This window comes from Amphiura filiformis, chromosome 17, assembly GCF_039555335.1.
Source record: "Amphiura filiformis chromosome 17, Afil_fr2py, whole genome shotgun sequence".
NCBI lineage: Eukaryota > Metazoa > Echinodermata > Ophiuroidea > Amphilepidida > Amphiuridae > Amphiura > Amphiura filiformis.
In genome coordinates, this window is record NC_092644.1 from 35,806,058 (window position 1) to 35,937,293 (window position 131,236).

The 131,236-nt window shown below is 35.5% G+C and overlaps 1 protein-coding gene across 1 annotated transcript; it reads left to right on the forward strand.

The window, feature by feature from the left end:
• The first annotated feature begins 20,148 nt into the window (after positions 1-20,148).
• LOC140137180 (transmembrane protein 268-like) lies at positions 20,149-114,149 on the forward strand. Its single transcript, XM_072158832.1, has 10 exons — positions 20,149-20,174; positions 24,886-25,463; positions 42,031-42,078; positions 76,609-76,721; positions 87,816-88,085; positions 95,449-95,559; positions 107,462-107,497; positions 108,106-108,162; positions 108,731-108,886; positions 113,376-114,149. The coding sequence occupies exons 1-10, from the start codon at positions 20,149-20,151 to the stop codon at positions 113,529-113,531; spliced, it is 1,551 nt and encodes a 516-aa protein (XP_072014933.1). The 3' UTR covers positions 113,532-114,149.
• Positions 114,150-131,236: the final 17,087 nt, after the last annotated feature.

The following is a 131,236-nucleotide window of genomic DNA, read 5'->3' on the forward strand; positions in this document are numbered from 1 at the left end:
ATTGATTGGTAACGTCAGTACATCAGTCTCCTATTATAGACTTTCTGTGTTACATTCTAGAACAAGCCTGAATTAGATGCACTGGTTTATGTTCAAAGCAGTGCTGTATTTTCTCTTACTCTCAATTATCAGTCAGTCTGAGCGGGATTAAGAGATGCCGCAATTACATGAAGGAATGCCCCACTTTTCGTTCTCTTACCAGAGTTCCTTCTTTTTATAAAGACCAAATTTTCTCACTTTTAGTTTTTTGGGGGACTTATTACCCAAATTAACATGCTGTTTCAGACTTTTTCATAAGTTGCATTGCAATTACCTATTCAGTTGATCAATGAACGGTCACTAGGACATGCCATCACCCATTTGAGAGCAGTTTAATTACAGTCTTGGTCAATCAATGTGTGGAAGTACAGTTACTACTTGAGCCTTTCAGTAGGAATTAGCCATGCACAATTGCAATTTGTAGCACTGTTTGACAGATCAATGGTTGCTTACCCTGGGGAGGAGGGACATACAGGGCAGTGGCTTCCATGTGGATGGAATGGGAAATTGCTTCAGTTCCTTGTTCTTGTTCTCCGGATAGAAAGACGATATGTGCATCTTATAATTATGTAACTAAGATGTTTAATTGAGAACAGTTATGGTGGATTTATACTCCATACTCAACATCAAATATATTTGATGCAACAGGTATTCGTTATTCAATCTGCTCCAAAGTCATTTTTACAAACTTTCATTAGAAGATAATTATTACTTGAATTATACTTGAGGAAAGTATTTGACATCAAATGTAAAAATAAAATGTGTCTATCAAGGTGAAGATGTGATGAGGATCGGCACTTACCATCTTACCAAAAGCCAGCGACAGGTGCTGTTGGGCAGTTGTACTGGAAACATTTATGTCAAATTATTATATCAATTATGAATAACATTTATCACATTATTTGTGACACAATCTGGTCCATGGGGGCCAAAGGAGGCATTTTTGAAAATTGAGTTACTGTAATTATTACATAATACATACAATAGGCTATCATTTACTGAAAACACCAAAGGTCTAACATACTTGGTTCTAAATTTATGAAGTTTTTCGATGTCTATTTTCTTATGTATTTTATTGTTTTTTTACTCCATATTTTTACCTTTTTCAATCTGCTTCAAAGTCATTTTTACAAACTTTCATTAGAAGATAATTATTACTTGAATTATACTTGAGGAAAGTATTTGACATCAAATGTAAAAATAAAATGTTTCTTTCAGGTCATAGTCTAGCTGGACGCCCATTTGATTGTATTGTCTGTAACAATTCACCTTGGCCTGCCCTTGGAAATAAGATGAAAATTGTCTGGATTTGAACAAATTAAATTGTCAGATAGCCAATATGCTGAGCCAAACTGAGATACATGAATGCCAACATGAGATAGCACATACAGCAAAAAACTATAGTGACAATCAGTTTAGATCCTAATTGTACATACAATTCAGTCATATTATATATCACGGTACACCTTGTCTGATATATTATACATCACATATTGAAGTATTGTTCGGGTTTACAAAAATATTCATAAATTTTACCAATTTCCGTTGAAATTGTCCCAAATTGCCTACTTGTACAACAGTAGAAGGTGATAGCTCTAAGTCTTGCTCAACAATACCCCATCTCAGCCCTCCTATGTGGTACAATTACAGTATACTCTATCGGGCATAAACCTTAAACCAGGATAATATGACATGCAGTGTTGCTGATGAATACTAAGACGCTCTTTCCATTCCCCGTTCCCTCCTCCTTCGTTTCATCCATTCAAAAGGATGCATATAGGCCTCTATGAAAGAAATTGGTTTTGCTTTGCTATAAAGACAGTGTCAAATAATATTCACCTCATCTTTTGCTTGATCACATTTGTAGTGTTCTCGATATATCTTATTTCACTAGGGTGTTATCTTTGACATGAAAAGGATGTTTTGCAAGCGGCAGCAATATCACACTTTTAATAACACAAAATTCATTGCAAGGATCAATGAGTAATGAGAGATATCGTAAGAACATATTTATCAATACCTGGACTGGCATGTTTTTACTTAAAATGCATTTTAATACTGATTCAGGAATTCTTCGGATTTTTTTTTGTTAACCTTAACAAATTCAAATAAACAAGTAATAAAAATGACAAAAAAAATGTCAAAGGTGTCAAAAAGAGCAATGAGCAAACAAAAAAATTAGCCATCTCCAATGTCCATTCAACATTTTTAACAATATCTAGCAAGCTTCAATTTGCATTGTTTGCAGATTATACCATCTTCTACGCACCGCTGGTTAGGCGTGTGCCACTGTTACAAAAGTGTATGTTCCAATAAATAAATAAAAAAATCAATAAAATATAGTTTGATTCAAAGATAGCAGTAGATTCATAGAAAAAATTATCACTTAAACCATGAAGGTGAAGATGTGATGAGGATAGGCACTTGCCATCTTACCAAAAGCCAGCAACAGGTGCTGTTGGGCAGTCTTAAGGTACAAACCCATAGACTGCACTGGGAAAATTAATGTCAGATTATTATAACAGTTATGAATAACAATTATCACATTTGCATATTTGAAAATGTTGGTGCCATGGACACACTGACAATTCTTGCATTATACAGGGTGTCCCAAAAAAAAGAGGCCCCACATTGCGCCTCTTTTCTCCTATTTCTGAAAAGTTGATCAAATATATTTTGGTATGTAAAGAAACCTTCAATCGTTAGCTTTAATAAACCAAAACAATTATTTCAATCGGCTCATAACTTTTGAAGATATGTCCTTTTAAAGAAATGTATCCGTTTTTCACTCTGTCCACGGAGGAGGTTTGGCTACTTCAAAGATTGGAAAGTGCATATACCATGCATGAATATAAAACATTCCTTGATGATAACTTTGTAAAATAACAACTTTATTTAAGGGAATGGGCTTTACCGGTTGGGCTTATGGGTTATGGATTTTGTTTGTTAAGTGTCATTAATTTGGGCGAAATTGATGTGGGATGGGACTTCTTTTGCTATACTTGCAATTACTTATGTTTTTCTCGTTTCTTGCTTTCTTTTTATTGACAACATAAGTCATTTCTCTTTTTTTTTTTTTTTTTAGCCCTGAAAAGGGCTGTTTAGTTTGTCTTTGGTTCTTTTGAAGTGAGTTTACTGTGCTGCTCTGCCCTCTACCTGGTTGCCTCCGTGACGAATACAGGGTTCAGCCCTAGTTCTCATTGCATTAATTGCGTTGCGTACCGCCTTGTGCGCCGTAATACGGGGTTGCGAAGATGTTTGAAGCTAGCTGGCCAGCTGGTGATCCTCGCTTATAGTGAATGCTTTCCCAAGACTAATGCTATTATCTATCCATGTCATTAACCGTGTGTTTCGTTTAAATCTTTGATGTAGCCAAACCTCATCCGTGGACAGAGTGAAAAACGGGTACATTTCTTGAAGAGGGCATATCTTCAAAAATTGTGAGCCGATTGAAAGAATTGTTTTGGTTTATTAAAGCTAACGATTTAGGTTTTCTTTACATACCAAAATATATTTGATCAACGTTTCAGAAATAGGAGAAAAAGAGGGCGCAATGTGGGGCCTCTTTTTTTGGGACACCCTGTATTTAAAAAGAAAATTGATTGTCTGATTTTGGCAAGTGTTGAATTGTCATGTGAATCATAACCCAGTCAAAAAAAATAGTGTGAACAGTAATGTTTCAGATTTTTGCAGATTTTTGTATCATGGTAAAGAACTTTTAATCAGTGAGTGCCATTAAAATGTGACCTAAATGAGCCACCAAGTTTGAGTTGAAAACATTGAGTAATTTGAACAATGAAGAACATAATGATTTGAATGATAAATTGGGTTATAAGTCAAAAGCAATTTTAGTGACATTGGCCTCATTGTGCTCGAATTGGGTCACATGTTTTGTTGGATGTGCTTACAATGCAGACTGCCAAACAAGTGTAGGTTATTTAGGGTTGTCACAATTGACGTGGTCCATACAGAGTGTTAGTATGACTTTACATGTATTGATAAACCCAGACTTCTTTCATAGTTTTTTTTTTTCATAGTTTAGTACAAAACTGAAAATCTAGGCCATTTTGCCATTATCCATACACCATAGTTGTTAGTAGACTGGGAGAGTCAAAGAAGTTGAATTGGCTGGCAGGGTGCACAACATGCCTTCTTTGTAATCATGAAACATGCGACTCAAATTCACATCCATGCAATTTTATGTGGAGCAGCTACTGCCATGCATTATAGAGATGATTTGAATACAAGTATTATCGAAACAGTAAAAGTGTCTTTTTATTTTTTGTCTGATCAAAGTATAGATCCCGCTAGCGCAACTTGCCACTAATTGAGGTGCCATACCCTCCTCTTGTTATATGTAACTAATGACTACCGCATCATTTTCAGGATGCGTTTCAGGATTCCAAGTCTGTCAAAATTGATGGGTAGTATTTTGTTATCTTGCGGTTTATATTTGTCTCTGTGTATGGTACCACATGTTTTCTTGTATGCTGTAATTGTGGCGATGCGTAGCTCCAGGGTGGTGTTTTATTAGATGTTATTAAAAACCTGATATCATTATAGCGTTATATTACTTGAAATGTTTTACAGCGTTTAGGTTGTTCTATTTCTGTCAGCGTAATTGTTACTGAATTTTGTTTACCACAGTGAGGTCTGTTAAGAAGTAGTTTTCATTTTAGTAGACTGATGGAGGGCTGGCTTACATGTATAATCAGACCAGTTGTCTTTTTGACTAGATGTAAGACTAGTAGCATTTATATTCTTGCAGCGATCTTTGTTTATAATGCAAGTAATTTGCAGCAAACAGATGCTACCCTCGGTAGAGAACACCATGTTTATGCAGATCCGATCTTAGTGCTCTGCATAAAAAAGTTATATTTTTTGTCAAAATATCAAGAGCTATCTTAAGAACCACTAACCAATACAATGCTCGTTTGTACTCATTTTAATGCATTTTTTAAGTTGATTTCAAATATGGTCATGAAAATTTACAATTCTGACATTTTTTCTGAAACTTGTCTTCTGCAGTCTACACCTGCATGGAGAGAGTTTATATACACCTAGCACAAGAAGTACATGTAACTACTCCGTGTTATAAGCTGCCATTGCTCATAGTCATTCAATAAAACAATAATCTGTAATATACATATTGTTATGTAAGAAACAACAGGTATGAGAGCAGAAAGTATGTTTATCATCTAAATGAGAAGTTGCATTTAATGAGATAGACAGTGGGTAATACTGGGCATCGAGTGTTTATTCATGCATGCAATTATTTTACGTGCCATGATATCCCATTGAAATCTCATAAAAGTGAAACTTTTGATTTGGAAAATAACTTACTTTCTGTCCTGATGTCTCCTACGTTCTTTGCTCAATTTTCACAAATGAGGAGTCAAATTTAAAAAGACATCTACCGTAACTAAATGTATATTACAGGATTTTGTTTAAATAACTTACGAACAACAGTGGCTTATAAACCGAGTAGTAACTTTGTGTGCCAATTGTATATTTTAGATGGTGTCTTCAGTAGATAACACTTTATTCATATTCCGTCTTCATAAGATTGCTATTTATAAAGCGATAGTCACAACATTAAGGTTAGCAGCTATTTTAAACTGTTGCGATTTGGTAGTTCACAGCATCTTGCGAATGGTAGTGAGCTTTGGCAAAATTGCATTGTTCATTTCATAGCGAGTGTGTAGAAGAATTCAAATATCACAGGTATACTTTTGTAGGTCCTGTGGCTCTTGAGTTATGTTGTAAAGAGGGCTGAAACAACAACACTTTTGTAAAACGTACATAACTCATTAACAACAATAAATCAATCAAGTTTTCAAAGTATATGATTTGTAGAATTAACTATTGCAAAACATCAAAGTGTTATTTTTCAATAATATATTGATTAAGATAATGAAAATCATTTTTTTGGCTGCTTTGACCAACAATGCATCGTGTACCCTTAAAGCAGTCTGTGAACAATCATAAAATAAAGTAAACAAATGACAATAACAGGATGTTACCTTGGCTTCGTCTTGTTTGATGTTTCCCTTCCAAGTCGGAATCGAATTGTAGTGTTTTGTAAAAAGCAACACATGCTTTCTTTTTTAATTAGTGTATTAATCTTGTACATGTACTTGCATTAAAGGCCCATTCAGTGATTTGCTCATCCGGACGATCGTAAAATTCATCAAAATTCAGATTTTGGTACCTTTGTCATTGTCATAGATGTGCTAACATAGCCTGCGAATGGTTCAGCCGAAGGCCGTGTATCTAGACAAAACAAGACATTTTACACGAATCTGTAATTTTAGATACTGACAGTATCTAAATTAGCTACATGTATATTGAATGGGGCTTCAACTTCGTCAGTACTGCTGTTTTCTTCATTTTTTGCCAAATTTGTCATTTCCAAAATACCAAATGACGATTTGAATGACCTATCCTTCACTTTTAAGCAATTTATAAACAATTTTAATTTTTTTACACTTGCGCTTGGATCACTGAATGGGTCTTTAACTGATGTTATGCTTTTGAAACAACCTTTTTATATGGTTCCACAGAAGTATAATTGTTTATCATATGCATGTGATAATTTTTTGAACCAAAAAAGTGGGAAACAAAAGCTGAAAAAAAATGACTGAATATGTAGTTCTTATATTTAAACTGCTTGGTCAGCAGAAATGTCATCCGCAACTAATCAGCAATCAATACAACATATGAGAGTGACCACTTCTTATTTGTTACTGTTTTGCAAGCCATGCAATCTGACAAAAAGGTCTGTATATTGATAATATCGGATGGTTGAGTTGGAGCTATATATAGGGAGAAAGTGTGTAAGAGAGAGAAGGAGAGCAAGAGAAATTCAGGTGTTGAGATTGAAATGAATTTTTAATACACAACAGGGAAAGTTAAGGTCAATCAGTTGGGCAGTAGAAAGGGAAAGTGATGCAAAACTGATGCATACAATTTTAGTTCTAAAAATAGACAAAATGTTTCATTACATCTAGGGCATGATAAAATTTTATGAAATTGTGTATAATTTGTATATTATATAAAATGTGACGAAAAACAGGTTGTCAAGTTTCTCTAATGGTGTCTCCAGCAGATAGTATTACATGACCAAGTTGCTATCTTCAGTAGATATGATGTCTTTAGTATAGAGCACTATATGATATCTTCAGTAGATAGCACTATCTTTCAATATATAATGTTGTGTTCAAACTTTGTTTATTATTATCAGTGCAAATTGCCAATTGTCTTACGTACAGTGTATAGAGCACTATATGTTATCTTCAGTAGATAGCACTATCTTTCAATAAACAATATTGTGTTCAAACTTTATATATTATTATCAGTGCAAATTGCCAATTATCTTACGTGTAGAGCACTATATGTTATCTTCAGTAGATAGCACTATCTTTCAATAAATAATATTGTGTTCAAACTTTATATATTATTATCAGTGCAAATTGCCAATTGTCTTACGTATAGAGCACTATATGCTATCTTCAGTAGATAGCACTATCTTTCAATAAATAATATTGTGTTCAAACTTTATATATTATTATCAGTGCAAATTGCCAATTGTCTTACGTATAGAGCACTATATGCTATCTTCAGTAGATAGCACTTATTTCAATAGATAATTTTATGTTCAAACTTTGTTATTTTCAGTGGAATTGCCAATTATCTTACGTGTAGAGCACTATATGCTATCTTCAGTAGATAGCACTATCTTTCAATATATTATATTGTGTTCAAACTTTGTTTGTTATTTTCAGTGGAATTGCCAATTGTTTTTACGTATAGAGCACTATATGCTATCTTCAGTAGATAGCACTTATTTCAATAGATAATATTGTGTTCAAACTTTGTTGTTTTCAGTGGAATTGCCAATTATCTTACGTATAGAGCACTATATGCTATCTTCAGTAGATAGCACTTATTTCAATAGATAATATTGTGTTCAAACTTTGTTATTTTCAGTGGAATTGCCAATTATCTTACGTATAGAGCACTATATGCTAACTTCAGTAGATAGCACTTATTTCAATAGATAATATTGTGTTCAAACTTTGTTATTTTCAGTGGAATTGCCAATTATCTTACGTATAGAGCACTATATGCTAACGTCAGTAGATAGCACTTATTTCAATAGATAATATTGTGTTCAAACTTTGTTATTTTCAGTGGAATTGCCAATTATCTTACGTGTAGAGCACTATATGCTATCTTCAGTAGATAGCACTATCTTTCAATATATTATATTGTGTTCAAACTTTGTTTGTTATTTTCAGTGGAATTGCCAATTGTTTTTACGTATAGAGCACTATATGCTATCTTCAGTAGATAGCACTTATTTCAATAGATAATATTGTGTTCAAACTTTGTTGTTTTCAGTGGAATTGCCAATTATCTTACGTATAGAGCACTATATGCTATCGTCAGTAGATAGCACTTATTTCAATAGATAATATTGTGTTCAAACTTTGTTATTTTCAGTGGAATTGCCAATTATCTTACGTGATAGAGCACTATATGCTAACGCCAGTAGATAGCACTTATTTCAATAGATAATATTGTGTTCAAACTTTGTTATTTTCAGTGGAATTGCCAATTATCTTACGTATAGAGCACTATATGCTAACGTCAGTAGATAGCACTTATTTCAATAGATAATATTGTGTTCAAACTTTGTTATTTTCAGTGGAATTGCCAATTATCTTACGTATAGAGCACTATATGCTAACGTCAGTAGATAGCACTTATTTCAATAGATAATATTGTGTTCAAACTTTGTTATTTTCAGTGGAATTGCCCATTATCTTACGTGTAGAGCACTATATGTTATCTTCAGTAGATAGCACTATCTTTCAATAGAATAATATTGTGTTCAAACTTATTTATTATCAGTGCAAATTGCCAATTGTCTTTTGTAGGTGACAATATATAGAAACTAGACTGTCTTTGGATACCTTATGTCTATACATTTGACAGAAATACACTATAGTATATGCTATCTTCAGTAGATAGCACTATCTTTCAATATACTAGTATTATATTGTGTTCAAACTTTGTTTGTTATTGTCAGTGGAATTGCCAATTGTCTTTAGTATAGAGCACTATGCTATCTTCAGTAGATAGCACTATCTTTCAATATATAATATTGTGTTCAAACATTGTTTATTATTATCAGTGCAAATTGCATTTCGTAGGTCACAATATATAGAAACTAGACTGTCTTTAGATACCTTATGTCTATACATTGGCAGAAATTATACAATTTTTATATCAGCTGAAGGATTTTGTTTCTTAAATCCATTTTTTGACAAAATAAAGCACTGCAGAAAATAATCCAAAAACTACCTGCATATAACCATGGTTGCAGTAATCACATGTCTCACATTTTACATATAAGTTCACAGATGAAATACAAGAATTTAGACAGACTGATGAACGATGTGAGATGACATGCTGTCATCCTATCATTTTAACCTGGCAAAGCAGTGGAACTCTGTGGAAATGAAAGATGCATGGTAGGGAACCAGGCAGATTGATTGCAGGATTTGGGAGGGCCGGCAAGGGGAATCCACTACTGTCACCTTCCTTAATTTGATCAACCGAGCAACCGGTAGTACTTCTAGAAACGGAAAGACACACAGTAGGGAGTCAGTTTGTACAAATTGAGATGAGCTTTAAAGGGGAGTTGTACATCAAAATCATTTATTTTGTCATCCCACATAAAACCAATTTATTTTGTGTAAAGTAAAGATGCATGCTAGTATAGCTTACATTTGTACAGCTGCTGCATAGTTAAAAGGCCATTGACATTGAAATAAAAATATTTAAAACATCGTCTATATATTAAATATTTGTGACCTGCTGTAACATAATGAGCACAAATCTTTACTTCAATGCTTTAAAATCATACAAATCATGTATCAGCCACTTTCAGCAATTGTGATTTCACTGATTTGGTTGTAATTTTGTCCACTTTATTAATCAAGCAAGTATGAAATGATAGAAAAGTACTATTTGGTTCACTTTTCATGTCAATGACATTGCCATTGATTTCAATGTTGTCAATGTTATTAGATTGAAAACATTGATAAGTCAATGTTGGAAAAATATCAATATTTTTCAATACATTGAAACATGACAACACACTCAGAATGCACAGATTGTATCTGTTATGATAGAAGTCTGAGTAAAGCTTCATCGATATCATCTTGAGCAGCCCATCAACAAATTCAAAAGATAAATAAATTTTTATAAAAATGCCAAGGAAAGACATCATGTTTTCAGGCACGGAAGGTTTATTTTAAAGGAAAATGATGAGTGTTTGATCACTAACTCACTCACGCACTCACTTGCTCTTTTTTTACCAACATGCTCACATACTCAACACTCACTCAGTTGACTCAGTTTAAAAAAAACACTCGCTCAGAAACAAAAATGTTAAGACACATCAAGAAAAAAAGTCTCAAAATTCAGAAAAGTGCTCTGCTGAAAACACCACACTGGAGATTACTTCAAATATATGGAGCCAGACATGTCATGTAATCAATTTCAGTAGCTTTCCGATATGGCATATAGATGTGTGCATATCTCTTAACAGCCATTTACCCATAGCTTAACACTCTACACTGCAATCGATAATACCAGGCTATCTATAGCTGGCTGGCATGATCATCGCAAGTTATTTTAATAAACGTCATGCATGTTTATTCTTGTTATCTGTCCAATTTTTTTCATGGTTGTGAATTTCATCCATCATAATAATGACTTGTCATGAAGACACATGATGATGGATTAGTGTCCTAGGGTATGATGGAAACTACTCAATATTGGAGCAATGACTTAAGGAGCGATATCATGGCTTGAAAGCTTTATTTTCACTGCTTTTTATCCCCTGAAATTCAAACAAGATATAGATTTTTTACATCCCATATGTTGTAGCTGACAAAATTCTTCCAACTTTGAACGTTCTGTGGTGGAATTGCAAATGTGCAATTATGAAAAGAAGCTTAAAATCAGAATGAGAAACACAAAATATGACCACACTTTGGGTTCAAATTCAAGATGGCGGCATCCATGTAAACTATGTATTACTGGTGAATACTGCAAAATTACACCTGTAAGTGCATTTTTATGCAGGAATATGATTTACTAAAAGGAATATGATTTACTATCTTTCTTTCAATGACTATTCTGCTATAATTTGGCAATGAACTGGGTGGAAGTTGTTTGTTTTGTCCATGAAACTGAACAATTGCGATGTCCAGCAAATACGCAGTTTTATATGGCATGGATAGTTGCTGCATTTTGATCACTGTTTCATTGAAAAATTATGGAGGGGCGATTATTAGGAACAGTACGGTACATATAGGTTTGCTCTGTTAAGAAAGTATCTGTTTCTTATTTTATAGCACATACATATACAATTTACCAAGGATAAAGGATTTTGTAGAAGCATGACATAAGGTGACACAGTACAATCATACCATACTTATGATACTTTACATATCATATTTATAAGGTACATGCTGTCACCTGGCCTATTTTAACATCTTAGTGCTTGTGGGTCAATGCCCAGTAGGTCAAGTCTTAACTCCTTACAATACTCAAAATTGTTTACACGTGTTTATATTTCACAAATCCCACAAGGACTTCCTCCCCCAAAAAAAAAAAAAGAAATTACAGCCAAAATGTTGCACATAAATAATGGCGAAAGCAAACTTCACAATCTAAAATTGCAAAGCATTATTGCTGAGAAAAGCAAACTCCATCCATTTGTGAAAGATAAGATATGTGAAAATAAAAGTGTTCCAGAGTAGTTACAGTACCTTGTCAAGTATTTTTTTGAAATTCAAATTTATACCATCTCATGTTACAAGTTAGTGAATGGTGAATGAATTCAGCATTGGCCATGGCAGTCGGTGATAGTGCTTTGGATTTGTAGGTAAAGTGCAATAATACAGTCCTCAGATGCCCTCAGAAATTGGCAGTGGTTTTGATCTCAGATGCCCTTAGAAATTGTTTAAACCTGGCAGTGGTTTTGTATAAAAAGAGATTTCATCAATAGCTATTATGAACATTCCATATGAATCATATGAAGCAGGTTTATATTAATTTCTTCAAGTGCTTAACTAATCCAAGTACATTGTATAAGAAGTATTATTAGAGGATTTGCCTGTTACAATGGAGTAAAATGAATTGAATGGTCAACTGATGATATTATGAACTGATTGTAAATTCTTGTAGTTTCTTGTTTCTAGCAACTATACCATGTGAGCTTGTACTGGTATACATATTTTGAATAATGCTCTGAAAATTGTTGTTTCAAAATAGAAGATAGATTTTTACTTGCCAACCAACAGATTTGATTATTTTTGTCTCTCTCCCACCAAGTGTGATACTACAAATGGTGACTAGAATTTGCTATACTCTTCAAACATCCTAAACAAATTCAAATCACAATAGTAAGTATTTTGCCAATATTTATTTACTCTCAACTGTACATAGTGCCAAAAATATAAGTGGCTTATTAATAGCACACTATGCCAGCCCACATGAGAACACGATATATTAGCATCAAGGGACATTATACAATATGTGTGTTCTGTTTTTAAAAGCTTTTAAATGCACTCAATTTGATTTCTGTTATTTCACTAAATATATTTGATATTTTTGGCAGCAATTTTAAGCTGTGAAAGTGCAATTGGCTGTTCCATTTGAAAAGCACACCCCCACTGTGGACGATTTTGGAATTTCAACCAAATTCAACAAGAACCAGATCCAACCATTTTCATCCATAAAAAGTTTTTAAAAAAAGTTTTCAAGATTTTGGAATGACAAACAAAATTGTCAGATTTTGGCTAAATTTGAGCTAAGTTCAACTGGATTTTAATAATGTCAAAAATTCTCAGCTGGAATTTTACATAAAAGTAGCCAAAATTTCCAGCTGCATTAAGGGCTGGGGTATGAACGTTTGGACAGTATTTATTTTGGGACATCAGAGCACATCAGACATATCGAATTGCATTCTGAATACGAAGAATGTCATTCTGATATCAAATAATTTTGATTTTTGAAATTTGCAATTTAATACACATTTTATGGCAAATCATTAAAATTGATATTTTTGATATTTAACAGTACTTGAAGTAAACTTTATAAATCTGATGATTTATACTTAAAGTGTATGTAGGTGGGATGAAAAGCTGACGATCAATTGAAATTTTGACTTTCAGATTGAAGATATGGATTTTTTTTCCCAAAACACCAAAAAAAATTAGGTCTTTTTGGGAAAAAATCCATATCTTCAATATGAAAGGTCAAAATTTTCAATTGACCGTCGGCTTTTCCTCCCTGCTACATACACTTTAAGAATATATCATTAGATTTATATAATTTACTTGAGGACTGTTATATATCAAATATTTGAAAAATATCAAATTTTTATAATTTGTCATAAAATTTGTATTATATTGTGATTTTCAAAAATGAAAATTATTTGATATCAGAAAGACATGCTTCGTATTCAGAATGCAATTCGACAGGTCCGAGGTGCTCTCATGTCCCACAAAAATACTGTCGAAACGCAATAAACGCTCATTTTAGATCACTTAACCATACAGTGCAACTGGAATTGAGATGGCAGTGAAATCTTCCACAAGGGGTGTGTGTATTTTACATGGAATAGCCAACATCTACCATGTGTACTTAACCCCATGTTACAAGCTTAAGAGTGTGAACCCCAGTGGTAATCCTGTTCATGTTAAAAATGCGAGTTGGATTTGTGCACCAACTACCAAGCTGTGCAACTATAATCTAAAGAATACAATGTAATGTAACACTCCGAACATCAGGTATGATTATGCGAACCCTTGAAATTTCAATGCGTAATGCAGTTAATGTTGTGTGGTATCACAGCAGCCCATGAGGCATGTGTATTATGTTACGGTTTGATAATATCACAACATTCAGCCCGTTGCAGACATTATTAAAGTGAAACTTTGGGTGATTTAATATACATTGTATAAGGAATTGCACTGGGGAAGTGTGTCCTCTTGGCTATAGGAGGTTTAGAAGAGAGCATGTGGGAAAAAATGTATGAGATGGTGATAAAATGTTGCCGACAAAAACTGTAGGCGATTACACACATGGTGACATGTTACCAATTAGCGGCTATTAATATTAATTCTGCAGCGTAGTAGAATGAAATTGCTTATTATGGAGATGTGTTTAATCAAAACCATCTCAAGGAGTGTAGGGGCAACAACCTCTCTTGAGATGATTCTCTATGCACGAGACAACATTTTGCACAAGGCCAGTTTCTCTGCATTTTTAGCTGCGGGTAGCAGCTCTATAAGTCACCATGTCTCTCCGTCCGTCCGTCCGTCCGTCCGTCCGTCCGTTAGTCCGTTAGTAACAAACGCTAAAAGATGCTGTTACGTCAACATCGTTTGTCGCATGGCTATGGTACTTGGTGAGGGGGAGGGCCTATACCCGCCCCATACTGGAAAAGAGTTTCGTCCAAATATGCTAATTAGGTCATTAAAGGGCATTACACGATTTTCAACAATTTCTAAAAAATGCTGTTACGTCAACATCGCTTGTCGCATGGCTATCTTACTTGGTGAGGGGAAGGCAGGTACCGCCCCATGCTGGAAAAGAGTTTCAGTCCCGAAATATGCTAATTAGGTCATTAAAGGGCATTACACGATTTTCAACAATTTCTAAAAAATGCTGTTACGTCAACATCGTTTGTCGCATGGCTATGGTACTACTTGGTGAGGGAAATGGCCTATAGGGCAATTAAGGGAAATTTGGGAAAAGTGGGGCACATGAGGGAAATTGGGGGGAATGGGGGAAATTAAGGGCAATTTTGGGGGAATTGAGGGAAATTCAGGTGAGTTAATTGATTTTGTGGGCAATTAAGGGAAATTGAGGGGAATTTTGGGGGAATTAAGGGAAATTTGGGGAAATTGAGGAGAATTAAGGAAATTGAGGAAATTCAGGTGAATTAAGGAAATTTGGGAAAATAGAGGAATTTAAGGAAATTTGGGAAAAGAAGGGGAAATTGAGGGAGAATTGGGAACATTGAGGGAAGTTAAGGAAATTGAAGAGAATTAAGGAAATTTGGGAAAATAGAGGGCAGTTAAGGGAATTTGGGGAAATGAGGGGAAATTGGGAACATTGAGGGAAGTTAAGGAAATTGAAGAGAATTAAGGGAAATACTGGTGAATTAAGGAAATTGACAAGAATTAAGGGATTTAACACTTGATGTCAAGCCGCTTTTTCCCGAAAATCGTGTGGACATCAAAAGTGTCCGAAATCGGTTTCGAACACTTTCGATGTCAAGACGCTTTTTTCCGAATCGTTTGGACATCAAAAGTGTCCGAAATCGGTTTCAACACTTTTGATGTCAAGACGCTTTTTCACGAAAATCGTTTGACATCAAAAGTGTCCGAAATCGGTTTCGAACACTTTTGATGTCAAGACGCTTTTTCCCGAAAATCGTTTGGACATCAAAAGTGTCCGAAATCGGTTTCCGAACACTTTTGATGTCAAGACGCTTTTCCCCGAAAATCGTTTGGACATCAAAAGTGTCCGAAATCGGTTTCCGAACACTTTTGATGTCAAGACGCTTTTTTCCGAAAATCGTTTGACATCAAAAGTGTCCGAAATCGGTTTTCGAACACTTTCGATGTCAAGACGCTTTCTTTCCGAAAATCGTTTGGACATCAAACATGTCCGAAATCGGTTTCCGAACACGTTCGATGTCAAGACGCTTTTTTCCCGAAAATCGTTTGGACATCAAAAGTGTCCGAAATCGGTTTCCGAACACTTTTGATGTCAAGACGCTTTTTCCCGAAAATCGTTTGGACATCAAAAGTGTCCGAAATCGGTTTCCGAACACTTTTGATGTCAAGACGCTTTTTCCCGAAAATCGTTTGGACATCAAAAGTGTCCGAAATCGGTTTCGAACACTTTTGATGTCAAGATGCTTTTTCCCCGAAAATCGTTTGGACATCAAAAGTGTCCGAAATCGGTTTCCGAACACTTTTGATGTCAAGACGCTTTTTTCCCGAAAATGGTTTGGACATCAAAAGTGTCTGAAATCGGTTTCCGAACACTTTTGATGAACCTGCTTCAAAGACACCAACACTGCAAAATTGAATTCCTTGTCCCGCAGCGACCGCTACGGATCCGACGGTACTTGTTGCTACTTACTAATACTTAATCTGATAAACATTTCTACTCCGGCCTGTATGCAGGATTTTTTTGTGGGGTGTTGAATTTCCTACATGTGGATCTTTCCCCACAAAAAATCATGTAGCCCAAAAGTGGACTTCATCCCCTCTATAAAATTTTCTTTTGGGGGATGAAAAAGTGGCCCTGTTGTTAATTTTTCTTTCTAATTTGGACCTTTCTTGGACATTTTTACCCCGAAAAGTGTACTTTTTGTAGGGACTTCTGTTGGGAAGTGCACCCGTATGTACATGTATGAACTTGGTTCCACTTTATTTTATAGAATCCTTTTTGGCCATAACCTTTGATTTTATTAATGTTCTACTTCATTGAATTGACTTTTTTGATCTTTATCATAATATGATTGCTTTGGTTTGGTGTCTCTGTATATGGACAGAGAGATAAATTCTGGTGATGAAAGGAGGTATTGGAATATCTTAATTTTAATATGACCAACCTAGAAAGCCAAAGCTTTTAGTAGAAATAATGTCGCCACTATTGTTTTAATCAGATATACACCTGTACACAGGGCTAGCACGAGCACAACAAATCAAGGGGTCCAATTTAATTTTTCTGGACCCTTTGGTACCTGCAAAACCAACATTTAAGGGGTCCGCTGAGAATTTAAGGAGTCCATCTGTCCGAAATTCTAAACTTCGGAACTTGTCAAATATTCCAGCACTTATTAGTATTATTGGCCTATGGTGATTCAAAATATTTACTGATCTTTTTAATTTTTAATTTTTCCTTCATGATTTCTCCCTCCGTCCATTTTGAAATTAAGGAGCCCATACAGTTTTTATCGGACCCTTTGGTCACTTTCAACTTGAGATTTAAGGAGTCCAAAATGGGCAAAATAAAAAAATAAGGAGTCCCTGGATGCGCAAACTCCTTAAATGCGACCCCTGCCTGTACATCCTCTTGAATTTATATCATCATCATCATAAACGCTTCTGGTCAGCAGTTTAACAAAGCGCCATTGATAAAGTTTCTCCAAGTAGGTCTCTCTCTTAAGTTCAGTCTCTTTCTTTATGGTTAAATCTTCTTTGATTTCTTTCAGCTCTTTTTGAATTGCTGATATCCACATAGTTCATTTGGTTTTCCTCTTGGTCGTTTTATGTGTCGTTCGTATTCTTGAAGAGCTTGCTTTGCTGGGGTATCATCAGGTAGTCTCAGGTGTCCTAACCAAAGGAGCCACCTCTTCTTGATTTTATTACTCCACTTTGTTTCCTCGGTTTGGTTTTCCCATAAAGTTCTTGATTTGAGATTTTCTTTGGCCATTTGATGTGGGGGTTATATATAGATTGCAATTATTTTACTGCAAATATTTACTCTCTCATGTGTATCTACTGTGTAAATCTGAAAAGGAAATCATTATGAATAAGAAATTCTGTTGACTTAAAATATGTAAATTATTAAGCTTATATAGGACACAGACTTAACTCGGTTGATATTTGTTATGGAGATGTATTCATGCTGATATGGATCTAATCATAAAGATCTCTCAAGAGTATATTTTGCTTATCAATTGGGAAATCACTGTCTCACTGGAAAAAAATCAAATACCTGAAAATTACTCTTAATATTACCTCAATGGAACTTGTGATTAACAATATTGAAATCTGTGGCAAATACAGCAAAACAGAATATAAAATCTGTGGGGGATGTTTTCTTTCTTTCTTTTTTTTGTCCATTGAGTATACTATAGCTATATGAGGAACCAAGAAAATGATCAACTTGGGCATGTTATTATCATGATCCACTTTTGAAATTATTGTATTTATGGAACAAATCCAAGTGATTGATAAAAGAAGCCCTTTAAGGTTATTACTTATTTTAAACTGTTGTGAAGTTGTGGTTCACAGCATCTTACGTATGGTGGTGAGCTTTGGCAAAAACTGCATTGCTCAATTCATAGCGAGCGTGTAGGAGAATTAAAATATCACAGATATACTTTTATAGGTGCTGCGGTTCTTGAGTTACGTTGTAAAGAGGGCTGAAACAACAACACTTTTGTAAAACGTACATAACTAATTAACAACAATAAATTAAGCAAGTTTGCAAAGTATACGGTTTGTAGAATGAACTTTTGCAAAACATCAAGGTGTTAATTTTCAATAATATATTGATCTAGATAATGAAAATTGATTTTTAGGTTGCTTCGACCAACAATACCTCGTCTACCCTTAAAGGAAACTACCTTTGCTATGGAATTGATTACATTTTCTCCTATCTCTAAGATGCATGTATTACTTTTGAGTCACTTGTGGGAAACACAGAAAACACAGAAAATGGAGCTTTTTTTTACCTTAAATGCTTGCTTTTTGACATTCAGCAAAAGGCCCAAGCAAATCCCATCTGATATTTTCATTCAATTTTCTTTATTTACATGCCTTTAGGGCCAATTTGTGGTCATAATTTTGCTCCCCTCCCCTTTGGAACCATGGTCTCAAGATAAGCATTATAGTCGCCATATGAATTTTTGTACTCAGGTCAATGTTCTGTGTAATGTTTTTTGCTTTTTAGTTGATGTGTGTATTTATGGGCCCCAAATTGTTGGCCTTGTGCCTGTATTAAGGGGTTACCCTTTTGCACTACACATCATATTTTTATGTGCTTTGTGCAAGAAATTAAACCTAGATTTTCATTAATTTAATGGTCAGATTTTCCTAGAATCTGCAAGTTTTTGAATACTTAAAAGAACACGGAATTCAATTTTTAGAAAATGGAAAACTTCCCACTTTAGGGCTTTTTGGTTTTATTTCATTTTAAATGCATGATTAAGATTCTTATCTTTCTTTAATGTTTCTCTTGCTGATCCCTATGCAGTTACTCAATAACCTGACAGGAAAACATATTAAAAGCTTTGGCTTGTACATAGTATATGACCTGGACCATTTATTATTAGTCTCTTGAGTATCTTTTCTTGTCTCATTCAATGATTTCCCATTGGACATAACCGGTACTAAACGGCATCATCTGCAATTCTGATTTTGTGATTATAACCATACATGATACATTACAGGAAACTCTGTATTGTACCATGTATGTAATCTTGGCTCGGTATGCATTATGGTAATGTTCTGCAGATTATTTAGCTGTTATTTCATCATACTTGGGGATCAGTTCTAGAATGCCATTTGCAGCATAATTTTAGAACATGAATTAAGCATCTGAGTATTGATTACTTATGTTTTTCAGGTTTTGGTAATGGGGTTTGCATTATGCTTAAATACAGGTGGAAAAGTCACATTTAAATATTCCCATACTTGTATTAAAAGATTTTCCTTCACATCCTTTACTTAATCCGTACCTAAATCTTACTTGTCATTTATTATTGTTCCATTTAAAATCCACACTCCCCCTGTGGAAGATTTTGGAAATATCTTGCACAGTGGGAGTATGAATTTCAAATGTAATTAGCACATTAGGCAACTCCGTTTGAATTTCATACACCCTCTGAGAAAGATTCAACCTGAATCTTCCCCTGAGGGAGAGTGAGTTTCAAAATGGACCTGCTAATGTGATAATTCCATTTGAAATTATACTCCCCTGTGGAAAATATTTCCAAAATCTTCCACAGGGGTAGTGTGATTTTAAATGGAGAGCCCATTCTTAACCCTACTCTTTAAGTTCCTCCAAACCTGAACTCTAACTTTAAAACAGGTTGCATTTATAGTATTCTAAAGTTACACTGGAAAATATGTATAAGTGAATGTCTAGTTGCAATGCAGGAGGCCCCAATTCAAAATTCAGTGAGAGAAATTCCAAAAATAGCAGACCTCGGGTGAACGGATGCTAGTTGTAGAAAGTGATAACACAAGTTGGTGATTATTAATTGATGGGAACATGACTTGCGTTGGTTTATCTGTCAGGTGTGTGGTTGCCTATAATGTGACTAACAACATTGAGATATAGCTTATACATAGACACAAACAAACATGATGGATATATGTTATTTGTGATCTTCATTAGATATCAATGAGTGTGATATGTTCATTATACCAAGAATTGCATGTGGCTATAGTAATACAGGTAACACAACTTCTAAGTTCCCCCCTAACAATTTTTATAATAAGTCGAAAAATATTTTATCAAATGTAAAATTTTAAAACGATTTGTATAGCCCTCTTTGTTTTTCCCCATGTGGACCAATTTATAGCGTCACACTTCATTGCGTTCAGTCACAATGGTTAATTATGTAAGAAAAGAGGCCGTTTTAAAAGTTGCACCTGAACCCATAGCACAAGTTGTAAGTTCCCCCTAAATACTTTTTTAAATAAATCGAAAAATATTTGATAAAATGCAAACTTGTAAAAAGACATGTGTAGCCTTATTTGTTTTACACCTATGGAACAAATTATAGCGCCACACGTCATTATGTTCAGTCACAATGGTTCATTATGTAAAAAGAGCCCGCTTTTAAACTGTGTTAAAAGTTGCATTTGAGTCCATAGGAGTCAACTCTCAAACAATTCAGCAGGCCAGGCCTATTCATGTGTTTGTTCAACAATTTTTCCTATACCTTTTTACAGGCGCCAATCGTTGTTAATCCGTGATGAATCCATAATTTGCCAGTAGCGTATACGCTGACGTAAGTTATTGAAGCGCGATACGCCGATCACGCGTCAGAAATTTGCCATACTTAGAACTTGTGTGCGCTACATGATGTTTTCATTATTTTGGAGGAAGCGGCTAAATACTGCTCTTTTATTCTGTATTTCTTTTGCTGCTATCATCAGGAAAGCATCGATCATCTTGTGTTTAGTGACAATGACTAAACTGGTCATTCCTCATGAAATAATCGTGTGAATTAGACGACCGTTAGCTTTTTCGTTGTTGAAAGGGATTCGATCATGTTTCGCCGTTGTTCATCATCGAGTAACAACGATGCGTCTGCGTAGTCTGCGTGGTTTTATTTCGCGAGGGCAGCTAAAGCTAAAGCTGTCCTCGCGAAGTAAACCACGCAAACTACGCAGACGCACCGTTGTTAATCGGTGATGAACAATGGTGACACATGATTGAATCCCTAAATACAGAAAACCTGACTGCTATGGGCTCAGGTGCAACTTTTAAAACGGCCTCTTTTCTTACATAATTGACCATTGTGACTGAACGCAATGATGTGTGACGCTATAAATTGGTCCACAGGGGTAAAACAAACAGGGCTATACATATCTTTTACATTTTACATTTCAGTAAAATATTTTTCGACTTATTTTCAAAAGTATTAGGGGGAACTTAGAAGTTGTGTTACCTGTATGTTCAGTACTTGTCAGATAGCAAAGCATTTCTTTAGGAATTTCAAGAAATAGGATTATGTTGGTGCCGTCTTCAGTATATTGCTGTGCTACTTTTAGTAAATAGCACCATGCTGCCTTCAATAGTTCACACTGTGCTGTCTTTAGTAGACCGTACTGTACAGTCTTTAGTATAGCAATGTGCTGTCTTCAGTAGATAGGACTCTTACTCTGTTGATATCATTGATATTTTTAAGTAGATGGCACCACTCTCTTCAGTAGTTAGCAACACTAGCGGGTATGCTTCGCGCGGGTCCCCGCTAGATGGGAGCGTTCACCATAACAGGAATAATTACTGAACAGGTAGAATCATTGAAAAGGTACATTTTATTTTTCTAAACCTGTCTCTTCTTACACTTTCTTTTTTTAGTTTCTTTTGCTTAGCTTGTGATTTTCCGTTTCCATGTTATTTATTTATTTAACCTCGTTCCCATTATTTTCTAAATCTGTTCTTTCTTACATTTCCCTTTAGCTTCTTTGTTTATTTGCTGCTTGTGATTTCCCATCTGTTCTCATTATTTTAGCTTCTTTTTTCTTACATTTCCTGATTAGTTTCTTTCCTTCTTTGTTTCGTTCCTGTTTCATTTTGTTACTTTAACCATAGGTATGCTTTAACCCGTTGGCCTATTACTCGTACTTTTTTGTCATCATTTTAATTTTATTTTTCTTTATAGTACCGCTTCATGTTGTTTATACAACAAACATCTTTTTCCGTATTTATTACGTCCTCTCATAGCGTGTCTGCGGACGCGTTCACTCGTTATCATAATCCCGTGACCCGTCCATGTACCTTTTTGTCCCTTATTTTTCTTTCTTTCCGTACTATCATGTCCACTGGTCTCTGGCTCGCAGTCGTGTGACTCTGCGCCGTTTACGCGCCCATTGGCATAGTGCGCATTACGCACGAGGCGCCGACACGCTGCCGGCCAGCTGCAGTGACGCGTATGCTGACAACCGATTTTCATAACAAAAAACCTGTTTTTGCCCATATTTTCACTGTTTTTGCAGCCAATTCTTGACCGTTTTCAACCATATAAAGTTTAAACTCGTTCCCGTATATTCATCGATCTCCCGTATGAATTTGGCGACATTTATGGGCATACATAGATACATACATACATAGATACAACATTCCCCTATTTATAGTAAGATGCAGTTTTTGATAGATACCACTGCTGTCTTCAGTAGATAGCTCTTTGCTATCTTCAGTAGATAGCACCATGGCCTGCAGAGGGTTGTAGCTATAATAGTAATTTTTTTTTTTTTAATGTTGTTGTTTTTTGGTTTTTTTTTTTACCGATATCAGATCCGATACGATATCGTCGAATATCGGGCTGATACGATATCCGATCCGCGAATCGGTTAAGCCCTAGTAGACAATGCTGTTCTATCGTCAGTAGTTGAAAATGTTTGTCTGTGCTCAAGTGGCTGATGTTTCAAAGACAGCACAGAATGTGTTCAGTAACAGTAAAGAGTAGACTTATGTGGCATCGTTGTGCACTGTAATTGCATTGGTTATATTTATACTGAATGTGTAAAGCAGTGCATTGTCTGCTAACTTTTAGCAGTGCATCAAATCAGTCAGAAATTTGAGTAAACAACATCTCCAGCAATTCACAGTTTAACACAACACATAACTTATTTTCACAGCATTAGGTGGCTTGTTTTCTGACAAACACACTTAAAATGTTCCAGCCAATATATCTATAGAATTTCATTTCTAGTCAATATCTCACCTATATTATCCCACTCACAGCTGCTGTAGAATCTTTCTTTTCTTGATGTACATGAACTCGGTTAACATTCAGCTAAATCAGATACAATTGAAGCCTAAGCACTCTACTTCACTGTGAGTGGCCTTATTGTGTTACAATGGGAGCCATGCTTATGCTCAATTTGCAATACTAGATCGAAAAAAAAAGTAGCATTGGAAATAGAGAGAAATGTTTTAATGCATCCTGTGAGATGATCAGTTTTACTACTTTATGTAAAAGTTGTTTGTAAAAGAAGATATGCATTTTTGTATTAGTCCTATAACTTACTTGAGTCGTTTTGGTGAAGGGGAAGGAAGGAAATAGGTGAAGAGAATTTTTTTCTCAGGTGCGGTTTTGAACCACCGACCCCTTGGGTGCTAGACACATGACCGGCGATAGCACACCATGGGGGAGTACCTTGACCGGCCAAGCTTTCAGTGCCATGTGTGTTTGCATGATGATGATCACATGGGATACTTGTGCAGTTGGTTTGTGTGTTGTAGCCTTTTGTAGCTTTTGGTTGTGTGATCTGCAAAATTGAATATCTTCTCATCTTCTCAGTTTATATGAATGGATATCTTTAAATTTTATACCCGAAGCAGAGAGCAACAAATGACATTACTTTTAAATGGCAACTTGTGCAATGATATGCATAGTGAATAATTCTAAAAATGATAATTTGACAAATCTAGTGTTCAGGTCAAGAAGGTCCCATCTACAATATTAGCTGACAAGTGTCATCTTTTTGGATAATAGTAAGGCTATTTAATTTCGCTAATACTTAAATTTGTTAATTGCCACTGACCACCATTTTTGTGGGTATTTAATTTTGCTAATCCAGCCATTCTTGTTTACAATTCAATGTATAGCTGTCAAATTTGTGGGTATTTAATTTAGCGTAAAAAGGTTTCAAGCAAAGTTAAGTGGTTTTACAGTGATAAAGGATGCAGAAATTGTCAAATGTCTATGGCAGCGATTGCAGATAAGGTCTTCAAACACTAACCCCTCAAAATATAATTCATTTGCAGTGTTATGTGCTACTTCTTTTCCAGTGTAGAGATCTGCCTCATGAACAGACTATAAATATGTTCATAAATGAGTTCATTTAAAACAGAAAATTTCAGGCCAAGGTGGCCATTGATGCCAATACATCACAAAGCATCAGCTCCTAAGTTTTGTGTGGCTGAATGGGGATAACCATCCGTAAATTCCTAGTCTATGGACATTTCAATCTAGCTCAGTTTACAAAACTAAACATGTTTTGCTTTGACAGAATTCGTGTCTATCAATTGCATATATTTTGGCCTATAATAACATCACTGATCTTCCCCATCTGACTCATTAGCTGAGTTGGTAGAGCATGGGTCAGGTGATCAGTGAATTTTTTCACCAGCTGTCATTTCTGTGTATGTGTTAATAACATTTCTCATAATGCAATTACATATTTTGATATTTGTTGATTGTACGTTGTAGATTAACATGATACTTTAAATGACAAAACATTTACAATAAAAAATCTCTTGTTCTTTCAGAAAATTATTGTACTCTGACGATCTGCACCATGATGGATTATTAGATGACTGGGAGCCTGAAGCGGATCAGACAGAGAGAATCATGAGGGTGGACGATGAGGACATCGCATCAGACAGCTCAGGGCATCAAGACGAAGCATCTCAAGCGACGTCACATGACACAGGTATAGCGCCAACTCTCATTGGCGAAGAGACAAGTCACGCTTTCTTCTGCTATTGTACAGATGATGAGGAATGGGTGTCTAACGTGATGCGGAGATTGGAATCGTCGGCATACGGATTCAAGTGTGATAATCACGATCATATGTTGGAACCGAATAAAGCACGGATGGATAAAATTGTGAACGCTTTGTGCACAGCAAAGAAAATAGTACTGGTACTATCGCAGGATTTTGTGCAAAGTCAGTGGTGTACATACGAGAGTTTGAAGTCGTTGAAGACACATTTTACGAACACAAAGAAGGTGATACCAGTGTTACTAACGGATTTAGATCTGCCTGAATTCTTACAAGATGTGCCCTGCATCAATGCAATTGCAAGGAACTTTTGGCAGAAATTTATTGGAGCTTTGCAGCTTGGTAAGTAATCATGTTGCATGTTCTCATCATAAGTCTGTGGTCATCTAAGTGTGAAATGTATCCATGTGAATAGCTGAATAATGCTCCTACACCTGGGTATGATTGGCATGTTGTCCAACAGGTGCAACAGGTGTGATATGTGACACGATCATGGGAAATGAGTCTTAATGTCGAAAATATTCAATTTCAAGCTTAAATCGTTGCAGCGGTTACTGGCCCTTCTACGTACGAGGGGGTATCCAGAAGTTTTTGACATCACCCAGAAGTGAAAGAGCTATACCAATGAAATTTTGTCAGTGTAATCACTGGTCCTTATGTACATTATGGTCCAAAAATGGTCTCATAAACTTGTATGTTTACTTTCTTCACAGGTGGCACTAGATGGGAAGTAGGCGCATAACCTTTTCATGATAAGATCCTCCACTGCCATATGATGGGCAATCATCACTGTAGATAGCTTTCATTTCATCAGATTTTCTGAGCATTGTAGGCTTAACCCTTCAAATGCAGGAACTTAATCATGCTGCCTGCCTCAATTTTCACCATCTTGTAGGTTATGCACCTACTTCCCATCTAGCGCCACCTGTAAAGAAAGTAAACATACTTATATGAGACCATTTTTGGACCATAATGTACATAAGAACCAGTGATTACACTGACAAAATTTCATCGGTATATAGCTCTTTCACTTCTGGGTGATGTCAAAAACTTTTGGATACCCCCTCGTACATTTTGATGCATATTCTTGATCCTCTACATAGTTACCAAGTTACAGTCAATTTATCAGTTGCTGATGAAAACAATAAGAAACTAATTAAGATTTTGCCAATAACTCAAGATCAATATTAGTGACTTAGACTCATGCTACTAAATCGCATCATTATTAGTTCCTTGTGTAAGTGCAAGATTGCTGTATGTTAAATGGATGCCTTACTGATATTTTTTCCCGGCAGAGTATCCACAAACTAAATATAATTATGCAACTCGCCAAGATGTGATTTTTCATTTTTCAAGAGTTTCATTGCAAAACGTGATCAATTTTCAAGAGAAAAGAGATATTTGAGATATATGCAAATTAAGCTGCTAAAATATAAAGTAAATAATAAGAAAATATAATTATATATAGGCGCATAACCTTATATTATAAAATATAATTATGATACTTTTGACCATATCTCAAAAAGTATACTTTGGAGTTTAATAAATGAGGTGTCATTTTAAAAGCACCATTTCATAAATGGCTTTTACAGTGTTTTGCGATGTAAGTCTTCATATACTGTATACTTATTTGAACACAAAAGGTCAAATGGAAATGGTTGTTTTGGGGCAAAGGTAAGCAATTTTCATCTTTAAGGTTAAATGCAATTGATTTTCAAGGCTTGATTCCAGAGGGGCGTAAGTTAATAATGGAAACAGCCATGCAGAAAAGAATGAACTCACGCGTATAATAGTGTATCAATCTGAACTAGGGCCACGGACAAACCGCTGGCTCGTGTGTTGCAGGGATAGGAAGGGGCGACCATGATAGGACCATATGGGCTGATGGGGGGGGTTGTGGGCAGCCGTTTTTCGCAATTTTCCTTTGGATTTTCTAAATTTTCAATTTTTAAAATTATCCTGGATGATATCTGTCGTGAAATAAATCAATGCTTCTACATAATAGGCCTAGTATGCCTATTTATACCCTGATTATGCAATATATAGGCCTACAACAATAACTACAACAACAGTAACAAAACCAACAACCAATCTAATTTGTGAAAATATATTCATAGGCCGCGCCTATTAGACTAGTATAGCCTAAAAATTCCTGAATTATAATGAAAAAAAACCGGGCAAAAACAATCAATCGCTGCAGTCAGAAAGAAACGAACAAGAAAAAAGAAAAAAGTGAGAGAAAAATAAAATAAAATAGATGGAATGGACCACATAGGGACTCGAACACGCACTAAAAAGTTTTCCAGCTCAAAACTATAGTATTATATAGTCGAACGTGAGTCCAGCGCAGCTAACCGATTGAGCTACTGAGTGACCTGTGAAATCGATTGATCTCAAACTGATTATTATGGAATAGTGCATACCAGGCTCTTATGATAAACAATCTCATCACCGCTGTAAATGTCGGAGGTATCGATGGCGAAAAACCTCGATTTTTGCAAAAGTAGCTTAAATTTGGAGTGAAATTCAAATGGTAAAGGAATCGACATACTTTTGAGAAATAATGTAGACAGTTAGAAATCAAAATTAACGTTCCACAATCCAGATATCGATAATGTAACATAACAGTGTTTTGTGGTACAAGATTCTCGAAAATTGTTCCCAAAAACGGGCTAATAAAATTTAATCGGTACTGTATTTGGTTCTTCCCCATGGCAATATTATTTCTTTGGTCGATTTGTAGTACAATACAAAAAAGGAGAAAACAATCACTCGGCGTGATTTTATACGGAGCGAATATTTGAAAAAACCTGCATGGAACGTGTTTTTGATCTTGTGAACATGGTGCGTAAAAATGATTTAAACGAAGGATTTTCAAACGGATTCTCAAAATTTGTATAAACACACAAAAATAATGTTAAGATACATCCATGCACCAACATTTGACTCACTGCGATATTTGATTGCTGGGAAAACGCGGTTTTAGAGAACAACTTTATACGTCTTTTATACGTTTTTTATACGTTTCTTCGTGTAACCTTAAAGGTAGAATAGCACTAATTTCCGAGAAAAGAGCAGTTTTTCTGATCATTTGAGCTTGTTCAGTATAAATTTTATATTTATGAATTCAGTATAAAAAGATGAATATCTATCGCCCTGAAAAAAAACCTGTTTGGTGGAAAATTTGGCAGAAGGAATTTTTACCAAGAAAATGAAATAATCGGCACTAATCGGAGAACTTGATCCAAGAATAGATTCACGTTATAGATCCGCAGTGATAAATGACAGCCAGTATTGATTCAATCAGCAAATGCACATTAGGCGCAACCAAGTAAATGATAGTCACACTGGGTTATGTTGCTGGGATGAGAACATAGAGTGTGCATTTGGCAGCGTAATAATCCAATTTCTTAGACGATTTTAGGTACAAAGATCTGTAGAAAGTGGTGAGTCCCATTGGGTTTGGTTGTTAAGAATTTGATCTGATTATCTGTGATGTGAGGCAATAGAAATCCTAATTACTGAAATTCAGGATCACATTGACAACCTGTGAAGTGTTGAATATCGCTGATTGAATCGATGCATCATTGCTGTCATTCATGTTTTCGTGGTGTTACCAGATATAATCCATTTATAACTGCTCTCTCAGTTTTAGTTACATGCCTTCTTTCTGAAATGACTCTGCAGATTGTGTTAGTTAGTTATGGCTCATTATTTGAAGTAAATGCTAATTATATCTATACCATCAAAAAATTTCACTGAAATATTGATGTCTGAAGGTGATTGATCATGAACAAAACATATGATTTGACTTGACAGTATGTAGTTTGCACTTCAGTATCTGAATGATGCAAGAATGCAGCAAACACAAAAAATACATAGACCCCACCCACCACACAGTAACACACACACCCAAATACAAAACTTGAATAATTTCTTCATTCTGTATGAAATATAATTTTAAAACCAAGGTCATATGTTAAACTTGGCACTCAAGAATCGCAAAATGTCTTATTCAAACGCAGTAGCTCTGGGGGAATCACTCGGGGGATATCGCGAAATCCGTTAAATTTCTTGATGCTAAATTCGGGATCAACTAAGGGATTGGAATCATCAAGACAGTTCATACTGCAGATTTCCCAAGTTTTTGCTTGAGAATCGCATTGCTTTTAAAGCAAAAAGCCCGGCAGTGTGGATGTGTCTTATATCCATAATGGTCAAGTGATTTATGCTCAATGTAGTAGAAGTCCTGCAGTCATGCTACTCATTGAGACATACAATATACATGGTCAAAATCGAAGGCTAATTTGCCATAAAGCAGAGGTCAAGTTGCGTCATCATCTTAGACACCTAGCTTAAAACTCCCAGGGGGCAGGTTAACATCTTCCTTTAGAAATTAGCCAGTCTTACATATATGTATGCTACTGCAGCACTGGAGAAGCACTAGATAAAAATAAGGATGAGTTGTCAATGGTATTGCTGTAATAAGCATGCCTTGCAAATATGGGACAGGCAGCTTTACAAAGCTCTTTGATTTAAAAAATGGTCTTGTTGTGATTTGAAATATATCAGCGAGCAATGAAATGGCATAGAAGTCCTGTTTTTAATAGCTTGCTTCAAGGTTCGAATTTGTTTCTTTTTAATATTCTAGTGATTGTCCTCATTTATTTCCAAATATTTTGAAGGTCAATCTTAATATGGTGGAAATTTCAACCAGTTATTGCAGTATCATATGCATAGTGTATTAAAATTACCAATCTCCGCTCACTAGATGAAATGTACATAGACACAGTGGAAGCCATCAAACACCATTACAGTGAAAGCAATTGACATGATCACTTTGTATTTGCCACTAGAGACATGAGTGGAATTTGGAGATCAAATTCTAATTGAGATGGATAGTATGGATGTGGCAGGAATTGCAACCTGTTCAAGCTAGCACATTGTCCATTCCATCCACAGCTAATGACACTCAACTAAACACTGCATAATGCGTCTAATGAGAAAGTTCACATTTGTTCAGGGATCATAACTTTTAGTATGATTAATTAAAAGCAATAAAAATTGTCGTTGTTTTGACATACTGTCGTATGACGATTTTTGGGCAAAATGAGTTTCAAAATCTGTGAATGAAACTCTATATATTCACAAAGTTTTGAGACCTAAATGTAATTAGTTAATGAGATATGGCACTAATTAGTGTGATACGACATGGTTTTTATGTAAACCCCCCCCACCCCGAAAACGTCATTCTGTATTTTGACATACAGTCGTATCATGATACATCGCCATAGGCCACCGTGTAACTGTAGTTGCCTATTATTTTGACATACTGTCGTATCACAATGTCGTATCATTATTAATACATACTACATAGGTTTTCAAATTGTGCATATTTTGGCATACTGTCGTATGAGTTTGCAGATTAATTACTACTAATTAGTGAATGAATAAACAGTTTGTATTATGTTGAGAGCAAAGACAGATATAGGCCTATTATTGATTATATTCTTTGATAATAATAAACATATTTTACTTTGGTGCTCTCCAGTGGGTCTTCAAAATTGGAAAATCTTTAAATGCGATTTTCTCAAAACAGCATTTTTCAGTCATACGACAGTATGTCAAAACAGCGACAATTGATATGAATGTTTGGAGTATTTCGTTGGCTGTAGTTAGATTATTATCACTTGTGTCAAATGTTTTCTGATAATGGGTACTTATACCTACCTAAAATGCTCAAATACTATAATACAAGTACCTTTGAATATGTTCATTTGTTAGACCATTTTTTGAAATCTTAAATTGTCCAAATACTTCTTTTATATTTTGCACCAAATTTTGAACTAGATGTGAAAGCAAAATTGTGGTAAAAGAGTTTGTTATCCAAAATGCACAAATCGGAAATATCATCTTTCTCCATCTAGTAAAGCCCACCAAAACAACAACCTGCATATTAATCATATATATGTTCAATTAACTTTGATACAAGGTTTTAGTTCTATTCTTAATATTGACTGATTTGGTCTTTAGAAATGTCATGAAAGGAGCATGTTTTCACATTTTACATTTTGTTTGCAAAAAGCAAATTTCTTTAAATTCTGTTTTCGGATTTCTTTTCTATTTCCTACAAATCCAGTGCTATATTTCTTTAAATATTTTTTTCTTCCCCGGTTCAAAAATCAATAATGTTTTAGAAACACCCTCGGCCATAATAAGCAAATAGCTTATTATACAGGTGATTAGTACGGACGTTTGGACATGAAACTGCCTTTTTTGCGTCATTTGCCAATTCATATAACTGCTTTTATTCAGCTATTCCAGTTGAAACCCCTACACCCCTGTGTACATGACCTTTTGTATGAAACTAGTGTGATAATTGATGCTGACAGTAATTTGATACTGACAGTAATTTGATGCTAATAGTAATTTGTTCAGCAATATTTTTTAATGAAAAGTAGCATAGGACTATTCCAGTTGAAATCCATACACCCCCCTATGGAAGACATGACCACACAGGGAGTGATGATTTCAAATGGAGTTGAGTAACCCCATTTTTAATTCACACTTCCTCTGTGATAGATTAAAAGGTCATGTCTTCCACAGGGGGTGTATACCCACGCGAAAAATAGCTAGAAAATGCCAGAATAATTCCAGAATATCGTAGAATAAAAACCCAGGCTAATCCCAGCAAAAAGCTGGAAAAACCAGCGGTAATTTGGACGGGATAAGCTAGGATAAGCTAGAATAAATAAAGCGGGAAGAAAAATCCTGGCTTTCTGCGGGAAATTAGAAAGCTTGGATAAAGCTGGCTTCTGGCGGTAATTTGGACGAGATAAGCTGGAATAAATAAAGCTGGAAGAAAAATTGAAATCCTGGCTTTCTGCAGGAAATTTGAAAGCTTGGATAAAGCTGGCTTCTGGCGGTAATTTGGAGGAGATAAGCTGGAATAAATAAAGCTGGAAGAAAAATTGAAATCCTGGCTTTCTGCAGGAAATTTGAAAGCTTGGAATTCCCGGTATTTTAATTTGGACAGGATAAGCTAGAATAAATAAAGCTGGTAGAAAAATTTGAAAGCTTGGATAAAGCTCGAATTCCCGGCATTTTCTAGGCTGGCCGCCTTTGAATTTGCACATTTTGAGCTTTGATAAAGCTTGGATTATCCAACAAAAATGATCAAACAAAATGGAGAAAAAAGATAAACTTGGCCAGTTCAATGTCATATTTGTACTCTCCAAAGGACCCTCCAACTTCCAACTTAACAACCCCAATGCATTGAATTACCACACCACATCCCAGCTTTAATCACCAAAAATCTTCTTATTGTGCTGAAGGTGACTTATAAGTCACCATATTTGAACTCTCCAAATAAGAACTCACCATATTTGAACTTTCTAAATGACACTCTCCCACTTCACAAACTACAAATAAACCCGATACATCAACAAAGCACACCACATCCCAACTTTATCAAACAAAACTCTTATAATTATGCTGGAAGTGGCAACTCACTATATTTGAACTCTCTGAATAACAACTCACCATATTTGAACTTTCTAAATAACCCTTTCCCAATTCAAGGTGCAAACATCCCCAATGCATACATCGCATGCCAACTTCATAAAAAAAAACTCGTCCTATGATATGCCGGAGGTGACAACTCACCATATTTGAACTCACCAATTAACAACTCACCATATTTGAACTTTCTAAATGACACTCTTCCACTTCAAAGTACAAAAATACATACATCATATTCTTCAAAGTACAAACATAGGCCTATATACATAAACATGCACACCATATGATCCAAACATTATTCCTACTCAGTGAAGATGTGACAACTCACCATGTTTGAACTCCCTATTTGAAACCTCTCCCACTTCAAAGTACAAGTACAAACATGCCCTGAAAACATGTCCAATACTGAAGATATCATCATAAACCCCAACAACATCAGCATGACCAGTAACACTTTTTACCCAGAGTCACCCAGGTCACTAAGTAATGTCAATGACCCAACCAATGCTTCAGTCAGCTGTTCAGTAAGCTTCAGTAGGGGCTTATGTATAATGTAATGCATGTCTGCTGAATTCAACAACCTCTAAGCCAGAATGTTTCCTCAAAAACAAAAAAGAACAAAATACAGACTTATAAACTAATGACAAGCTGATCTTTCTTCCAGCTATAGTCTTGGTATACTACCTATCAACTTAACACTGTTGAAAATCTGTAAAATATCCTTAAAACTTTGAAAATTTTGAAATTAATGGTAGCTTCTGAGAGTATTCTAGAAAACTCACCTTGTCAGTTGGTGACCTCTGACCTCCAGGCTCCCATAATGCACTGTTCTTAAAAGCTTGGACTTTAATTAGAGAATAAACAAGAGGAATTTTTATTTTGCCTGTCCTCTACATATGATAGATGACAGGCAGGTCCAATATTTTGAGTAGTGGATGCCGGCGCAGCCGGTATCCACTACGATAAAAATATTGGACCTGCCTGTCATCTATCATAGGTAGAGGATAGGCAAAATAAAAATTCCTATTGTTTATTCTCATTCTTAGTCAGTTAAATATTATTTTAATAACTGTAAACAATTTTTTTAAAGCAAAAACTAAGTTACCATCATAAAAACTCCCCTCATTATAAAATGAATGAAACTTGTTTACAACTTCACGTATTCTGTTGCGCGTATTGCTAGCGCGCCGCGTATTCCGCACTAGTTTACGCATTACAGCGCCAATACATACGCCAAGCACCTCTACAAGCGTGTAAGGCATTATCAAGACGCATGATGACGTGGGGTCGCTCTACGGCCTGATAAACGGCACCAAATCTTGCGATTGTCCAATCAAAAATGTGTCTACGAACTAGACCACTCCCACTGACTAAGAATGTATTATAAACTGCAAGCTTCATCTGTTAAAGTCCAAGCTTTCGATGGAGTTCAAGCTTTTCTCTCTGAGTTCGAGATGTCCAAGCTCTTACAGGTAGAATTAGCTGGAAAAGCTTAGATTATTTTCATTCCAGCTTTTATCCTAGCTTAAAACCAGAATATTCAAGGTTTTAATTTAGCCGGGATTTTACCCTTAGCCAAAGCTTGGATAAGCTTGGTTATTCAAGTAAAAGCTGGAAGTTTCCAGCAATTCTGATCAAGCTTGAATTAATTTTCGCATGGGGATTTCAACTGGAATAGCCCATTTTGTCCACCTTCTAATTCTATGAAATGTTTATGGTTGTCTGTACAACCTATTACATGTACATTGTACATCAGTGGCGTAGCCAGGTTTTCGGAACGGGGGGGGGGCACAACTTGTAAATGTACTGACAAAAATTTGTGGAAGTTGTGAATTCTTGACTCCAATTTTTTTTGCCCAGTGCGGTCCTAGAAAATCTAAATTTTCACAGCGTTTTTATGTTTATATATCAATATCCTTCAATGTGGTACCGTTAAGAGTCATATCCAATATTTGAAGTATTTGAGCGATATAATCTTTGTTTCTTCAACATGTATACACACAATATAAAATTTTTGTCTATTGTTGACCCCCAATTTTTTTTAGCCAAGGCCCGTTGTCTATACCGATGGTACTGATGAGCGGCTACGCCACTGATGTACCGTACATTGGGTTAAGGACATGCTATCTGGACTTCCTATATCACTTACTGCACTGTGTGTTGTATTGTTATCACCTGTCCAGAAAAGGTTTTTGTAACCTGTCAACAAATGTTGCAGTTACAAGACCAAATCTAAAAATACTATGTCACCTGATCCGTGTATGCTCCTCCTGATGGCCATCTGTGATCAATATTTCACTCGAGAAAAGGGCTGGATTCTATCGATTTTTAGTGGGTGCTGTAAACTACCTTCTCAAATGTCTTGAATTTTGTATTGTTAAATTTCTTAAAACCTTGCCCATGGAAAATGACTATTACTAGAAAAGCATGGTGTACAGTGACATTTTTTTTTTTTCGTTCGCTTAGCCTCTCAATCTCACCATGCTCATTTTTTTTAATTCAGTTGCTTTTTCTTATTCATCATCTAATTTGTTTCCTTCTCCTTTTTTTTAATTCATCCTTCTGTTTTCCTCTTCCTCTTGCTTAACTTCTTAACCTTAACAGTTTTGCTTAAAACTTGTTCATTTTTAAATTGAGTCAATCAGTGTGTGTATATTCTTTCCCTATTGAACCATGTAAAGCAGGGTGTGCAAAAAGCCAATAACCTGGAGATTGAACTTGATTTGAATTACCTATATCAACTTTGTTATTCCTTGCATCTGCATTGCAAGTTAAATGCAGCAATAGGGAGAGAGGGTTATTCAAATGGATATTTAACCTGCTATCAGGAATTTAACACAGAACCTATTGCACTTGTACATGTAAAGCCCAGCTGACAACTTATTGCTTTTGCATATAAATTCTATGAAATAGGAGTTTTTTATACCAACATACACCATGTAGTTTATTTTTTTCTAGGGGATTTTCTCTCTTTTATATGTTTCTGTAACACAGAAAATGAAGATTGTCCTAAAAACATGAACTTTAAAGAAACCTGTTATTGAATCCTTCAAATGCAGAATGTACACAGCTCTTAATACATGTACAACTACTATAGTAAAATTAAATGTGACTACACAGTGGGGGTTTAAAACTGCTCCATTCCTGCCTAGCGCCTGGATAGGACTGAGTAGAACTAGATAAGTACATATAGATCCAATCCACACACTGCTCCAAAATCAGATTAGTTCACATCCATGGTGATATGGAAAATCTTAATTTAGTGCATGCATCCATGCAGACATCCAGTGCCAATAAAAATCTGATAAGATGATAAAAGTGTGTGTACCTATATACAAACTAGGGCGAGGAGTCAAAGGCCTATGATTCCTAAAGTTTGTGGCAAGCAACCTTATTCTCAACTATTAGTGAACTAGGGAAAGAAAGATTCAGCCCAATGGCTGTATTTAAATTAAAGCTGGGTGGTGCCGTTAACTTGCCGTTATGGATGGGAAAAGGGATTTGACATTCAATTGTGAGTTGTAGCATCATCTGAGACAAAAAAGTACCATTGTATTTTGGTCACAGGATTTGATGATCATCTATTTGCAGATTATAGTTAGTTTCATGCTCACATGGCATCTACTGAAGATAACAAACATATAACATTATATAGTTAGATGTTGTAGCCACTGAATTGAAGATAGCATACAATAGTTACATGCTATCTACTGAAGATAGCAAACATATAGTAGTTTACATGCTACATTGTATCTATACTGAATTGAAGATAGCAAACAGTAGTTACATGTTATATGCTATCTTCTAAAGATGCAAACATAAACAGTAGTATACATGCTACAGTACATTGTATCTTCTAAATTTAAAATAGCAAAGAATAGTTACATGCTACATGTACATGCTTTCTACTGAAGATAGCAAATATAATAGGTTTTTGCTACATTGCATCCAGTGATTTGAAGATAGCAAACAATTATTAGTTATAGTTACATGCTATATAAATGCTATCTACTGAAGATAGTAAACATATAAATGTTATATCAAAATGATTGGTACCCATCAGTTTTCATTGACAATGGATGAGTCTGACACATCAAAATTCAACATAAGATCCACATAATTTGTAGATCAATTGTATAACAAGTCATAAACTAATACACCCTGTACATTTCAAGAGTATAAAATATTGCATTTGGAAGAGGCAGGCTTTTCAATAAACATCAAAATTGATAGGTACCAATCATTTTGATACAGCCTGTAGCTCCCAGTTTATACAGAATCTACTTCAACTGGGCTTTATTTTAAAAGTAGAGCTCAGTTCAAACCCTTGGGTCAGGTTTGCTACCCATTTGTGAAAAGCTGGAGGCCCAAATTTCAAATTGTACTCATAGTTTTGGAACTGCTGAATTTCTGTACTCAACACTCAATCCAGATCCCACAGGCTGGACCTTAGAGCACATGTAACTGGATCCAAAAGCATCATGTAGAAAACCCCTGACAGAGCCAGTCAGTCAGTCACTGCTAGGCAAATAGCATCAAGTACTTGTAATGCGCAGTGTGTTTTGGACGAGTGATTGCATTTCAAATACAACCAGTCAAATTTAATTCCCCTAATGCTCTACAAAAGTAGAGGGGGAATATTTTGTTTTTCTGCAGTTTTGTGTAGTACAGATCAATGTGTTCTGTCTCACTTTATTTTATCATAATGTACATGTGCTGTGGATCTTCAACTTGACTTAAAAGAATGGTCCCATTTGTGCAATGTCAGATACAGATAGACAGATTGACAAGCCTTGAAATAAGTGGGCGCGGGGAGCAAATTTGCTCTCGTAAAGCCACCAATTGCTCCTGGTCCTTGTTAAATTAACATGAACCAGGAGCAATTTTCTGGAACAAATTGCTCCTGGTTCTAATTTTGCACTTGATGCAGTAGTGCTGTATGCTGTATTGTATATGCAGAAAAGGATTTACTATTTCAAAATTGCTCCTGTTTCTTTAGAAATTGCTCCTGGTTCTTGTAAAATCCCAGTGAACCAGGAGCAACATTCAAAACAAATTGCTCCTGGTTCCAGTTTGCTTATTTCAAGGCTTGCAGATTGACACACATGTGTATACACCCCGTACATACAATGTACATACACCTGTATATACCCCTTGTGTCTTCCTACACACACCCACTCCAAAAATTGAAACATAACTGGTTAAACCCTTGGCTAACTTTACATTGTCATGTCTTTAGAAAAATTGAAGGACAAGCTAAAGCAAATGAATATGGTCCTCAAATGATTCCCAGAAAGAGCCAGTATTCTCGTAATTTGCAAAATTTTAACCCTGCAGTGAGCGTAAAGTCCTTGCACATGGAATGTAGGTCACACATGAGCCTGCACATCCCACCCCCACTCACCCAAGCTGCACAGAAAATGCATACCTGGGTATTTACACACCTATTGTGTATTCATACTCACTAATACATATGTATGGGCACACTAAGAGAGCACACCATTCATGGATATGCCTAAACAGCGTTCACCAAGTCATTCAAAGCGAGGACAAGAGTGAGTTTCACACATTCAAAGTGAGGACATTTTGGCATAGCGAGGACAAAATCCCAGTCCTCACTTTGTGAACAGGTGCACAGGATGACACTCTTTCTGTAGGGGGTAGGGGCGGTATGGGTGAATTCCTCTCTTTGTATGTGCTATTCGGAGATGTCCTCGCTGTGAAAAATGTCCTCACTTTGAATGTGTGAAACTCACTCTTGTCCTCGCTTTGAATGCTGGGACAGACACACTTTTATACCTATACACACGCTTTTACACACACGTCCTCTCTTTGAATGCCCGCGTACGTAGGGGTGCGCTCATCAATGTGTCCTTATTTCCCAGCGATTTTCAATGATGTCACTTTCAAAATCAACCTGATTGGTGTATGGTAAAAAATGTGTGTAGTTATCACTTTTTCTGATGCACAGGATAGTAAATAAACATAAAAGTTTGTGCACAAATAAAAATGAAGAGGATTGTCCAATCCCAGCTAATTATGAACAATAAATTGGAATGTACTTTCCCTCTTAATATCGGTAAAAGTGGGTCACAGCAAATAGTGGGGGTAATAGATAAGGAGACTGTGGTCGTCGTTGCGACGCGGTAATTCGATGTGCAAACATGACACTGTTTGCATCCTCATGTTCTATCGGAATGCACTATTCCCTGCCTGTGTGGCCTGTGGCACACGACAACGACGTATGGGCTCCTGGTAATGAGAGGCTTGTGTTACAAGGTGATGATGGGGTATGGTGCAGGGATGCGGTAGTCTGATTAGGATGGAAGAACATTGCTCCTGTGTCTCCAACACCACGGATGTGTGAAGTTAAGGTTACAAGTAGTTAGGAACAGTGGTTTATAGTCAGCATTTCTTGGTCTGGGTGAGGGACCTCAAAATGGTGAATGTAACAACAACCCACAATTCAAATACTAAACATTTTTGATGAAGGTGAACAGCTGAATAAAATTTCACCACTTTGTAAAACATCAAAACCAAAGCAACTTGAGAATGCTCAATTCATAAACTTGTGCAATAGTGATCTCTCACCAAGAAAGTCTGTTATTGTATATTTGTATAATGTTCAAACCAGTAGACAATGGTAGAGTGCCCTTTAAATTAATTGATGGCTGTTAGATGGACTTATGTGACATGATTAAGGGGAATGAGTCACATGTAGACTTCAATTAGAAGTTGTTTACATCATTATCTGGCAGTTTACGAATGCTACATCTTGATGCAAACCCCATCAAAATCGGATATCTGGTTACCGAGTTATGAGCAATTTATTTATGGTTGAAGACTATATAAAACAAAAGAATTTGAACACTGTTTTTGCCAATATCTAAAAATCAATATTATCGACATCCGACTCATTCCCTTGATCATGTCACATATATGTACTGACATGCTGTGGAGACCTGGAGTGGGGACACTTGATACGGTAGTGTATATTTGTGTGTAGGTAGCAAAATGTCTTTTTAGCCACATAATTTCAATTGCTCTTGTGAGAAAGAAAGAAAAATAGTGCTACAAACAGGTACAGATGAATCTGTAATAACGAATTTTTGAACTGGTACAGGATGAATAGGTAAAATCTTGTCACTTCTAGTTGGACTAGCACTGTCACCTCATTTTACTCCCCCAATGTTTACAGCGCTTCTAAACATTCTACATCGGTAGCTATGCTTTCCTCCACCTTTATATATATCCTTTACTATTTTATTTTGCTTAAGTTCAACCTAATTTTATAGGATGCATGATATTCCTTCATCAGAAGAGTCTACTTCAAGACCTATGTTTTTCAATATGGGGTTGTTATTGTTTTTGTTCCATATCATATATCTAGCTAGCAGGTTATTTTAGTGTGCATAGTGCAATGTAAATGAACTTAAAATTTGAGCTTTTTAACTGAAGCAAGGCTTGTTATAGACATCTCATCATGCCATAATGGTTGTATGATGTGGAAGCACTTTTGAAGAAAGTGAAAGAATTCAAAGAATGGTTAGAATATTGATTAGGCAAAAAAAAAAAAGGTTCGTCTCAAAGCTTGCGCGCGCGTTTGTAAAATACCAAAATTTGAAAAAAAACAAATGCGGAAATTTTTTTATTTCAAATCGGGGAAATCAGACTTTTTCTCAAAATGCCATGAAAAAAGTCGGAATAAAAAAAATCAAAAAAAATTCGCATTTCGCATTTGTTTTTTAATTTCTCGTGAGCTTTGAGACAAACTTTTTTTTTTGGCCTTAGAGTCTGAAAATCAGTTCTTGCAAACATTTTCTTTTATTATGAATGGTTACATTGTTTGCGAAAGGAACCAATGATGTCCACGATTTATGTGTCCACTGTTAGTGTATTCTGGTCAATATCTTTGGTTGGAGGCACATGTACCATTATGCACCCCCCCCTTCACCCTCATACACACGCTTCCCCACCCCAACTACTGCACACTCACATACATTATGTGCAGAGGAATTACAGTATCTTGTTTTATATTGATTATATTCACCGTCTTTCTCAATACTTAATGTTTTAGAGGGCAAGGGTCACACAGCCCTCAAGTAATATTCTTGTAGATACTTTATTAATTTTGTGCTTATGTTTTGTATCATCTGAAACAGTCTTACAGGATACGGAGGTTGGTGAAGTCACCAAAACAGTTGGCATGTTATTGAATAGGGTTTCGGGTTTAGAATTGGGGAAAGATGGGATTAGGGTTTAGGGGTGGTTAGGATTAGGGTATAGGGTTGGGATTAAGGCAGGTTGGGATTTGGGTTTAGGGGTAGGGGTTTTTAACTCTCAAAGTAGCCGAAATTGCTAGAAATGTTCTGAGTGTAAGAGACAGATTTTGGTCTCGTACACACTATCACTGGTACGTTGCTATGCTTTTGTATTGAGAAATAATCTGTGGTTCTTCCCTAAAACTTGTCATATTATATTTTGTGGTAAAAAAACTAAATATGAACAAAACTTTTTTTGTAAAAAATGTTGCAAATTGATAACATTTATTAAAAATTGTGAAATTAATTTTGTGAGATTTACAGGAGGTTGGGCAGATAGTAGCTACATAGTAACTACATCTTTATTTCATCATGACTTTGGGCTAGATTGCAGCATTTTCAGCAGGAGCCAATCTCGAAATCAATATTCGTATATTTTCATATATTCTACACTTCAAACATCTTTATTTCATCATAACTTTGGGCTAGATTGCAGCATTTTCAGCAGGAACCAATCTCGAAATCAATTTTTGTATATTTTTCCCCATTTGTACTAGATAGAAATCAAATATATACTAACAAAAATAGTGCATATGTTGTCATGAATAGTACAATGCTTAGAACCAGGGCTTTACAAGAAGACATGCATAATAAAAGAACCAAAATGAAAGGATTTGACTTCATCAGATAAGGAAAATGTAAAAAAAAAAAAAAAGATTAATATAGTCAGGGGATAGGAACACCTAGTGACATGATTGCTACAGCTCTCTGCTTTTCATAGCTTTATAATTAGGACATTAATGCAGAATCCACCTGTCAGGAGATGTGAGTAAAAGTAAAAATATCAAAATGCAAGGATTAACTTCATCAGATAAGGAAACTAAGAATTGGAAAACTGAAGTCACATTGCAATGGCCTACTTACATGTAGAAATCTTGACAATAGAATTTCTCTATCTATTGCCTTTTTATCACAGATTTTCATCAGATCCTGTGCATAACACAGATACACCATACAAGAGAAATGATCTTCTTTGAGTGTCTTTAATGAGTGATGCTGAATTATCCCTCATTCATCTTGCGATTTCTCATCATCTTTCACGATTTGTTTTCTTTTCTTTACTACAGAGACTCATCGAGGAGGACCAGAATCTAGTGCAGAGTTCAACATACCGGGTAAGCAAAGATATTTCTTTCTTGTGAGGGTATGATGAATGTGTACAATGTATCGGTGAAGATATTGAATAGCTGCTGCTTGGATAGTTTCAGTCAATTGTAGTGACTTTCAACATTTAGCAAGACTTATGAACAGCTGGCACAACCTTAAGGAATTAGAAGGTTGTGTGGTAAGGATTAGGGTTAGATTTAGGATTAGGGTTAGATGTAGGATTAGGGTTAGATATTAGTGCAGAAATTATGGTTAGGATTGCAGTTAGGAGTAACAACCACTCCTCGTTCTGCAAATCTAATGGTCCCCATTAATGGTTACCTCTAGAAACTTTATACTTGTATTATATATAAGCATGGATCTATTTCCATAGATACATTTAATAAGAGAAGCCTTATTTTATATTGAAAGTGGACTGCCAGAGATTCTAGAATACTATATAGGATAAGCCAATCGTTTGCGCAATGAAGTCAAGTCAAGTCACCTATCTCTCCAGTGTACAGTGGGCAGACAATGCTAGACTTGGATCAAGACTCAATATCGGATTCTTAAGGTGGTACTACACCCCTTGATAAATTTGTGACTATTTTTGCATTTTTCTCAAAAATAATAACTCACTGGTAACAAAAGTTATGTATATTAGCAAGGAATCAGTTACTTCACTGAAATTTCAGTGACTCAAGACAAGGGGTACTTTTATGATAAAAAAAAAAAAGAGGTACTGCTAGAATGTACATCATTTAATGAACCACTTGTCTTGAATCACTGAAATTTCAGTGAAGTAATTGGATTCCTTGCCCTTATGATAACATAACTTTTGTTACCAGTGTGTAGTTATTTTTTGAGAAAAATGCAAAATTAGTAACACAATTTATCAGGGGTGTAGTACCACCTTAATTGATTGCAATCGTAATCTGTAATCAAAGATCTGGAACTAAGAATGATCAAACGCAGCAACTGCCAATCAAACAAAATTACAAGTAAAACAGTTTCAGTACTATTGGAGCAGTACTGACAAGCATTGTTGTCTGCGAACATGTACGTATATTTGAGGCTAAAACACCCCCAACTGCCAGTGAAATGAAGTGAGTTCACTTTTTATACAGGGATTGAATATGAGTGTCATGACCCTGGTACTGCCACAACTTATGGCAGCTAGTACACACAAGGCAGACATGTCTTCATTTTTGCAGTAATGTAAAAAACGATGTCTTGCGTTGATAACAAAAAAGTTAAAGGTAATAGAAGTGCATCACACACATAAATTAAGATGTATGAGATAATGGTAATCTGCAGATACGTGCAATATTAGTATTTCACAGCAGTTTCTGTGAAAATATCTGAAACTTATATACAGCAGGTGTCAGAAGCCTCTACTCGGGTATCTCTGCCTCGCAAAGTTGAAATACAATATGTGCAACTAGATAACACAGAGAATACTGTATTTTCATGTGGAGTGACAGAACTACATCAGTGTAAGCTATCTTGCACTAATGTTAAGTTTTAATGGGTTCATTTCATAAGGAGGATTGGGCTGTTCCAGTTGAAATACACATATCCCCTGTGGAAGACACAACCTTAATCCGCATCCATTGGCATCACATCCAGACTTATGGACTCTGCCAATTGCCGATGTAGAAGAAGAAGTTAATCTTCCACACAGGGAGTGTAAATTTCAAATGGGTTACCTAAATGTGTGCCTCCATTTTAAATCTACACCTCCTGATTAAGGCCATGTCTTCCATAGGGGGTGTATGGATTTCAACTGGAATAGCCCATTTAAGATTGATCAGCAATTGGCATGATAAGTACAGGTACTTGGCACACAAGAAGTATCATTACACTTCAGAGCATCAACAAGTTTTGTTACACTTAAGATAGATGTAATTTCTTACAGAAATTGACACTCAAAAAGAGTTCTATAGGCGGAAAAATTATTGTGTTACATATACATTTTGATACCTAACTTAAAGTATCATTACACTTGTGAAAGATGCACTTTCTTGAAGTAAGTAACACTTAATTGAGTTACTTTGAACAATGCAACTTAATTCCCTCTTCAAGTTGTATACCTATATTTTGAATGACATGGTAGAATTTCAAATATTATAATATTTTTTATTGATTTCTCATTTAGTTTGGATATCAAAGATGAAAAAAGTTTCATTGACTTTTTACAAATACACCAGTAATGAATACAGCACACAACCTTCATTATACCGCAAACCTGATATAAAAGAGCAGGAACTGTGTGAAGAAGTGTATAACTAAATTAGTATAGTGAGATAAAGATACACAGACCAAATTTCTATCAGCTTTTGCTCCTTTCCACTATCTATGGAAATTGTTTGTCCATGTAATTGTGTCTTAGGTAGTCCATGGAAGCTATCAAAAATATGACTTTGTTCATGTAGTCTCATTTGTACAAAATTATCTGTAAACTCATAATGGTTTAGTTTGTCTCCAGATTCTCTTTGAAGAATTTTTGCACATTTCAAAACTTGATAAAGAACAGCTTTCTTTCTGTATGGGTGCAAATCTATTTATTTATTTATTTATTTATTAGACTTCATCACTGGTACATACATGTATAACATTATTGCACATCAAAATTTTGAAAAATATAATATAAAAGCTTTTTTTTTTTAAAAAACATGTTAAAAGACCAGCAAATAGGCTGGGATTTAAACAGGTGTAAATTCACCTCTAGAACCATCCCACCTAGGAAAAACCTAAATAATTTGGAAAAAGAATGGAAAGCCAGGGCAAGACCTTAAATGGGCCTACAATTTGAGCAACGGCAAGTGGAAAACCAAGTGCAGGTATCAGAAGGAACAAATTTTGAATAAAATTGAGACTTCAAAAAATCCAGAGCTTTAAATTTGAAAGAAGAAATGGAATTGGATAATCTGAGTAATCACCAAGGACATGGAAATCAAGATGAATGCCTTTGCAACGTTTTGCTACAGAGTGATGTCAGTGTATTTCAGTGTATATATACATGTACAGGCTATAGTATATAGAAAATGTTTGGATGCACAGGAATTATCATTCATATTTGTCCGTTTCTCTGAACCAAGTAACTGCGCTTTTCTCAGCACAGCTGGTTATTAACAGGAATGGCTGTCAAAATAGGGATATTGATAGCAGTTGAAACTTTGTCATTCTCTCATCCACATGAAATATCTGTGCTGGTGTGGCACACAAGATATATTTTATGTAATGAAATAAGCAAATATATGCAACGTTTCCTGAATTAGTAAATGCTAGTTTTAGTAGACTGTATTGAAATCATTTTGAGTAGCATAGGCAGTATTGAAATCAGTGAATGATATACCTTCTGAAGACAATATTTTTTAATTGGATGCTATCTCCAGTAGAAGATTAAAAATTAATGAATGCTATCTTCAGTAGACAGTATTTATATCAATAAATGCTCTCTTTAGTACATAGTAGACCATATTTAAATCAGTCTATGCTATTTTCAGAAGACATAATTGGATGCTGTAAATGTAGTACAAGATTGATGCATGTTTTCTTCATAAGGCAGTATTTACATCAGTAAATGCTGTCTCCAAAAGATGTGTACAATCTGTGAATGCTGTCTTCAGAAGCCAGTCTTTACATTAGCAAATGCTATCTTATATAGTTAGTATAAGATCAGTGAATGCTATCTTCAGAAGACATTATTTACATCAGCAAATGCATTAGCATAAGACCAATGAATGCTATGTTCAGAAGACATTATTTACATCAGCAAATGCATTAGCATAAGACCAATGAATGCTATGTTCAGAAGACAGTATTTACATCAGCAAATGCATTAGCATAAGACCAATGAATGCTATGTTCAGAAGACATTATTTACATCAGCAAATGCATTAGCATAAGACCAATGAATGCTATGTTCAGAAGACATTATTTACATCAGCAAATGCATTAGCATAAGACCAATGAATGCTATGTTCAGAAGACAGTATTTACATCAGCAAATGCATTAGCATAAGACCAATGAATGCTATGTTCAGAAGACAGTATTTACATCAGCAAATGCATTAGCATAAGACCAATGAATGCTATGTTCAGAAGACAGTATTTACATCAGCAAATGCATTAGCATAAGACCAATGAATGCTATGTTCAGAAGACAGTATTTACATCAGCAAATGATATCTCAAATAGATAGTATAAGACTAATGAATACTGTCTTCAGAAGATAGTATTTACATCATCAAATGCTATCTGCAAATGATAATTTAAGACCAATGAATGCTATCTTCAGAAGACAGAATTTGCATCAGCTAATGGTATGTTTAAAGATAGTATAAAGACCAATGAATGCTATCTTTAGGCAGTATTTACATCATCAAATGTTATCTCCAAAGATAGTTTAAGATCAATGAATACTATCTTCATAAGACAGTATTTACATCAGCAAATGCTATCGCAAATAGATAGTGTAAGACTATTATGAATACTATCTCCAGAAGATAGTATTTACATCATCAAATATTATCTCCAAAATAGTATAAGGTGAATTAATTCTATCTTCATAAGACAGTATTTACATCAGCCAATAGATAGTACATGTATAAAACCAATGAATGCAATCTTCATAAGACAGTATGTACATAATAACTAAATTTCAGAAAATGATATCTCCAATAGAAAGTATAAGACGAATGGATGCTATCTGCAGAAGACAGTATTTACATCAGCAAATTCTAAATCCAATAGACAGTATCACCAGTAGACATCATCATCAATAATCAAAACACCCATTGGTCAGTGTGATTTCCAAAAACCATAGCAATTGTATGACATTTGCTGAATAACATCATGTAACCTGCATGACAAAACAATACCAAGAATCAAAATGAGACTCCCATCAGTTGGTGAGTGGAGCTTGAGGTCATTAACACAGCGCAGAAGTAGGCATGTGGTGTAATTGGACCACGAAAGACAAGCAAATTTATGACTTCATCTTCTGGCTCTGAAATTGATTCATCTTGAAGATACTTTGTTACTGATTTACAGTAAGAAATGGTATACGTGTGAAATATGCTGCAAAACTTATTATGCATTGAACCTTACATGGGTAAACCATGCGCAAGTCCTACAGCATAAACACATCTCTAGTCACAGACTGCTGGGGGATAATTAGTTAACCTGGGCATGATACATATACACATATATATCGCATGACCTTGTTTCACAGACCACTGCATACATGGGTACTGGTGATCAGGTTACGTTAGTTTGTGAGAAGTATACATTGTGCACTGGACTAAAAATAGGTGTGTATATCGGCTACATAACCAACCAGTCCTCTTTTTAAACATGGAACTTAGAAAGCACATCTTTACTTTAAAGCTAGCCCAATATTTATGAAATGCATGAGCACTACATCTTATATTAAATTATGTTTATATAAACTTCATGAATGATTCAATTAAAGCAGAATGCAGAATTTATGAAAAAAAAATGCTTTTTGAAAAGTTAATAATAAAACAAAAACCGAAAATTGGATTCCATTTTTATTGCTCATATATTTCAATTTTTTCAATTACATTAAGGTATTATGGAGGTAACTTAAATAAAAACAGGTTCATTTTGCAGCTGTCAGAGAATTTAATTCTCGCAGTGTGTTATGTATTTCAAAAAATAGATAAGATAAAATTTGAATGCATGATGTAGCAATAAATCCCACATGAAAATGAATATTTCTGGGGAATGTATCTTGCATAAATGAGGCAACATTGCTTCATTACAGCTCACAAGGACACTGAACTTTCAAAAAATGAGGCTAATATAAAGATTCAATTTGCAAACAAAATTAGGCAGGAGCTGAAACTATCTTCATAACTCACAAACATACATTGTACCTTGTTAAAGTTGATTATATATTGCAGTCTTAATTGAAAACATTGCATTTGCAGCATTTACATGTATAGTGCACATGAGTAGCAAAACGTGTGGTTTCTTTTGTATAGCAATTCTCAAATTGTGCATAGCATTAGTTTGTACTAACTTATTCAAGAAGAAATTATGTGCAGACATAAGCATGCATGTTAACTATCAAATTTAGCTTACCTATATTACCTACAATAGCAAAATAGATAAGTAAGTATTAAAGATTGTGTAGCATTTTGCTATTCAAATCCAAGTAAATCCAAAGCTGGCTGGTCTTTTGCATTAATAATGTATTTGGCATGCTTAGATGATATAAACCAATTGAGTGGCCTTACACTATAAGAATAATGTTATGAAATGAAACAGATATAACAGAAATTCCACAGAATGTACACGACGAGTAATGGATAATTTACCATTTCTTTTTAAAAACACTCTTAAAACAGAATTGCTTGAGAATAAATTGTATCTTGCCTCCAATTTTCAAACTTAAGTCTAACAGATATTATATAAAATAAAACAAACGAATACGGGAAACAGTTGTACAGCAAATTTTCGGTACTGGGCGTACCTTCATCAGGCTTTATTACATAATGAAATGACACAAGAAAACAATCTTAAAAACAAGCAAGAAAATTAATGCGTAACGCGTAAAAAAACAAGCATGAAAAGATCGCGACTTAAAAACAACGCATAGTGAAGGCGCATCTATAAAATATGTAGGTGAAAAGTACAAAAAAACAAAACAAAAACTTTGATAATGATGTATTCTTCATTATACAAGTTGCACAGGACTGTATCAAGATTTAACTTTGAAACAAATGCAGGAAATAAAGCATTCAAAAATAAGCTGAGCTAGCTAATGTAGTACCATTCACCTTTAAAATGGGTGCTAAGTTGCATGTCTGATAAATTTCAAAATGATATGCCAAGGGAGGAATATATATGCATTTGAGACATCATGGTTGTCATAATGATTAACTGAACAAACATTGCATCTGACTACCTCTGATAATGATGTGCAACCTAATTGGTGAATTATGCCAAGTCTAATTTAGTGACTGTTACTGTAATAAAAAAGAAATTAAAGCTATGATTTCCAGTTAGGTTGATTTAAAAGGATTTCATTTGGCAGAATAATATTTCTTTTAATTCAAAAAATGTATTGCTGTATTTGGTCTGACATTGAGAGATTGAGAGAAGTGATTTTGAGAGTAACCTTCAGGATGTTAGCCACCTTGCGTTTGAGTAGACAGCACTTGTAAGAATTCACAGTATTTCTTGATACCAATTCTTTGAGATATCACTGGACTGAGGTTTTACCATTCAATACCTAACCCTTCTTGGTGTGAATGATTTGGTTGGAGATACCCTATGTATGCCTACCACTACGTAACCCCACTCTAAAGTTTTTGTAGCTTTTGGGAGACCTAGGGTTAGAAAATATTTGTTTAAAAAAACCATATTATCAGTTTACTGAATCAACTGTTGAAAAAGATGGTGGATCGTGATTAATCTGTGTCAAATATTCAAACCTGGCAACTCCTGGAGGAATATTGTAAAATCTAGGACAATAAACATGTATTTGGGCCTCCTTAAGCACTCTTATCATGCTTGTCTTGCTTGTGAAATTGAAGGGAAATGTATTCCAAAGACTGATGTAAAATTGTGAGATCATAATGTCAGACAGTTTTTGCCATATCATAAGATGAATTTATTTCGTTGTTTTCTTAAATTGTTTTGTGTTTCTCATTCTTTTTAATGATATTTGGGTTGATGGATTCTTTGTAAATTATAGTATTTATGTAAATTTATAAGTGTAATTTGGAATATGATCAATATACCAGCTGTATGCACAACGCAATCAATAAAAAAATATTGCTACTTTTTGGCCAAAGCGGATTGATTTTAACCGAATTATTTTTCAATTTTTATATAAAACTGAAACATTAAGATGCTGCACATACCGGGTGTCCAAAGTTGTAATCCTCCAAACATGTACTAAGTTAGAGAGACCGAAACAGCAAATATACATTATCAAGAGAAGGAGATGCTCAAAAGATTTTCAATTGTCCAAACACAAAAAGTGAGACAGCTACAGGGAAGACACATTTTTAAAGCATGGATGCTCCAATGTTTTCAATTGTCCAAACACAAAAAGTGGGACAGGTAGAGGAAAACCATATTATCAAGGCACAGATGCTCCAATCTTACTATAAATAGGGGAATGTTGTATGTATCTATCTATCTATGTATGCCTATAAAGGCTCCGTCAGTTTCGATCCAAATGTCGCCAAATTCATACGGGAGATCGATGAATATACGGGAACGTGTTTAAACTTTATTTGGTTGATAACGGTCAAGAATTGGCTGCAAAAACAGTGAAAATGTTGGTAAAAACAGGTTTTTTGTTATGAAAATCGGTTGGCAGCCTCACGCGTCACTGCAGCTGGCCGGCAGCGCCGGCGCCTCGTGCGTAATCGCACTACGCCAATGGGCGCCAGAACGGCGCAGAGCCACGCGATAGCGAGCCAGAGACCAGTGGACATGATAATACGGAAAGAAGGGAAAATAAAGGACAAAAAGGTACATGGACGGGTCACGGGATTATGATAACGGGTGACACGCTATGAGAGGACGTAATAAATACGGGAAAAAGATGTTTGTTGTATAAACAACATGAAGCGGTACTATAAAGAAAATTAAAATGAGGACAAAAAAATACGAGTAATAGGCCAACGGGTTAAAGTAACTAAATGAAACGGGAACGAAACAAAGAAGGAAAGAAACTAATCAGGAAATGTAAGAAAAAAGAAGCTAAATAATGAGAACAGAATTAAATAAAAAAACATGGAAACAGGAAATCACAAGCAGCAAAATAATAAACAAAGAAGCTAAAGGGAAATGTAAGAAAGAACAGATTTAGAAAATAATGGAAACGAGGTTAAATAAATAAATAAATAACATGGAAACGCGAAAATCACAAGCTAAGCAAAAGAAACTAAAAAGAAATTGTAAGAAGAGACAGGTTTAGAAAAATTAAATGTACCTTTTCAATGATTCTACCTATTCAGTAATTATTCCTGTTATGGTGAACGCTCCCATCTAGCGGGGACCCGCGCGAAGCGCGGGTATCCCGCTAGTGTATTCAATTGTCCAAACACAAAAGGTGGTACAGAAACAGCAAAGACATATTATCAAGAGAAAGATACTCTCAGTTTTTCAATTGTCCAAACACAAAAAGTGAGACAGAAAAAGCAAAGACACATTATCAAGACAAAGATGCTCTAAAGATTTTCAATTGCCCAAACACAAAAGTTAGGGCAGAAAAGTCAAGACACATTATCAAGAGACAGATACTCAAAAGCTTTTCTATTGTCTAAACACAATAAGTGGGGCATAAATAGCAAAGACACATTATCAAGAGAAAGATACTCAAAAGATTGCCCAAACACAAAAAGTAGTGCAGAAAAAGTGAAGACACATCAAGAGATAGAAGCTCAACAGGTTGTCAATTGTCTAAACACAAAACGTAGGGCAGAAACAAGAGAAGACACATTGTCAAGATGAAGATATGCAAATGTTTTCAATTGTCTAAACACACAAAGTGGTACAGAAACTGCAAAGACATATTATCAAGAGAAAGATACTCAAAAGGTTTTCAATTGTCCAAACACAAAAAGTGAGACAGCTACAGGGAAGGCATATTACTAAAGCACAGATGCTCTAATGTATTCAATTGTCTAAACACAAAAAGTTGGACATGATGCAGCAAAGACACTTTATCAAGAGAAAGATACTCAAAAGATTGTCAATTGTCCAAACACAAAAAGTGGGACATAAACAGGGAAGACACATTATGAAGACAAATGTGCTGTAAAGGTTTCCAATTGTCCAAACACAATAAGTGGGTCAGATACAGGGAAGACACATTATCAAGGCACAGATGCTCTAATGTATTTAATTGTCCAAACACAAAAAGTGGAACAAAGACACATTATCAAGAGAAAGATACTCATAAGATTTTTAATTGTCTAAACACAAAAAGTAGAACAGAAAAAGTAAAGATATAAGAGATAGATGTCATATAGTTCAGACACACAAAGTGGGACAGATACATTATCAAGAAAAAGATGCTTTAAAGTGGGAGATACACAGCAAAGACATTATCAAGAAAAATATGGTCTAAAGGTTTTCAATTGTCCAAACACAAAACGTAGGGGCAGAAACAAGGGTAGACACATTATCAAGGCACACAGATGCTCTAATGTATTCAATTGTCCAAACACAAAAAGAGGTACAGAAACAGCAAAGACGCATTATCAAGAGAAAGATACTCGAAGACTTTCAATTGTCTAAACACAAAAAGTGGAACAAATACAGCAAAGACACATGATCAAGAGAAAGATAATTGTCTAAACACAAAAAGTGGGACAGAAACAGGGAAGACACATTAGGAAGACAAAGATGCTCTAAAGGATTTCAATTGTCCAAACACAATAAGTGGGACAGATGCAGCAAAGACACATTATCATGAAAAAGATGCTCAAAAGGTTTTGTATTGCCCAAACACAAAAAGTAGTACAGAAAAGGTGAAGACAAAGACACATTATCAAGGCAAAGATGCTCAAAAGGTTGTCAATTGTCCAAAGACATCAAGTAGGGCAAAAACAGCAAAGGCACATTATCAAGAAAAAGATGCTCAAAGACTTTCAACTGTCTAAACACAAAAAGTGGGAGAAACAGGGAAGACACATTATGAAGACAAAGGGTTTTCAATTGTCCAAACACAAAAAGTAGTACAGAAAAGGCGAAGACACATTATCAAGGCAAATATGCTCTAAAGGTTGTCAATTGTCCAAAGAAATAAAGTAGGGCAAAAACAGCGAAGGCACATTATCAAGAAAAAGATGCTCAAATGTTTTCTATCATCCAAACACAAAACGTAGAACAGAACCACAGTTGACACATTATCAAGGCAAAAATGTCTGAAGGGTTTTCAGTTGTCCAAGCACTACTTTGGCCACAAGCTGAAGTGGCAAAATAAAAATGCGCAAGGTTAATGGGAAAGAATCGGCTCTGAGGAATTGTGAATTTCCCCCTAGTTTGTAATTACAAACAAACAAGCACTTGGCGTTGCAAGTGGCGATACACCGAGGCGTACTTGTCAATTGAAATAATAATGGAATTACAATTTAAACAGATAGGGGTAAGAAGCTGTGAGGCAAAGTCAGTAGTGCCGTACATGAATCTGATGTGCTAGCGTGTGTGACTTGTCACTTCGCATCAACGATGCAGTTTGTCAGTATTTTTAGGACCATTTTGTGATCTCTGTATAGCAATGATCTTGCAACAGGTCAATATTTTGGAGAATTTGGAAGACACTGTTTGTCAACTTGTGGGTATCATTTAGAAAGCGTTTTTGTCAAATCATTTTGATTTATGTGCCATGAAGATTCCAAATTTAAGTCATTTTTGAAATTGGGTTTGAATTGTTTTTCCAAGGTATTAAAATTAAAGGTTAGTTATAGTATTTTGTCACAAGTTGAGTAATGCCTTGTTGGATTTCACAGTTGCAGATTCGAATTAATGCATTTACGCGGTTCTATGGCCAGCCTATTGATTAATCACGCTTCTACGTGTGTGTATATGTATACCCCATTAGGTATTAGGTTATCATGCCCAATTTGAATCTGCCACCGCAAAATCCAGCATGGTGTTACCCTCAACTTAATACGAGACAGACTATCTTAAGAAATAAATTGGTGTATATACCATTTCACAAGGAAAAAACTCCTGCCAGATATGTGAATTCATATGTTAAGAAACACCTTTGTGAACCCCTCAAGAGCTTACTATACAATGTATCTCTGATTGGACCATAATGACGCTAATTACTTTAGTGGCCAAAGCGCTTCATGGCTCTAGCGGTGACACTTCTCAGGAAGTAACATGTTAGATGCTGTGACACTACATGAAGGTGATTAAATTTATCAATATATGCAGCTGCCGGCCATGTACATCTGATCAGAAGATAGCACACAGTAGTGTGATTGGATCTTCGAAGAGGTGGATAACTATTATGAAAACTGAAGCGGGATCAAACAAAAGTAGAATCTTTTATAGTATTTTAGCAGGAGTAATTGTGTTTGATGATTTCCATTTTGGGGTATGGGAAAAATGGGAAAATAAGCACTTTTAGAAGTTATGGAAGAAAAAAAGGCCTTTTACTCTTTGAAAACATGTTAAGGTATGGAAATATCAACATATCTTAAAAGTTAGTGTATGGAATGGATAAGCTCTCTGGCTCTAGCTTTAGAGCAAATAAACAAACATAATGTGCACCATTTTTGTCTCAGTAACGTGTTGCTATCTACTGAAGATAGCAAAATTGGTCACTGGTTTACAGTACACCAAACAGACCCTGGCCTGATCATTCAATTATACAATTTCAATCACTGCAGGTTGAAAAACAAGAAACAAACAACCACCATATCATCTATAATAAACACTCTGATGCGTTGCATTTTGTAGATGGGGAGTTATTAGAGGTCACTTTGAGTCATTGATTTCCTTTACAGAAAAACAAAATCATTGTTTTAATAGAGAACTCCTTGAATTAATATCAATAAACATATACAACCTTATCACCTTCGACAGGAAATGGTATGTAACAGTAAGTTATGAGATTTGATGTGTTATTTTAATTTTTTTTTAAACAGTGCTAGTTGATTTTTTTTTTTTTTTGACGTGTTTATTAGAGAAAATGCAAAAATATTTCATTGTGGAAATAAAATGCAAGATAAAAATGTTAATTTAAGATCTTCAGTTATAATACACCAAAAAAAAATCAGAAAAGGGCAGGTTTTGTCTGAAGAGATTTATGTGAAACCAGCCAAAGACATTAACCAAAAGAAAATATTTGCTTAATGCGATGATAAAAGTAGAAATTCTCTTACAGAGATTTTGTGTTCAATCTTAAACCTGAAAAAGGTCATCCATGTGTATTGAATTCTAAGCTTATACAGAAATAATTAAGTGGAGACACAAGTTAGATTGTTTCTATCAACAGTAAAAAAATTTGCGCATCATACCCCTTTTTACAAACTCCTTATCTACCCACGCATCGCTTGGTAATAATTTAAGCTTTCATGTTATTAAGTACATGTAAAGGCCTGGAAATCTCTCCCACTAATTAGTTTCAAACAAACTGAAAACGAGTCGTAAATGTTGCAGTCATTTTGCTCCTTCCGTTGTTCATTTAATTTGCTAGCGCGGATTACCATCATGCCCCTACTATAGCGCGCGAGAACCGACAACACAAGGACTGATGGCTCAGGGCAGTTTTTTCTAGTCGTGCCAGTTAATTCCTTCATCCCCCGTCAAGTCGACACCTGATATTGCCAGAATTAACAGCAATATCCAGCATTTAATTAGATGCCATTACAGTTTTCTTGTTGAAAAGCAGGAAGGCTTGGTGAAGGGGGAGATATTCTAATATATCAGTTGATTGATTTTCTCGATATAGATACCTTACAAATAGAAGTGGTTTGCCAATTTGTTTTGTTGTATTCAAGTTGTTAAAACAGGCTTGGTGTTGGCATTTAAATTGGGCACTTTAGAGATTGGGAAAAAAATATAATAATAATTTGCAGACTTTCTAAAATTACAACCGGTTTGAACATAGACTGTCCCACAGTCTCAGCTGTGTGAATGTAACAGGCGACAATAATTACATGGCAAGTCCCATCCATATCATGTCGTATTTAAACTAGGTGCAAAATTCTGCACCTGTTTTACCATACAGACCAGGAATATCTTATGATTTCACACCACCAAATAGTATATGTGGTTGTGCGCCCTTGAATTTCACTTCTCAGAAAAACCCATTGATTCTGAATATAAGCATTAAAATGAGCAGAAATTTGCATAATTTTAGCCAAATTTGGATTGGTCATGATTAGTAATATTAATTCCTGCAAGTGTACCACAGATGGGAGAGATCGAATAACTTTTAATGATTTTAAGCAGCCTTTTCTTTACAGAAACACCGGCATGGTTTTGCCTGAAAAATAGGAAATTCCCAGACATCGTGAGACTTTGAGGGCCAGTCGTAAAAAATAATGACGGTCAACCTAGATTTTTTCCCAGCCAGAGGGATCAGGCAAGGGCTGATTTCAACCATCATAGCTGTCGCTTAAAACTGAGTCGCTCCTGTGAAGAAAAAAAACGTTTTCTTAAGGCAAATTTAGCACATATCTCTATGGGACTCTGATTTGGTGGTGTGAGATCTGAATGGAGCTGTGTGTGTGAGTCTCAACTTTTGATTGAGCAAGTTAGCCCTGTGCCTAATTCGTGTTTGGATTCACCGGAGAAGTGCATTGACTGAATTTATGTAATTAAAGGCTAAAATTGAAGAGAACTGCAACATTTGCTACTCATATACCAGTGCTAAGGTGAGTTTATGACCCAAAATGTGTGTTTGAGTGAAAGATTCCATTTCGGAGAGTGACTTAGGCCCATGCAATGTAATCATAATATTTTGTAAGCTTACATCATCAATGGCATGCAATGACTCAGTGCCAGATAGAGAAGACATTGCAGTATGGTGCTAGGGTACTGGTCGGAACTCATGAAATAGGCGCCTGGATCAGGTAAGCTTACGGTTTGTGGGTTGGTGGGGGGGGTAGGCTAATTAAGCTTATGATTCCACTACTGGTAACCCAGGTAATGTTTACATTAATCATGATGGTATGCAATGACTCAGTGCCAGATGTATAAGACATCAGTATATGGTGGCACGTGGGCTAGGGCACTGGTTGGAGCTCATAAAATGTGTCCATGGATCAGGTAAGCTTAGGGGGGGGTTAGACTTAAGATTTCACTAATAGGCCATATAATTCAACACTTATAATTCAGACATTGTGGTCATGTTCTTCTTTGTTTTTGTGTGTCTGCCTGGTTACTTGTCCCTCTTGACTGTAAATTGCTGAAAGCCTAAGTCTTGGTGAATTTTTAACATGGTAATCACAATGCTATCTTCAGTAGATAGCAGATGTCACAGACACAATGATTCTGCTTGAAAAAAAAATTTAACCAGCTTCTTGCTCAAATTATGCTAAAAATAAGTTAATTAGATTAAAATAGTCTGAAATTAAGGATAATCAGAAACATGTTGCATCATTCAGATTTCACACCACCAAATAGTATATGTGGTTGTGCGCCCTTGAATTTCACTTCTCAGAAAAACCCATTGATTCTGAATATAAGCATTAAAATGAGCAGAAATTTGCATAATTTTAGCCAAATTTGGATTGGTCATGATTAGTAATATTAATTCCTGCAAGTGTACCACAGATGGGAGAGATCGAATAACTTTTAATGATTTTAAGCAGCCTTTTCTTTACAGAAACACCGGCATGGTTTTGCCTGAAAAATAGGAAATTCCCAGACATCGTAGACTTTGAGGGCCAGTCGTAAAAAATAATGACGGTCAACCTATATTTTTTCCCAGCCAGAGGGATCAGGCAAGGGCTGATTTCAACCATCATAGCTGTCGCTTAAAACTGAGTCGCTCCTGTGAAGAAAAAAATGACGTTTTCTTAAGGCAAATTTAGCACATATCTCTATGGGACTCTGATTTGGTGGTGTGAGATCTGAATGGAGCTGTGTGTGTGAGTCTCAACTTTTGATTGAGCAAGTTAGCCCTGTGCCTAATTCGTGTTTGGATTCACCGAAGAAGTGCATTGACTGAATTTATGTAATTAAAGGCTAAAATTGAAGAGAACTGCAACATTTGCTACTAATATACCAGTGCTAAGGTGAGTTTATGACCCAAAATGTGTGTTTGAGTGAAAGATTCCATTTCGTAAGAGTGACTTAGGCCCATGCAATGTAATCATAATATTTTGTAAGCTTACATCATCAATGGCATGCAATGACTCAGTGCCAGATAGAGAAGACATTGCAGTATGGTGCTAGGGTACTGGTCGGAACTCATGAAATAGGCGCCTGGATCAGGTAAGCTTACGGTTTGTGGGTTGGTGGGGGGGGGGGGAGGCTAATTAAGCTTATGATTCCACTACTGGTAACCCAGGTAATGTTTACAATCATGATGGTATGCAATGACTCAGTGCCAGATGTATAAGACATCAGTATATGGTGGCACGTGGGCTAGGGCACTGGTTGGAGCTCATAAAATGTGTCCATGGATCAGGTAAGCTTAGGGGGGGTTAGACTTAAGATTTCACTAATAGGCCATATAATTCAACACTTATAATTCAGACATTGTGGTCATGTTCTTCTTTGTTTTTGTGTGTCTGCCTGGTTACTTGTCCCTCTTGACTGTAAATTGCTGAAAGCCTAAGTCTTGGTGAATTTTTAACATGGTAATCACAATGCTATCTTCAGTAGATAGCAGATGTCACAGACACAATGATTCTGCTTGAAAAAAAAAATTTAACCAGCTTCTTGCTCAAATTATGCTAAAAATAAGTTAATTAGATTAAAATAGTCTGAAATTAAGGATAATCAGAAACATGTTGCATCATTCAGATTTCACACCACCAAATAGTATATGTGGTTGTGAGCCCTTGAATTTCCCTTCTCAGAAAAACCCATTGATTCTGAATATAAGCATTAAAATGAGCAGAAATTTGCATAATTTTAGCCAAATTTGGATTGGTCATGATTAGTAATATTAATTCCTGCAAGTGTACCACAGATGGGAGAGATCGAATAACTTTTAATGATTTTAAGCAGCCTTTTCTTTACAGAAACACCGGCATGGTTTTGCCTGAAAAATAGGAAATTCCCAGACATCGTGAGACTTTGAGGGCCAGTCGTAAAAAATAATGACGGTCAACCTATATTTTTTCCCAGCCAGAGGGATCAGGCAAGGGCTGATTTCAACCATCATAGCTGTCGCTTAAAACTGAGTCGCTCCTGTGAAGAAAAAATGACGTTTTCTTAAGGCAAATTTAGCACATATCTCTATGGGACTCTGATTTGGTGGTGTGAGATCTTATCAACCGCTACCACATTTTCAAATGATTAATACCTGTCATACCTGTAGAAAATATGTTATTTGTGAGATTGTGATTTTTTACACCAATGCTAACTACAAGGTCTAAGCATATGCTCACTGTACTGTGACTGGCTTTCAATTGAACAAACCCTAACATATGTGCATATAAAGAGAATCCTCAACTTCTCAATTATTTGCTTGCATACTCATTCACTCACCCACCCTACATAATTAGACTCACTCACACCCTTGTCCCCTCAATCATACTCCCTCAGATACTCACTCACTCACTCACTCGCTCGCTCGCTCAATTTGCTTGTTTGCATATTGTTAATTTCTGACAAATTATCAACACAAGCAGTATCATATAATGGAAGAAAGTTTCAGTGACAAATAAAATTTTGAGGAAATAAAAGTGCACAATGTAGAGTGTGCTCAAAAAGCCAGAGCCCTGAAGCAACCTGTATTAAAACTGGATCAATTTAATCTGGTTCCATTTTGTCATAAAACTTGTGATATTCAAATGCATTAAGCCTTGTCTCACATTTCCACTCTTGATTAATCGTCATCTGTCAGATCGGAAACCTGGTTTCCTGTTGGAAGGTATCATTTGTGTGGAGAGACTAAAAATATAACACTGCATGCATCTAGCATGTGTGATCTACTAAATGTCTCATTTATCAACCTCAATTTGGTCATTGTTTATTAATAGTGTGCAATATTATTATTTTAAGTAATGTGTTTCTTCAGATATGTTTTTGATATTAATGCATTACCGTATATGTATAGCCTACTTTCAGATCCTGGGAGTATTTTTGCTTGTTCTGTGGCTATAGCTTATTTTGTGTTATACTGTTAACAAAGTAGCTTGATTTAATTAAGCTTCTTTTGTCTCATGGATGAAGAATTGATTATGAAATCAACTTGAAAGAGGATTAATTTTGTTTTCATAAGGAAATTAACACACACTGAATCCACTTTATCTTGAATATTATTTTTTGTGCAAAATTGCAAAACTTAAAATTTATAGGCAAATAGCTTTTTGTGTTGATTTGGAGCTATTCCGGTTGTTTTAAATTTCTAATTTTGAGATGTCCAAATACATCGTCACAGAGAAGAAATATATTCACCTAAATTTATTTTGCAATAGCTGCTAGGAGTGCTTTAACCACAAAAATAAATACACTGAAAAATTTTCACTTGTGCTCTTTGTGAAAGGAACCATAAAATATCATTAGATCTAATTGTTTGAATTTGATCAAATGTAGTTTACATTACAAACATATTATTTCCTACAAAGCATTGATGTAGTCATGATACTGGCAGATATTATCCTCAAGAAACAACAATAGACAATTCATTAAGTTTAATAATACAAGGATCGCAAACAATCTCTTCTGTCAAAACAGTTCTTTTGTTTGTATATTAATAGAATGATGTGTTGGATACAAAAACTCATACCCCATAACTTGAGGTCAAATTGTGAGCTATTTTGTTCAATGAGGTTGAATGAACTTTGCCGCTTGAAAGAGACCATTTTGGCTCAATGTGTAAACTGACTGAGTTACCTAATTTAAATGGCAATAATGTAGAATAATTCCAATGGGTGATGCCTTCAATATGTTTATCCATGCATCGAATCGTGGAACCAATAAAAGCTCAAGACAAGAGAAGATATATTGGTTTAAAAGGTATGTCTTGCTTTGGGTTAATTTTGACTCAAATTGAAATGCCAATAATGTATTAGGGATTAAGTAAGTACATGTAGTAGAAACCTTCTACTTTGTGTATTCTTGAAAAATTGTGAAAACCAGTAAAATGTCATGTACAAAACCAGTTACTGCATTGATTTGATAATTCTTTGTGGTATTTAAATGTGGTAGTGGTGGACAAAACCAAGCTTAACAATTATTTCGTGTTTCTTGGCTTGTGCGGTTCTTGACGAAAATCATCGAAACACAATGCCTGCACTTTAATTCACCTCATTATCATAAAAACAAATCTGCAATAATTAGACCCAAAATAACACATCCGCGCGCAGTTTCTAACCATGGCTTACCATGCTTACGTATCCTCGAAATCTGAAGTCAATTATGCCTTATGCCTATCCATTCAAGAGATATAGCATCTGTATGGAGGTATGGACATTGAAAAAACAGTAAGCCGTGCTTTGGATGCATAAAATTCAAAATCAAATGATATTTGTGAAATTTAAAATTCTGTATTTTAACAAAATTCTGTCACTTACAAGCTGTATCAAAATGATTGGTACCCATCAATTTTCATCGATAATGGATGAACCTGACACATCAAAATTCAACATAAGATCTAAATAATTAGTAGACTGATTGTAAAACAAGTCATTAACTATACATTCTAGACATTTCAAGGGTATCCAACGTTATGTTTGGACGAGGCAGGCTTTTCAAAAAACATCAAAATTGATGGGTACCAATCATTTTGATACACCCTGTATGCTTTACATTTGAAGCCAGCAAGGAATGGGTTAAGAATATTCAGTATTCAATTCCAGGTCAGAATATTACTTATGCATTCCATGGTTAATGCATATAAAAGTTAAAATTGTTTCATTTCCTCTTTTCCATTTGCCACTAACTACGCAACATTTCCGGAATTAAAATGCAATTAGAAATATGATCAATTCAGGAATGCTTAAATCAAAAATCTGTTATCAAGTGATCAAGTTAACTCCTGTTATATTTGTCATATTGCCCCAAAGGTATGTATGTGCTGGTGCATTAATTGGATTTTCTGGAGACTTGGAAGTTCTGGAATAAAGTTAGATAAATGTGTTAACTTCTAATGGAAAATTTAAATGTAACAAAATTCACAGTTTATAGGATTTGCTAGGAATGCAGAAAAAGCAATAAATGAAGATTAACCTATGAAATGTTTCACAACAGAACTGTGTGTACAATGGCAAATCATAAAAGAGTACATTAAAAACCTGTAAAATATTCATACTTTCATATACCATTAGTATGCTATCTTAAGTAGACAGCAACATGTCAACAATATTTTACAGATACAGTTTGTCCACACTGAAGTACAAAGTGACAACGCGCGCGTATACAGCGCGTTAACAGTGCGTAGTGCTGCGTCTCTGCTGCAAGTATGTCTGTCTTCAAAGTCGGCACAATGTGTGCGTCTGCGTCTGTACTTTGTACTTCAGAGTAGACAGACTGTAGCACCACAGTGTCTCCAGTATATAGCATTTTAACAAGAAACACATTGATGTCTGTAGTAGATAGTAACGTAACGCAACAGTATTATTTTCAGTGGATAGCTCCACTGTGCTATCTTCAGTAGATAGCAAACAACCAGCAACCACTCAATCTCTCATAGATACATGTAGAGACATGATGCTGTTGTCATTAGATACCTCAACACAATATTGTTGTCAATAGATGTCAGCAGTGTGCTATCTTCAGTAGATAGCAAGCAACAGTGTGCTATCTTCAGTAGATAGCAAGCAACTGCATGTTATCTTTAGTAGATAGCAACGTATCAATCTCTCAAAATGTCGAAACATGATGCTTTTGTCATTAGATAGCAACGCAACATTATTGTCAATAGATATGAACACTATGCTATCTTCAGTAGATAGCAAGCAGCAGCACGTTATCGTTAATAGACAACCTCCCAACTCTCTTCTAGATAGAAACATAAGCTGTTATCAGTAGATATATGTAGGAAGAAACATGGTGCTGTCATCAGTAGGTAGCAACACAATACTTGTTTACTTCATCGTGTTGCTGGCTATCTACTGAGGATAGTACGCTGCTGATACAAAACAATAGGTAGCAATACAAAACTTACATCAATAGATATCAACACTGCGCTATCTTTAGTAGATATCTTTAGCAGGTATAAACAGCATGTTATCACAGGTTATAGCAACCCAGGTAAATAGCAACCCAGATTCGTCAGCTTATCTCCTAGATTTTAGCTGTTAATGCCTAGATATGCTCGACATAAAAAAGGGGAGCAGCGTGGCACGCTGGTTAAGGTCTTTGTCTCTGGAGGTCCCGGGTTCAATTCCCCGCAGGACAAAAAAAAAATTATCCGCTCTCCCCATGGCTCATCTGGTAAAGGCAGGGCAGATGACCCATGATAAAAGACCTTGTTACAGTCGGTTCTGATCAGGGTAACAAGCCCGATTGTTGGCTACACTTGACTGTCCTGTAAAAATTGCCCCCACCAGCTATCTACGGCGACCCCCTTCGTTCACCAATTGTCACTTGTGCCTGGCCAAAGTTTTGTCAGCTTTATCTCCTAGATTTCAGCTGTTAATGCCTAGATATGCTTGACATAAAAAAAAAATTAAATGACTAGCAACACTATACTAATTTTAGCCATGACAAATAACACATTGCTGTCTTCAGTAGATAGCATCAGCAGGAATGATATCTATAATCTATGATCAGAAACTTGTTTGTTCAGTTTTATGTTTATCTTAATTTTTGATTTGCGAAAGATTTTACTTTTCAAGTATGGTATATCTGAAATAAAGCACAAATACACTTTCTGTTGTTAGCTTTATCAGGTCGCAAGCACTTTGCAATAACCTGGTTGTTTGATAAAAGTTAATTTAATCAGTACGTAGGTGAGCGAGAAGCAGGCCTGTTAAAACACACTTAGTTCAATCAGTCCATGCCAAAACCTTCTGTAAACATGTGGTGATAGAGTGGTTGCTTGGTTTGGGTGAGTAAGTGAGTGAGCATATCTATGGGATCAAAATATTTGCTAAATTGTAGGAAAAGATATCCTGAAATGCAGGAGGATTATATTTACTGGAAATAAGTGTTTTGACACTTTCAGGTGCCGGCATCTTATCTATCCACCTGTCCAGCTCATTCATCATTTTTGATGAGGAGTTTTCTCATGGTAAATTTGGCATCCGTGTAGTGGATTCATTTGCCTTAATACAGATGCTAAAATTATTTTTAGCAGTGGCATGCTTAAAGGGGGGGCAGGGGGCACATGCCCCCCCACTTTTGTTGGTCATTCGGGGGAACATCAGTCATTCCTCTCATTTACACTCCTAATCAGACTCCATTTGGGGGAACTGAACAACCTGCCCCCCCCCACTTTCAATGTGCTGCGACGCCACTGTTTTTTAGCTGTTGTAATAATGTTTTAAGGAACCCAGACTCACAATGAAGGTCATAGCAACACATAATTGAAGTCACTGAACCCATATTAAGCTACCAAAGCCTGGTTATGGTTTGTTAGATCAAATTTGGACTGGGCAATATATGTTTATATTCAAATGGATGGATAACCTCAATTTCTAGCTAAGATAATGGCAGGTGATGTGACCAGTTTTCCTTTTAGTTTTTAATGTAATTCACATAAATGTATGCATGTTTTTATAAATCATAAAGGCCACTTGAAACACTGGATTTTAAACAATTTCAGATATTATTGTGATGGCATTGGTTCAGTGAGCGAGTGGAAAATGTGTAAAATGCAGATTTTTCTTCAACTCTGCAATATATGTATTTTCAAGTAATTGGAAAGAGTACTCTGTAGTTCAACATGTTTATATAAATATTGTAAGTGTATGTTTGCTTATCCTCCAAGTATGTGTGTATTATTTTGGGTGTAAAAAGAAAATAATTTAAAGGTTTTCTCAACATTACATTTAACTGTGTTTTCAATTTGGTTTTGTTATTGCTACTTGTCAATCAAATTTGTCATTATAACATACTTTAATCAGGTTGAAAGCTAAATTTTGTCTTTGTAATTAAGTTGAAAGCTAATAAAGCAAGGTATCGATCACACTTCATGGCACAAATTCACAATCTTGTCAAGATTGATAGATTTATTTTATGATAAAAATGTCACTCTCTTATGTATAGAAGAGTCAACTGCAGTGTGAAGTAATGTCAAAGTTTTAAAACACCGCCAGTTGCAAAATTACGTATTTAGTGAACCACCGCAACATTTTTTGTGGGACCTGAGAGCACATCAAATACACCAAATTGCATTCTAAATATGAGGAATGTCCTTATGATATCAAATAATTTTGATTTATTTCTTTATATAATACAATATGGCAAATTATTAAAAATTGATATTTTTTATATTTGACAGTTGTCGAAGTAAACTTTATAAATCTAATGATACCGTATTTCGTCAATTAGTCGCCCCCCATCAAATAAACGCCCCCCCACCACTTTTTTCAACCAAGATGTTTCAAAATGCCGATATTTCCACGCTATCTTGTGTAGTAAGCTTACCAAGTTGCGCACATGGTCGATAATAGCATCAATAATTGGCGAAAATCTGGATCAGAAACCCGGAAGTGAGCCAGAAGTCAGTGTTTCTAGTTCATAGTTCGTCATTTTAGCGTGTGTTTTTAGTTTACCTAATGATTTTAATGGGAATTATCGTTCTAAAATTGACCTTGAATAAACGCCCCCCTTGGGAAAATGTAACGCCCGGGGGCGTTTATTTGACAAAATACGGTATGTACTTACAGTATATGTAGCTGGGAGGAAAATCCGTCCATCATTTGAAACTTTTGACCTTTCATATTGAAGATATACATTTTCTTTCCCAAAAAACCTAAAATTTTGAGATATCGAACTTAAAAAGCCTTTTGATTGAGGAATGATTGTAGAATAGCTCACCTAAAATACTCTCTACCCAGTGAGAGCAGTATATCCCTCTCCATGATGGATCACTAACACACTGAAACTATAGTCTAATTCATTTTTGCACAGCTTTTCTTCAGGAAAACCCTCAGAGGAGTTTAAATTATTGAGCTCAGACACTCATTTTAGGTAGACATTGTCTGCCGCATCCCTCACTTTATCATCTGCAGGCTGCATGGTATCATCAATCACTGCCATTGCACATAGAGCAATAGCATATTGTGACTATCACCCTTATTCAAACATTTTAAAAGGCCCCTTACAATCAGTGTCAACTTCAGCTGTGTCACTTAGTCTATCAGAAAGAAATTTGATACCGTGAAAGTTTTCATTAGCTAGGTAGGATGTTAGTAGATTATATAGGTATGTCTGGCCAATTATAATTGACTGACTAAGCCATGTTGCTATGTACGAAGTGTCATCATTGAGATGAAAGTTGATACTGTGAAACTTCTCATTTCAAAGGTTGTATGCTTGTATAGATAGCATGGGTATGTCTGATCAATTATAAAAGCCATGTTGCTATTGTAGTGAAGTGTCATCATTGAAATGGAATTTGATATCATGTAAGTTTTCTTTCGTTAGGCAGGATGCTAGTGGATTATGATTATAAAAATATATTGGTCAATTATTTCTGAAGTAAAGCAAGTCAAGAGTGTGTTATTGTAGTGAAGTGTCATCTTTTAAATGACATTTGTGGTATGATCAAGCAAAATTAGTCTGAAGTCGCACATATTCCATTTTTCAGTTTCTTACAGCATTTGCAAAGCTACATTTTGCAGAAAACCCCATTAAATTCAAAAGATATGTGCAGTTAATTAAAGAGAGTTTCCAAAATAATAGGAAACAAGAGGAAATACTTCCTTTGTTTGGCTATATCTCAAAATCAATATTTCCGACTTACAACTGATTTGGCTTGATTGCATCACATTTGATAACATGAAATTATTTATTGCATAGGTTGTATGCTAGTATATTACAATTCGTATCTGGTCAATTATTGTCCAAATTTTAATTTTGCAATTTGACAATTTGCTTGTGGACTGGAAACAATTTAAAAATTGTGTCGAGTCCACATGCAGGTTGACATTTTAGGACTTGTCAGAAGGTATCCGATAGCACTGAGCCATTGACTGTGTTGATTTGGGACTTTGGAACATGTTCAGTGTCCAGAACAGTGTGGATACATTATAGGGTGTATGATGTGGACAGTTGACACCTTAAGCAGTAAGCGACTTAGATTGTCATGCCTGTCTGAAGTGTCATCATAGCTTTCATAACAGTAATATAGTGGTGGATTCAAAGGTATGTCAGGTCACCTATTGCTGAACACAGTGAAGTGTCAAGTCAGTGAGCCTTACATACTCACTTTGATAAAGTACCCAAGATATGCATTTAATGAAGGTTTTGTCTCAATCTCAATGTTATTGGATATAAACTGTAGGAAGATCTGTTGGTCGGTATGGACTGAATATTATTGAATAAAACTGAATCCCATGCACATTAGTTCAAAGCCTTACCCCCTTTCAGACCACTGACTGGTTAGATGTCAAATGAATACAGTGTTTAGAGTTTTTGTGCAAAATAGCAACTTGCATATCCAGTACAACACACATCCAAATTCTTTGTACATTTTTTTTAAGTCAGTTCAATTCTGTTGAAAAATTTTCAAATACATGCCCAGAAGATATTGAAATGGCCAGTATCACCCTAATAATGTATCATTAGTAAACTGCTACAAATCCAGCCTATTTTGTGTAAAACAACTAAACAAATTGACTTCATATAAGCCCTCCTTCAATGCCCATGAAAGTCGATAAAGCCCTTACTTACATGTAAATCCTGGTACCGATGATGCAGTTCAATAGTGATTGCTTTTGGTGATCAGAGAGTCTGTTATTATTGTTTTAAAATGCCATCCGGTGAATTGCATTCTTGTCACGGTGGATTTGCTGGAGAGATTTTATGGAAGCACGGCTCAAGGTGTTATTTTTGGGGCACTTTTTTTTCGTGGCTATGCTGATCATGGATTTGGGCAAAAATATAGGTTATTTGTATTATATGTTAGAAACCATCTTATGCTTGTTGGAAATTCTATAAATCTAGTTTGAGTCTCATCAATTTCAAAATGTAATAATATTCTGTGAAAAATGTTGCCCACGAAAAATATCATCTTGCTTGGTACCACTTGTAATGCATGCGTTTGGGAGCAGTGTCAAATGGGCATGACTTTGCATGCGTAAGATTACGTGATGGCGTGACCCCTTGTGTGAAAACGCCCTGTGCATGAAATCAGACACCACGATGGGATTTTACTAATTTTGTTTCTCTCATTGATTTTTTTTAGTTTAAGTAACAAGAAACTCAAATCGGAGTCGAGTGTATGTGGGTGTTGTCATATTTTAGATACTGAACTTTGTAACAGTTATAGCTTTATGTTTTAGGATGAAAAAGCACTTGTTTGCTACATGTAGTTGTAAGTAGTATGACTATTGATTTTAAGCTTTAGATAATGGAAAAAGGGATGTGGATGTATATTTTTAATTTCTGACATTTGAAACATTTCCAAGAAACAAGATAGAAGAGAGGAATATTTCTCTGTTTGCTGATCTTGATTTGTATGGATGTGCAGATCCAATTTTGTTTTTAGTGGATGACAATAATGGCTAAGTACAAGATATCTTCAACACAGTACTGTATTCAATAGATAACAACATATTTCTGTCATCAGTAGATGGCAGCACATTGTCATTTCAGTAAATTGTAACATATTGTTATCTTCAGTAGATATCAACATGTTACCATTTTTCAGGAGAGAGTGATACAGTATTTCACTATAGCAACACATTTTTATCTTCAGTAGATAGCACACATTGCTATCATCCGGGCTCAAATTTCAGGGAGGCCACCAAGGCGATTGCCTGCCTCTTTTCAGTTTTGGCCTTGGTGCCCCAGATCTTTGTCAACTTCCAAGGCATTCTCCATCACTTGTTGGCCTTGGTGTCCTTCTTTGTCTTTGCCCAGGGACCTTGAAAATGGGTGTCCCCAAAACCCCCAAAAATTGAAATTGAGGCCTACGATCTTATAGGCAATTTCTTGTGCACTGCCAGTTCAGTACTTAGATACCAAACACAATGTTCTTCAGTAAGTAAATACCAATACATTGTTATCTTCAATATATAGCAGTACACTGATGTAATCAGTAGTTATCAATGCATTGTCAACTTCAGTCAGTTACAATGCATTGTTTTCTTCAGCGGATATATATATATATTTGTCCAGTAAATATCAGCATTTTGCTGCCGCCATTAGATAGCAGCACATTGTATAATTTTAGTGAATTACAACACATCGTTGTCTTCAGTCGATATCAACACATTATTTTCAGAAGATAGTGACACATTTGAGTATTTCAGTGAATATCAATACAATGCTATCTTCAGTAGATAATGACATATTGCTGTCATCAGTACATTATTATCTTCAATAAATTGCAATACATTGTTATCTTCAGTAGATACCAACATGTTACCATTTGCAGAAGATAATGATGCATTTCAGTAAATATCAATACATTGCTATCTTCAGTAGATAGCAATGTATTGCATACTGCCAGCTTCAGTACTTAGATGCCAAACAGAAGTGTCTTCAGTAAATATCAATACATTGCTATCTTCAGTAGATAGCAATGTATTACACACTGCCAGCTTCAGTACTTAGATGCCAAACAGAAGTGTCTTCTGTAAATATCAATACATTGCTATCTTCAGTAGATAGCAACATATTGCTGACATGTCATCAGTAGATAATAACACATTATCATCTTCAGTAGAAAATGACACACTTAGTTTGTATCTTCTTCAGATATTTACACCATACCAGGGAAGAAATAAAGATTGGGAAGCGTCACTCGATGATAAAAGTAATAAAACTATGGAAGCCGCCATTGCCCTGCCATCGCGTAGGCCTGGAACACTACCGCGACTTCTACCGACTGAATCGCGTGCATGCTCCGCGTTCAAGTAATGAAAATTACCCATAAAATCGCGGCTTGTTTCATCCACGTTAGACTTTATCAAGCCTGCTACAGGGCATTTTTTTCAAATGTTGAACAGCATTTTTAATACTTTTAATTATATTTTTTAGCGCATCCATGAACTTAATTTATCAAATACATTAAATCAACCAACAATCCCGCTATCCGGGCCAAGATTTATACAAGAAAAATACTGTTTCAATCACGAAAATTAACCTAAATTTTATGCATACATCGTAAGACTTGGCGATAGTCTATTCAGATATCGTTGTCAAGCTCGAGGTGATTGACCTCCTATGATTGACAGTTGGGACCGCGTACTGTACGCGATGCTGAACGCATAGTCATGGTAGCCGGGTGCTAACGGGGTGCTAAAACCTCAAATGGCGACCTCCATGCGTGTACTGGGGGGTGCTAAAGTGGAACCAAAACAACAGCTGGAATCCTGTGTTAAATCGACGTATGAAAAAAAGGAGGGATCAGCGAAATTTACTGTCAGCCCTCTGACCATACCACTTTTAACTAGGAAGCCTTTGTTTGATAGAAACACTCTTTTGTTGTGGTCAATAGATAACAGCATTATTTTTGTCTTTAGAAATGTGATGGTACCATAATATTCATACTTTTGGTACAGATAGCATCACTGGTTATTTAGATTCTCTTGATAAAAGATCACAGCATATTCTGTGATCAATCCCAATATAAGTGAGCTTCATAACAGTACATATTAATAATACATTATACAATGTGCTTATCCATGTGATGTGCAAATGAAAAGGCACAGTGTGTATATGTGAGCCTTTGCAAATGCTTACTGTAAGATTTCTTTGACTTGCTGGTGAAGTAGGACAAAGACCAAATAATGTCCTACCAATCACCATATCCCCTCTCCCCATTACATAGTCCCTGTTTATAGAATATGGAAATTACATTCACTATGTCCCAATGTAGGCAGTCATCAGTAGCATAGTTGAATTATAAAGTACAGTCACACGATGTGCGCGTGTGTTGATAAGTGTAAAATCACATCAGTGAATGGTAAACAGATGGTATATAAACAGATATGGGAAGGTAATGGGCAGAAAAGCACATGATTTACTGTCATGTATACATGTGCTGATGAATAAAAGGTGTTTTTTCTCATGAGTCCAAGAGAGGAAGGTGTGTTTTCAAAGAAATTAAATGCTTCCCGGATGAAGTGATTCAAGGAATGGATGAAGGTGTGTATAGTGTGTCTCGTCTTAAGTTGAGAGTAACGCCATGTTGGATTTTGAAGTGGCAGATCAGTGCGTTTACACAGTTGCATCACCAGTTGTAAAATTCAAATTGGACAATATCGTGGTGAATACCATAATCTGTTAAAAAAAGCTTAAATCCACACGATTATGATGTATTTTGGTTTTTGATGGTATAAAAATCTCAACTTTAGGGGAGTAAGTCAGGGATAAGCCTGTGGATCATGTATTTCCCCTTTACTGTCAGAATGTCACTGTTAGATTACTTTTACATTTGGACAGATTAATGACACATAGATACTTATTCAAAAAATACCAAAATGTTAATTTTTGTGAAATTTGAGTTGGTTGGTTTAAAAGTCACTGATTGTCCCTTTAAACACACCTGTTACATTCAGACAGCATTCTACCAAAAATAAGCTTGTTTGTTTCTTGTCGTCAGCCTTTAATGATTGAAATTGTCTAACTTGAATTCAACAAGCGAGGCCAGGGTCACAGTTTGATGTGCTGTATAATTATATTTTACTTTTAACATTTTTTGCAATTTGTCCGAAGAATATGGAAATACAATAAAACATAAACTTGTTTTTTCTGAAATAGTAAGTGACAAATAAATATGTGATGAAGACTAATTGCTACAACTTGATGAAGAAACAAATAAGGATAAAAATAAGATGCTTAATTTATTGCTTATAATGTGGATTGAGAGATTCACTGTGAATTTCATTGAGTGATATTGACAAGTGATTTGAATCGTGAAATAATTGCATTAGTCAAGGTTTCCATCGTGCAATTGAATCCTGACAAATTGTCGTCGTAAACACCCTAAAAATAACCTGTCCACTTCGTTCTTTGTGTGAAACATGGAAATCTTATATTGGAGATGGAAAGAAATTGAACAGGAAGAGAGAAAAGTGACCTTGAGTGGCTTAATTTGTATGTATGTAGCATATTGAGGAATTGGCAGTATCCAGTAGTGTCATTGCACTTCAAGTATTCTCTGTTGCCTTGTTTTAGTTGCCTTTCTTTTCTTTCCTTTCCTTTCCTTTCCTTTCTTTCTTTTTTTCTTTCTTTCTTTCTTTCTTTCTTTCTTTCTTTCTTTCTTTCTTTCTTTCTTTCTTTCTTTCTTTCTTTCTTTCTTTCTTTCTTTCTTTCTTTCTTTCTTTCTTTCTTTCTTTCTTTCTTTCTTTCTTTCTTTCTTTCTTTTTCTTTCTTTCTTTCTTTCTTTCTTTCTTTCTTTCTTTCTTTCTTAGAGGCAATACTGCTTGCTATATATCATATTCACTAGATATCAATACTGCTATCTTTAGTAGACAGCAACACTTATGGTACATTCAGAAGACAGTAATATCTTCAGTAGATAGCAGCATTACTGCTTTCTTCATTTATATAGCAATACTTCTATAGCAATACCGCTGTACCAATACTGCTGTAGGAATACTTCTATAGCAATACTGCTGTAGCAATACTGCTGTAGCAATACTTCTATAGCAATACTGCTGTAGCAATACCGCTGTAGCAACACACAGCTGCCAACTCTCCCTCTTTTCGCAGGAGACTCCCTACTTTTAAACCTTCAGAACCCTTAATTTTTGGTCATCTCCCTGAAAAGGAAATGGTTTCATCCATTAAAATGTACACATTTTGACAAATCTCCCTGATTGCAACAGGAAATCTCCCTTTTTTCAAGATTCAAATGTTGGCAGCTCTGGCAACACTGCGGTAGCAATACTTCTATAGCAATTATACTGCTATATAATAGAAATACTGCTTTAACAATACTGCTGTAGCAATAATACTATATTTAGTAGATAGCAATACTGTTATCTTCAGAAGATGGCCAACAGTTATACTCAGATAGCTTTAGTAGATAGCAACATTACTGCTATCTTTAGTAGATAGCAATTATCTTTGATAGATAGCAGTTATCTTCAGTAGATGGCAATATTGCTATCTTCAGTAGATAGCAATAATGGTATCTTCAGAAGAGAGCAAGACTGCTATATTCAGTAGATAACACTACTCCTGGCTTCAATAGATAATACTTCTCCTTTCTTCAGTAAACGGCAACATTTATCATCAGTAGACAGCAACGCCATGCTATGTTGCGCACTTGACAACAGAAGTTTCTTCTGAAGATGGCAACACCATTATACCTTCAGCTGTTGACTTGATTATAATTATACCACTCCTATTTGGATGCTGGTATTTCAAAATATTTGAAAATCTATTCATGAACCACTCCAGGATCATCATGGGGAGGGTAAATCTGTGCATTAATTAAATAAATATGCATGTTTGGAGGATTTATTTTTCTGTTTGCATAGTAATAAACAATAGATTTACTCCATGCACAGGCAGCATAGTAATATACAATAGAATATACCATATATGTCACAGGCAAGTTTATCCCAGCCACAAATACAAATACACATTCAAGAAAATTGTTTTGCTTTCATAGGAAATATACATAAATGAATTACCAACATACACAGGAGCATTGAATTGGTTTATCTTAGTCATAACTAAATAAACTTGCTTCTTGAGGAAATGCTTTATTGTTACCATAAGAAACAAACTGTACATAAACCAGCATTATATCAGTATATCATTCATTATACCAGTGTAGCAGCATTACACAATGTGTGCATTCCATGGATCAATATTGATGCGATTTCCAAGCTACAATTGGTATTACATATGGAATCAGGTTGATTCCATACTATGGAAACCAAATGGTACAGAAATTTGTGGATTTTATCAACAACCACTGAACAAATACTACACTTTAGGCATGCTTGTACTAATGAATGTATTTGCTTTAGTTTTTGTGTTGATATTTTTAAGTGAACCTTTACTAAGACAATGTTGATTTAGCAACTTTTGTACTGGGAGGATTTGCTACATGGTACATAAAATAAGCCTGAAAGAGATTTTTGTTAATTATCAACATAATTTATTTTGGTTTTACAGTGCTAGGTTGCTGAGAAATTTGTAACAAAGTACATGTATAACAAAAAGCATCCTAGTTTGTCATGTGTGCTTTATATATATAAAATTGTATATTAGGGTGTGGTGAAAAAAAAAATTCTCAGATTGACTTTGTACTCTCAGAGTATTTTACTAGGGTACATGATCATGTCATGATATGTGACATGATCAAGGGGAATGAGTCACATGTCGACCCTGGTCGAAAATGAGTTTTATATAAATTTCTAAAGAGGACATTTAGGAGATTTCAGAAACTGAAAACCCCATGTTATACGTCTTTTCGTTACAAAGTTATGTCAATTTATCAATCGATGAAAACAATATAAAACAAAAGAATTTAAACACTTTCTTTGCCAATATCTCAAAATCAATATTAACGACATCCGACTCATTTCCCTTGATCGTGTCACATATATCAGTAAGATCAGGGCATGATTTGACCAGGCAGTACAATTTTCACATAATCTCATCTTACTTGCTTTATATGAACCTTATTAAGTAGTAGATAAAGGGTGAGAAACAGACCATTACCATAGATAATCGGTGTCTTGTTGAGGTATGGTGAGCATGTTAGTCGCCGAAGGCGAGACCCAAGGGGTCGAGCCTTCCGAGCGACTAACATGCTAACCATACCTCAACAAGACACCGATTATCTATGGTAATGGTCTGTTTTGAACCGCTTATCTTACATATAATGGTGAGCCAAAATAAACGAATTTGTTGTTATGGTTTATTCATTTTCCAAAAGACAAACTGGAAAAGCTGATATGATTATTTTGTGTAAGTTTAGGGTTTTCCAAAATAAAAACACACCGAGACAGTGTAATATTCTTCCCGTATGTCCTGCGTTTGAGTCTACGAGTCTTATCTAGTGTCAATTGAAAGTGATTTAATCAAATCAATACAGCATTGATTTTAACCGGAGATTCTATTCAATTCACTTGTGGTCATGTCCCACTCGATTATACATATTCGTAATATTAATAATGAATATGTAAATAGTTCAAAGGTCAAAGTGGGTGTGTTTTTACCTAAACATGGCGGTAACTCATTTAACACCATAGAATTTATATTTATCTTTAATATACTTATAGAACAAATGTCCTGAACCAAATCAACGCATATTCCTGGGTACCTTCCTCACCTTTTTGGTTGGGGTTAGGCATAGATTGTTGTAGTTCTTCTACATCTAGTCTTGTGGCCTGTAATGTACTGCATTTTAGGTGCAAAATATCCTTTGTTGAACTTAATTTGTAAGACCTCATGGCTCTTGTTTTGTTACCTACTTTGTCGGAATCTGCGTTAGGTGGGAGAGGGGGGACAAAGGTAGATTGCCATCCTCGTCCTAATTATACAGGCTTTAAGACATAATACAAACTAATTTGCATTATTCAATCAAGGTGTTCTTGGTGTCATTCAATACACACAAGTATTGTTTACCATCTTCATTTAAATCTAATATGCATAAACTTGCATAATAATTTATGCTGATCGTGTAAAATATATTAAACTTTGATGCATTTTAAGTTTGTTGAAATGTCCAAAAGTCAAATAATGTGGCCAGTGTTTCTAAATATGAACATGTACTTCTCTTGTTCAAAATTTATTGACCTGACCAAGATTATCTTGACCTGTCCAGATTATCTTGACCTGTCCAGATTATCTTGACCTGTCCAGATTATCTTGACCTGTCCAGATTATCTTGACCTGTCCAGATTATCTTGACCTGTCCAGATTATCTTGACCTGTCCAGATTATCTTGACCTGTCCACATTACTTGATATAATCGACAGTTGACCAGACTTTGAACAAAAGAAATACAATAGATAATGCAACAAAAGAAGAGGGCTAGACGTATATTAACAGATAGCAACTAGGAACCTCCTTCTCAAGACAAACCTGTTGCTGTAAGGCATTTTAAACAAAATACTTTTTCGTTGTAGTTTGTAAATTTGGTGAATTCTCCTATTCTGTTTAATATTTTTTGTAATCTTAAACAATGCGTATGAACGTTTACTCGACAACAGCCCGATATTGCAAGGCATTTTCAAATCTAATATGCAAAAACTATTTCCTAGTTTGCAAATTGAACATTACCATATTTTTGCTGTTAATATTATCCTTCAACAATGATAATGTTATGTAACTAGGAAGTGCTCACTTTACAAGAAACCGGCACTGCAAGGCATTTTTTGTAAAGGATAAAAGAGTTTCAAGTTTGTATATATACATGTATATTTAATGTAGCTTTCTGTTTTATTTATATTTCAATCTTATACAATGCATTTACAATAACTAGGAAATGGGTGCTTAACAACAAACTGTTGCCATGAGGCATTACATTACGGTGTAAGACTGTAATTTCAATATTTTGTATGTAACTGGGAGATGCTTATCAATGTCAGACTATTGCTGCTAGGTGTTTTTGTTACAAAATGTTAAATTCATTTTCATATTTTGTAAATATGCAATTTTTTTTCTGTGTTCTATTGTTAACTTGAATTCCAACCTTGTGCAATTGATAAAGGAAATGTATTTATCAGGAAACACTGTTGCTTTAAGCTTTTTGATACAAAACATATATAGCTAGTTTTCCCAGTTTGTAAATTTAATGGATTTTGTGTTCTGTGTTTTTTCTCTCTCTCTCTATTCAGCCTTGTATAATGGTGTGCAACTAGGAAAGGTATACTCGTCAACAGACTGTTGCTGCAAGGCAAGATTTGATACGATATACTGCCCTGATGAACTGGCAAGGAAAGGTGTTGTGGTAAGATAGACTTGGACTATAGAGTAATGGAACAAACCAAAATTTGGATGATGTCCTAAAGACAGAAGTGCTTTCATAAGAAGGCTAAACCCCTTCCACCTTCCATCCGTGTAACATAAGGGTGAAATATTGAAAAGTTCAACACCAAAACATCAACTTTGACCAATATTTCAGCTAATATTTTACAAATGTAATCAGACCCTTCCCCTAACTATCTAGAGGACTTTCATCTATAGAACATCATCAAACTTTTGGTTTGTTCCCTAATTACATATAGATTGGAACGTCCGATGCCTGTGGCCTCTGAGCATGCTTGAACTCGGCTGACACCTGTATAGTGTTCAAACCTGCAGAACGAAGAAGCGATCAACTTGTCAGCATGTATGCACTAGCTTCCTTTCCTGTATGGCTCGCACTGCTTGGGCTACTTTCAGTTCGCTAATGCATTCCCACACTTATTGTCAAGGTCGCCCTTCTGAGATACGCTTGGACTGTGCGTGTAGCAAGAATGCATGCTCTCATTTCCAGTGTTACAGTTCAAAAATGCCATTCATTAATTACAGCCTATAGTTGACCTCAACATGCAGGATATGAGTTTTTGTACCCTATACATTCATTATGTGAATGTACAAATATTTTGAGGTTAAAGAATCATGGCCTGCAATAGCTGCCATGTGAGGATGAGTACAATATATTGTGTGTAAATGTTCACAGGGTGGCTATTACACTTACCAATTTCTGGCACTGAGCAGTTGATATGTTGAAATCCTTAACCCTACACAGGCAAATAAGACATGTAATGCATTTGTACGTTTTTTGCTGTATGCTGGTGAGGGAAAAGAGTTGTTGATATCAATGGTTGATGTTTGCGGATGTTTGCAAACACACACACAGTCACACTTCTTTTAATCACCTATCCATTGATCTAATACATGTTATTTCAGCCGGAGGTAGTATACAAAAAACGGTTTGCTTTTCTTCAGTGACTGCTGTAGGGCTCAAAACACATGAAATGCAAGATTAATCAATGTTGTTTATTATGTTAAGGTCATGGGTTCAATTCCAAGTCCACTTAGTCCAGGTGAGGATTACCTATACCTTTGGCTAAGCCTTGAGTATGGGCTATTCCAGTTGAAATCCATACACCCCTGTAGAAGATATTAATCTTTCACACACAGGCATAACGGTGTAGATTCAAAGGGAGTCAAACATCAGTGGTAACCCCATTTGAAATTCACTCTCCCTGTGTACACGATTAAGGTCATGTCTTCCATAAGGGGTGTATGGATTTCAACTGGAATAGCACGTCTCTCACCATTGTCAACACAACGCAACTTATTTGATCTAGTTGCTCCGGGAAGAACACTTGGGTAATTATCTAAAAATAAGCTTCCGCTGCAGACGTGGTATTGTCCGGTGTGACTGCTGCGTGGGCTAGGGGGCAGGTCAGCATCATCGTGGAAGAGGTCATCCCACATATATACATCTAATGTTGATATAATATGTGACATTTCTAACCATACTGTCTGAGAAATTGATTTACTCAAAGCGTAATTTTATTTAGTTTTCGTCTGGGTGGTCACCGCACAATTTAGAATTGTGTCTTGATAAATAAGATGTGAAAATGCAATGTTGCTGTCGCATTTCATAATTTGTACATTCCGTTTCATTTATTTCATCAGTATCCTTGCGGGCATAATGTCTGTAAAAAGATGCAACACATTTGAAACATCCTTCTATGCAGTTATTCAGTGTGTTTTCATTGAAGATGGGAATGCAAAGCGTATGAAAGACTTGGTGCAATCCAAAGTTACTTATGTCTGACCTGATCACCATCTCTTCCCTAAAAATTTTTTATAGACCAGCAAAATGCTGTATAAATCCACTGTTACATGATGGCATTCACTTGCATTGGGCATGATGTCCAAAGTTTCACTTCATTTGAAAACACAAGACATATAGTGCAACATTTGAATTCCCTATATAGTATATCATCTAAATGCTTGAATAATAGAATATTCTTTGGTCTTTATTTGTCTGCTAACTGTCATAAAAGGTCTCCTAGAAAAGAAAGAACTACAATCCAGGACAAATTGTGTTGGATCACCCCAAGGTGTTTTTGAAGCTTCAAATGACCTCCACCATGGAATTCACGTATGAAACATATTGATAGGTAACGTAGAGCTTTAACCAATACCTATCCCCCAATCTGTCCCCCTTTTCCCCAGTCAATGTTGGGTACTTCCACAACATCAGAAACAAAATTCAAGGATTCAACATTGATAAGGGGGAAAGGGGGATCAATGACAAAGCACATGCTCAAAGTGATCCAACAATTTTATCCGGCATTGTAGTATCACCTTTAAAGGGGTCAACGCCACCTTTAAAGTGTTAGGAGAGATTAAGCCTCCTTATGTATACATCAATTATTAATAAGTTAACAAATCATTTTGCCCTGCCTGTCAAATATTCATAATGCACTTTGGGTCTGTGACCTGCTTTGCATTATTAATTACTGTATAGGGGGAAATTTTTGTGGGGTTTTATTTTTTGGCCTTTAATTTCAGAATTGTGAATTTCAGAGCTCAAAATTTTTTAATAATAGAGTTCAATGATGAAGGTCTTTAAACACAAATTCTGCAAAACTCATTATTCAGACCTGTAAATATAAAAATGAAATAATAACTCCAGTAAATATATTTTGCTGTAAAGTATGTCCAGTTTGCCAACAAATCATTGCCATAGGGTCCAGATCATGGTATGTCTAACATATGACCAAAAAGATAATAAGAGGATCAACTAAATAAATATCTGTAAAGTGTGGTAATTCTGCATAAAGAATTTATATTTTATATGGTTGTAACCTGTATATAAATTAAGGTGAAATACTTTTGTAGTTTTCCAAACCTTTAGTCTAAAAATAAGGCAAATCTTGTAGTATGATGTAGCAAAATATTAGAGTATTTTACACAAAAGTTCAGGCAAATTTAAAATCTGGCAGCTCAAGAAAATATCATCGTATATATCCACTTTTTGCTGGGGAATATGACGAAAATGTCCACTTTTGATGATAAAACGCTCAAAAGTTTTAAAAAAGGCAATTTTTGTGTTTAAAGCATTGTGCCTAAAACATGTGCTAAACTGCATGCGCAAACCTTTGAAATGCCTAAGCTTTCTGATGGAGGTATTTTATCTGCGACAAACCAAGATGGCTGAATTGCCATAGCATAGTGCAATTTTGAGTTAGTAATCTTTGGTATAATATCTTTGGATCCAACAGCAAGTAAATGAGGTAAAACCTAACACCCCTCACACTCAGACTCAAGTGAAACTTTTTTTTTTCATTTTTAGTGTTTGGAAGAGACATATGTCACAAAGATACACTTCATTGTCAGTTTTATGCTGACAAAAGTATCACAATGACTCAATCTGATCTACTCGGACCAAAGTATGAAATTTTAAAAGTGTAGTTATTACTATCCCAAATGTTTGCAGGACCTAACCTTACTGATCACTTGAAATCCCTTTCATACTTGTTCACAAAGTTATGAACTTTCTATATTATATACCCATTTTCTTGAGATTGTATATCTCAATTTCATTTTTACCGATTTTAGTCCGAATGGAGCAGAATGTATCTCGCATATTATTCATAAAAGACAAGATAAGGTTTGTGTTGCATCCTTCCCATCCAGTCGTTTTGCCTGGCATATTATTAGCTTGCCAAATGAGCAATAATGTTTTTACAAAATTGAATTAGATTTTGCCTGACCTAATTTGCCTGCTTGCATCACACTGCTGTAAGAGAGGAAATTTCCACTCTACATTTGAAGGGTGCTGGATGTGATGTACACCATGAGCTGCCTTGTGCTCTATTTTTATCATTAGAACTTCACACATAGTTCTATTTTATATGTTGTACTTGTATTGCATCAGTTTTCACAGCCATATTCCCCATATCTAGCGTCCCGGCCTGTTACTTTACAAAATGAATATTAATCCCAAAAATAAAATGCACAAGTGGTCTTTGGGTGTATCACCTTTTCCATCTGATGAAATGTTTTATTTATTTTTATGCTTTTTCACTCTCTAATCACAAGCAGCTATCAAAATGTTTTTAAAAAATTATAAAAAAAACAAGTTTTGATTATGTATCTTTTCTATTATATCTGGCTTTTTGAAAAAATGCAACAAAAGAGTACAAATTGCCAAAAACAAGTAAGAAATGTCAAAATCAGTTAAGTTTGAAAGATAAACTACACAAAATCTTCCATTTGTACAATATATTCCTTATCTGTCGAAACAAAACCTTGTGTGATACCACTGCATGCTATTTGATATCCACAAGGAAGATACAAGCAGGTAATCATGATTAAAAGTAGAGTTTTAGAGTGCTAATGAAGCTGTTGTTAGGAGAAGAGGTCTTAAGGGTGTTATTGAAGACGCTGCAAAACAAACTTGGGATTGAAACTGATCTGTACTTAGCACTGAGAAGTGTAAATTTATGTAAAGAAGTCGACTAGGATCAGTTTCGTTAATTCTATTCAGAGGATATCAGGTGGGCGAACTTGACTTTGGGACTGTATTCAGGTTTGCAGGGTATTTGCAGGTTAGGATGGTGTTACCTGGAAGGATTTGGTGTATGAAAGAAATGCCTTGTGCTATTTAAGATCAGGTACATGAACTTGACTTTGGAAGTGTGCCTAAAGTTGCCTCTTAATACCATGTTGAACAAAAGAGTTGCTGTGGAGGTTGAAAAGAAGCCTAATAACTGCAGAATCAATTGAGGAATCTAGTTCTAAAAGGGGTTACAATACATGTAAGTCACACTGAGTGCATTTAGAGATTATTGCCAAAGAAGTTTGTGATTATATCCATGTAGTTTCAATGGTAGGAGATGGTTTTGGCCATGCAGTTTCAATGCTCCACCATATTCACTATGAAACTTGCACATATAGGGTGTAGATAACCCCCTTGTGGCAGAAACTGACATTTTCATGCTTTTGTGAATTAACTGCCTTTTAGAACTACATCCTCAATTGTTCTTGTGAAAATAATGACATTATACTATCTGATTGCAAAGATGACATTTGAGCCTCACATCAGCCATTATATAACTTAATCAAACTACAGCGATTAAAGGAGTATTTTGTGATCCTAGCATCCTCTTTTTATGACGAAAAAAGCTTAATCCAAAAATGTCAGTTGATTCCGATTTTGCGTTTGCGACTTATGCATGATTATGTGTATTACACTGCTCAATAGGCCACTGTGTTGAATCCGTAATTCAAATTTGGTGATATTTTTGCTAAACGAATTAATCTGCAAGAAATTTTTTGTACATAAATATTATGTAGCCAAAGGTGTCCGATGATATAAAAATCCCAACATTTTTTGAGAAAAGTTGGGGGATGATCACAAAATGCCCTTTTAATCAAACTACAGGTATTAACTTAACCTAATGTGATATCAGTCACAAATTAATGAAACAGGTTTTTTCTAACCACATATCAAAACAGTATTGACATGAATTGAAAGATGGACTAATTGACAATACTCCCCCTGCTGCACCGCCTTCTCGCTTCCTGACATTGACGCTGGAGATAAATTTCTGCAGGTCAATAATATGCAATTCTCATCTCTTGCATTTTGGCATATGGATAAACGAAAACAACACATACCACCAGGGCACAATTATATCGATTTGATCACACATAGCAGACACCCAGCTATCTATTCTAGCCACGGGGCTGCGCATTTCTTAGCTAGTCATCAGTGTTCCCGCATGTAAGTATGTATCCCTCAAGCTCACTCGCTATTCCCCCGAGACGGTCTTTATAGCGAAAGCCTGTTTCTTATTCAATTTTTACCAGCCTCAAACCATGCAAGTCCGGGGACTTAAACAAGACAGAGGATGGCGAGAGATGGGAAAAGATTTCTCCCACTTCCCGAGTCCTGCCCATTATTCACAACACATTAAGCCTTGTGTTTAAGTGCAAGTAAATGGAAGTCCCTTGGTACATAGCTATTTATCAAATCGACAATTGCCTGCTCGTCTTTTTTGGATTGGGGGGAAAGGGAGCGACAGTAGGAAGCACGTTTGTACATTGAACTTGCTGTGTGCTATGTGTGTGAATGTGTTCATCAATATCTCTCTCTCTCTCTCTCTCTCTGTCTTTCTTGCTCGCTCTCACTCATTATCGCTCTGTGACACTTGCTCTTTCTCTCTCTCACTCCCTCTTACTCTTTTTCTTTTTCTCTTGCTCTCCTCTCCCTCCCTCAATTACTCTTGCTCTCTACCTCTCCCATCTCCAGCTCTTGCTCCCCTCTGTCTCTCTCTCTTCTCTGTCTCTCTTACTTTTTCTCCCCCCCCCCCTTCCCTCGTCTCTCTCCTTCTCCCTCTCTTGCTCACAGTCTCTCACTTTCATGCTCACTCTATTCATCTCTATATTGATGTAATGTATATAAATCTTGTGGTGACTGCAGATGTAATACTGAATGATTTTAAGCAGTAAACTAAGTGTTAAATATTAATTTAATTGTAAATAAAAATGTACTTTTCTGTTCTTATGAAGATCATAAATAATAAATAATCATGAAAAATTGTAAATATTCCTTTCGAAATCATTAAGTGATAACAATAAAACATATTTTGCATGTAGGTACAGCAGACTTCATATGTCAATTTGTTGACTGCCAGATGTGACACATTTAACCTTCCAGTATAAATACGCCAATATTTTAAGTTTTAAAATATTACAAGTTTTTGTAATTTTAATCATAAACAAGCCACACACTTCTAATAAAGTTGTGATTATATCCAATGGTACACTTTTTCATTATCTTCAAAAATTCAGCTTGTTGCTTAAATTGTTGCATGCAATAATCTTCACCAAGATCTAAACATTCCAATGCATCAGGAGACAGTTAACCTAAATGTCTGTACATTCATGAAAGGACCTTTTAATGTATTGGGTAAAAAAAACTTATACTCTGCAACTTGAGGTCAAATTTTGAGCTATCATTAGCAAGTGGAGGTTATTGAACTTTGCCATTGACAATGATGCTATTAATGTTGGCTCCTATTGTTTCTTGCAGTCCCACAGCAATTATCACCAATATTGAAGAGTGAGAAATGGATGTGGGAGTGAATATCTGATTGACGTGTATGAAAATATCATTGACTTTTTTCATGTAATATGACCTTATCAGACAGCTGAAGAGGGAAAAAAAGATTAGAAAATTAATAATATGAGAAACTATTAAAGGGTTACTCATACATTTTCTGTACAAATTATTTTGCCCAAGCGCTCTGTCAAATGATCAGCATATGAATTTGATCATAAAATATTACACATAATTCATTAACCCTAATGCCCCAAGCCTATATTGGTGAGGGGGAAGGAAGGAAGAAAGAAAGATGAAGAAGAGAAAACATTTTTTTGGGTGCGGTTTTGAACCAGGGACCTCTCGGTTGCCATACACACGCACAGCCATACCTTGACACAGGGGTCTACCTTGGCCGGCCAAGATTTCCGTGTCCAATGACTGTACACATAATGGCGCAATTGCATCACGTGGGATACTTTTGCTTACAGATGCTTTGTGAATCAAGGTTTTTTTGATTTTTTGATGTTTGGTATGGTTAGCATACCCCTAAGCATCAACAGCTTGTTTTTGTGTGAAGCTTTATGGTTTTGGAAATGGACAGCCTCATTTGCCCAAAAATTCAAGTATAACTACCAGATTCCTATTCCTGCCACCCCAGAGGTACATGTACACTGCTGCCCTGTAAGCTACTTCATTCGTATACTCTAGAGTACCTGTGTGGGTACACACATCCGAATCACACTGAGCTACACTGGTACTGCACTGATGGTACTCTAGAGTATAGCCACTAAGTTGGTGGGCAGCAACTGGTGATCTAGAGTATAGCCACTTGTTGCTGGGCTGCTGTACCTCTGGAGTCAGCAGCAATAGGAATCTGCGAGGGTATATACGTACTTGTACATCCTACCTTATTCACCAATAACATTTAAGACCTGAGCAGAAAGTCACCAGGAAAGAAAATGAGATATGATTCTTTGAGCATGCCAGAAAACAAAAGAATTCTTCTTTGAAATATTGACTTTTGAACACCAAGTAAGAGAGCAATTCTGGCAAGTTATATATCATTTTAAAGCTTGAATCTGGCCATAAATCAAAATAAAGATTTGCGGCTTTCTTCTCATTTTGTAGGAACATGTCTCATTTGTGAAGTTATAAGCACATTAATGTTTATGCTTGTTCCAAACATGCCAAATAAAATCTAAATATGGATGAATTGAAGAGTGTTTAGCCAATCATGGACTGTCCCTTTCAGCAAAAGTATTGATATTGAGTGTTGATATGCTGGGGACGGAGACAGGAATTATGCTCTACTATTGATTTTGCCTTTGGTATTTGCAAAATATGGCAATCAAACTATTTTAGATATGGATAGAAATAGGTCATCTTACTAAGATCAATCTTGACAGGTCACTGTCATTAACATCTTGTAAAAGTTCACATTTGTATTGTGAAAAGTATTACGAAAAATAATTTGCATCCCGATTGTAGTGTAATGGATTTCTGATTGACGAATATTGAGATATGAAGATATCGTTTGCGTAAAGACATGTAATGCGACCTTAATGTCAGCTGCATATGGGAGGAATTTGGCATCCTAGCAAACAAGTACATCATGGAAAAACAGACAAGTATGTTTGCTTTGAAATCCTGTGTTTGCCCATGGAATTTGCGGTAAAGGAACCGTGCAATTTTCATTGATTTTGCCATAGTCGGCATTTCTGTCAAGTAGTTTTGAGAATAAAGGATGACATTTTAGGAGTAAGTAGTGATTAGCGGAAGTTTTCCTGGAAGTTTTTTGCTGATAGTTAGGCAGTTAGGCAGTTGGTTTTTTGGGTGGTCATTCTCTCTTTAGGTCAGTCTGTCAATCAGATTGCCATTCAAAGTTTTGGTCAATGAGTCTTTGGGTTGGTGATTGAATCAGTTCCAACTTCTATAGATGAGAGATTATTTTGAGGGGTGGGTAGGTTGATGGGTGTGTGCATGGGTGTTTGGTTGATCGGTGTTTCTCTATTTGGGTGGTGTTGGTTGACAGTTGGTATGTTTGTAAGTAGATTGGTTTGGTTTGAGTTAGGTTATGTTGTTTACTTCTGAACACTTTAGATATCAATTAATCAATCAGTCCAAAGTACCAAATTCATTACAAAATGTTCAACAACACTCATTTTACTCATAAGATAGAGAGATTGAAAAACACTCGGACGCAAAAATTGCATGCATGTTGGCAATCAGACACGACAACCATTTATTGACTTTTGTTTAAGACCCGCACCAAGTACCTACAGCAAACAAACAAACTCATCCGTAATATAGCCAAATATATAATAGGAGATTCTCTAATCGAGTGAACTATACCCAACCCAAGACTCTAGCGAAAAGATTTTTGTTGTTGTCGTGTCCAATACAAAACCAACAGTGAATAAATCACCACCTAATCACGCCCGAAACCTGCGAAGGCGACAAATCCCATTGGTTCCCGGGTCGAGCCAAACAATACAAATTTATCTGCATGACAATGATTGACCTCTGACCCGGTAAACAATAACATGGATTAGCCCATTTCTCAGCAAGGGTAAATTGAGTTTAACTTGTTGCACTGTGTTAAACTTTAATCTCAAAAGCTACTGCTGATAGCATCCTGAAATATGTGGCTCTTCAGGAGCTTCTTGAACTGTTCAAAAGAACAAGTTTATTCCACAATCTGCACAAGGCATATACATTAAAAGCTTGGTCACCAAAAGAAACAATCCCCGGGAAACAATGAGTTCTTGGCTTAGCAAGAGAGGTACATTCTCAGCATAATGATCTAATCTGCCTTTGAGTAACTCAAATTTGAAGCATATCAATGATGTCAGATGGAGCTTGTCTGTGAAGTACTTTACATGTAATATACAAGTACTAATGGTTCTGGTTTTTGGTGCTAATATCCTGGTTTATGTGCTAATGTCCTGGTTTTTGTGTCTCATTTCCTAACACTTTGTTTAATGGCTCCAAGGTTGTACATGTAAGATTAATAAGACACTGGTGAACAAAGTGGTTTGTCTAGCCAATCAGATGTATTCAGAAAATTGTCTCCCAATGATGCAATTTTACCCGTATTCGTGACTTTGAGATTTCTCGGAAGTGTTGGCTAGAAGGTAATCAGCGTGATTACTTTAAAGGTACCACGTGAACAAACTTGGCAACAAAATCTTCTTTATTTGGATTGAGGGGTAATTGATGCGATGAAGTGCTGAGCAGAAAAGCTACACTGCTCTAGTCTCAGGCTAATGTGTCCATCTCTTTTCTCTTGCCATGTAGACTAGACTCAATATGCAGTTGACTTGTATAAACCATTTACCTGTCCACCATACACCAGTACCCATGTATATATACTGAATGCGCTAAGAGGTGAGGAAGAGCCTAGCCTAAGCGCTCAACATGATTGCACCACCAAGGTTTGAACCTGCAGTCTGGTAATAATGAGCCACAGCCCTATGATTGCACTACCATGCTCTTAGTGATCAGTGGGCACTTTCACAAGTAGAACTCATTTGAATCCTCCCACCATATAAACTCCTCAACAAAAGTTGCATTAGGTACCAGATTGTAAAAAAATGGGATTGCAGCTTGCTGCACATAATAATGGTCAATTTGGCACATTCGGTTTGAGACTCCATTACATTCACAAGACATGTACTTAGGCGGGGGAAAGATGATTGTTTCAAATGTGGTGTCATTGTAAAGGGGAATAAAGTAGCTATCCATTGATATGCAACATGACATGAACATGTCACAAATAATCTAAGATATAGATGCTTGAAATAACTGTCCAAACTTTTGTTGAGGAGTTTATGTACCCCATATGTCCCAATGTTTTCTAGTTACATGTAAAAAGCCCATATGCATATAGCAATGCTTCAATTCGGCTATCAATTAATGCTCTTTATCTTAAAGAATCCTACATACTAAGTCTGTATTTTATTTGTATACATTTTCCTGTTTCAGATCCCTCAACAAGACTACACCTCAGCCATCAGCACCATCTTAGAAGGCCCCAAGATGAGATGGTACACTCTATGGTACAACCGCATATTCAGCATAGCCATGTGCTTATTACTCTCCGTACTCATTATGCTTGGTCTCATAGGCAACCTCAGCAACTTCAACCATAATAAAGGCAGTTTACATGTTGGCTGGGCTGTTCTTATAGGCATTGTGCTATCAACACTTGTGGTGATACTGTTGCATGTTATAGCACACTTAGAGACAGTCAAGGTATGTTGGATGGATGCTAATTAAGGCTTTTTCAGTGATCCCAGCAAAAATATAAAAATTAGAATTGTGTATAATTTCTTTAAAATGAAGGATAAGTCATTGATATTGTCATTAGGTATTTTTGAAATTAAAAATTTGGCAAGCACAAGGAAAAAAGCAGTATTGACAAAGTTGAAGCTCTATTCAAATACATGTAGCTAATTTCTCTATACTTAAAGGTCCGTAACCCAATCGACAGCATCATCCCCGATTTTTTTCATTGTTGATGAGGTTTTGGTATCACATAATAGATACTATTTTTCTCATTACTATCCTGAAATTTGACGCTCCAAGTCGATGTATTTCCGGAGAAATCATGAATCACAGCGGTTTTTACAGGTATACCAGTTTGTAAACAATGGTAAATACTTTGGATTTCTGGGAGGGAATTATGAACGAAATATCAGTCACCGCAACAGCTACTTTGGTTTCAAGCGTCATACACATTCTGTGAAAAAGCGAACCACACTAACTGCTGAGGAGACGGTGCGCCGTATATAGTTATGAAAACGGTAACAATAAGCGTGGTGTGCTAAATAGCTCAATTGACTAGCGCGTTTGTTTTTTACCCAAGAGGTACCTGGTTCAAAACCCGGTCTCGGAAGGTTTTTTTTCCTCTCCATTTTACCCAAACTTTTTTATATTCATTTGAAATGTACATATTGCAAGGGGAAATATATTTTGTTTCCTTTTTTCTGAAACGCAGTGCGAAAAAAAAATTTTCCGTTCAATACGGGCCGGGCATTGTACAGCATGTCAGCATTCGTCATTGCCTGCCCAGAATGCAATTCACGTATACCAAGGTATTGGATTGCAAATTTGGCTATTTATTCACATTTACGCTGAAAATGCTCTCATTTTTCACAAAGCAGCATAAAGGAGGCGATATTTGATATTATTATGTAATTTTAAAGACAATCCATATCCAAAACCAATAGGGTTACCCCCCTTTAAGTAGAGAAATGGGAGATTCATGTGAAATATCTTATTTTGTCTTTAATACACAGCTTTCAGCTTATTCCACTAGTAGGCTATGTTAGCACATCTATGACACTATCAAATTTTCCAAAATCTGAATTTTGATGATTTTTACGATCCTCCAGACGAGCAAATCACTGAATAGGCCTTTAATTTCAATAGCAAGATTCTGTCAGCATGTTGTGCTCTTGGAGCACAAGAGATAAATCTATCGGGAGTGATAATATTCAATTCACCATTACCTCTATAAGGAAGACATACATTTTTGTACTATTATGAATTGTAGAAACCTCTAGAAGTTGAACAAGCTAAAAGGGAACATTTCGGTCATATTTTCGGTTTATATTCTGTCGGTCCGTGTCACGTCACTTCCGGTTGATGATGTTCGAGTGAAAACAAGTCCCTGATTCGATTTTTTGTTGATGATTTCTGTCATTGGTGTTATGTAAATTTCGATCGCAAATAGTCAGTGGAATCAAACAACCGCTTCTAAGTCTTCAGAGTGGAAGAAACTTACTTGATTTACCGTTTATATACTGACAAACTTAGAATTAAATTCCATGGTCGAGTGTCGTTTTTTCCGAAATTGAATGCCACTCCAGCAACATCGCTATGTAGCCTCCTTCACAGCCGGTTTCTGTTGTTCACAACAAACCGTGCGCCACATGCAGTTTGGGCCCGAGACTAGAGATAGCCCGGATGTTCGACCGACAGAATATATATATAACCAATTTTGTTATATGGATGAGTCATTTCCTTCAAATTCAAAAAAAAGTTTCAGAAAATGTTGCCTTAATCAAAATCTTCTCAACTTGCCAAACATTTGGGGAAGAGTTGTAAAATCTCTGTTAATTTGTGTTAAATGTGGCTGAAAATGTGGACTTTTTGATATAGCAATGTGTTCAAATATCTTGTGAAAATTGGTATAGGGATGGGTCCACGTTCAGGATTTCAGCGACACCTCTATATGCAAAGCAATATTGAGTTATTACCTGAAATTGGAAAAAAACAATTAAAGACAATATATAATTTTAATTGAAAAGCAATTTCTAATGCCAAATTGACATGATCATAGATTGATAGGCTAGCCACTCTAAGTAACTCACTAATTAGATAAAACATTCAGCTATAATGTTATCTGTGAAGCATGAACAAGTACTGAACTAGGCCTACTTTAAATCAAGTAATTTTTGCAATTATTTAATTTCATAAATTTTGCATGACACATTTTTTTTCTCGAAATTTACGTAGTATCAAACGTGTTGGTCCATTATGTTTATGGTGGAAACCAACTTCACGCAAATTACTTACCACAGAGCGGTGGACATGTGCTAATTTGATAAATAAGTAAATGTGAAAAATACAGTAATAAATATTTACCAGTAATTTGCTTGACTTTTTTACATTAATGTCAGACAGTCAAGGACAAAATCAATGTGGCGTGCTTTATCTCTTAAAAATGGAAACAGTTGGTTTTAAAAGCCTGTTGAATTGCTCAATTTTGATGCACCTAGTCCATTTTTTATTCAGCAACATAAAAAGATTTCATGTAAAACTTACTGTATGCTCTTACGAACTGCGAAAGACAGGTGATCTACTAATCACCTGAATTCGCCAGTGAAGTTACGTAATCATGTCAACTGGATCACACGCCTGAGTATTGAACCACGATCGAAACAATCACCACACAAAGTATATGGCACTCGAAGGCATACCAAAATAGCGTGATCCAGTAACCAAGAGAATTACCTAACCACTTCGATGGCGACTTCTGCAATATTGCCATACAAAAAACCCTTGATTACATTTCCCCCAAGTTAACATTATCCTTATTTCCCAAGACTTTCATGTGTTTTGGGTGAAAACATTACCTGGTCGGTATATTTTGAAAAATATATCGAAATGGTGAATTGTAGTACATACAATTTATTAATCTTCAAAATTACCACCGCTAATAACATTATGCATTTACAAAAGTGCACATTTGAATTTCCATGAAGGAAAAAAAGCAGGCAGACAATTGCAAGTAATGCTACTTTAATTTGCTTAATCAAGCAATAACAAGCCAATAATTTGCGCCCCAATTGAATCAAAAGATCAGAACATTATTATACTCCTGTGCTATATTTCGGCAACATTATGCCAAAGAGATGTTATGACAAGTTAAGCCATGATCAAAAGTGCACTATGTTATATGCAATCAAGCAAAATGACTCTTACAGTATTCCTAACCTACATACTAGCAGTTGTAGCAATAGCTACCGGTACCATTGATCCAAAGGCTTGTAGGGGTGGTGCAAATGCTACCAGCAATTTAGACATGGCCAAAGTTGTATATATAGCAGCTTGCAATTGAGTGCCTTGAGTTCAACTACTTGCAATGCTGACACACATACTAGTGACTGATAATCAATAAGTTGCATTTCTGTTATAACGAGGGATGTACACGTAAAAAGATGAAAAAAAGCACAGTGATTTATTGTACGCTATGCCCAGGCATAAAATCCACAGGCCTTATCACACTTCACAAGAATTTTCTGAACACTAGCCCAATACACTTAGAATGATGTCATCTTCCAACGATGCAGCTCTATATAGGTGCATACCCTAGTTAGCCTGCATCAAATAAACCATCACAGCCCAGGATCAGCTCCCATAGCTCTCATTCCGGTATCCAAGACAATAAGCAGTGAATCCTTGCCATTAGGGGAATCTCAAGTTCATTCAATTATTCCTCATTACCACACACCAAGGCACAGGAGTTTATATGTAACACCCTACAAATTAAGCCATTACTTGACTGTATAAACATATCAACAAAAAACTGTGACTGCCTAGATATTGCAATAACTCATGTCATGCAAATTGGGTTTTTCTTCAATAGCAAGCCAAATTTAAGACTGTATTTTTTACCAATGTTTGGTTGAGCCTCTTGATAATATGATTTTCTTGCCACTGTAAACAACAAACAGTATTAAAAATTGGTTGTATATTTTTACCATTTTTTCAAACCGATTTCCAAGTATATATGTGCATCTGTTTATCACATCAGATACTGAAATTCTTGTACAATGTGTTCCTTTCAAAACATTAACTTTATTTGTATGTAAAATGGTATTTAAAACAAGTATTGTCTTTTCTTAGCTTACAGAATCAAGTAACTCTCAAATTTCACAACAGGCAACTAAGACACAAAGTGAAATGCCAAGCTGATAACTTAAAAGCAAATTTAGTAAAAGTAAAATTACTAACACTCCCACTCAAATTAAATATGATGATGTTTGCACCAAATGAACTCTTCCATGTACCGCAATGATCTTATCAATTGCAATATATACGTAAATCCATACAGCTTTAAACTCTTCAAAATGCGCCATTTTTTCCAGCAACTCTCTCATCTTGATTTCATTTCTTATATATTCTCTTGTCAAATTGAAAAGACATCGTCAGATCAGAAGTCATCTGCATTTGCATTATCTCTGATAAGCCAAGTCAACTCTTGACAGTTGATGAGTAATTTGATCAGATCTTGTATATATATTTCCACATTAATGGATTAAACATTACATGTTATTGAAAGAGCATATTGTAAACCAAGAGATTTTTGTATTAGATAATCTTTTACAGTGTAGCTTTCTGAGCAGAAACAAGATTAGTAAAATAATAAATGAGATACTTGATTCATCTTGATGTGATGTTAAGGTGGGTCAGAGGGGAGCATGACTTGTAGCGGTGTTTGCACTCAAATAATGAGAGTAGTAAAGCTGACACACAAGAGGAATGGTATGGGTTCTATAAAGGAGATCCCAAGGCTTACACCCCCATGCTTGATTTTTCTCGGGAGGGTAAAAGGTAAGAAACAATGAAAAAGATCAGGCGGATATGAGGCTGCCGGTCAGGTTACAGACCTTTAACTGGCTAAAACTTGAAAATTATAGCCCTTGCCATCCGACTCACCTCAATATATTTGAGAGAGCTGATAAAGCAGTTGTTCCTCTACAACTAAATTTGATAATGTGTTTATAAAGCAAGCATAATGGGTTATTCTTATTGAAATCCATACACCCTCAGTGGAAGACATGACCTTAATTAAGGTTATGTCTTCCATAGGGGGTGTATGGATTTCAACTGGAATAGCTCACTATTGAGCAGGTGCATGAATACTTATAATTGCACATATTGAATTAGGAAGCATTAGGATTCAGGAAGCATTAAAAGTCACTTGAGCTTAGTTAGTTTTACAGATGACTTTTTACAATTGATAGGAGGATTAAGATTTGCTGTCTCTATCTTTCAATTTTCATGTGACTCTAGTTTTCATGCCATATAGGCCTATAGATTCATACAGATATCATGTTTGAATTTGGTACTTTGGCAATTGCAAAGTTGCCCAAAGTTAAAAATATGAGCTTTGTAACTAAAATTTGAGGTGAAGGCACTCATTAACACTCAGAAAAATTTCACCTCGCCGAGTCGGTAACATCAGTGCACGTTTCATTGGGTGCAGCTTCAAATCACAAGCATTCACCAAAAGCGCTGCATATGCATGCGTTAAAAAATGCTGCATTAATGTGAGCACAAAATGGAGGCCTCTATGGCAATGTAAACACATTAATTCAGTTTTAATTTGATACCACAATGTTAGGAAATCCATAATATGCTGATATCCCATCAGAAAGAAGCCAACACCTGTAACATTTTTTATGTTGTCATTAAATTTATTAACAGCCAGCAAAAACATAATAAAGTTCCTAGAAATTGCCACTTTAAAAATCGTCTGCTGCAGATGGAAAAGTTAGCATGGTAGTGTCGTCGTCTGCTCTACAATTTTAGACGACAAATAGACGGGTTCACTGACATCACATTAAGTTAATAGCTTTTTTCATATCATTCATATATTTCATTTTGACACAGTGTTATTGTGAATCAAGTTATTTTCATATATTTTTTTCACATTATGGGCGTACTGTTCTACGTCAGCACTATATTTTCACACAATTTTATCATCCATATTCTATTCAGTATCGTTATTAATCAATTCAAAGCCGTAGTTACGGGTATGATGCACTCCCCTTAAAGAAATGCCAATCTGAATAAAAAAGGTCGCTTTTTTCTGTAAAAACATTAAAAATCAGGGAAAATTCACAGGTCCACTTTTGAGACCCTGTTGCACTTTCCAATAAATCCTGCCAAGGGGCCTGAATAAATGCATTTTAATTTTTGTGATTTGGTGTCTCTTGAGAAATGTCATACAATTTAATTGCTTGCAAAAAATGATTTTTTTTCCAGGATTATATTCTAATAACAGGCTCCATTAGGAAAATGAAGAGGATTAAACGGTATTAAATAAAAAAAATTAAATTACCGCAGCCACATGGTTATAAGCCCGCCTCTATTTTTCAAAAATTCTGGAAACGAGGGTGCACTCATCAGCTATAAGACCATTACTAATTTTGGCATAGTTCTTTGCTCTCACATTTAAGAACAAAAAAATTTCAGTTAAAATTTGACATTCCATACTCAAACCATTGACATAGATGATACAAGTTACTGGTACATCAAGCATGAATGTTATACTAATTAGGGAGATTTGTTTAAATTTATTTACTTTTTAAAAATTACGATACCGATGAAGGCATTATTTGGATTTTGAGCTTTGAAAAAGGAAAGATTGAATTGACTAATTGCTCAATTGTATTTCAACAATACCCAACATAATTGGTTTTGTACAATTTCTAAGAATTTGTTCAGACAATGGGAGAACATCTGTTTTGTTTTTAATTTGTCATAAAAATTTATTTATTTTGGTAAAAAAAACATCCCAAAGCAATAAACTGTATCTGCAATGGTCTATTCTAGTTGAAATCCATACAGCCCCTATGGAAGACATGATCTTAATCTTCCACACAGGGAGTGTGCATTTCAAATGGGGTTGATATTTCCACCCCTGTATGGAAGACTAAGGTGATGTCTTTCACAAGGGGACCTTTTAAGGTGATGTTTTCTATAGGGGGAACACCTTTTTCATGCTAAAGGAAGGGGGTCCAAAATTGTTGTCCAAAGCTTTTGAATTTCACCATTACCTTGGCATAAATATTAAGTTACCACATTTCTATCACAAGTTGTGCATTAACAGAGCGCATTGTATTTAGTTTAAATGAGTTGAAAGGTACTTGTAAATTGACAGCAGGTTACATTATGACATGATCTTTGTCAACCTATGGTACTGTTCTTATTTATCAAGTTCTGAATATTTATGAGTATATTTGTGTGTCCTATCTGAAATGTTGAAGGGACATTAATTTTTAACTGTATCATTCTTGCTTTGTTTCTTTTTATTTTTCAGTTAAATGCTCACATTGAGAACCATTTAGCAAGAGCCAACATCAGCCTGTGTAGACATTGTGTATTGGTGGGAATGACTGATGGTTTTATATCATTCAACAATAGAGCTGTTGTATCCTTTTTCTGTAACATGTAAGCCAGCTATTCTCAATAGTTGGCCCTCAGGCAAAATCCGGCCCACGGACTAATGGTCGTGCGCTTTATGTTTGTGTGTTTTCATATTGAGAATCATTTAGCAAAAGCCATTATTGTGTGTTTGTAGGAAAGGCTGGTGGGTTTTATATCATACAACAATGGACTATTCCAGTTGAAATCCATATACACCCTATGGAAGACATGACCTTAATCTTCCACACAGGGAGTGTGAATTTCAAATTGGGGTTACCTAAATGGATGACTCCATTTGAAATTTGCACCCTCTGTGTGGGAGATTAAGGTCATGTCTTCCATAGGGGGTGTTTGGATTTCATCTGGAATAGACCTATAGAGCCATTTGTAAATGCAATGTGCGATGAATAGTATAGTTTGGGATTGACAAGTCGCTTAATGTTCCTGTCCCTTTTAAAGTGTTTTGACCAATATACTGGAAAATTTCACATTCCTGCTACGTCCTTGTCCACTCTCTTCGAGAGTGCTTTTGCCCCGTCAGAAGTGTACTCCTTATTGAAGTGAATGATGTGAAGAAGATGGCTCAAGATTTTAACCACCTCCTTATACTGTTCACTCCAAGCATGCTTATAATTACAGGAATGTTGCCATGTATTACTAAAAGCCTATACAATTGGGCTTTTTTTAGAATTTGTACTCTGCTGTGATTAAGACCAAGCGTGATATGCATCCACTGGCTTGAGACAAAGTAGCATTAATTGTAATAGTATTAGGTTGTCACTTTATTAAACAATTAACCCTAACCGTACTAAACAACACAAAACCACAGTTCACAAAACATAGGCACATGCAGGCAGCCCACGTGATGCGATTGCGTCATCATGCGGACAGTCATATGGTTGCGGAAAGCTCGGCCGGGCAAGCGACACCCCAGTGGCAAGGTAGGCCCGTGCACATATCTGGCACTTTCGAGGGCTCGGTGGTTCAAACTCGCACTTTTTTCTCTTCTTGTCTCTTTCTCCTTCCTTCTCCCCCCGCCAAAAAAAAAGCAGCTAGTGCATTAGGGTTAATGTTAGCTTTTAAAGAACCCAGTTACTCTTCTCAGTGCAAATTGTACAATTTTATTGTTACACTGGTCCACCTGTCTGACACTTTGTAAAACTTCAAGACTTTCACATGGATGCTGAGTTTATCTTACTGAGTTTGGCTTGTTTGGTGACAAATTTCATGGGTCGTGCGGACCTGCATCATAGTGAATGCCGGAATGGGCAGCCCATAGTGATTTCATTGGCTTTTGGCCAGAGGGCTTGCATTATTTCAAGCAATGGCTGATCTGCCACAGACTTTGTTGTCCATTTATTTACTGTTTTGTAACATACTCACTTCAACTATGTTGTTCACAATTGGGTGATTTAAATTCCCGTCCAATGTCAGTAAAAATGATAGAGTTTGGAGTGCCTTTAATTTGAACATGTAGTGAAGATGGGCTACTGTATGGAAGGACATTCACCTCAATTAGATGTGATTATGGTGTATGCTGTGTATTGGAGAACAAAAATAACATTGCAACTATACTAATGAGCAATTTCTGTACATAATGCGCTATCTTTTAGCTTTCATTCTATTGTGAAGATTACATACAACACAAGATTACTTTTGTAACTGTAGCTTCTGTTGGAAATATGATATTCTCAAAATTAAACACAAACAACAAAAGTGTTGAAAATTGTCGTCTAATGACTACAAATTTTGGCGCAAAATGATTTCCAAGGGGTAAAATTCGTGAGGAGCATATTTTTTAATCGAAATATAATCTGAAAGCAATTTTATAGGAAAGGTGTATTAAATTTGTTTGCCTCTCGATAAAGGCAGACTTGTAGATGGTTATAGGGATAAAAGTGCCCCAGAGATAGTTATGCATGCAGAGAGTGGCACATTGCTCTAAAGCGGGAAAATTTTCAATATTTATATTTTCGCTGTTAATTTCAGAACTGTAGATTTAAAAGCCAGTGAAAATATTTTGAACACATAGGCTTCAATGTATAGCTATTAGAACTGTGAATTAAAGAAATTGCAAAACTGTTCAGCTGAAATCATGAAAAAAATACTGTCAATTTATCCTGCGCAATGCTGCTGAATGTATAAATACTTCAATGCTGCATGACTATTTGGAAGCATTTTATTATTATTATGGGTTTTTTATGAATTGTAAAAGCATTATATTTGTCTATTAAAGTTTAACATCTGTGTTACAGTGAATATCTGGTTAAAAAGTGTTGTTTCAAGAATGGAAAAAACATTGCAATGGATGATGCATGGTGTTACCTATCCACCTGTCATTGTGGATGGGCAGATTGCTCTTGGGACAGGCAAAATTAATGCCTGTAACATTATGCAAAATTTGAAAAATAATGCTTAAATAAATAAGTTCTGTGAACTTGGAACAAGACCAGACTAATAAATAAAGGCTATAGCAAGGAGCTATTTACGTTTTTAGGGTCAAAGTTTTGATAGGCAGTTTTTGTGAAAAAGGTAGGCACTTATCAAATCCTAGCTAAGACCCTGGGATGATGCCATATTATCTTCAGCATCTGGTGCTCGATTACTATAATGTTTCAGATTGAAGAATCAGGGATTTAAAAGGCAATGCAACAAACATTGTTTGATCTTTCTTAAGGTTTGGAAATAGAACATTATTTCAAATTATCTTCAACATTTGGTGCTCGATTACTCTATTGTTTCACATTGAAGAACAGGGATTTAAAAGGCATTGCAACAAACATTGTTTGATCTTTCATAAGGTTTGGAAATAGAACATTATTTCAAATTCATGGTCCAATTAGGACTAATCATAACCATTACCTAATACCAAACCTGGAGTCTGTTTCACCCATTGTAACAGTTGTGTTACATATTGTAAAATATGAATCCTATTGAAAAGTAACTGTGGGTTCATGAATTGCAACAGGTTTAGGGCTTACAATGCACTGTAACCTAAAGCCAAGAATTCTCCGCGTTGCGGAAATTCCACGAAAATCGCGGAATTCGGAGGTAAAGCGGAAAACGCATTTCTGGGAAAAAAATAAACAAAATAAGCAAAATGACCTAGAAAAAGGAAAAAAATACAATTGAAAATAAATAAATAAAATACTAAATGAAATCAGTCTTCAAAATTCATCAAAATAAAGTAAAATCCGTCATAGATATACCGTACAACGCCTGTCCTACCTCCCATTGCAGCCATGATACCCAATTACCCATCCCAACTTTGCAACATCGCAATGATTCTTGGGAAATTTTATTATGTCAGAAATGTGCTAAAATTACAAAGCGGAGAAAAGCGGAATTTAGCATTTGTAAAGCAGAAAATTCTTGGCTTTACTGTAACCATTTCATACACTCCTACATAGTGAGAACCTATCTGAGTAAATGTAAAAATAACACGTTTGTATTGATTGTGTATAATGCACATTCGCACATTCTGCGTACTACACATAGTGCTTTTGAATGTGTTCATTTTTCTTCCGGGTGGATGCATTATTAGTGGCTCACATTTTCTGATGTTTGAAGTGACAATTTTGTCATAAAAATAGAAAAAGTCACATGATTTTTTAATGTGTATGAAATAAGTTAATACTGTATAATTACCTGTTGCTCAAAAAATTGTACAAAATAATGCATTTGTACTGAGATGTTGATGTGTCTAATGCACACCCCCTGCGGGGTTTGTGCATTAGATGTATCAACATCTCAGTATGTATGCATTTTTTTTACAATTTCACTCCCCAACAAGTTATACACATTTATTAATGTGTAATTGTGAAATATAGCCCAGTACAATTAACATAAACCAACATACCTGGCTGGGACTTCGGCATAAAACCAAATTTCTTGTAACAGTAAGGAATATCTAATACCTTCTTTAGAACATGCGATAAAAAATTTGGAACAGTTTCTCTGATTGCACAAATATGTTACAGCTTCGCCAAAATAATGTATTGCTATAGTCCTGAGTGGAGTAAATTGCTAGCAATTCCAGTCAAGTAGTTCTGAATTACTGAGTAATGTAGATGTTCAGAGAGTTCTTTGCATACAGCTCAGCAATTTTTGAGGGGATCTGAGAGTGTGGTTTAAGTGTTATTAACAGATATTTTAAGGTGGACCATTAGCAGTTAAGGGGTGGGGTATGAGCGTTTGGACAGTATTTATTGTGGGACATTAGAGCACATCAGACATATCGAATTGCATTCTGAATACGAAGAATGTCCTTCTGATATCAAATAATTTTGATTTTTGAAATTAGCAATGTAATACACATTTTATGGCAAATTTTATAAATCTGATGATTTATACTTAAAGTGTATGTAGGTGGGATGAAAAGCCGACAATCAATTGAAAATTTTGACCTTTAGTATTGAAGATATGGATTTTTTTTCCCAAAACACCAAAAAAAAAATTAGGTCGTTTTGGGAAAAAATCCATATCTTCAATATGAAAGGTCAAAATTTTCAATTGATCGTCGGCTTTTCCTCCCAGCTACATACACTTTAAGAATATATAATTAGATTTATCAAATTTACTTAGAGGACAGTTATATATCAAAAATGTGAAAAATATCAAATTTTAATAATTTGTCATAAAATTTGTTTTATATCGTGAATTTCCAAAAATGAAAATTATTTGATATCAGAAAGACATTCTTCGTATTCAGCATGCAATTCGATATGTCTGATGTGCTCTCATGTCCCACAAAAAATACTGTCGAAACGCTTAAAACGCTCATTCCAGATCCCTTAATACAATGTTATCTAAATATTTTAGTTTCTCCTTAAAATCTGCAGTAGCTTTGTGAAAAGTAACATGTATTTTTAATAGTAGCCATATGACAGCATTCAAGACCTGACCTAGTATTTGGTGGCCAAAGTGGGTGGAACTATTTCTTGATATTTATATAAAAAGTACTTCTTCTAGGAAGTAAGATAACATTTTATGTAGAAACTGAATGTGAACTCAAAAATAAGAAAGAAAGAAATTCTTTCTTATGGTTTGTTTACTCTCAGTGATGGCACCAGGATCTTGTGGGGCAAAAATCAGAATATTTTTCATTTTTTTTGACCAAAATAGTAGAATTAGTGATTTTGAGTTCTGACTGCCCTAGTTTAAGGAGAAATGCACCCATGCCCCACACCAGATGCAACTACTGTTCACTCTCTCCAATCTTTTGAATTAAAATTCAACCTTTTACTTTGTTAAGGATTCTAAATATTAGTTGTAATACCGTAGAATTCCGTCTAGAAGCATATATGCCTCTAAACGAGGTTTTTTTTTAACGAAAGATATGAAAGGCCGATACCCTTCTCAAAAACATTGCAATAGATTGGTCTTACAAATATACATGTTTGTACAGCCGCCTTTATCAGTAATATAGTTGTTCAAACTCCAAATAACGTTTTTGTTGAGAGTGTCTGCCTCTTGTCTCTTTGTGTCAAAAAAACCTCGTTTAGAGGCATATATATGCTTGTAGACGGAATTTTACGGTATGCTGTTAAAGTCAAGATTTTCACGGCACATTAATATTCGTTCTCAACACAACTACCACGAAAATAAAAACATGCAAATTTTCTTTTATGAATAGGTCTAATTGCAAAATCGCAAATTAAAAGACAAGAAAAGTAGTTAAAAATAGGCCAATCGCTAAAAATTGCACTTGCAAAAATTACCCCATAAACAGGTGTTATGAAATCAATCAAAATATGTTGTGTTACTATGAGCATAATTGGCCCCATTTAAAATGTCATAGTTCAGTAACCCGAATTTAAAACTTAAAAATTTGGCCAGAGGTTGTGGAGTATGAGTTTTTTATCTACAAAGTTCATTGTTTTGAATGTACAATCATACTGAGGTTAACAAACTGTGCCCTGACAGGTGAGTATATAGTGTGAGATCTCTAGCATATGTCAGAACTTTTTTTTTTTCAGAGATATGGCTCAATTTTGTGTGTTATTTTGTTTTCTAATTCTTTTACTTAAGGGATGGGGTATGAACATTTGGACAGTATTTATTGTGGACATTAGAGCACATCAGACATATCGAATTGCATTCTGAATACGAAGAATGTCCTTCTGATATCAAATAATTTTGATTTTTTGAAATTCGCAATGTAATACACATTTTATGGCAAATGATTAAAATTGATATTTTTGATATTTAACAGTACTCAAGTAAACTTTATAAATCTGATGATTTATACTTAAAGTGTATATAGGTGGGATGAAAAGCCTACGATCAATTGAAAATCTTGACCTTTCGGATTGAAGATATGGATTTTTTTCCCAAAACACCAAAAAATTAGGTCTTTTGGGGAAAAAAATCATATCTTCAATATGAAAGGTCAAAATTTTCAATTGATCATCGGCTTTTCCTCCCAGCTACATACACTTTAAGAATATTATATTTATAAAATTTACTTCGAGGACTGTTATATATCAAAAATGTGAAAAATATCAAATTTTACTAATTTGTCATAAAATTTGTATTATATCGTGAATTTCAAAAAAATGACAATTATTTGATATCAGAAAGACATTCTTCGTATTCAGAATACAATTCGAAAATGTCTGATGTGCTCTCATGTCCCACAAAAAATACTGTCAAAACGCTCATTCCAGATCCCTTAAGCTGAATGAAATTTCCATTTTTAAAGTGACAATTTATTTGACTCAACATGTCGAGACTCAATTTGCCCCATATGTCACATTGATCACGTATTTGCATTTATGTATGAAGGTAGGCAGTTGGGATTTTGAGTATGTACAGCATGTATATCCCACTGCATAAATATTTACATTTTATGGAGAGAGATTGTAGCTAGAGGAGGTCTCATTAGTTTTTAAAGGTGCATCCTTTCCCCAATTTTATGTTGTTATTATCTTCTCAGTCTGCACAAAGCTGGTATTCATACAAATTGAAGGTTTCACCACAGGGAAGATCATCACACCCCCATCCCCAAATCCACAGAGGTCCACTTTTTTTTAGAAATAAAAAGGTCCAAAAGCGGGATACAAATTGACAAAAGTCCACTTTGGTGATATAAGGTGTTCCAAAAGTCTAAAAGAGCAATTTGTAGGGGGTTTAGGTCCACTTTGTACAGCAATAATCACCCCTGCTCATAAAATAAATAAATCCTCCATACTGGCCAGGTTCACCTTTCTTGTCCAGTAATAGACCCATTGAAATCCTCAATTTTTTTTCTTCTCAGCCATTTCACAAACAGACAGATTATAGGCTATCTTGGTGTAGATTAGTCATCACAATACAAAACATTTGCAATCAGAAAATATTTTAATATCAGAATTAACAGATTGTAGGCTCTACTCTAGGTATGAAAACTGGTGGGTGTGCCCCCCAATTGATCTGAAAAATTTTAAAATCCTGTAGGAAATTGCCGGAAATGGCTTGCGCCCCCTCCCCTCCCCACCAGACCCGGTTTCCCCCCCCCCCCAATGTGATGACCCACGCTACGCTGCATTGGTCCTCCAAAATGTTTCTAGAGGTGGTTGGAAAAATGTTTTACCATACACATTGTCTGAAAATAAAGCACTACCAAATTTTGTAGAAAAGATGTACACTTTTGGTTATGGCCTGGTTGATCAGGCCAGTCTTTGGACATTTAAATCAGATAAATGAAACCAACTTATATTGTATACTCTCAGATCTCTAGTTTAAAAAATGACCCTTATTTTCATCTTTATCCTGAAGATTTGACCTGGTATTTTGAGCCTGAGAGCAACTCCTTCCCCTTTCCTACTGGGATATTCCAGTTTAAATCCATACACCCCCTATGGTAGACATGACTTTAATCTTCCACCACACACATGAATGGGGACTCCATTAGACATCTACACCCCTTGTATGCGGAGATTAAATAAAAGTCATGTCTCCGTATAGGGTATGTGGATTTCTAACTGGAATAGCATATTCAATTTGCCTGTGATAAAATTAGAACATGTCACATTTGATACCATATGGCAGCAGTTACAGCAGCGTATTCCTTATCATGGCTCTGTTCTGATTTGATTTGAAATTTTATGAACAATAACAAGTTTATATGATATACTACCGGTATGAATCCAATGTATGAATTACCATATTGTCTGCATGGTGTTGATTCAGTCAGTCAGTTACTATTTACTGAGATTGTTGATTCAGATGAAACCCACAGCAGCTGAAAGGAGTATCCCATCATGCATTGCAGTATATCTGAATGCCCCATAGCAAATGTATACAAAATATAAACAAGAGCCGCTTAGATATTGAGAGCTATGGATAGTTTCACAATACTTTAGGGGTCATATTTTTGCAAATAAAAGTCTAAGCTTCCCTGATTTAATCGAGTTATTTAAAGTTGAAGTGAGGGATTTTGTGGACAATTTCTATGGCACATTCAGTTCTATTATGGTACCGCAAAGCATAATGGGATACTCCCTTCAGCTGCTGTGGATGAAACTAGTGTAAAATGATCAGACAGTCTGATGAATGCCGATCAATATTGCGCAAGTGAATATATTGAACTAGAACTCAAATCCAGAAATCAATATTTTTTTTATTGAATTGGCATTTTGCTGGACTTAAATTGACACAGATTTGCTGTGAAAAGCGGTGGTGTGAAGTAATGGATCTGTCCAGCCAGCATAAACAGTGATGCCAATGTTGTTACTAAGTCTCCCATTTGGGCTATACTTAAAGATTGCTAATTACCCCACCTCAGAAAACTGTGCGCCCCAGCTTGCCTTAACCCTAACAGGACCAAGTACTACAAAATACTACTTGATATATGCGCTGTTTGTGCGTGCATGCATCCCACGTGGGGTGATGATGCAATTGCCCTAAGTGATATATAGGCACGGTTTCACTGGCCAGCGAAGCCCAAGACCCGTGGTAAGGTGTCGCCAACCCAGTGCTTGGCATGCGAGGGGTCTCGGGTTCGAATCCCACCCAGAGCAAACAACTTCTTTCTTTCTTTTCTCTCTTTATTCCTTCCTTCTTTCCCTTCCCGTCACGAAAAAGCCCTGAGAGTGTTAGGGTTAAAGTGGGCTACTTTTGCAAGTGTCAGGCCACAGCAGTAAATTTAATACTGGTATACTAGTATTTTCATTTATTTAACCAAATTTTAAAGGGAATTGAGTCTCTGAAGTTTCAAATTGCAATAACAATGTTTTTTGTGACCATTTATTGATCGGTCAGTAAGTGTACCGAAAGTTTCATCATTCAAGTGCTCTCCTCCCCCAAGTGGATGATTTATATTCTGTATTCTCAATTAGGGTAAAACTGCCCAAATATTCCGTATTGGCCACTTTTTGGAGTTCTTAAAAATTGGGCTACTTAAGAACCATTCACTGTGGTCTGGCAAGCCAATTCACCACGCCTTGAGACTGAAAAGTTTGGGCAACACTGACACTGAGCAACACTGACACTGAGCATAAATCTGATTGTATCTGGAACAACCAAATGTACTACCCCATCTACCTTGCAAACCCCCTCAGTGCATATCAAAAATAGCTTCCATTACTTTTGTGCCAAAACATTGATTATTTTCCCTATTTCTCTTGCCACATTAAAACCATTTATTACCAAATATAACCCATACCCCCATCCTCTAACGGGAAAGGTCGCTGTTGCACATAATGATAAATTAAAACAATTTACCATTATATTGGCAATAAATTTATTGGTCAAAATGTGATCATGTGGAAGAAAGAGATAATAAAAGCACCAAAATCTGTTATTGCTCAATTATTGATATTTATCAAATCCTTTATTGCCATAATTATTGGATATGAGTTTATCGGTCAAATGGAAATTGGTTCAGATAAACTTTACTCCACACAGCAATAACATGGGATTGTTGGGTTGCTATGGGTTCTTATATATTTAACAGCTGCCCTGTGCTTTACTTGAAATAGAAGTTTGATGAAATAATCTAGAGGAAAATAAAAATTCCTTTAAAAGGAATAGGGGGGGCAAATGAAAAATTTTCAAGAGAAATGAAAGAATGAGTAAGTCAAGTTCACAATTAAAAACAGGGAAAATATGACACAACATCGATTTCCAATGGGGAATAACACAAACGTATAAACAAAGTTAAAAGAGTTTTTAACTTTATACGCTTATATCGCTTGTTATTCCCCATTGGAGGTTGTGTCATATTTTCCTTGATTTTAATCTTATCTATTGCTTATCCTTTGTTCTCTGCTGGTCAGTTGGAACAGATTTTCCCTGTTTTTATATTAACCCTTCACATCATAACAGAAGACGTTTTATGTTAACATTTTATATAAAACATTGTTATAAAACTGTTGTAGATAATAGTTATTTAAAACATTTTCGTAATCATACCTAGAGTTTTTTTAATCATCAGATAGAAAGACTTCTGCTCATCTTCTCTGGTGAGACAACAGGGCTGGGGTATCTTTCCATATCAAAGTTTAAAAATATGTCATATCAATTTCCTCAATATGTTGTTTTGATACAACTTATGAGGGGAAAAGTTTGATTTTACAATATTTCGATATTATTTTTTAACTTTGTAACTTTATTATGATTAACATAACTGTATTTCAAAGCATCAAACTATATCATTATTTTGTCCCAACAAAAATAATCCAGGGAATAAAATATTCATTCATATGTTTATTTATTTTATTCAACCTTGGCCATTTCTACTGGTGCACATGCATTCTAATAATTTGCCTAGATAATACCTTATACAAGCATCGGCAAGCACTATTTGTCACAAGATTTGAAAAGTAAATAGCCTATGTACACACTGAACACAATGCACATACAAGCTGTATTTAAGTACATGCCGAAGCTATCAGTATAAAATGATATAATGACCTTCACGATGCTATTAATTTAGCCCAAAGATTAGGAAAACTAGCAAAACTGGTGAACTGGTACTGTTCAAATAAAAACATCTGCAAATCTTGCTGCAATTTCCAAATAGTATTTCTATTACTTAAATAATTATTTTTGTTATTTCTTTTAATACAAACACATTACTGCCTATGACGACTTTATCGTATTACTTACATATCAAAATCAAGTAATAATTACAAAACTCGCCGTAAACTATCACCTCTGTGGGTGTTTGGGATATAGCCGGCACAAATATTTTCTCAACACTGCGGCATGTGAGAAAGTAGGTCAATAGTCAGAGAATACAAAAAGGATGTTCCACAAATCAGTGATGTTTTGATGATTTCTTATGAGGTGAAATATATCAGTAGCTGTCAAATCTGCTATTTGTTGCTGTAGATGTAACCAGCAGTGGTGTATCCAGGTTTTCGTAACCGGGGAGGGGCACATGCATGTAAATGTACTGACAGAAATATTTTTTGCCGACGGAAGTTGTGAATTGTTGACCACAATTTTTGTTTGGCCAGTGCGGTCCTCAAAAATCTAAAAAGTGGGGGGTCAGCATTTTTTACATATCAATATCCATCAATGTGCTGATGTAAACAGCCAAAAAGGAAGAGACATATCCAAGATTTGAAGTATTTGAGCAACCATGTGCACACAAAATTGTCTATTGTTGACCCCCAATTTTTTTCGCCAAGGCCCATCGTCTACCCATGGCCTAAGATGAACTGACGGCAATGATGATTGGTTGATAACTTGAAATGCTCATTATTGATTTTGGCCAATCGGCAGGTAGTTCTCATTGGGTTAAACTTGCAGAAAGCAGCTATCCCATCTAGCTATATCCAACATGCCTTATTGCATTAAATAGATATATATATATTGGTCAGATGTAATTATATATAATATAAACATAGTGCTGTTGAGTAATAATATTTAGATTTGGATTTGCATCAGATTATGAACCTTGACATTTCTGTGAACAGTTGCATTTTATTTATTACGATCTGGACGACTGTCGGGTAAGTAACCGAGAGAATACATAAATTGATGTGAAGTTATTGATGAAGCCATGAACTTTACAATCTTCCCCGCTCAAATTTTTTTTCACTATTGACAAGCAGTATGAGTAGGCCGACTCAGAAGCATGTTCTTGAGATTTAAGAAACCTGCGGAATATATAAATGCAATGACATTGTAATCTGCTGAAAATATTGACAAATTACAGATAGGGGAAAGAATTGTGAAAGGTGGAAATTATAAGATTGTATTCATTGTTTTTATCACAAACGGACAGTGTGAAGTTATTCTGGACAGTTTGTCTATTAGACTGATGTTCATGTGGTCATCTAAAGGGATACCTGTAAAAATTGTGCTAAAATTTCTTTTTTAACTCTTGACCAATCACAATGGAAAATCTGCATACCTATGCAAACATTTTAGAAAAGTAAATGACATTAAAGTATGTTTTGTTAATTACTTTAATTGCAAAAATTCTCAATGTATACATGCATCAGCTATGGTTTGATCATATCATGCCTGGATTCTTATAAACCCCACATTTTCTTTTTATGCCATTCTTCAGTTTCTAAAGTTTACTAACTTGTTTGTGTCTTTTTCTTTATCACAGAAAGCTATGATCGCCTTCTTATCAGAGCAAAGAAATCTCCAAAGAGGGTTCAATAAAGTGAGTACTATAATGTGCGAATATCCCTGCTGAAATAAAAGTCTCGTATCTGCTGTAGCAATTCTAAACAGCTTCTTCATTTTATTGATTCAAAATATTTGCCACAAAATAAAAATACATTATCGACTATATGGTGTTTATTTGAAGATACTATACTTGTGCTTTGAGCTATTCCAGTTGAATCCATGCACCCCTCCTATGCAAGATATGACCTTAATCTCCCACACAGGGAGTGTCATTTTCAAATGGAGTTACCTGAATGGGTGACTCCATTTGAAATCTACACCCCTGTGGGAGATTAAGGTCATATCTTGCAGGGGGGTGCATGGATTCAACTGGAAAAGCTCTTTGTGAACAGACTGATTGAAAACCACCTTGGATGGTAGAGGTGTCATATAATAGCATATATGGAATGACTAGTTTAATATAGTACATAGTACTATTTAAAAATAGTACTTGAATCAAACGGAGTGGCCTTATCAGATCTGCCAACTAAATTTAGTACATGCATTTTTCCCTTATTTCTGCCTTATCCTTATTCTTTCATTTCATTATTTCCATATTTTAGGATGTTACTGTTACAATAGATTTAGGTCTTCCTGGTCCACCAGAGCCAGCAGCCACATCTGAACAAGACGACACATCCAGGTTGACCTTTGACACAAGACATCGAGTCTTGTCGCCTGAAACATTGGTAGCCGACACAGAACCAGCTTCATTACAGGTATGAAAATATAAAGATACTGGTGGACATTAAAATCCCCCCGTCCTGTTATGAAGGCAATGTCACATGTACCCTCTAAGGCCCAGTGCATAGAAGAGGCAACACATGACCTTGAGTTGGCAGTTGGCATTGTTCTTGGCCTGGTAGTATGTGTGCATATCGTTTTTGTTCATTATCCTTGCTTCTAAAACCGTGCAGAGTGGACCGATACACACTAAAATTCAATTAATCACTGTAAATGTAAACCATTTTTGGTGCAAATTTGTCCCATATTAGGCATATATAAATCCTATTACAATGGGATTTTTATGATGAGGAGTATAATATCCTATTTCTGTGATACCATCAATGAACATGAGTATAGGCCAGGCAAATTTCCAAACAGAATCATTGTATAAATTTTGTTTTGATTGAAGGAGAAGGCATGGCACACTGACATAAACATGTAGAGTGAGTGATTGTAAATGATAGAACCTGGGGCTGCAGTGATTTATTGAAGTGTCTTTGCTAGACAATGGTTGTTAAATAATATATGAAAAAGGCATGCATCATTGTAGCAGGGTGTAAGGCAATTGGAAATGAAGGATTAAGGTCCGTTCATACTACACTGCAATTGCAGTGTGGTGCGTTGCCGATGTATTGATTATTTTTCCACAACTCGTCGCATTTCCAAGTTAAAATGTATTTAACTTTATTGCGATACCACAATGCAGTAGTTTGCAGTACGATGCACTGCGGCAACGCATCGCAAATCAATTGCGTCATAGTATGAACGGACCTTTAAGCTTGAGAAATTATGATTTACATGAAGGAGAAAAAGTAAATGAGTGTGAAGAGACTACTGTCACCTAAATCCTTATAAGAGTAAACCCAAAATTCCTGAGATTTCAAGTTTGTATTCAAATTCTGCTGAAAGATAAAACATACGCTCTGGTTCTAGTTGTATTCAAAATTAGTCCAACAAACATATATAGCATGCACATTATAAATATGGATAGTATTCATGAGTATGTTTATGCACTGATTGACAGTCATAACATTCATGCAGTCATATTTGTTTTATCAATAAAAACAAAGCTTGTCTGTAAAATACCTTAATATCTTTTGACTATTGGTAGTGTAATTTCAATATTGAAAAACTAGGTCAATTTTACTGCAGGATAACCATGTTTGAGTTGTTAAGTCCAAATGGTGCTCTTTTTTTTTACAGTATTTGATCAAATTTCACAAAATTTAAGTATAGATATTATAAAAACAAAACAGATTACATTCAGTTGAAATCCTTTCAAGATAAACTTCCTGAAAACAACAAGTTTTCATTTGTCTCAAAGCAATCAAAGTAAAACTTGTGGCTGTATTTCAAAATCAGTCTTCCAAATTTATTCTGCATGCATATCACAAAATGTAGATTATATTAATTGTGTTTATGCACTGATTTATATAGTCATAACAGATACAGTCAGATTTGTTATAAAAACAAAGCTTGTCTGCAAAATGCCTGAATATATTTAGACTATTGGTAATGTAATATAACTGTTGAAAAACTAGGTCATCTTTTCTGCACGATGCATCTGGTTGAGATGTAGAGTCCAAATTGTGCCCAAAAATTGTCATAAATTGTGCCAAATTTAGTTAATGAATCCTGCTTTTATATATGAGTCAACATCAAAATATCACATAAAAAGACACTAAATGACTAATTTATCAAAATGTAAACAAATAATTAAATATGTTTTATTAGTAATTGGTATAAAACTGCTACTTCATACTTACACTAAAATTCAGTACAACCCTTCGCTTTATCTTTGCAGTTTGTACCATAGAGTGGCTAGTTTTCCGTATCACAGAAAACGGAAGGAAATCCCAGAAAACAGCATTTTTGCTACTAAAAATATATAAATAAATCAAATTCAACTGTAAAATAATGAAAAAAGGTTTAAAAAAGAAAATTTCACAAAGATTTTGATCATGATGGAGACAAGTTGTTGTTTCATATGACCAGGGGCAGTGCCAGGGTATTTTGATAGGGGGGGGGGGCAAAACAATTTTGGAAATTTGTTATGCAGCGCGACAGCGCTGCCCGTCGCGCTTGCGTGACGCAGGGGGGTGTCTGAGGGGGGAAGTGCCCCCCCTCAGAATTTGGAAAATTTTCAAATGAAAGCACAAATGAAGCCATTTGATGCACCCTTTTTAGGGTTTATTTTATTATTTATTTATTTATTTTGCAACCGCATATTTTTATGGATTTCATTCACGGGCCCGACTTTCAGCCCGCTCGTTTTAGGCATAGACCTACTCAATTAGTAAATGGTGGAAATGTTAAATTAAGTCGCGCGAAGCGAGAAAAAATTGGCACTTTTAAGCCTAAAATAGTCAAATAGGAGGTTACTTTGGTCAGAAACCCACATACAGGCGTCAACATTGGGGAATGATTGTATGGACCATCTACCCTATCAAAATATTGGGGGGGTTTATAGCCCACACCCTGGGTCAGATCTACGCCTCTGGTAGCAACGCGATGTATGTTAAGTCAGTTGCATTGTATATGATATGCCGGGTTTTTTTTATTATAAATTAGCACGATAAAATGATATGAACAGGGAGTGTCTTGAGGTTGGAAATATTTCAAATTGAAAGCCGTAATCAGGAGCGTAGGCAGTAGGCGGGAGGTATAGTGGCCCCCTATGATCACTAAAAACCGAAAAGGCCCATTTTGCGAGCGTAACGAGCGAAAAAAACCCAGTTTTTAATGCTTTTTCAGTCAAAATTTTTACCGTGAGGCGTTCTAGTATAGGTTTTGGATATATACAATGTGATGAAACCGGGATGAAACCCTGTAAAAGTTGTGTGATATCGGACTGAAAGTAAACTTAAATGATTAATTGCTGCATGACACATACTTGCATGTGTTGCCGCACCAGGAAAGTGACGTAGCCATGATTTTTCCAAAGTAGTTGGGAGAAAATGCAAGAGAGGCCTTGTATGGGGGAAAATTTGCCGAAAATGGGCCCAAAATATAAAAACCAACAACTTTAAAACCGCGTAGGTCAGGGGCAAGATGTCCAAAGGGGGAGTTTCCTCCTCTAACCATGGCCAGGGATAATGGCTCCTTTTCTTCTTCTCCTCCTCTCTTCTTCCCCTCCTTTTCTCTCCTTCTTCTCTTTCTTTTTTTTCCTTCCTTTTACCTCTTTTTTTTTTTCAGAGGGGGGGCAATTGCCCCCCTTGCCCCCCCCTGTGGCGCCGCCTGCATTTGACTGATGTAGGGTACAAATGTAAATGTTTTTCACCTGTTTCATGGCCTTGAAAGGAAATAGACAGCTGAAAAACGGAATTTGCTCTTTTAGGAAACGGCAAAATTGCCACTTAAGTGTATCCAATATATTTATTTACTTTTTAAAACCCGGACAGAAACTATAAGCCCTGTGCAACTAAAAATCAAGCCACTTTGGTTATTGTTAGATCTAGAGTAAGCTTAAAGGTTTAGATTATGATTGAAGAATGTAATTGTGGATCTTATTATGGGCTATTCCAGTTCAAATCTATACCCCCTCTGGAAGACATGAACTTAATCTTCTACACAGGGAGTGCAAATTTCAAATGGGGTTACCTGAATGAGTGACTCCATTTGAGAATTACATTGTACACCCCCTGTGTGGGAGGTTTATACACGGTCATGCCTTCCAAGGGGGTGTATGGATTTTAACTAGAATAGCTCTTATATGCTTGTAGAAAGTTAATACACATCCAGAATCCTACAAACACAGGTTGAAATGTAGTTCGAGTCAAATAAATTAAAGGTTATGGAACAGTATGATGATAAATATTATGTTTAAAACCATTTAATGTTAAAGGGGTAATGGGAGATTATACACAAATGGCACCCTCAATTTTGGTCAAAGACCAGTTTTTAACATTTGTCCAAATACTAATCAGCATTTGAAATGCTGAGCTTAATTCAGTGTCTTTCATGATTTTAAAACATCCCGACTTGGCACCAATAGTCTGTAGATGACGAAGATTTGTCAGAACCAAAATATGTTAGTGTTGATGCCAAGTTACTATTATGCTATAAACCATCACCAGTTTATTTTATTTTATTTATTACACTTTATCACTGGTATATACAATAATTATAATATAACATCAAAATATATTGATATTATATAACATCAAAATATATTGCACATAAATATTTTAACTATGTTGCTCAGTGTTATGTTGGTTCTTGAAATTATTGTTTAAAAACCTTAGCCATCAGCAGATAGGAGCTGTTAACAAGACCAGTATGATTTTTTCAATCCAAGATAGCATATTTTCTCATAATTTCTTACATTGGAAAGCAAAATTTACCTCCAAATTGTGAATATTTTCCAAGCTCGATTTGAAGCTTTATAGCGTATTTATAATTTAGAACTGTGCTCAGTGTTATTTTAACTATGTTGCTCCACTCCAATATTAATCCTATTTTATGTTTTGTTCAATTGTACAGGAAGAAGCAGAACTCTACCTACTACAAAGCAGCCCCAGCTATGTGTACAGACTTGTGACCAATAAACTTGATAAAGCGTCTCGTAAGCTTCACTCCAAACATGCCATGTGCCTATGCCAGTATGCGCAGAAGAACATCTTCAAAGCAGAGGTCTGATCAAAGTAGAGGTCTGACTGACCTCAAAAACATGCACAGTGAAAGACTGGCTTCATCCAGTGATTTTGTTGACATTTTGTCTTTGAGTACATGCGTCTTTGGGTGTTTGACATGATTTATACATTTGAATGTGCAGAAGAATATCTTCAAAGCTGAGTCTGTCCTCTAAAGCCTTGATCAGAGGTCTGATCAAAGTCGAGGTCTGACTGACCTCAAAGACATTGACAGTGAAAGACTGGCTTCATCCAGTGATTTTGTTGACATATTGTCTATGAGTACATGCATCTTTGGGTGTTTGACATGGTGTATACTTTTGAATGTGCAGAAGAATATCTTCAAAGCTGAGTCTGCCTTCTAAAGCCTGCACCAGAAGAGGCTGACATTATATACTGTATGTTGATATTACCAATGCAGAGGACATGCTATATGCATATGCCAGAAATAGAATGTGCAGGAAACTGATGAAGAACTGATATGCACTGATTGCATAAACATGCATGGGTATCCATTCTTGGTGCATTATGCCAGTATGTGCAGTTCTACAAGAGCATCTTTACGCTTGAAGTCTGGCCTCTGAACTGGATCTGTAAGGGAATTCACCCAATGATTATTTTGACATAATTATGCAAGCATACACAAAAGAACATCATGGAAATTGTGGAAGCTAAAGTCCTGCATTATCACTTATATTGACATTGTCTTTGACATGTATATATGTGGAGGGAGTGTAGGATGTGCTTTGTGCATATGCGAGTATGTGCAGAAGCAGGATTCAAACTTCCATTACAAGGCTTCCTTCACACAGTCAGGCTTCACCCATGTTGACATCAATTTATGGTTGATTGGATGCGGTATATTCTATGTACCATTGTACTTATGCCACAATGTACCAAAGAACATATTTAGAACATGGAAGATGGCAAATTAATGAGCAAGATCTGCGGATATCTGCAGCACAAAGCTGACATTATTTTGTGCTTGCTCAGGAGCTGACCAAATTTCAGGTTTATCGAAGTTGAGGTTGCCACGTCGGCACAAAGTAACAATTTCTTAGTCAAGTGTTTAAGCGATCCAGCCCTTGGATCATTGCGGGATCAAGATGTTATGGTTCACTGCGAATTTGTACAATTTTTAAGGACTAGATCTGACTCGGCCTATCATTTAATAGGCCTACAAAACCTGTGTTGTGACATGATTTGTTGTAAGTAGAAACACGCTACATTGGGCTATTCCACTTAAAATCCGCACTACCCCTGTGGAAGATTTAGCTAAAGTCGTCCACAGAGGGAGTATGAGTTTCAAATAGAATAGACAATTGGGTAACTTCCATTTGAAATACTCACTCCAGCTGTGGAAGATATATAGTAAAGCCATAATACAGGGGGAGTATGGGTTTCAAAATGATTAACCATGACCAACTACATTTGAAAAACATACTCCCTCTGTAGAAGATATTTCCAAAATCTTCCACAGGGGAAGTGTGGATTTCAACTGGAATAGCCCATTGTATACATGTAGTACCAAGGCCCGGCAGCCTCTTGGTGTGGGAGTTTTTAGAAATCACACATTGGATTTGTATTTTTATATATAGCTCAGGTTTATTCTCCATCATGCTCTGAAAAAATCTTTGTCTATAAGCTTGCTTGAACTCAAAAATAAGTGAAATAAATTTCATTGTTTACTTTTTATGAAGGGTTTCACAATAGCTTTAATTTTGTACAAAAATATTTCTGTCTAAAACCAAATGTATTGTTTGCGTGTTTGTTTGCTTCAAATGTATTACTTTTGCTTGTACCAAACAATTAGTTTTTTGCAGAAATATGTAGATATCTTTGTTATAATAGATAATATTTACTTTTATTATGGGCTTACCAAAATGAGGCTTTTCTCTATCAACCACTCATTTTTTTGTTTAAAAAGTCCACCAAAAGTTTGCTTGTTTTCAGGTTCATTGTTTTAATGTAACTTGCTCTTCCTTTTTTAGCAATTTTGTTGCTATAATGGTGAAATGTTTTCAAACATGAAAAGTGCATACACTTTTTGTAGTTTATCAGAGCTATATATTGGTAAACTTGAAATAATAATTCTACTATATTTAATTAATATTCATTAAATAGTATATTTAGTTTGCTTTTAGTATGATTTGCAGGTATTTTAAAATGTCTGTGTAGCAAATTGGACCACAAAATGATATGAAGAAAGCATGCAAGGATATGGATAAATTCCGCCCTGATAATGTCAAATTTGTTCAGAGTGCTACAACAAGCTCAGTCCGTGGATCCGGAGAGCCGTCAAATAGCGAGCACGAAGTAACCAGAGAGCTTTATTTAGAGGTATCAGAGAGTACATAGCACATGATATGTAAGCAAGATTTCTTTTACGCATAGTCCACACATATAGTACACTTGCAATGTCAAGCGTGTGTTATCTGATCTTGTTCAAAATTCTACGCGCTGGACGCTTAATAGTAGAGTTTTTGAATAAAATGTTTCTATTGTGTTTATAATAATGAAGTACACATTACCTGGATAACCTGACATGGGAAATTGATCCAGTTATTGTATTTATGAATATTATCAATCATCCAGGTAGATCAAATAGTTGTACTAGATTATAATTCTATTCAACTGGACTTACTATTTATGATGGCTACAGTATCACATCATATCCATGATACCGGACCGTAGCCATCATAAATAGTAAGTCCAGTTGAATAGAATTATAATCTAGTACAACTATTCTTGTATTGTGTTGGATAATGATATATGGTTCCTAAAATAGACCTTTTCAGCGGTTGATCATAAATCGTCGGAAATTACTACGAAATATGTCACGTCGGTAAACAAAAACACCGCATCCAATCACACCATGGTGACAGAGCGTTTGATGAGCCTGTGGCGTGGTATGATTGTTCAACCAATCATGTACTGTGTTTCTCTTACTTAAATCAGGCTACACAATCATCCTTGCTTTCAGTTTACCACTTTGTTAATAATTCCAGCCTGATTGGAGTTAGCCCACAGTCCATCCGAGCCAAAACGCCATCAACGGCTGGAAGGGGCCAATTATAAGAAAATTTAAGTTAATTCTTTATTACTTCCGTGGTCCGAGCTGTGCGCCAAGCGTAGACGAGCGTACACACAGGAAATAAACAATCACACTGATTGGCTGTTCAACGGACTTGATAACAAGCCGGTTGACCCATTGGTCGTCGGCACGGCGCGTAGTAGGCGACCTTGCACTTCTACACGATCGCAATTCACCAGCTCGTACCCGGACCACAGAAGTAATAAAAATTAACACCTTCAAATTGCAAGAAATTGATTGTTTCATATATATATTTTGATAATCACACATGATCTGTGTTTTCTGTAAGATTCAAGAAATGATTTAAGTATTCCATTTTCTGAATATTTTGTCAGTATTGTCAATATCATTGCCAAATATGCATGCTTGAAATTGCCAGAAATATAAGATAATGAACAGGAATAAGTGTAGTACTGTAGAGCACAGACCAAACATGAAATTGAATGGTTTATAGTTAACTGGGGTTTGTCAGTGTGCGGATATGTTTCCCACATACTATAATGAACCCCAGTTAAGTATAAACAGTGGTGTTCCCCAGGGGTGGCTTTTGGGACTTCAGCCACACAGGTTTTCAGAATATATCATGCAAATTTGGCCTATTTTGAACCCTAGGTGCACTCCACTGGGTAGCATGGTTTCTGGGTGCACCTGATAAACCATCTTTTTGGGTGTAGCTGTTTGTGCAGTTTATAATTGGGGAAATATGAATTTCATTACATCGTGTATTGATATAGAATGGTGTTCGTGCTGTTGGGTGCAGCACTTACGCTAGTTAGGCATTGCATAATGCACAACTGGAGCCCGCTTATGTGAATTTACGTGAGCAGACTTTATTGACTCGCGCAATAACAAAAACCAAATAATTTTCTCCAATTATAAGCTAACAAACTACAGAATGCCCCCGCACCATGCGTTGTAGAGTTGGGGTTAATAGACTTACCCTGAAATTAAAGTATAATGCAAAATGTGTATGAATACCTGTTTTGATTTCTGCTATTATTATGGTCACCTGTGTAAATATACATGTATAGTAATGCAAGTAATTACCGTATTCGTCCGAGTATAGTCCCATGTTCGAGTATAGTCCCACCCCCCATTTTTCGAAAAAGTTCCAGAAATTGTAAAAAAAAAAAAAAAAAAAACATTTTTTTTTTTTAAAGTTTTTTATCGATTTCTTTTTGTCCAGGGACACTCCAAAACCAAAAAAAAAAAAATTTGTGAAAATTTTCACCTAAAAACAGTTGGGACTATACTCGGACCAATACGGTACTTGAATTGTACACACAGTTCTATTTTTAACTACCAGTATATCTTAGTACTATATTTTACCAAATATCCAAATATAAGCTATGTAGCTGATAAAATTTTCCTATGATTTAAAAATACAATTTTGTGGAGAGTACTATCTTTTACAAAATACAAACAAACATCAACTTTTTCAGAATATCGGTAGTTTTCCATTGAATTTCTAGAAACTTTTTCTCACAAGTACATTGAATTTCACTGAGTGGAACTTTCATGGCTCATCTGAGCATCAATTTGTTCATTTGGCTTATTGGATTATAATGTGATTGGGTAGAAGTAGCCCCAATTTTTTGGGAAAGGTGAATTCTGTTGTTATATAGTGTAACTATGGATACTATATGAAATGTTTGTCATTTTGAACATTATGCTTTTAGGCGACGAAAAAAAGAAACCCTGTTCTACGGGCGGACGGACCTTTCAAGTCGGGTCGGACGGTCATTTCAAATGATCATTCCTCATGATCTTAAAGCAGTTTTGAAATTCACCTTTACTGCACATCCAAGATGGCTGTGCATGCCATGGCAGCCATCTTGGATGTGCAGGCAGGGAATACACCCATTTATAGGCTGTGTGCAGGAAGTGTTAAAGGTACAATTACATGTACCGTATTGGTCCGAGTATAGTCCCACCCGCTTTTTAGGTGAAAATTTTTCACAATTGGGGGTGGGATTATACTCAAATTTCAAAACAAAACAAAAAATTTTTTTCTTTAAGTTTTTGTTTTTTTTTTAGGTTTTGGAGTGTCCCTGGGACCTAGACCTAGATGCTAGGATCATTCATGGTTGACATAAAAATTAAAAAAAATTAAAAATTCAAGATGTTTTGTATTTTTAATATGAAATTGATAATTTGTATTCATGTCATACTCTATTAATGATTTCAAAATGCATTCAAATTCAATGCAATTCATTTTTTTTTTTTTTTACAATTGCTGGAAATTTTCAAAAATGGGGGTGGGACTATACTCGAACGTGGGATTATACTCGGACGAATACGGTACTTTAAAAATTTGCTAGACTTGAGTCTAATCTTCGTTTTACGGAGTTTAAGGAGGGGTTGGGCAGTCTTGTAATAAGACTAGTAGAGTTGCACCTTATTCGGTAATTGCTCAGTTTTAAAACTGACGAGAATTGGTCTTTGAAAATCTTGTTTTTCTAATTTTATATTGCTGTGAACATGTTTAGTTGGTTTGCTTTTCATTTGTTGATATTTTTTTTCTTTTGTATAATGTATTTTTGTTAAGTTTTTCTAGTTATACTCTGATGTGTGAATGCACCATGGGCATTGTTTTTAGATGGATAAAGGCTTATTACACAGGATGTTCATTAATCATTAGTAGTAGTATATAGTTGTTAGGACAAGCACTGATTATGGAACCATAGATTCTGAATGCTACCAACATGCTGTGCAAAAATAAAAATGTGCACTTTTTCTGACAAGAAGCTATGACCACAGGTGTGATTCTTCAGATTTTTCTGATTTCTGGGTTTTTATGATTTTTGATTTTTTATTTATCCCATTTAGGGATATTTTAGCCCAATTGCACACTGTTTTTCAGGATTTTCTATTACTTTCAGGATATTTCACAAGCTTTGAATCATACCCATGTATAACAGATTGAAAATTGAATGAAGCAATTATGTGGGGTGTTTCATCTATTTTCTGCTGCAAAAGTTGAGATGAATCTGAATACAAAAACATGGCATGAATACCCCCCCATTATGCCAGAAAATTGAATGAAGCAAATATGTGACCATCCAGCACAACTGAGCCCTGAAGTCGCCAATCATCATTTTTGAGATATTCAACCAAAATATTCTGCTTGAAATTAGCTTTAAAATGATGTATATCATGTCTATAGTACTTGACATTTAAGTAGTGAAAATCAATAAAACAGTCAATAAATCTTTTGTTTCCTATTGTTTATTGTTAAGTTCAATGGAGCATATCTCAATAGTGGCACTGGCGACATCCGGCTCAGTTGTGGTGGATGGTCACATATGTGGAGTAACTTGGATTTTAGCTGTACATTGCTTTCAATCTGTGAATTTAATCACCTGCTTGAATAGTGGAGGCCTTCATATCTTATCCATAGTAATGGAATTTTAACCATTCTTTTATAATGTATAATAGTGTTCAAAGTAGAATTTATCCTGAAATATGGGTTTATGAAAGATGTGACTTACTTTGGTTTTGATGATGGGTAGGATTTGCAATTACACATTTTCACAGCTCTTTGCAGACTTGTACCCAAAGCTGAGCAAAGTTCATTTGCATCTGAGTCCAAGCCAAGTCTGAGTCCTTTTGTGTCAGAGTCGACACTCGAGTCTGTGGGTGGTGAATCCAACAAAAAGTGGATTCAATTCACGACTCACTCGAACAATACATCACTGGTTCTTTAATTGCGCATTTATCAGGAAGGGTAGTCTATTTTTTCACGGGTAGTCACATTTTTGTAATAATTTTATGACTAAAATAGTAGGTATTGGTATTTAGGGAGCAGTCAATAATTATGTGCATGTATGCTGCAACCAGGTTTATAGGTTACGAACAGTATTGCACATCAGTTATTTGGAGGGCATTGTGAAAAATCTAAACATTGGTTTTTTTTCACAATGCCCTAATAACTGATGCAAAGTTATTAACCCAATACGGAGTCTGGTTTTCTTGGTCAAATCTCTGGTTATAATTGACCTGTACGAGTAGAGAAATTTGTGGTCAATGCAAACCACACACAGGCAATGTTATTAGGTGACGATTTAAAAGAGTTCCTCTTGTTGGCAAATAAGTATAAGATATATACCAGATTGAATTTAGACCTCGAGAGAGTGTCAATTTTGAGTTACTAAATTTGCCAAAATGGACCTATAAAAATGTAATCTTTGATATGATTCATGTCATTGATATTTTAGTGGATTCGTTTCCATGGGAGCAAAGTGTAAATTGAATTCCTTATATTGATAATGATGATGTAATTATTTTTAGTACTTTGTACACCAAAGCTTTTAATAACATGCAGTTACTAATTGTTCCTAATAAACTCCCTCTGGTGGAATGAGATGTATACTGGCTCACTTTAATTTGGCAATGAACTGGCTGAAAGTTGAGGTTTTGTGCATGCAATTTTGCAATATTGGATATGCAGTAAATGCCAATTTAAGCTTACTCATGATATGGCATGGACATTTCTGCATTTTGGTCACTTTTATATTGAAAATATTATGGGGGCGTTTATTAGGAACAATACAGTATTACATGTATATAAGGTATATCAAATATGGTACCAACTTTAAGCTTTCTTTCCTTTTATGATATATATTTTAGTTTATTGTGAAATTTGTATTTTAACATTTAGCAATATTGTAATATTTGCTGAGGATGCCCTTAATTCTTTTCAAAATTCTGATTTTTATGCAGTCGTACTATAACCTGCAAAAATTGAGGTTTCATTGGCTCTAATTGTGACAAAATTGGAAGATTTTTAATCAAACGATGTGTCCCTTCGTTTTATCCATACATTCAAAATATTTGTCATACACATGTTCATAATACTGTATATGTGTGCATGGTGAACTGAATATGCATAACAGATAAGCTGACTGATCTTAATTACGATCAACAGAGTGACATGCATAGAGTGACATGCATTGGTGACATGGGCTCTGGAATTAAATATTAATTTTCTTTGTTTTACCTTATTTGTCCAGTTCAAAATTAAAATGGGACATTTTATGGAAATGTTATAATATTGCTCTAATACTCAACTATACTGTTTTTCACCATGGCGCTTCGTTGGACACAGTTTCAGATCGCAAGCATTTGCTTAAAGTTGGCGTACATGTGCACATGTGTAAAGATGTTGCATAGATACACGCATGAAACATATCTGCCTCAACGTCACTGACTTGCCAAGACGAAAAATAGTATACATTCATTTTGATACTGAGGGTTTTCCTACACTTGTGTGGAGATTGAAATTTCATGACAACTAGATGTAGCACTCTTTTTATTTTGCATTAGAACAAGTTATGTTCCCTCGTCTGGCACCACTGAGGTCCCGGGTTCAAGCCCTGGCCGTGCCTAAGGACTGTATGTGTACTTGGTTTATCCCGATTCCATGCTCGCTCTCGCAGGTTTTCTTTTGGATCTCCGGTTTCCTCCTACTTTCAAAAATTGGCTGCAACTGGCCTAGTTGATGCGATCTGATTGTGATGATCTACCATGGCAGCAAAATTACTGTGCTTTGAATCCTCCAAGATCTGTTAAAAGGCACTATATAAATCCAAAATTTTAAGTGGAAGCTAGTGGGGTTATGTTTTACCCTATTTACCATTTTTTATGACATCCATCGATCATGGAATGTTCACTAATTGAGGATGAAGCCACCAGTGCTAGTGAGCTGGGTCAAGAAATTTATACAGATTTGTCTTTGTTATATTTTAATTATTTTACATATGAACACATATATGTAAGATTTTGTTCACTTTGTGGTAATACAATTGTCAAAGTGTTATTTAGTATGAGTGGCATATGAACAATGTATAATCTATAACTAGTCGTTCACGAATAGACCGTTCAACAAAATGGTGAAAAGGAAGAAGAATTGAAATGTTAGAAACATTTTCAGAAAAAATACAGCGTTAAGGACCCTACAGACTTTTTAGTAGATTTAGAATATGCAATGTAACATATCTACGTTATTTAATCTATTCCCACTCTATTTGTAATTTTCAAGTTTTAACACATGTTTGATGATGTAAAATCAATAATACATTTCTACCAGATATTCTACGTAATATATTGTCGATTTTACGTCATCAAACATGCGTTAGAACTTGAACATTACTGGGAATAGCATGGGAAGAGATAAAATAACGTAAATATGTTACTTCAAATATTCTACATTGAATACTTGGAGTCTGTAGTGGCCTTTAGACAAAGACAAACTATTTAGGGTATTTAGTTGAGCCTCCCAGTGTACTCAGTGGAAATTTGTAGTTATATTCCAAATGGGCTATTCCAGTTGTATCCATGGAGGGCACAACCTTAATCTTCCAACAGGGAGTGTTAAATTCATATGGGCTACCTGAATGGGTGACTCCAATTGAAATCTACACCCCCTGTGTGGGAGATTATAGATATGTCTCCCATAGGGGGTGTATGGATTTCAACTGGAATATCACAATTAATGGTTTGTCACTACATACAGGTGGAAACAGAAGGACACATCCCCTAAATTTGATATCCCCTAAAATTTAGATTTTTAATCTGCCCCCTTCCCTCCTAAATGTTGCCACTGTTCTGGAGAAGGTCCTTTCACCCTCCATTGCCTTTAGTGCTGCCCCTTCCAATGTGAAAGTTTGTTTACACTAGTGTTCTGTTTGTATGTTATTAGTATCATTCCAGTAGATATTCATACTATATTGGATGGACAATTATCCCATTATTAATTATAAATACTATCAGTTTAATTAGTACTATAATCATATGCATGATTTTTATGCATGAATGAATTTCCATATTATTAAATTGTATGTAATATTGATCATATAATTGTATATAACATGTTTATTGTTATCAAAATATTGGTACCGTCACACCAATTTTCAATATGACAACTCGGTTTTGCACTTGTCTTCCAAAATATTTTATAATAAATGCCTCATGAAGCACTATTAAAAAAATAGAATGTTTGATGTGTTTTTGTCATATAGCTGTATACAGCTGTATGGATTGTGTGTATCTACGCAGTCTATAACAGGGGTTTATGGGGGAACTCAGAGGATGATTTAAGGAAGCCCCATCATGCACTGCAAACATGTTATCACTAGAGTTTCAACTGCCACTTTACTTTTCAAATCCCATTGAATTCTGTGCAAAAGATGTTGTTTAAGAATTGTGTATGTGTCATTATTACTTGGTCGATTTCAGAACAAAAGTGATGTATGCATAAAGGATAATTCACACCTTCTGTTGGTAACATAAAATGTGAAATCGACTAGCATTTTGAATGCGTTTTTATTGTAAATATATCAGTCCAAATTCAAATTTAACCATGCCTGTCAATGCAATGTGCGAGCAGTGGTGTCATGTTCACTCACACAGCTGTGCTAACCGCAAGTCAACACAGTGGCGTGGTGGGAAGTGCTTAAATCATCCTCTGGGGGGAACTCAAATGAAACTGCTATGCTGGGACCGTCCATATCGATGAAATGGGTCTCATTAATGGTGTGAGTGCCATGTTATAGCTGCATTTTTGTTATTTTACAGGAGCATTTTTCTGTTTCAATTTGTTTACTTATTTATTATTTTTGAACGTTTTCATTATTGGATAAAAATTTAATTCAAAAAGGGGTTGTAAACTAACGCAGAATGTGTGCATTAAGGCCACATAAAAAATTTGTTTCACATCCATCTCCCTCATTTCAAATTCTTCAAATCATTGCAGTAAATGAAGAATCCTTAAAACATCTGGCATGTGTATAGTGGAGTGTTTTCACCATTATTGGCCTGGAGAGTAAATGATTAAGCAGCAGTACATAGTTATAGGGGGAACTCTGTGCAACTTATGTTGGCCATTGTGTTGGTGAGAATAAAATACGCCAAAGGCGGAAGTGAGAGCCAATAGTGCTTGAGTGTCTTGTGTCAACTCAGAGAAGTGACAGACTCAAATATCAACGAACTGTGGTATTTTCACAGATAAACATAGTGCGTTATCTGTCTGTCAAGTGGAACAGAAAGCTTGCTCAAGAGATCTCCGAGAAAGGAGCTTATGGTCAACATATATAGAAGACCATTTGGAAAGCACTACCCTTTGGTAGACAGGACCTTTGACATTGACGGATCTTGGATCAAGAACTGGGACCATCAAAGGAATCTCATCAGAAAGTCAGCCAATCAAGATCTCCAGGCTTAGTGAAGTAATCATAGCAAAAAAAATATTTGTGACGGCTAATCCAGCTTGCAGCAAAATAGCCACAATAGCATATTGGAATTGTGTATTAATTAAAACCTAAAGAAAGTCTGCACTCCATCTATTTTTAGAGTTTCATAAAAATTCTACCATTTCTTATGTATTTCTTTATTTTTTGAAAATTACCTAATTTTTTCCACATTATGTTTTTTTTTGCCTACATGGAGTGTGCTATGGTTTCCATTTTTTAGAAAATTGATTTTTAAATTTTTGATTTTAGGGAAATTTAGAAACACCTATAACTTAAAATAGAAACATTTAATTTTTTTAAAAAGCTGGCGAGAGAATTTTCTAAATTTGATTACCTTTCATATGACACCTTGTTTGTTGAAATTGGGCTTATAGTTAGCTCAAAAAATGCTAGAATTTAGGTAATTTAGTGTTAAGAAAATTGAAAAAAGTACTAACATTACCATTTAATATCTCCTTTGTTAAGACCAATATCCTGGAAAAATTGCTGTCCTTTATTATGTTGCATTTTTGCAATAAAATAAATGAAAAATCAGACTTATTTATTGGGTATAAAGGAGAGAAAATCACATTTAAACAAATTATCTGTTTTCAAAAATTAAGCTGATTTGATGAACTTGGCAACATGCCAAAACATGCCATGTGCAAAGTCTATAGGGTTTTCCAATCACAAACAATTATATAAGTCAAAAATGCTCTTTTGGAAAATTTTAAAATTGGCAGATTAGGTTTTCTCACCCATCTCCACATTCTGTATCATTTTCAAGCAAATCTGTTCATGACATGAATATGCGAAAACATTTGAAATGTATCGCCCTGCACTACAAACAGGTTGCACTTATCACCTTCGTGTGTCTGCAATCATAGATTGAATACAATACCGCTCTTTTCAAAGATACTAATCTTACAGGTGCAAGTGATCAGCATGATATGAATATTCTATAGAATTACGATCCAGGTCTTATCCCTGTTCTTTGACATCTATCGTTCAATGCAGAGATACCGCGTGAACTTACTAGTGAAGTGCGATATATTCAAAAGTGCTTTCACTTATTGCCATGGTAGTTAATCCGACGTTAATTCCAATGACTTTAATACTATCACAGATAATATTTTAGGATATAATTAACCATTTCCAAAACAAAATTAGAAAAAAACTATGATACCTGTGCCCTTTGAAAGGGCACGAGGTAAGTTAGGCGAATGTTAGGTAAGTTAGGCGAATGTTTAGGTTGTAAGGATCATTGCAGTTAACATTCTGACAATAATAATGTAAATACAGTCCCCATGCAAATGGCTACAATAATGGTGAAAACTTTTCAATGGCTTCAATTAGGCGTTCGTTTCACCAATTTGCAGCTTTTTCAAACTAAAATAGTATTCAATAATAGTGCTAAAATTGATCCACAAATGGCTTCAATTGGGCCTTCATTGTCCGAAGGTTTCTCACCTCTATTGCCCCACGGACGCTGGTTGCCCTGATATGTAAGATTTATAGTTGACCATTTTCGTCAAAGTTTTCCACCTTGAAAGTTGTCTTTCCCCACTTTGTCCACCCTCTGAAAAAGTGCTTGCTGCGATACTGCCTCTGAGGGGCCAAAAACCCTCTCAAACACCCTCTCTTCCCCCACTTTTCTGATAGTGGAATGGGACGGGTTCGCCGGTCATTTGTCGGACGTTGAACGATTGAATATAAGACACCTGCAGGATTATTAGCGGCCACAACGCATAGAGAGACGAACTGGAATCGGACCCCCAAATCCGGTCATTTGTCGGACGTTGACCCCAATTCCGGTCATTTGTCGGACGTTGAACGATCAAATATAAAACGCCTGCAGGATTATTAGCGACCACAACGTATAGAGAAACGAACGGGAATCGGACCCCCAAATCCGGTCATTTGTCGGACGTTGAACGATCGGATATAAGACGCCTACAGGATTATTAGCGACCACAACGCATAGAAAGACGAACGGGAATCGGACCCCAAATCCCACCGAATCTTATGCCGGACTGGTGATTTTTCCACCGAATGAAATATTTTTGTATTCGGTGATGTACGTTGATTCAGTCCGTCGTAGTGTGACAGAGCTATTACTTGTATTAAAAGGAGGTGGGCCACAGCCTGTTTTTCCACCATGGTGGGATAATTCTGAATTGACACTTAATTTGGTGTACTTTGTCTTGGGTCCAATCTCTATCATGGAAAGTTTGCTATATCTTTCTAAATATATGATTGTTTGTTCTAGATTTGGGTTTTAGCGTTTCATATTTGCAAGAACTAATGTTTAATTGCAACATTTCGAAACCACAAACCAAAACTGGGTGCTATGATGTACAAGATTGGGCTACGAGTATGCATTTTACCAAGTTAGCAATAGGTAATTGCTTCATTTTGCATATGCATGACTTTCTTTATTATACTCAAAATCGGATTTTATTATACATGTTATAAGGAAGTTGTTTACGTGCATTAGGCTCCTTCACAGCCGGTTTCTGTCGTGTATGTTTGCGAGTGAGCCACAAGCAGACTGGGTTGCCAGGGACTACAGGACAAAATACCTGTTTCTGACTATAACTAGGGATAACCATCAAAATTTCATGTTGCCCCTATTGCTACAAAAGATTGTTTTCTGGATAGAACTCATCAATAGAAGTATTTTGGTGGTTAAATGGTCAAAATCGGTCATAAACTTTTCGAATTATGAATTTTCAAAGTTTCCCATTCTGACCGGTCATTGGAACGAAATAAAATGACAAGGTCCAAAAATATCAATTGGGAGCAAAATTGGCATAAGCATATATTTACCTTTATATATTTCTTTATTTTAACATATATGCAAACATGAAATAAGCATATTGTGAATGTATCAAAGGGGTTTCTTATGAATGGCACTTTACTAGTCAATGGCATAAATTATTTTTTCAAACCGAGGCATTGAAATCATGCATTTAGCGAACATTTGCCAAAAAATCATCCAAGATGGCGATATGGCACAAAATCAAAATTGCACTAAGTCCAGGTAAACTTTTTTTTCACAACCAAAAATTTCGATGTTATTGGGTTTAATATGACCAATTAGTAGGTGTATGCAAATTAAATATTAAGTGTCATTGAAGGTCATTGACTCATTCACAACAATATATGTTATCCACTTCACTCCCCGGCTTCACTCATCATGCTCATGTGTGACTTCTAACAAAAGGTGCTGGTTCCCGTAGTATTCCCCATTCAAAATAATTCAATACATGACCTCGGAGTTACCTGCATGACTTACGCGGGCTATTTTGAAATAGTTATGGTTGCACATTCAGGTACTTCTTTTGAAAGTTCTAAACAAGGTATAGCCAGCAGCAAGTTGTAGATGGTATGGGCCTAAATATAAGAAAACGTTTAGGGTTGAAATCAGGTGAAAAATACATCAAATGAGCACGAAACTTCACATTTATATTCAGAAAGGTGTCTTCTTAGCATGATTCGAAAGGAGTATGGAAATTCCAAAGGAAAGCTGGTGATTTAATTTGTAACTCGAGATCTACTTGTTCAATATTTTAACCTTTTTACAGAGGGTATGACAGAGGTATTACTGGCAATTCTGCCAAATTTCAGCTCAGTAGGCCGCGTTTTTCACCTGAAATTATTGACATGAATATTTTGTGCCATTCTTGAGCAGTGCTGAACTCAGCCACTGGTTTATGTCTGTGCAAGCAGTGCACAGTTGAGCTCCCTGCATGTCTATGGGAGTGTTCTAATCAAGTTGATGGTTCATTGGTCATCCCTACTATAACTATTAGCAAGGTCTTGATTTGGCACCCTACCAGATAATACTGATAATGGTTAATTGGAAATCTGAAAATAAACACTTATTTTGTAAACAGATGATACTCTGTGATTATTTATGGATGGAAACTTAGGAAATTGCTGTTAATGGAATAATTGATATATTAAACATACATTTTGTTTTTTAACGGTAAAAATCCATTCACAAATAAGGTTTTTAGGAACCATTTGACATTAAATATTTTGAACAATTGCTCTATGAAAAATGATATAAATGCACCCCTGTTGATCCAGGCTACTGATAAGCTCAGCAAGTGACCACTAACTCAACAATTGTAATGAGCAATTATATGACCAGACAGGAACCAAGCTGGGTATAAGGTGCCCAGGCACCTGCACTGTTAACTAGGGTTAGTTTATACCATCACTAATTGATGTTGGGAGTGACACTAGTGGGAGGGGGGTTAAATACCAGTAATTGGGGTAGATAGTTGCTTTGGTTTTATACAATTTGGTAGAGCAACTGGGCAGTTAGTAGTAACAATTATAATCAACACATTCAGAAAATAAAGATTGAATTGAGCCAGGGAACCCCTGGGATTGAGTAATCAGTCTTTTTGATTATAATTATTAAAGGTCATCTGAGCCTGAGGTGGAATAAGTATATATTGTTGGATTGTCAGAATGTTAAGTCATGTCATAAAACGTAATCACAAAGTCGTCTGAATATAGATTGTTGGATTGATGCGAAACTCGGTGGATGCGATTTCCATTGATCCCTTTGTTTGTACAAGTATAAATTAAGTATAAATTAAATGTAGACCTATTTAACACACATTTTTCAATTTAGCTTATAGTATGTCATTGGTGGTATTCGTGGTAACAACATTTCCAACCCGGTTAGTTGTGCATGTGCTACACACAAAAAATTACTAGCATTCAAAGTACTTGTCAATGTAAAATTATGAAACATGAATTTCATCCATGGTGTTGTCTTTTTTAAAGACATTTCTTGTTACCTACTGATACGATATTTATGATAAACGTTTTAGAAGCTTTTCTAATAATATATGTTTATATACTATTTAATTCACCATGCGTTTGATTTTGACTACACAACATTGTGATGTTCCCTGAGCATGCTGAGTAATTTATTAGCTTTTATTATATGACCATTTTTCTTTGTGTACAATTTAAAGCTATTTCATGAAAGTTGGTAATATCCTTTGCTATGTAATCACAGTAATCAAAGTCAAGACTACATGTATAATATTTTATGGATTGGGAATTCCCTGGAATATAAATTGCTCAGACATTGGTTTTTTTTATTCTACAGGAAGTGTTGTAATCTGAAAGGTTAATGTTTATAATTAGGTTTGGGAATTTCCAGATTACATCATATGTTGTGAAAGAGTGAATGAAGTAATGGGCTATTATGGACATTTTGGTGTTCAGTATATGAGCAAATGTAAACATTATTTTTGAGAGAATTTTACTACAGTGATGTTGTGGTCTAGGTAATATGCTTACAGTCCATATGCCTTCAAAGAAAGGTGATTGCGAACGAGACATATCTTATGTAGTCAATGTACTACTCCAGTAATAACGGAGAAGATCTAGAATACGTCAAAATGCGCACCTCTTCCAAGAAAGGAATATATTCTTCTGTCGACTTGCTGAAGTCTGGTTTACGAAGCAACACATCCGTCAATGTAAGTGGAAACAGGGGGATGCAAGGCAGGCCTGTTTTCCATTACAAATTGTGTTAAAGGTGAAAAGAGCACCATTTTGGAGATTGTCATCTGTGCGAGGATTTTATAGGCAAGGAATGTATCAATTCAAGTCAACAGTGGACTTCGCTTGAGCAGTGATCTTCGCAGGACAAGTAGCTACAGCCTACAAGTGAACCAGGATATACATCAGAACTTCGTAATCAACAACAACAAGAAGGCTGCTGGTTAAGTAACATTACAATTGAATATATGAATACAAAAGCCACCTAAGTCCATACTTTGGCCAAATTGAGTTAAGCATGGGAAATTGTTGCTATACATAGGCCTGTCATATGCATGAAAGAACAACTCAAATTCATTCTCTGTGTCTATTGGGCATGTGAAAAATAGCATGTATGAAAGAATCACCCAATTCCATGATTTGAGTCTTGTAACACATTGATTGAAATCCAGTATGTATAAAAGTCCACTTGTAACACATTCATTGCTAGAGAATGACTTTTGAACAAAGAATGGGTTTAATAAAGGAAAGTGTGTGGTTTATATTACATGGCAGAATGCTTATCAACATTATACATACCTGTGCGCTTTATTTTGTATTATCTTACTAGTGGTAATCTCATTCTAACATTGTTGTCTTTGTATATGATTCCAAAAACCACCTAAGTCCAAAATTTAAAATGAACCCCACGAAGTCCCTGAAATGCTAATCGTCATACCTAATACAGTTTAATCCACTCATTTGCACGTAAAACTTACCATATTGACCAGGTAAATCTAACTGAAGGAATTAAAATGATACACGGGTTTTTCTCTCAAAATAACTTCGCATGGACTTAGGTGGCTTTTGTATTCA

Coding starts and splice junctions, on each gene's coding strand:
- LOC140137180 (XM_072158832.1), top strand. CDS start 20,149: ATGACTTGCGTTGGTTTATCTGTCAG. Junction 20,175..24,885: donor TGCGTTGGTTTATCTGTCAG/GTGTGTGGTTGC, acceptor TTGTTCTTTCAG/AAAATTATTGTACTCTGACG. Junction 42,079..76,608: donor TGCAGAGTTCAACATACCGG/GTAAGCAAAGAT, acceptor CTCTCTATTCAG/CCTTGTATAATGGTGTGCAA.